This window comes from Moschus berezovskii, chromosome 27 (assembly GCF_049115385.1).
Source record: "Moschus berezovskii isolate FMDL1 chromosome 27, NW_MosBer_1.0, whole genome shotgun sequence".
Taxonomy (NCBI): domain Eukaryota; kingdom Metazoa; phylum Chordata; class Mammalia; order Artiodactyla; family Moschidae; genus Moschus; species Moschus berezovskii.
Window position 1 is genome coordinate 34,107,952 of NC_142486.1, and position 144,179 is coordinate 34,252,130.

The window sequence follows — 144,179 nt, forward strand, 5'->3', positions numbered from 1 at the left end:
CGATGGACATGAGTTTGAGTGAACTCTGGGAGCTGGTGATGGACAGGGAGGCCTGGTGTGCTTCAGTTCATGGGGATGCAAAGAGTTAGACACTATGGAGTCACTGAACTGAACTGAGCCCACGATTTGGGCTTTGCAGGTGACTCAGTGGTAAAGAACCCACTTGTCAATGCAGGAGGTGCGGGTTCAATCCCTGGGTCAGTAAGATCCCTGGAGAAGGAAATGGCAAACCACTCCAGTATTCTTGCCTAGGAAATGCCTTGGACAGAGGAGACCATAGGGTTGCAGAGGGTCAGACAGGACTGAGTGACTAAACATCAACAAAGACCACAGTTAATACTCAAGAGGCGACCATTAAGGTGACAATGATGATGACAACAATCGTGGTGAGGAGGGTTACAGCACAAGGTCTGCCTCACCCAGAAAGCCCTGCCTGACCATCCTCCCCCTGACGACCTTTCCTAACCTTTGGGGCTCATTCTAATGTCGTCTTCACCTGCACAATTAAGGAGATGATTAACTGTGTGCAGGAGCAAAGACTGGGATTCAGGCAGCTTCTGTGTTTCACGCAAGGATGAAACCAAACTGCCGTTCAGAGAAGTTTAGCCACTTGCTCAGGATCCCCACAGCTCATGAGTGTCAGAGGTCAGCAAGTTCACAAACAGGTGTGTCCTGTACAGCCCCAGCTGTCGCCCTCTGCTCTATTGTTCGTCCCCAGAATGCTCTGATCTATTTCTGAAGCTTAGTGCTATGCCCTTGGGACCCACTCTTCTTGTTGTTGATGATAATCTTGTTTCCAAATGTCATGTTGACCTGTGAGAGGGACCTTTGGATTGATTATAGCTCCAAAGTCAAGGACACAGAGAAGATGGGTTTTGGCCCTTCTCTGAGTCCCAGCATTATGGATTCAGGGGAGCAGAATTCAACTGGAAATGGTCCAACAGTGTTTAATCTTCTGCATTTGGGGTCAAGAATGATGGAGGTGCGGGGTGGGGGGACAAAAATCACGGATGGGTTAGCATTGCTTGGTTACAGCTGGTGGCTAATTAAATTGCCAAGGGTTTGTACTCCAGTTAATTCAGATTTGTTTTCCCTAAAAAAGCCACAGACGTTTGACCTGTCCATCTGATGGATGCCCATGTCCTCCGTGGTCTCCTTGCAAACAGGGCCAACGAGGCAGCTTGAAAGCATGGCTGTGGTTCCTCTGGGGTCCATTCACACTTAACACTGGTCCCTTTCTTCAGCTTCAATGATCGAGGCCAAAGGCTCTGAATCTAGGTTTCTGGACTCCAATCACTGTCCCACCACCCACCACCGAAGCTGTGTTCCCTTATCTACATAAGAAGAACAATACTCTAAATGCACAGGCCTGTTATAAGGAGTAGCCACAAATCACACATACATAGCACAGGTCTCAATCCTCAGGCCATCGGAGTCCCCAGCTTCCCGCCTGCACCAAGCTCTCTGGTCACCAGCCATGAGGAAGGCCCGGAACAGATGGAACAGAAAGAACTTCAGACAACCTCCACCCTTAATCCCTCCTTTGCCTCCATCAGCCACCATGTACCCCTGCAAAATGCCCAGCTGCATCCCCTAGCTTCCCTCCATTGGGAAAAAACATGTGCTGTGAGGTCAGGGCCCTGAACTCAGGTACCCGGGCCTCCAAAACCTACACATCCCATCACCATCTCTGGAGCGTGCTTCAGCACTTCTAGAACACGAATGGTAACGTGAACTGAACAAAAGGAAGAAGGAAAGCTAACGGTGTTGGGTGCGTGCTGTCATTACCACACACGCTATTGTTGTCCCCAGAAATTTTCATTTTGCGTGAAGAGACAGTCATCTCCTTGCAAAAGTCCTCTCTGTGTCTCTCCATCTCTCTCTGGTTTTCTCTGTGCATGTCGATGATCTCAACCTCTTCCTGGGGATTTCTTTCTGGAGGTCATTCTCTCTGAGTCTCTCTCCCAGCATCTTCGTGTTTGCAAGTGTGAATTCCCTCAATCCCTCTTCTTTTGGTTCCCCATATCCTCTCTGCCTCCCTGTCTCTCAACCAGAGCAGTTAAAAATATATTTAGTCTCTTCGGCTACCCACTTTGGTACTTTTGCCTGCAGAAGCCCATGGACAGAGGAGCCTGGTGGGCTACAGTCCATGGGGTCGCAGAGAGTTGGACACAACCAAGCGACTAACACGTTAGTGTCTCAGAGTTCATTTTTTCACTTCAAAAGTAGAGAAAACAACAGGACTTACTTTGGAAGGTCGCCATGAAGAGTAAATGATATTGCCACTAGAAGCACCCAGCGTGGTGCCCGGCACAGAGCAAGCACTCACTAAATATTAGCTATTAATATTATTATTATTTCTTTATTTCAGGTACATTCCCTTCCTTCCTCTGTCACCGTATGTCTGACTCCGTCTGCCTCAGTTCCTTCCCTCACTCCTTCCCTCCTTCCATCTCCCCTCCCTTTCCCTCTCTTTCTGGACAGAGGCTCACCGTAACCCCTTACCTAGGTTTGTTCAGTCGCCTTGGGCTCCTGACCAGATGTCGATCACAGGCCGCCTGCTGGAAATTTTAAAGTAACCCTTGTGGTGCTGAGGAGGGGGAGAGATGGTTTGGGAGGGCTTCCCGGGTTGCTCAGGAGATGGCCCAGGGTCCCATGCCGCCGGGTAGATGCTGGCGCTGTTGTCGTCAGCCGTGGAAGCCACCTGCTGGGCATCACTGCAATGATGCTGCTGGAAAGAGAGATGAACAGCGTGACCACAGAGGGTGAGTTCCCCAAAGGGAGCAGAACATCATTTACCTAAACTCGCTCTTGAACTCAAAACTCCAATTCAGTTGCCGCCAATAGAAGTCTGCTGCTGCTACTGCTAAGTCGCTTCAGTCGTGTCCGACTCTGTGCGACCCCATAGAGGGCAGCCCACCAGGCTCCCCAGTCCCTGGGACTCTCCAGGCAAGAACACTGGAATGGGTTGCCATTTCCTTCTCCAATGCATGAAAGTGAAAAGTGAAAATGAAGTCACTCAGTCGTGTCCAACTCTTAGCGACCCCATGGACTGCAGCCCACCAGGCTCCTCCGTCCATGGGATTTTCCAGGCAAGAGTACTGGAGTGGGGTGCCATTGCCTTCTCCGACTATAAAGAATTGATTAGGGAGCTTCACCAACCATCAAAACTCATAAATTTGTCACTGTTGAGAAGCGTCACTTCCCCGGTCAGACATGAAATACGGCTGTCGGAAGACGGAAAGAAAGGAAACAAATAAGCGGGTCTGCTGGCTGTTTCCTTCCCCTGCTTGGAGGGAGGGGCTGCTTAAGAACTTGGGGAACTCAGAGCGAGGAAGTGGCGGTACCCCTGGGCCGTCACCCCACGTCGGTTGTGGTCATGGCTGGTGCCCCAGAGCCCAGCTTGGTGCTTGGTACACGTGTGCTCAGTCGCTCAGGCGACCCCATGGACTGCAGCCCACCAGGCTCCTCTGCCCATGGGATTCCCCAGACAAGTGGGTTGCCATGCCCTCCTCCGGGGCGTCTTCCCCACCCAGGGATGGAACCCGTGTCTCCTGCGTCTTCTGCATTGCAGGTGGATTCTTCACCACTGAGCCACTGGGAAAGCCTGCTTGGTACTTAGTAGGGACTTAAAATACTTCTTTTTAAAAAAATTTATCTTATTGACATATAGTTGATTTAAAATGCAATGTTGATCTCTGCTGCACAGCAAAGTAAATCAATTATACATATATATATATACACATATATTCTTTTCCATATTCTTTTCCATTATGGCTTTCACAGGATAATGAATGTAGCTTCCTGTGATATACAGTAGGACATTGTTGTCTATCCATTCTGCACATAATATTAAAATATTTCTTGAAGTGACTGAAGACTTGAAAGAAGGCAGCTGGCAAGGATGAGATGAAGGACCCCCACCACTGGCATTGAACCTGGTGTCTCCCCCCATCACTGCCCTCCATCTCTTCCTGTAAAGCAGGTGACGTGGAGGCATCCTCTCTTCCTCCTGAGCATGGACTACTCCCGCCCAGGTGTCACCATGGCAACCCCAGTAACAAGGAAGAGCGTGGTTCTGGAACTCCAACCCTCCTAGCCCCATCCTCGCTTCTGTTAGCGTCTGGTTCTTCTTCGTGTGTAAAAAGCAGCTCATAATTGCATTTCTATTATAGAGTTTTTATGGAGATTAAATGAGAATTCATTTGAAAATAGATATTAGCTGCAGCTGTTATTGGGGCTTTCCAGGTGGCACAGCAGGGAAGAATCTGCCTGTCAATGGAAGAGACTCAAGAGAGGTGGGTTCGCTCCTGGGTCAGGAAATAGCAACCCACTCCAGTATTCTTGCCTGGGAAACCCCATGGACAGAGGAGCCTGGCGGGCTATAGTCCATTGCCTACAGTCCATAGCATGATGGCTCCAGAGAGCAGCAAGCTCCAAGTGGCTGGGTCTCCCCCAAGTGGTCCTCAGGGATGTTCTGCTCTCTCATTTGAAGAAGCAGATGCATCTCTTAAGCTTTCTACTCCCACCTCACTAGCTCTGTGCTCCAACATCTCTGAGTCCCAGGAGTTACTATCAGAAAAGATGCCCACTCCTGGCATTCCTGAGCTGTCTTTTCTGTTTCAGGACAACCAGCTTCCTCTCTGGGATGCTGGAGGGATGTCAGGAGATGTTGGAAAGGGGGCCAGCCACAGCTTTGCCCTCTCCATGCTGTTGGACACCCCCACAGCCAGCACCATCCCCGTGGGTATTCACATTCTGAGGTAAGGGATGCAGACAGACACAACCCATCATTTTCATAGGAAATGACATACGGCCTAAGAGTCATGGGCTAATTGCAAAGCTGTTATAAAATGTTACTGACTATATCTCTTATTATTAAATAACAGTCTCAGTGGAGCCTGGGGATTGGGGGGTTTTTAAGGCCAGCCACCAGCTCTGAAATTGACACGACCAAGACAGTTAGTTAGACCTCACCTCAAGGACCTCGTTCCGCCTACCTCCCCACAAAGTTAGCCCTTGGGTGGCTTGATTTTCCAGTTAGAACAGCTCTTATGCTTAGCTGGGCCATATTTCAATTTAATTGTCCTACCCACGACAGACTTGCTGTCTCACAGGCTGGAAAGAGAATGAATTAGAAGAAGTTTCCTGTTCCGCCTCATGTAGTTGGTCCCCTCCCTCATGCTATGTTTAGCAATTGTGTGGGCTCTTGGCTGATGCCAAATACATCTTAACTTTAATTCCTGTTTTGAGGGGACACTTTCTTCACTGAGGATGAAGCTCAGGGGTGGAGGAACTTGCTGAGATGTGCATTCCTCACTTCCTGTAGACTGGTAAGGCTTGGTCTGTCTGGGAAAAGAGGGTGCCTTCTCTCAAACACGATCCCCTGGAAAAGGGAATGGTAACCCACTCCAGTATTCCTGCCTGGAGAACGCCAAGGACAGAGAAGCCTGGCAAGCTACAGTCCATAGCATCTCAAAGAGTCGGACACGACTGAAGTGACTTAGCGTGCGTGAGTCCATTACTGGGCTTAAAAGGAAGGAATGGGGGCTTCCCTGGTGGTTCAGTGATTAAGAATCTGCCTTGCAATGCAGGGGATACAGGTTCGATCCCTTGTCTGAGAAGATCCCATATTCTATGCAGCAGCTAACTGCATGGACCCCAGCTACTGAGCCTGTGCTCTAGAACCGTCGAGCCACAACTGTGGAAGCCCACGCACCTACAGGCCATGCTCTGCAACAAGAGAAGCCACGGCAACAAGAAGCTCGCACAGCACAACTGGAGAGTAGTCCCCCTTGCCACAACTAGATTAAATTAAAAGAAAACTAAAGGAAGGAACAAAGGACAGGCTCTGGAGTCTGACATCCCGGTTTCAGTACCATCTTGGATACTGACCAGTGATTGGAAAAGTTATCTCTTCTCTGCTAGTTTCTAGATGTAGAGTCTTGGACCAGTCATGGAACCTCTCTGAGCCTTGTTTTCTTCATCACTAGGATGAGAACAATAGTCCCCACCGCCTACAGCTGTGTTAAGAATTGGGTGCAATAATACATGTCATGAAATAAATGCTCAAATAAAGATTAGCTGTCATTGGATCAATAACCCCATGAGGTAGGACTTATTATTCCCATTTTACAGATGGGTAAACCAAGGTTCTGACAGGTTACATTATTTGCCTGCTATCCTCTCGTAATCCTTGGATTTGAACACAGATGTGTAGGGTGCCAAAGCCATGCTTTGGACCAGAGTTCAATAGGAGGGAACTAGAGGTTTAGGAGGAGTATAAGGGGACAGCCTAAGCCTCCACCCTGCGCCCTGCATGTGGAGACAAAGGCGGAACTCGATCCCGGTACTACAAGAAAAGACTGGAGGGGATTAGCATCTTTGCCTCCTTGTTTCCTTTCTCTGCGTTCCCTTTTTCTCTCTTCATATCATCATCCTTCTCTGCTTCCACATTCCCGCATGAATGTAAGTTGCTGTCTTAGTATTAAGATAAGCAAACCCAAACTCAGAAATTCTAAGCACCCTTCCCAATATGCTCTTCCTCCATTGGTCACCCATCTCTTAGCCACTTAACCCCAAAACTCACAAGCCACCTTTTCCTCACCAGCAAAGCATGGAAACCCCAGCTTTCTTTTTCCTGAAATACATCTGACATGTAACACTGTGTAAATTTAAGGGGGACAACCTGTTGGTTTGTTGATACATGTTTCGATACATTTATATATGGCACTGTGATTGTCATTGTAGCGTTTGCTGACACCTGTATAATATCACTTAATGACAATTTCTTTTTTGTAGTGGGAATAACTAAGATCTAGTCTCTACGCACAGAGAAGGAAATGGCAACCCACTCCAGTGTTCTTGCCTGAAGAATCCCAGGGACGGGGGAGCCTGGTGGGCTGCCATCTATGGGGTCGCAAAGAGTCTGACTCGACTGGAGCGACTTAGCATCAGCAGCAGCAGCAGTCTCTACGCAAACCTGATGATTATAATGTAATAATCACAATACAGGGCATTAGATCTCCAGGACTTATGTATGTTCTCACTGCAAGTTTGTATTTTATTTTCTAAAGAGCTATTTATAACTGTTTGGCTGTGCTGGGTCTTCACTACTGGCTGCAGACTTTCTCTAGGGGTGGTGAGTGGGGGGCTCCTCTCGAGCTGCGGTTCAAGGGCTTCTCATCTCGGTGGCTTCTCTTGCTGTGGAGCACAGGCTCTAGAGTGTGGGCTCAGTAGTTGTGGTGATGGGCTTGGTTGCCCCATGGAACGCAGGATCTTCCCAGACTAGGGATCAAACTAGTGTCCTCTGTGTTGCCAGGCAGATTCTTAACCACTGGACCACCAGGAAAGCCCGCAAGTTTGTATTTAAATATCGTTCCCATGCCCTCACCGCCAGCCCCTGGCAACCACCATTCTGCTCTCTGTTTTTATGAATTCAGCTTTTTTAGACTGTGCATGTAAGTGAGATTTGTCTTTCTCTGTCTGACTTATTTCACTGAGTGTAATGTCTTCAAGGTCCCTCCATGTTGTCGCAAATAGCAAGGTTTCCTTCTTTCTCGTGGCTGAATAATATTCTGTTGTATACATACACTGCATCCTGTTGATTCATTCATCCACTGGTGAACACGGAGGTGGTTTCCATGGCAACCCCACCTTCATACAAGTGACTAGTTCCTCATTTCCCTCCGCCTCCTCTACCCCCATCACCTCCCAGCTGGACGGCTGCTCAGTGACCTTCCCACCTCACTCTTGCCCCTCTCCATTCTATTCCCTGCACAGTATCAAAGAGCCTTTGAAAACAAAACAGATCTTATGGGACTTCCCTGGTGGTTCAGTGTAGAGACATTACTTTGTGACAAAGGTCCATACAGTCAAAGACATGTTTTTTTCAGTAGTCATATATGGATGTGAGAGTTGGACCATAAAGAAAGTTGAGCACCGAAGAACTGATGTTTTTGAACTGTGGTGTTAGAAAAGACTCCTGAGAGTCCCTTAGACAGCAAGGAGATCAACCCAATCAATCCCCAAGGAAATCAGTCCTGAATATTCATTGGAAGGACTGATGCTGAAGCTGAAGCTCCAATCCTTTGGTCACCTAACGCAAAGCACTGACTCATTGGAAAAGACCCTGATGCTGGGAAGGATTGAAGGTGGGAGGAGAAGGGGATGACAGAGGATGAGATGGTGGGATGGCATCACCGACTCAACAGACATGAGTTTGAGCAAACTCTGGGAGTTGGTGATGGACAGGGAAGATTGGTGTCCTGCAGTCCATGGGGTTGCAAAAAGTCAGACATGACTGAGTAACTGAACTGACTGACTCAATGGTTAAGAAGCCACCTTGCAATGCAGGGAACGTAGGTTCAATTCCTGCTCAACCAACTAGGCCCACACTTCACAACTAGAGAGTTCGTATAGCTCAAGGAAAGGTTCCACGTGCCACAAGGAAGTTGTGATACAGCCAAATATATATATATATATAACAGATCCTGCTATTCCCCAATCAGAAAGTTTCTATTGATCTCTATTTGTATTTATTAATAAAATCCAAACTCCTTCACTTTCCGAAACTCAGCCTCATCCTGTCCACTCCTGTACTCAATGCCCCTGCATCCACTGTGTGGCCTCCTCTCCCACCCTCTTGGGTCCCTTTGAACCATCTGGCCTTTGCATTCAAGTTCCTTTAGCCTCAAACGCTCACCCTTGGATTTTTTTGAACCTGTTTCCTTCTTGTCTTTGAATCTCAGTTCAAAAGCCACAATCTCAGGGACTTCCCTGGTGGTCCAGTGGGTAAGACTTCACCTTCCAATGCAGGGAGTGTGGATTTAATTCCTGGTTGGGGATCTAAGCCCCATATGCCTGTGTTCCCCCCAAAAAAACCCAGAGCATAAACAACAGAAGCAATATCGTACAAATTCAATAAAGACTTTTAAAAATTTTACAAAAAAAGTCACAACCTCCGAGAGAACTTCCCTGACCTCCCAGTTCCCTCTGACCCATTCCCAGTTGTGATTCTTGCATCCAACTCCAATTTTTCCTCTTTTGTTTCTCCAGATTAAAATGCAACTGCATGGAGAAAGAGCCCTATGTATTCTGTTGTGGTTTCCTCATGAGTTTGAGCAAACTCTGGGAGATAGTGAAGGACAGGGAAGCCTGGCGTGCTGCAGTTCGTGAGGTTGCAAAGAGTCAGACACGTTTTAGTGACTAGACAACAACAGTACCTTAGACACAATCTGGCACGAAATAGAATCTAGCACCTGAGTGCTCGAAAAATATTTATATCCTAAGTACATAAATGAGTTTCTTCCTCTCTCCCTTCCTCCCTCTTGTTCCTGCCCCTTATCTAGCATTTCATCTCTTAAATTCAGTATTCAGGGGAAGGAAATAAGACATGTCATTTTTGATGCTTAGTCATTTGTAACCAGTAGGTAAAATCCTAGAACTCTTAAAATCTAATGAATTCCAAATTCTAAAGCATAACACGTGGATGGGTCCTCCAAAGGGTTTAGCAGCCTCAAGAAAATGGCTCTGTGTCCCCATGAATATAAATGAAGAAGGGTTGCCCAATGGTTACCTTCAGAGAAGTCGCGATGTCTGGAATCACCGTCGGCGTCTTGACCCGGGCTCTGATGCACACCCCTAAATTCACTTCATTAGTTTTAATTATCCCCACCCTGAGCAAACCAAGACTTCAGAGATATTTTAGAAATGGAATGAGCAAACATGGAGATGGGATAACTTTCTCCAAGGTGTTTAGCTGTAACCATGGGAAATAGATGGGGAAACAGTGGAAACAGTGTCCGACTTTATTTTTTTGGGCTCCAAAATCACTGCAGATGCTGATTGCACCCAGGAAATTAAAATACGCTTACTCCTTGGAAAGAAAGTTATGACCAACCTTGATAGCATATTAAAAAGCAGAGACATTACTTTGCCAACAAAGGTCCGTCTAGTCAAGGCTATGGTTTTTCCTGTGGTCATGTATGGATGTGAGAATTGGACTGTGAAGAAAGCTGATTGCTGAAGAATTGATGCTTTTGAACTGTGGTGCTGGAGAAGACTCTTGAGAGTCCCTTGGACTGCAAGGAGATCCAACCAGTGCATTCTAATGATCAATCCTGGGTGTTCATTGGAAGGAATGATGATAAAGCTGGAACTCCAATACTTTGGCCACCTCATGCAACGAGTTGACTCACTGGAAAAGACTCTGATGCTGGGAGGGATTGGGGGCGGGAGGAGAAGGGGATGACAGAGAATGAGATGGCTGGATGGCATCTCTGACATGAGTTTGAGTGAACTCCGGGGGTTGGTGATGGACAGGGAGGCCTGGCGTGCTGTGATTCATGGGGTCGCAAAGAGTCAGACACAACTGAGCTACTGAACTGAACTGAACTGACTGATCCTCATGTTTCATAGAAACAAAAGTAGCCATCCGCTTATCCACGGGCTGAATTTAAATTGTGTTTCCGAGGAACAAGCTGTCTGATGAGTTTCTTCATTTTTCTGGATTCATGGCTATCAGATCCACCCAGACCAACTCTAGCTCTGGCTGAACTGCCCCCACTTTCTCCTATGAAGGGATCCTAAGTCCAGTCACATCCATTTCTCCTTTTTACACACACACTGAAACACACAGGCTCCATCATTAGCAGTGGCAACGGCAGAAAACCCGTCTGTTTGAAACACACATACATACACCTTCACACAAAACAACATAAAGCATAGGCCCAGCATGGGCACTTTTGACCTCTGTTTGCCATCACAACATGTAGCATGAGCTGTTGCCATTTTTTCACCAGGACACTGTGAGAGCCTCCCCTCCCGCTCAGCCGCTAACAGGCGGGTGCATTGAATCCCATCACTCCCGCCTCCCAAAGCCCCCCAGTGGTCCCTCTTCATGTGTGCCTGAAGTCCGCATCACGAACTGCAAGCCCTCAACCCATCTGGCCCCTGCCTTCCTTTCCGACATTGTCTTGTCATCCACCACCTCCACTTCTCATCCACCACCTCCACTTCTGCTTCAGCACCTCTGTGCTTGCTGTCCCACCAGCGGGAACGCATTTGCAGCACACATCCATGTGGCTGGCTCCCTCATTTCAAACAAGTGTTTGCTCACCTCTTCTGAGGAGCCTTCCCTGATCGCTCCATCTGAAATAATCACCCTCAGTCTTCTTTACCCTGGATTTTTGCTCCATATCACCATCAGTTCATGACATTATGTTATCTAAATATTTGCTTAGTGGTCATCTATATTATGGGGCTTCCCAGGTGACTCAGATGGTAAAGAATTCACCCGCAATGCAGGAGACCCAGATTTGATCCCTGGATTGGGTAGATTCCCTAGAGAAGGGAATGGCTACCCTACTCCAACATTCTCGCCTGGAGAATCCCACGGACAGAGGAGCCTGGTGGGATATAGTCCAGGGGTCATAAAGAGTTGGCCACAACTGAGCAACACTCACACACACATCTATGTTATACGTAAGAATGTGCCAGCAGGGGACTTTCCTGGTGGCATAGTGGCTAGGAATCTGCCTGCCAGTGCAGGGGACACAAGTTCAATCCCTGGTCCTGAAAAACTCCACATAACGCGCGGAGCAACTAAACCCACACATGGCAACGACTGAACCTGCGTGCTGCTGAAACCCATGTGCCTGGAGCCTGTGCTCTGCATCAAAAGAAGCCGCCGCAATGAGAAGCCCTTGCACTGTGATGAAGACCCAGTGCAGCCAAAAATAAAATAATCAGAAAAAAGGAAGAATACGCCAGCTGGTGAAATGGAGTGAGGAAAAGAAAACCTGGTTTTAACATCTATAGACAGATAGAAGCTATTTTTCTGCAGAAAATTCCACCAGTCAAAAGAACGTTGTAAAACAGAAACGAGATAGGTAGATAGAAAGATACAGGCTTACATACAGGGACTCGGATTGAGGCATAAAGAAGTAATAATATCACTATCGATAATTAATGCCGGACTGTTTACTAAATATATTCCATTGGTCAGGAAGCAACAGTTAGAACTGGACGTGGACCAACAGACTGGTTCCAAATAGGAAAAGGAGTACGTCAAGGCTGTATATTGTCACCCTGCTTATTTAACTTCCATCATGAGGAACGCTGGGCTGGAAGAAGCACAAGCTGGAATCAAGATTGCCAGGAGAAATATCAATAACCTCAGATATGCAGATGACACCACCCTTGTGGCAGACAGTGAAGAAAAACTAAAGAGCCTCTTGATGAAAGTGAAAGAGGAGACTGAAAAAGTTGGCTTAAAGCTCAACATTCAGAAAGCTAAGATCATGGCATCCAGTCCCATCACTTCTCTGCAAATAGATGGGGAAACAGTGGCTGACTTTATTTTTCTGGGCTCCAAAATCACTGCAGATGGTGATTGCAGCCATGAAATTAAAAGACGCTTGCTCCTTGGAAGGAAAGTTATGACCAACCTAGACAGCATATTAAAAAGCAAAGGCATTACTTTGCCAACAAAGGTCCGTCTAGTCAAGGCTATGGTTTTTCCCATGGTCATCTATGGATGTGATAGTTGGACCATAAGGAAATCTGAACGCAGAGGAATTAATGCTTTTGAACTGTGGTGGTGGAGAAGATTCTTGAGAGTCCCTTGGACTGCAAAGAGATCCAACCAGTCCATCCTAAAGGAGATCAGCCCTGGGTGTTCATTGGAAGGACTGATGTTGAAGCTGAAACTCCAGTACTTAGGCCACCTGATGGGAAGGGCTGACTCATTTGAAAAGACCCTGATGCTGGGAAAGATTGAGAGCAGGAGGAGAAGGGGACAACAGAGGATGAGATGGTTGGATGGCATCACCAACTCAATGAACATGGGTTTGGGTGGACTATAGGAGTTGGTGATGGACAGGGAGGCCTGGTGTGCTGCAGTCCAAGGAGTTGCAAAGAGTTGGACACAACTGAGCAACTGAACTGAATTGATTATTAATATTTCAAGTCCTTATTGCAATAATTCAAGATAAGAAATATTGCCCTCATTTTGCTGCTGCTAAGTCACTTCAGTCGTGTCCAACTCTGTGTGACCCCAAAGACGGCAGCCCACCAGGCTCCCCCGTCCCTGGGATTCTCCAGGCAAGAACACTGGAGTGGGTTGCCATTTCCTTCTCCAATGTGTGAAAGTGAAGTCGCTCAGTCAAGTCCGACTCACAGTGATCCCATGGACTGCAGCCTACCAGGCTCCTCCATCCATTGGATTTTCTAGGCAAGAGTACTGGAGTGGCTTGCCATTGCCTTCTCTGGCCCTCATTTTAGATAGGAGGAAACCGAGGAAACTTCCCAAGGGTAATTTCACTGGGGGGTGACTAAACCTGGACTCCTTTCATTTCAACTGCTTTTCTTGAGGCACCTGTGTGGTCTACCTGGTCCCATTAACTTCACTGTCTTTCGTATTGAGAGGCTGCCTTCCTAAGCAGAAAAACCAAGGAGGGAAATTAAAAGCACTTGTGAAGTCGTTTCACCCATCACTGACTGCTGGGTGCTCCCTAAATAGAAGGATTTCATATGTGTTTGCAAATGCTAACCCACTCTGGAGTCTTTCATTTTTTGAAAAGGGGGTGCTGGATCCATGAACACTGAGATTTGGCTTCATTGTCATGTTCCTAAGTGCACAGAAATCATGCGTCTTTAGCTCTTTGGTCTTCCTGGTCCTGCATGCAAAGGAGTTTGAAAACCTTCCAGGAGCTGCCATGTGCCATGATCAGCAGGAAGCTTTAGACTCTATGCAAAAACAGAAAATCAAGAGGCTTACACAGGCATTGTGAGTGAGGCTTTGCGGTCTTTCAGCAAGATTGCTTTCATATATATTTATAAAGTGCCTACTATACGCTGGGTACTGAGAATTTAAAAATGATAGCACCTAGCCTCTGTTCTCAAGGAGGTCAGACAGCATCTCCTCTAGCAGATCCATCTAGGACACAACATCACTCAACAAACAGACAAGAGAGGAGGGCATCGCTCCATCCGTTAAGTCAACATGAGCTCCATCACTGAGTTGCCTATTGGTAGGCTTGGTGGACCAGCATGGCTAGAGACAAACGCTGAATCTAGTTCTGTTGCTCACCTGCCAGGAGTGTAGTCTTCTACATGCTGGATAACCTCTCTTAAGTTTCAACTTTCCTGTAAATAAAATTGGGATGATGTCGACCACCTGTTCATGTTGTGAAGATAATTAAATGAATAATGATTAAAGAAAAAAAACATGTGTAGTGCCTGGCTTATTGTAGGCACTCAACACATGGTAATTATGGAAAGCAAATATAAAAGGAGAGAAGGAGGGAAAGAAGGGAGGGAGGGAAACTTTATGTCAAGATTCAGGCAGGAAAGTGGAATGGTTTCAAAAATGATCTGACATGCCTGTTTTTAGATCATAGCACTAGAGTTGAGGAAATTTTCTTCAGGATTTAGTTTCAGGAAGAAGCCAGTTTCAGGAAATCTAGCCAGAAATGAAATGTACTTTTGTGAGTGACATGAGAATCTGACTGTACTTTCCACTCAAGAAATGTCCAAACATCCTTCATCTACTATTCCAAGGCTCACATCCCTCTTCATCAGCCTTGTCAGACTCTTGGAGGATTGCACCAAAATACCACAAGACGTGTACAACAGATACCAAAATGCAAGCGCCAATTTGTCAAAGGTAACAGGAACCTTAATGATGTCCAACTCTTGAATCCAGAAATCTCCCTTCTAGAAAATACCATAAGGAGATATTGTGAAACACAAAGCTTTGTTTGCAATGTGATTTACAATATAGAAGACAGGAAATGACCCAACTGTCCAGTAATACAGCACTGGGTAAACAAATGTGGGCACATTAATATGATGGACTGTTATAAGGTCATTAAAATTATGTTTATGAGCATTTTTAATATCCTGGGGAAATACTTACTCAACAATGACAAGCAAGATAATGAGGATGCAAAATTGTATTACTTTAGTCTCAACCCTGTAGAGGAAAGAAATGAAAATACGCTGGCATGATCAACCCTTTGTGTTGTGTTTCAGAATGATTTTTTGTTTTGTAATTTTTTTATATTTTTCAGAGCTTAAGCTATAGTGTGGTAGAGATTTTTCTCCACCTCATTCCATTTGCCAGTAAATACATTTCTACCCACTGCTGCTCTGGGATCCTGGCTGTCTTCAAACTAGGATAGGAAGGTGTGGCTTGAGAAAGGTACAGAAACGCACAGACTCGGTTTAAATTTTTTTAATTTTATTTATTATTTTGGCTGAGCTGGGTTTTCGTTCCTCATGGGCTTTCTCTAGTCTCAGCGAGCGGTGGCTACTCTCTAACTGTAATGCACAGGTTTCTTATTGTGGTGGCTTTTCACTGTGGAGTGCAAGACCTAGGATACACGGACTCAGGAGTTGTGGTTCCCAGGCTCCAGGGTGAAGGCTCAATATTTGTGGCACACAGGCTTCGGTTCTCCGCGGCATGCGGTATCTCCCCGGTCAGGGATCGAACCCGTGTCTCCTACATTGGCAGGCATATTCTTTATCACTGAGCCACCAGGGAATCCCCAGACTCACTCAGAGTTATGATAAACTGGAACTGTGCTCAGAGATGGTCTGTCATTACCAGGAGAGGGCTTTGCCTTAAAATTGTTTCCTACAGCTGAACTCCTTCATCTTCTCCTCTCTTACACAGTTCTTGAAGGATGTCATAATTCCACTCATCCCTAAGCTTAACCGGGAGAAAACTGGGTAGAACTTAAAAACTGGTCACATGGAGAAAGGCTGAGAGGAAGCAGTGGGGTGCAAATTAATAAACCAAGGGAGCTAATGGGGAAGGAGGGAAAGAAGACCACAGGGGAAAAGGTGTCAAAAACTCATCTACTTAACAGGGTCAAACAGATAACCAAGCTGTGTGAAGCAAGAAGGATTGGAGGGGATTGTGCAAACTGAAGAAAGAGTGTGTACCCTGTGGAATGGGCAGAGTTAATTACTGCAGGTGAATGTTACCACGTGGGAAGGCAGCCCAGGTTTCGCCAAGTTTCTTCCATTTTTCATCCAGGAATCCATATTTTTATGTAAGAAAAATCTCTGGCTTTTAAATATTGGGAAATATTTAAACTTTTAAACTCCATTTATCAAAACATGATATCCAATAAAATACGATAAAAAAATAAAACGAGTTGTTTTTTTCTGTCCGATGGATGCACTGGACATTGTTACTTTGCTCTAACTGTGGGGGTGGGGTGCGCTTCCCTGGGGGCCAAGACGTAAAGAATTTGCCTGCAGTGCAGGAGACCCGGGTTCGATCCCTGGATCAGGAAGACTCCCCTGGAGAATGGAGTGGTTACTCCATTCTTGCCTGGAGAATCCCGTGGACAGAGGAACCTGGTAGGCTACAGACCATGGGATTTCAAAGAGTCAAACACGACTGAGCACTTTCACTTTCACACTTTTTTTTTTTTAAGTGAATCAAAGGAAGCAAGGACATTGAAAATGTCTACAGGCCAAGTGAAATATTTACAAGCCATAGTCCACCTTCAACCATTCTTAATATAAGACTTCTTTTTTACCTAAACGAGGTAGACCTAGTGTGAGCCAATGGGCAATTAGAAGGAAATCACAGGGACTTCCCTGGTGGTCCAGTGGCTAAGACTCCACACCCCCAATACATGGGCCTGGGGTTCGATCCCTGGTCAGGGAACTAGATCCCACATGCTGCAACAACTAAAAATCCTGCATGCCACAATGATTGGCACAGCCAAGTAAATCAATTAAAAAAATAAAAATAAAAAGTTCACTACTTATTTCAAAGTAATCCTTGGATTCAAGTCAACTGTACTTAAAAGAAAAATACAAGTTTTTCAATTATTTTCACTGTGCTCAATTTTTTTTCAGGAATGGATGTCACCATCCTATCTTTCCAAATGTTAAGGGATCACAAGACAATGAACATCCTTTAAACCATCAGAAAAGACTGGAAAACAATGAGACGTGGAGTGAAACTCAGCGAGACTCCTGTCTGCAGCCTAGAGAATGGATTTCTCTTCCATCGAAGCCATCCTTGGCTCTGTGAGTGAGCGTTGCTGTTGCATTTAGAAGACACATCCAGACTAATTTGTTTAACAAATGCAGAGAGGTGTGAGGCACTCCGGATCACGGAGACAAGTGATGTTGTCGCTGTCTTTATAAATCATTCCTGCTGCTCCTGAGACAACGCCAGGCTAACCTATGGGGGCCTCTGTTTCCACTGGCAAAGCTGAGGAATTCAGGTAAACAGATTGTGGGAGCATCTACTGGTCCAAAAATGATGAGAATCTTGCAAAGATAACGCAGGAACACTATAGTTCACTGATGCGACTGCCTCATTCCAAGGGCTGCCATCTGGTCACCAAGGGGAGATAAGAACTGGGCTATCCTACAGCTTGGCTTGTGAGATCCAGCTGTCCTTGGCTATGACCGACTCACCTTCCACTGACCCATCACCCTGGGGTCCTCCTAGCCCAGCACATTGGTTAAACGATTCTGCTAATGACTGTAGAATTGATGATAACCATTAACTGTAATGATTACCATTAAACTGTAGATTTGATGATAGCAAGTACCCCTGTGAAGCCAATGATGTGCTAATGATGGATTTAGATTTCCACTTAATATTTGTGAATCTTGGCATGGGTATTCACAGTCCCACTGTACAGGTGAGAAATTCGAACTGATGGCTTAAATGACTCTCTCATAGCTACCAGCCTTGATATGAACGAGAATTCCAATCCCAGGGTCCCAGCCCACCTCACATAGACTTTGGTGATGGTCAAGATCACAGATGTGAAAAGTGTTTAGTCAATTACAGAAATAATTTTACTTTCAATTAATTACTGGAAGAGTTTTCCAGGCATTTGCTGTTTCCCGGAGGAGCAAATCCTTCATCAATTTGATCTTTAAAACAAAAAGTCATTTTAAAACACAGCTTCAAAAGAAAATCTGGACTGTGGCAGAAAAAGGGAAGTTCTAACATGAGACACATTTGCATCCGTGACCAGCCACTGCCTCGCTGTGAGATTCCAGGACACTCTCTGTGCTACAGGTGGCTCCTCTGTGAGTGAGAAATGATCTAAGAGGTTAATGAATAGTCCAGGGAAAGCACCTGGCACAGCAATTCACACAAGCAGAGGATGGTCCCCTAGTGGCTCAGACAGGAAATAGTCTGCCTGAAATTCAGGAGATCACGTTCAATCCCTGGTTTAGGAAGACCTCTTGGATAAGGGAATGGCAACCCACTCAACTCACTCTGGTATTCTTGCTTGGAGAATCCCATGGACAGAGGAGCCTGGTGGGTTACAGACCATGGGGTTACAAAGAGTCGGACATGACTGAGCAACTAACACTTTCACTTTCAAAGGATGGTTATTTTTTCCTAATGGGAGATTGGCTTTTCCCCACAGACCTGACTGCATGAGTGCCCAAAGTCAGACCCAGAAATGATGTTGACCACTGGTGAGAATACTAACCTCATGCCTTTCTATCCTCTCTTCTGATGCAAAGGAGGAAATTGCTTGAAATTTTGCTGCCCATACTGTGGTCAGTGCCTGGGAACATCACCCAGCATCACCTGGGTCCAGGAAGCAGGATGGAGGGAGAGACTGATGGAGGGATGTCTTCCCATGGGGTGGGCAGGGAGATCCATGGGCATGTGGGATGAGATCCAGTGGTAAGAAGACCACCATTTACAGATTTGGTTGAGGATGATGCAGACAGAACCGAATGTGCAAATGCCAAAGTCAGGAGTAGCTTCAGAGGTTCAAGGAACAGAAAAAAAAAAAAAAGATGTTGTCTAGACTCACAAGGAGAGAGCAAGGTGAAGGGTAGGGGCAAGATGAGATGCATGCTCAGTCGTTAAATTGTGTCTGATTCTTTGCGACTGCCACCCTCCTCCCCACCATGGATTATAGCCTGCCCGCCAGGTTCCTCTGCCCATGGTAATTTCCCAGGCAAGAATACTACAGTCTTTGGGGTCCCAAAGAGTTGAACATGACTTAGCGACTGAGCACACATGGGCAAGACGAGATATGAAGGTAACCAAGAGCCAAATGAGTTGCTCCCAGTCTCTTGGGGGAGATCTCCAGACTTAGCCACTTTGTCTTACACACACACACACATTTCAGGAACTTTTGTTGCACACTGAAATTCTTTTTGATACAATGCAATAAAACCAAATAAGTATTCATATATTTATCTGTTTAACATCTGGGTATTTTTCTAGCCTATAATCTCCTTGACAGCAGGGACCTCTGTTTTGTTCAGCACTATATCCCCAACATCTAGCAAAAATGTAGACTATACTTGATGCTTACTTATATTTTAGGAGGAAGAGAGAGAAAGAAAACTCCCAACTTACAGTAAGTTTCATCAAATGATAGGTATTAAATTATTTTAAGATTCTTTACTCTAAATTCCCCTTTGAATTATTTATTTGTGAATTGAAGGAATTGGGTTCCATTATCACAAAACAGTGGAAACAGTGTCAGACTTTATTTTTGGGGGCTCCAAAATCACTGCAGATGCTGATTGCAGCCATGAAATTAAAAGACACTTGCTCCTTAGAAGAAAAGTTATGACCAACCTAGATAGCATATTAAAAAGCAGAGACATTACTTTGCCAACAAAGGTCCGTCTAGTCAAATGGTTTTTACAGTGGTCATGTGTGGATGTGAGAGTTGGACGGTGAAGAAAGCTGATCGCCGAAGAATTGATGCTTTTGAACTATGGTGTTGGAGAAGACTCTTGAGAGTCCTTTGGAATGCAAGGAGATCCAACCAGTTCATTCTAAAGGAGATCAGTCCTGGGTGTTCACTGGAAGGACTGATGCTAAAGCTGAAACTCCAATACTTTGGCCACCCTATGTGAAGAGTTGACTCACTAGAAAAGACTCTGATGCTGGGAGGGATTGGGGGCAGGAGAAGAAGGGGACGACAGAGAATGAGATGGCTGGATGGCATCACCGACTCGATGGACATGAGATTGAGTGAACTCCGGGAGTTGGTGATGGACAGGGAGGCCTGGCATGCTGTGATTCATGGGGTCACAAAGAGTCAGACACAGCTAAGCGACTGAACTGAACTGAACTGAACCACAAAAATGTATGAGGATTTCTTTATGTTTTCAAGATGTGGTGCTGGTGAAGACTCTTGAGAGTCCCTTGGACTTCAAGGAGATAAAACCAGTCCATCCTAAAGGAAATCAACCCAGTATATTCATTGGAAGGACTGATGCTAAAGCTGAAGTTCCAATACTTTGGCCATCTGATGTGAAGAGCTGATTCATTGAGAAAGACCCTGATGCTGGAAAGATTGAAGGCAGGAGGAGAAGGGGATGATAGAGGATGAGATGGTTGGATGGTATCACCAACTCAACAGACATGAATTTAAGCAAACTCCGGGAGATGGTGAAGAACAGGGAAGCCTGGTTTGCTGCAGTCCATGTGGTCACCAAGAGTCAGACATGACTGAGTGACTGAACCACATAACAATGCTAACCTACAAAGCAGCTACAATTTTACTGATACTGTTATGACAGTGAAAACAACTCAGAAAAATTTGTGAAACTTTCAAGGAAAGCACAGAAAGGTTTTTGAAGTGCCCTATGTAAAAGCATAGACGTATTCAGATGATTTGCAGCTTATTTTAAATGACCTTTTGTGAGATATACCTTTCATATACAAAAATGCACACATTTTAAGGATACAGTTTGATAATTTGGACAAAGACATACACTTATGTCATGAAAGGGCAAAGACAAGTTAAATACTTAAGAGGTTTCCTTCTCTGCGTTGGAAATAAGGCAACAGACTTCTCCTAAGTCCCTTTTGTCAGAGCATAAATTTACTTTAGAAAGCTTGTGAGTTGAAGCTCTTTCTCTATCTCTTTGAAATGTGTGTAAATCTTTTTCAAAGCTAAATAAGTCTCTTGCCAGTTTTAGGTACCAGTAATATCTTCCTCACGGACCTGTGAACCATCTCTTTGAAATATATAATCATCAAAGAAGATAGTGCCTCTATGCACCAGTTTCTTGTGGGAGGTAGAAGTCTAACTCCAAGATTCAAAACTACCTTTTGTTGTACATATATGAGAAGTTTATTTTCCCTTTGGATAAAGCCAATTAGCAAACACAAAGAGCCACCCCGTTACCAGGAGAATCCAGAATGAATAAGGCATAACGAATGGTCCTGTCAGGTCCTCTTCCTTGAGAACTAGTTTATCATTTCTCTTGAAAATGTGTATGAATAAGTTGCATCTGCTTGGCTATAGAAAAGGGAGATTATTTTTTGCAATCTCTTGGCAGATTGCCTGTGATCTGAATCACATTTAGATTCAATGGCTATTCAATGGTAAAAATTATTTTCTTTCTCTGTGGAGAGATTTTCTGGGTTGGGAGAAGACGTTTTTCCCTTGGTCCTTATTCTTTGTTTTTGTTTGTTTGTTTGTTTGTTTTTCATTTTTTATGTTTATTATAATTTCTCCAATGCTTTGCCCTATTTCTTTAACTTTTTATTTTATATTGGAGTATAGCCGATGAACAGTGTTGTCACAGTTTCAGGTGGACTGTAAAGGGAATCAGCCATACAGAAACATATATCCATTCTCCCCCCAAACTCCCCTCCCATCCAGGTTGCCACATAATACTGAACGGAGTTCAGTTGAGAGAAGGTTTTAAGTTATATGTTTCCAGTAGGTACCATCACCCTAATCAAGATATATAACATTTTCATCACTCCAGAAAGTTGCCCCATGACTGTTTAAAATTAGTTCCCCCCAACCCTCCATCCCAAGCAACCATTAAAGTGATTTCTATCATTATAGATTAGTTTAATCTCCTCTAGAATGTTTTATAAATAGAACTGAAACAGAGCAGGACCCTACTGCCTCCCGCCATATCCTCTGCCTGTCTTTTGCCTGTGGAAAACTTTGGTCAAAGAGTAAGTTTAATCAGAGAAATGAGAACTTACAAAAAGAAAGGAAAACGGTGAAAGGAGACCAAATAATAATGATGTATCATTAAGCATAGTCAAGGACCTTTAGTTCCTTCTCAAGGGCTAGAGAAAATATTCTGAGCCACATCCCGTGAGTTATCTTATAGATACTGAAACCCCAGGTGGAGAAGCTAACTACGTGATGAAGTTAACTATGTGCCCAGGACATGAGCTGCCACAATTCCGAGCACTGGCCTCAGAAAAACGGGAACAAACTGGAGATTAACTGTATCTCAAACCATCAAGATGACACTAGTCAGACTACCGACGAGCAATAAGAGATTGACTATCAGACCTGACTCTGCTGGGTCTACGTGTAGTCCCCTCCTTCGGTCTATAAAAGCTCCTGCCCCACTGGCTGCCAGTCGCCTTTGAGCAGATGTCTGCTACCTTGCTAACCTCCAGTTGCCAGCATCTGAAATAAAGCAAACTTTCCTTTCCGCCAACCTGGCCTGTTTATTGACTTTTGAGTGGCAAGCAGCTGGACACCACACTCTTTTGGTAACAGAATCATACGTTATTTACTCTTTGATGTAAGATTTTTTTTCACCCAGCACGTTTCTGAGATCTAGCCATGTTCCTGCATGTCACAGAAAAGCTTGTTCCGTTGAACTGCAGAGCCTTGCTCCAGAATCTGTTTTTGCAATCCCCTGGCAAAGGACAGTTAGGTTTTAGACTCTTACAGACAAAGTTGCTAGGGACATTCATGTACTAGTTTGTTTGTGGCCCTACATTTTCATTTCTCTTGTATAAATAGCTAAGCATGGAACCACTGAGTCATGTGAAAAGTTTAACTTTTAAAAGTAACTGTCACACTCTTTTCCAAAGTGGTTGTACCATTTACACTTTCACCAGTTCTTGGTGTGGTCAGTATTTTTCACTTTAGGTATTCTAATTGATCCAGAGAAGGCAATGGCACGCACTCCAGTACTCTTGCTTAGAAAATCCCATGGATGGAGGAGCCTGGTAGGCTGCAGTCCGTGGTGCCGCTAAGGGTCGGACATGACTGAGCGACTTCACTTTCACTTTTCACTTTCACACATTGGAGAAGGAAATGGCAACCCACTCCAGTGTTCTTGCCTGGAGAATCCCAGGGACGGGGGAGCCTGGTGGGCTTCCGTCTATGGGGTCACACAGAGTCGGACACGACTGAAGTGACTTAGCAGCAGCAGCAGCATTCTAATTGATCACTGTCTTGTGGTTCTAATTTGCATATTTCCAGCAAGAAATGATATTGGATGTTTACGTGTGTGTTTATCAACTATTTGTAATTTTCTTTAATGAAGTGTCTATTCAAATATTTTGCCCATTTCTCAATTTTTTTTTTTTGTCGTCTTCTTGAGTTGTAAGAATTTTTTTTTGTTCTGGGAAAAAATCCTTTGTCCAATATATGTTTGTATGTATGTATGTATGTATATATGTTTAGTTGCTCAGTCATGTCCGACTATTTGTGATCCCATGGCTCTCATCCACCAGGCTTCTCTGTCCATGGAATTTTCCAGGCAAGAATACTGGAGTGGGTAGCTATTCCCTTCTCCAGCAGATCTTCCTGACCCAGGAATTGAACCCTGGTCTCTTGCATTACAGGCTTATTCTTTACTCTCTGAACCACCAGGGAAGCCCATATGTTCTGCAAATATTACCTCCTCTTTTTAATAGCCAATGCTTTTTGTGTTTAGTCTCAAGAAACTGTCTGAAAGCCATGAATTTTTTCTCTTAGGTTTTCTTCATAAAGTTTTATAGTTTTAACTTTTACATTTAAGTCTATGGTACATTTTAAATAAAATTTTGTGTGAGGCAGAAGTTGAATGCACATTTCTCTCTTCTAAATATTCTGTTTTTCTGTCAACATTAGTTGAAAATACATTTCCTTCCCCAAGTGAGTTATGTTAATGCTTCTCTCTAAAACTGATTGATTATATCTGTAGGGACTTCCCTGATGGTCCAGTGGTTAAGACTCCTGACTACCAAAGCAGGGGGCATGGGTTTGATACCTGCTTGGGGAACTAAGATTCTGCGTGCTGCACAGCATAGTATATAAATAAAAAATAAAATTAAAAAAAATAAATTGATTATATCTTTGCTGCTGCTGCTAAGTCGCTTCAGTCGCGTCTGACTCTGTACGACCCCATAGACGGCAGCCCACCAGGCTCCCCCATCCCTGGGATTCTCCAGGCGAGAACACTGGAGTGGGTTGCCATTTCCTTCTCCAATGCATGAAAGTGAAAAGTGAAAGTGAAGTCGCTCAGTCATGTCCGACTCTTCGAGACCCCATGGACTGCAGCCTACCAGGCTCCTCCATCCATGGGATTTTCCAGGCAAGAGTACTGGAGTGGGGTGCCATTGCCTTCTCCAATTATATCTTTAGATATTATAAATTACAAATATTATAAAAAGCAGTGTTTGTGTTGCATGCTGGGTGTGTTCAGTCACTTCAGTCATGTCTGACTCTTGGTGACCCCATGAACTGTAGCCCACCAGGTTCCTCTGTCCACGGGATTCTCCAGGCCAGCATATTGCAGTGGGTTGCCATGCCCTCTTCCAGGGGATCGTCCCAACCCAGGGATCGAGTTCAAATGGGCAGGCAGGTCCTTTACCACTAGCGCCACCTGGGAAGTCTCCAATAAAACACAATATATACATATAAATATGCAATGGAAATCAGTAATTTGCCAGTAATCAACATAGCTTTGAGAAACAGAGTCTGTGTGCCTTTGACCACCATTTCATGCTCTCACCCTCACTATGGTGTAGGCCAAGAAATTCTACATTTAGTATCTTTTTATTTCTTTTAATGTCCCAATAAGGCAAGTAACCTACAGATTAAGAAATTGGGGCTCAGAAAGAGGGGGATCAATTTTCCCAACTCCTTCACCTGGCGAGTAGAAGCTCTGAGCTTGGAGCTTGAGTTTTTTCTGATCCAAATCTAACGGTCTTTTCTCCAGTGTTCCATTGAGAGAGTCCAACAGCCCTGTGGAAATTCAGCAGGAGAAAGTCAACCTTTGTCCTTTCAAGACCTGGCATGGATGGTCTAAACTGCCAATATGTCTCAGCAGCGGGAAGGAGAAGTGGGGAAGTCCGAGAGGAATGTGGGCTTGGACGAGCATGGGAATGAACAGGAGTCCACAATGGTGGGCCCCACAGGCTCGGGAATACCGATTGCACTTGGCAGTGGAACCCTGTTTTTATCACTGTGGTGGACTGGAGTGGCCTTAGGGGGAGAAAATGTTACCCATTTTATTTCACAAAATGCTTTAGAAAGCAGACAAGTTTAGCATTGGCAATTTTGTTCTCTCCACAGCAGGAGCTGTTTTCAATTTTGTCTGTAATAAAAGAAATGATAGACATATTAGCCTGCAGGAAAGTGAAAGTGTTAGGCACTCACTCCTGTCTGACTCTTTGCAATCCATGGACTGTAGCCCGCCATACTCCTCTGTCCATGGGATGCTCCAGGCAAGAACACTAGAGTGGGTTGCCATTTCCTTCTCCAAGGGATCTTCCCAACCCAGGTATCAAACCCAGGTCTCCTGCATTGCAGGAAGATTCTTTACCATCTGAGCCACCTGGGAAGGGAAAGAAGAATAAAACCTTGGCCCAGGAACTTTGCTTCCATTCCCATTCAAACATGGTCTGAGTGTGTTCCTTTGAAGGAGAGCCAGTATGGACCCATTTCACCCTAAAATGACTCTGAAGAAGAAAAAGGAGGAGGAGGGGGAAGGAGAAGGCGGAAGAGGCGGGGGCCTGATAAACAGGCAAGCCCAGCTCAGTGCTCTAGAGGGGTGGGATGGGGCAGGGAGCGAGGCCCAAGAGGGAGGGAACATATGTATACACATGGCTTATTCACTTTGTTGTACAGCAGCAGCTAACACAACAGTGTAGAGCAATTATACTCCAGTTGAAAAAGAAAAAAAAAAAAAAAAACAATGGAAAAGTCATTTGCCACCAACTGCAATGAAATCAAGCTGTGGGGATCTCAGGCAGGTGACATCATTTTTCTGAACCTCAGTTTTGTCATCTGTAAAATGGAAATAATAAAAACACAGCATCTTTCAAATCCAGCAGCTTTAATGCTCAGAGACGATCTCTTTAAGCAATTAATACCTGAGCAAGACTTGAAGGATGAGAACAAGTCAGACGTACAAACATCACAGAATTGGGCGTGGAGCGAGTGTGGAAGCCTTGCCTGCCCCCTCCTGCCCTGACCACCAAGTGGCCCTTCCTCAGCCTTGCTCTCTGCTGTCCCCCACTGAGGCCTGGCTCTGCAGGGCTTTCTCACACCCTGAGGCCCAGGGCTGGGCGGCCTGGAGCCAGACTAAGAAGACCCTCTGGGCCCCAGGGCTGGGGACAGGAAGAAAAAAAAAAATCACAGACTATTTCAGATTAAGTTTGCACTCAGCAAGTGCAAAGGCCCTGGGGTAGAAAAAAAAATTCTGTTAAAGAACCAGGGACTTCCCTGGTGGTCCAGTGGTTAGCTCCAGTGCAGCAGACACAGGTTCAATCCCTGGTCAGGGAACTGAGATCCCACATGCCGCAGAGCAGCCAAGACTACCACAACTACCGAGCTCATATGCTATGGAGCCTGCCTGCCACTACTCAAGAGTTCATGCACTGCAACAAAGGATCCCCTGTGCTGCCAGTAAGACCTGAGGCAGTCTAACCAATCATTTGTTTTCAAAAGAACCAGAAGAGAGACAGTGTGGCTGAAGCATAGGAAGTGGGAGGGAGGGAGGAGAAAAATAGTTTGGGGAAGGTTTAGGTAATGTAAGACTTCTAGGGCATTAATAAATTTGAACTTTATTCTAAATGTAACAGTTTAAGGGGGGGAGGGTATTGAAAGCAAGAAGGTAACATGATTTGATTTATCCCAGAGTAGCCATTAGGGGCTTCCCTGGTGGCTCAGTGGCAAATAATCTGCATGCAATGCAGGAGATACGAGAGACGCAGGTTCAATCCCTGGGACAGGAAGATCCCCTGGAGAAGAAAATGGCAACCCACTCCAGTATTCTTGCCTGGGAAATCCCATGGACAGAGGAGCCTGGCGGGATACAGTCCATAGGGTCGCAAATAGTTGGATATAACTTAGCAACTGAGCAGACTACAATCCATGGGGTCGCAAGAGTTGGACATGACTGAGCGACTAAACCACCTCCACCAGAGTAACCGTGAGGGAACGGTTCCCTGATGCTTGTTGAAGCGGTTACTACAGCAGATGGAGACAGAGACGCTCAGTAAGAACAAGGTCAGTGGTCGTTATCAGGTTGCTTTCGTGTCTGCATCCATCTGGCCTCGCCCCGTGCACAAGTTATTGCAGAAAGGCCTCATTTCCCAGAAGCCCGAGGAGAGTTCCAGCTGGGCCAGTGGCACCCAGCCCCCCATGGCCTGGGGGAGCTGACTCAGGAGCAGAGCAGTGTTGTCCAGCTGAGCTCATTCGAGCTGCCCGGCTTTGCTGATGTGGTTATGAAACTTAGTGATGAGGGAGCATCCTTCACCTGACCTGCTGCTCGACTCTGCCTGGCCTCCTGCCCTCCCAGGAGAAGGAGCTGTCTTTTCCCTGTCTCTGTTCACTTGGCTGCTTTTCTCACTGAGACAAGTCTTGCTATGGCCCTTTCAGTAGTTATTAAAGACGGCAGAGACCACAGAAGCCATCTATCTAAATTTCCCCAATCATGAAATCCTCAAGGGTCTAGCAGGGGACACCCTTCCCCACATCTAATTATAATACCAGAAATAAGCTACTGTTTGGAGAAGGAAATGGTATCCCACTCCAGAATGCTTGCTTGGAAAGTTCCATGGACAGAGGAACCTGGTGGGCTACAGTCCATAGGGTCACAAAGAGTCAGACACAGCTGAGCAACTAACACACAGACATGTGTTGAGCAACTACTAGGCTCCAGGCATAGCACTGCCTCCTTCAAACCTTTGACCACTCTTCCAAGGAGGCTTTTTTTTTTTTTATGTTACAGATACTCAGGGGGATTAAGTAAGTTGCCTAAGGTCACACAGCTACCAAGGAGCAGAACTACGATTCTAATTTAGTGTTTTTAACATCACAGCTCAAGCTGTGCTGCTTCCACATCCCCTCTTCCCCATCCTATGGATGAGGACAGTGAGCCAAGAACGGAAGCAATTGTTTTACCCCAGGTGCCTCGGTGTGTCTTTTTTAAAGCCTCTGTCACAGAAGGTAGAACCAGGCATCACAATATGTCTGCAAGCTCCTAGGAGGGCAGGGCACCTTGACCTCTGAGCTTCCTTCCAGCTTTTAAGTTCAGAGACTCTGCTTTCGGGGTGGTTTCTGAGGAAATCTACAAAGCAGGTTGTTTCAATGAAACTGAAAACCTATTCGCATCAACCAATACTTGTTGACTCCTTATGTGCTGCTGCTGCTGCTAAGTCGCTTCAGTCGTGTCCGACTCTGTGCGTTCCCATAGACGATAGCCCACCAGGCTCCCCCGTCCCTGGGATTCTCCAAGCAAGAGCACTGGAGTGGGTTGCCATTTCCTTCTCTCCTTATGTGCTAGGATTTATAAATTAGAAAAGATTCATATACTATACTACTCCTGAGCCCATTTTTTGTCCACGAGTAGCTCAGATCAGATTTATCCTCATACCAGAAATAACTACGAAACCAGACAAGACGTAAGAGTGGTTTTAAAGACGGTGAATGGCAGACAATCAAGCACCGTGATCCCTAAGAGTCTGGAAACAGACAAAGTCAGTCCTATGAATCTGCCTGCCTTGACAGAGTGTCCAGGACACTGCCCAGGGACGGGGAAGCCGGGAAGCACCTTATGAATTCTCTGAGTTGAGGAGATGGAGCTTGAGTCTATGGAAACTAAAATAGCTAGAGTGTGCGGGCTAGGGCGCCAGATTGCAGAAAGCTACATGGAAAGCAATCTCAGACATGCAGAGGGTCCCCTCAAGTACAGAGCAGCCTGGTGGCAGAAAGCTACCGTAGGCTGGGGAAGCAACCCCAGAAAGGATTCGAGGAAGCAGAGACTGGAGCTCACGCCAGAGAATGCAGCCTGTTTCCACCCACCGGACTAGAAAACCTCAGGCTCTGCGGGGCTTGGGCACTGGGGACAGTCGTTCAACAGAGTCTTGTGCTTAGTGATGCTGCAAGTCTTGAAGAATAAGGGACAAAGGGCAGACTTCCACACCAAATAACAGCATAAATATTTCCCCTTCTTCCCATATGGATTACCACAATAACTGACAAGAAATTGGGGGTGGGGGGGATCTTATAACACTATGGCCCATAAAATCTTAGTGAAAATTTCCCTTTGGTGCCACTCTTGACCTAGAACAAAGGTGGCTTTTTGAGACACAAATAAATAGCTTTGGGAGGTGAATCACAAACCCAGTCCTTAACTTATATCTGGAACAGCTTTTACCAGGGCTTCATTAAGATCATTTCTATAAAGCAAGTGATAGGATGGCTGTGTGTAACTTTTCTAAGAGTAGTTGTTCATTTTTCCTTATGCCCCTTTTGAGTAGAGAGTTGCATGGAGATGAAAGTCTTTTAATGTTCTTCTTAACATATGGCACAGTAAACAGAACAAAATATTATAAACACTAACTATAGTATCATAAAGACATTTTTTATTTGATTCCACAGGCATCCACTGGGCACCAAAGAATTGTCTATGTGCTAGAGATAAAAAGGGAATAAATACTTTTAAGTATTTATTATTATTATTTTTAGAGCTGGTCTATTTGTTTTTTATTTGGCTGTGTTGAGCCTTAGTTGCAGCACATGGGATCTCCTCTTGAGGGCATCTCTCTAGCTGTGGTCACAGGCTCAGTTGCCCCAGCATGTGGGATCTTACTTCCCTGACCAAGGATCGAACCCATGCTGTCTGCAATGGAAGGCAGATTCTTAACCACTGGACCACCAGGGAAGTCCCCATAAAAGGGAATAAATATTTTAAAAGATAATGATTAACATTTATGTTAACAAAGTTAAAATTTATTATTAATATTTATATTAATAAATAGATGGCCCCTGCTCTCAAAACTAATGAGGTTGTTCTGTCAATAAGTAATGTCCGATTCTTTGACATCCCATGGACTGCAGCACACCAGGCCTCCCTGTCCTTCACCATCTCCTGGAGTTTGCTCAAACTCATGTCCATTGAGTCAGTGATGCCATCCAGCCATCTCATCCTCTGTCATCCCCTTCTCCTCCTGCCCTCAGTCTTTCTCAGCATCAGGGTCTTTCCCACTGAGTTGGCTCTTCACATCAGATGGCGAAAGTACTGGAGCTTCAGCTTCAGCATCACTCCTTCCAATGACTATTTAGGGTTGATTTCCTTTAGTATTGACTGCTTTGCACACCCAAATAATATTAAACCTTCAGAGAATCCATAAGTGCAAAATATTAGAACTCTGCTTGGAATTCTTTATCAGAAGCTATAAACTCACATATGTGGCTGTGTCTCTATCCAAAACCATAGCAGGCATTACTAATTGATCACAGCACTCGATGGATAAACTAGACTGAGAATTGATTAAAGAGAAACTGTTCTCACCCTAGCTATCAGGCAATCTCCTTCTGTTGGTTTTTTTTCTAAAGCCTTTCAATAGTTCCATGTCCAAAATGTCTTGGTTGATTTCATGCCATTTAATTCCTCCAGAGACAGAATAGTTGCCTCCTTGCTCACTCGAGGCAATATTCAGCTGCATGCTCTCCTGCTTTTCCTCATCCTCCAACAAAGCATCACCATTTTCACTATAATTTTCAGCATTGCTTTTATAGTCATCACTACCATTATTATCATCACCGTCATCATCACCATTGTCATCACCACCATTATCACCACCACCACCATCATCAGTACCATTTTCTGAACACTGATTATGAGCCAGACTAAGCATTAAGGATGGGCTTCCATGGTGGCTCAGCGGTAAAGAATCCACCTGCCAATGCAGGAGATGAGGGTTCAATCCCCGGGTCAGGAAGATGGCCGAGAGAAGGAAATGGCAACCCACTCCAGTATTCTTGCCTGGGAAATCCCATGGATAGAGGGGCCAGGTGGGCTACAGTCCATGGGGGTCACAAAAAGAGCTGGACATGACTTAGCAACTAAACAACAAGTACTAAGAATACTAAGTTCCATGTCTTGTTTCAATTTCTTGAGACATTCTGTATGGGTGGTTTTACTGCATTTACAGATAAAGAAATGGAGATTTAATGAGGCAAAGTAACTGGCCTGAGTTCACCTAGTAAAAATCAGAATTCAAACCTGTAAGTTATGACATCATAGAAAACTCACATTTCAGGATGTTAAGTTTTTTTTTTTCCATCTCAGTCCAGGTTTCCCAAATCCCCTGAATGTAAACATTGGCAGAAGAATTATTTATTTTCTCTCATTGTGATTTGAATCAGTGCAACATTTTACTCATTGGGATTTAGACCATAAGCTTAGAAGTCATTTGAGAATATTGAAAAACCCCTTTGTTCCAATCCAAAAATGCTCAGCTGGCATTGAAAATATTACTGCAGCTTTATGTGGTTGCCTATTTTTTTTTTCATGATAAATTTTGTGTCATGAGGATTTTCTAACTAACTGGCTTTCCAATGAGCATTTCCATTTGGATTTCTTTTGTGGTGTACAGATGGTAATAAAATAAGGCTGCCACCCCCTCCTCACTTTTAACTTCCATTACTACACATCGTAAATAGTGAGAGTTCTCACAGGGGACTCCTGGGGTCTATATAAATGGCTGTTATTTCTGTGGTTTACCACTTGGACCTGCAGTGATTTATCTTTGCACAACGAGGGGCTGCTGTGACATTCATCATCTGAGTGGAGGCAGAAAGCCAGCAGGCCTGTGCTCATTGAACAGCTAAATGTAAAATACACAGTACACATGGAGGTCGGCCTAAGTCTGATTGACTCTTAAATGAATGTGCCCGCGGGGTACGTTTCTGGAAACCACAACTGCTAATGAACTACTCCAGCACGCAAGCCTCACAAGGATGAGGACTGTGATGGGCTGAATGTTTGTGTCCCCCTACAATTCATTTGTTGAAAACCTAACCCTCAGTGCGGCAGCATCAGAAGCTGGCAATGTGGTGGCATTGGGAGGTGACGAGATCCTGAGGGTGGAGCCCTTGTGAATAGGATTAGTGCCCTTATAACAGAGACCCCAAAGAGCTTCCTCACCCCTCACATGTGAGGACACAGAGAGAGGATGACCGTCTATGAACCAGGAAGCAGGTGTTCACTGTCATTCAGTCACTAAGTCGTATCTGACTCTTTGAGACCCCATGGACTGCAGCACACCAGACTCCTCTGTCCTCCACTATCTCCCGGAGTTTGCTCAGATTCATGTCAGTGATGAATGGAGTCAGTGATGCCATCCAATCATCTCATCCTCTGTCGCCTCCTTCTCCTTTTGCCTTCAATCTTTCCCAGCATCAGGGTCTTTCCCAATGAGTGGGTTGTTTGTATCAGGTGGCCAAAGAATTGGAGCTTCAGCTTCAGCAACAGTCCTCCCAACAAATATTCAGGGTTGATTTCAGGGTTGATTGATTGGCTTGATCTCCTTGCAGTCCAAGGGACTCTCAAGACTCTTCTCCAGCACCACAATTCAAAAGCATCAATTCTTCCTTGCCCAGTCTTCCTTATGGTTCAAATCTCACATCCGTATATGACTACTGGAAAAACTAAAGCTTTGACTATATGGACCTTTGTTGGCAAAGTAATGTCTCTGCTTTTTAATATGCTTCCTAGGGTTGTCATAGCTTTAGCATGGCTCATAGCATCATTAAGTTATTTAAGCTCCTTCACCACGACAAGGCTGTGGTCCATGTAGGGGAAGCAGGTCTTCATCAGACACCAAGTCTGCCAGTGCCTTTGTCTTGGACTTCCCAACCTCCAAAACTGGGAGAAAGAAGTATTTGTTGTATAAGCCACTTGTCTGTTGTGACAGCATCCCAAAAGAACTAAGAGAACAAACTCGTCTATATTGTTCATTATTCAATTCCCATTACCTCATTCGGCGCTTGGCACACAGCAGATGCTCCATAAATTCTTTTCCAATGTTTTATTATAAAAGCTTTCAAACATAAGAAAGTTGAAGGAAAGTTAAAGTCAAAAACCATATACTTACCACCTAGATTCTACCGTTAATACATCATTATAAATTACTTTGGGTAGTATACTCATTTTCACAATATTTATTCTTCCAATCCATGAACACGGTATATTTCTCCATCTATCAATGTCCTCTTTGATTACTTTCAGCCGTGTTTTATAGTTTTCTATGTACAGGTCTTTTGTTTCCTTAGGTAGATATATTCCTAAGTATTTAATTCTTTTTGTTGCAACAGTGAATGGTATCATTTCCTTAATTTCTCTATTTTCTCATTATTAGTGTATAGGAATACAAGGGATTTCTGTGTGTTGATTTTATATCCTACAACTTTACTGTATTCATTGATTAGCTCTAGTAGTTTTCTGGTAGCGTCTTCAATGCAATCCCTACCAAGCTACCAATGATATTTTTCACAGAACTAGAACAAATAATCTCACAATTTGTATGGAAATACAAAATACCTCGAATAGCCAAAGCAATCTTGAGGAAGAAGAATGGAACTGGGCAATCAACCTGCCGGACTTCAGCCTCTACTACAAAGCCACAGTCATCAATACAGTATGGTACTGTCATAAAGACAGAAATATAGATCAATGGAACAAAATAGAAAGCCCAGAGATAAATCCACGCATCTATGGACACCTTATCTTTGACAAAGGAGGCAAGAATATAAAATGGAGAAAAGACAGTCTCTTTAACAAGTGGTGCTGGGAAAACTGGTCAGCCACTTGTAAAAGAATGAAACTAGAACACTCCCTAACACCATAATACAAAATAAACTCAAAATGGATTAAAGACCTAAATGTAAGACCAGAAACTATAGAACTCCTAGAGGAGAACATAGGCAAAACACTCTCCGACATAAATCACAGCAGGATCCTCCATGACCCACCTTCCAGAATATTGGAAATAAAAGCAAAAATAAACAAATGGGACCTAATTAAAATCAAAATCTTCTGCACAGCAAAGGAAACTATAAGCAAGGTGAAAAGACAGCCTTCAGAATGGGAGAAAATAATAGCAAATGAAGGAACTGACAAAGGATTAATCTCCAAAATATACAAGCAGCTCCTGCAGCTCAATTCCAGAAAAATAAACGACCCAATCAAAAAATGGGCCAAAGAACTAAACAGACATTTCTCCAAAGAAGACATAAAGATGGCTAACAAACACATGAAAAAATCCTCAACATCCCTCATAATCAGAGAAATGCAAATCAAAACCACAATGAGATACCATTTCACACCAGTCAGAATGGCTGCTATCCAAAAGTCTACATGCAATAAATGCTGGAGAGGGTGTGGAGAAAAGGGAACCCTCTTACACTGTTGGTGGGAATGCAAACTAGTACAGCCACTATGGAGAACAGTGTGGAGATTCCTCAAAAAACTGGAAATAGAACTGCCATATGATCCAGCAATCGCACTCCTGGGCATACACACCGAGGAAACCAGAATTGAAAGAGACACATGTACTCCAATGTTCATTGCAGCACTGTTTATAATAGCCAGGACATGGAAGCAACCTAGATGTCCATCTGCAGATGAATGGATAAGAAAGCTTTGGTACATATACACAATGGAGTATTTTTCAGCTATTAAAAGAATGCATTTGAATCAGTTCTAATGAGGCGGATGAAACTGAACCCTATTATACAAAGTGAAATAAGCCAGAAAGTAAAACACCAATACAGTATACTAACGCATATATATGGAATTTAGAAAGATGGAAATGATAACCCTGTATACGAGACAGCAAAAGAGACACAGATGTATAGAACAGTCTTTGGGACTCTGCGGGAGAGGGTGAGGGTGGGATGATTTGGGAGAATGGCACTGAAGCAGGTATATCATCATATGTGAAACGAATCACCAGTCCAGGTTCGACGCATGATACAGGATGCTCGGGGCTGGTGCACGGGGATGACCCAGAGTGGGGATTTGGGGAGAAGGGAGGTGGGAGGCGGGTTCAAGAAGGGGAACACATGTACACCTGGGGCGGATTCATGTCAATGTATGGCAAAACCAACCAATATAATATTGTAAAGTAATTAGCCTCCAATAAAAAAAATACATTATTATAAAAATAATGTATACATATATATGTATAACTGAATCACTTTGCTGTATACCTGAAATTAACACAATATTATAAATCAGCTGTTGTTATTGTTGTTGTTGCTTAGTCACTAAGTCATGTCCAATTCTGCAATTCCATGGACTGTAGCCCACTAGTCTCCTCTGTCCATGAGATTCTCCAGGCAAGAATATGGGAGTGGGTTGCCATTTCCTTCTCCAGGGGATCTTCCCAACCCAGGGATTGAACCTGTTTCCTGCATTGCATGTGGGTGCTTTACTTCTGAGCCACCAGTATAAATCATCTGTACTTCAATTAAAAAGAAAATGTTATTTATTATATTTGCTTTATCACTTATCCATCCTTTTACCTATCCATTCACTAATCCATCTTATTTTCCAATGAAAAGCCATTCAAAGTAAACTGCTAATTATCAGCATACTTTCCCCTAAGTATTTCAGCAAGTGTACATTAACTTGAACAATTGTTCTCAGTGTTTTTTTTCTTTTGATGAAAATTTACATACAAAATAATGTAGAAATCTTGAGTACATTTGCTGGTTGTTATGGGCTGAATTATATTTTGACCATGCCACATGGCATGTGGGATCTTAGTTCCCTGACCAGGTATCGAAGTTGGGTCCCAGGATTATAAGCACTGTGTCCTAACCACTGGACCACCAGGGAATTCCATGTGTTTTTTTTTTTTTTCTTGAGACCTCTCGCCCGTTTCCCTTTCTCCCATCCACTGTTCCCTTTCTCCCATCTTCTTGCCCCTTAGGTTCTTTGTTGCCTTCTCTTCCCTCTCCCTGATGCCTCTGTAAAAACTGGAGTCAGTTAGAACACAGCACACCCAGTAGCTGAAGGCATTCTTCAAAAGGGTCAAGGGAACCAAGTCACAGAAAAAGATCTGAATTAGATTTCAGCTCCTTTTCTCATCACCTGTGACACCGGGGACAACTGGCCTTCATTTCCTTATCTGTAAATTACAGACAATGACACCTTGCCCCGTGGAGCTGTTGGGTGTGTCGATTCAAGTATCTGTCCAAACACCTAGTGCCCGGCATAGAGTAGGCGGTCAGGAAATTCAGGCCCTCTTCCTTCTGCTGCCTGAGGTCTGCGCCTCTCTGCCCACCCTAAACTCGGCTCCTGACTCATTCTGGACTGAGGAAAGCCCCTTCGTCTTCTGTTCTCTCCCTTTGATTTTGCTGTTCAAGCCCCCAACACTCTGTTGAGCATTCAAAGCCAGACTCCTTGCTTGTGATCTTGCGCTGAGCCCCACAAAGGGTGAGAAGTGTGTGGTGGTAGAGAAATAGATGAGAAGATAAGGAAGCAGAGGAAGAAGGACCCATTGAACACCTGTTTCCTTCCTGAGCCTCAAAACAAAAAATTTCAGAAAGCTCCCTCCCCATCTCTAAGGCCTTAGAGATACACCCAAGGGCATCCTGTCTCTTTTCCATTAAAGATAAAGAGAAGCCTCTTCACATTTAGCAAAAGATTCCTGTGAAATGAAAATAAAAGCCTTTCATTCAATGATCATTCTGCTTTATTATTATTATTAACTACTGGTTGACTCGTGCTAATTGAGTTCCTCTGGATAAAAAGGTTAGCATTTCTTAATACGGAGCAGCCACCCAACCATTTAGCAATTTTCAGAACATGTTCACTGTGCCTTGCCTAATTAAAGAAACATCCAAGAGAGGGGTTCATGTGTTGTCAGGGTGATCCCGGGAGGAGTGAGGTGGCCTGCCCCCAATCACCAGCTCCTTCATTCGCCACATTCATTTGAAATGAATTCTTACAGCTACACATCTTGAAGTTGCCCGAACCTTACACAGTGATGAATGCGTGAAGTCTTCTCGACTCATAGATTTCCACTGGATAATTAGGAAATGGGGTCGATGGAGCGCTTCCAAATTGTACTCCAGGGTAGCCCAGATGGCTTAATTTAAATTGCTGGAGAATTTACGTATATGGCAGGGTAGAAGGTTTGGGAAGCAAATGAAACTGCAGTAGAACATCTGTGAGTAATAGCTGTGACTTTTTCTAGCTTGTGACCTTGGGCGTGTCATCTCACAAGAGCCTCAGTTTCCTCATTTGCAAAATGTAAAGAATAACAAGTTCAAAGGGTTGTTATGGAGATTGGAGGTGATACATACAAAGCATCCAACTTAGTACATAACAGGTGCTCTCAATGGAGATGCTATCTTAACACTATCATCATCATCCATCCATCCATCCACCATCCATCCACCATCCATCATCTGTCCATCCATCATCCATCCATCATCCATCATCGTCCAGCAGCGAATTTCTGGCCTTTAACTGGCAGCCATGTTGAATCACGTGACACTACATAAAAACATTCCCCTGGACTTCTTTCGGCAGGTAAGACAAACACCATGTTTAATGCGAGAAAGGTGGAGGTGTGTATCCTCTAAACATCTGTGTAAGGTTGATTCCTCTGTCCTTCAGCCTCCCAAGGACTAGAACTAACGCACAGTGACTTAACACATATTTATACATTATTTATGCCAGGAAAGACAATGCTATTGTAACTGGCAGCACACAGAGATGTAAATAAGCCTTGTTAAATCAGAAGTCCACAAAGGGGATGCTCTTTACCTGGTTTTTCTCCCTCTGGGCACCAGAATTATCGCTGTGATCCTTGGGAGTGGGGTTGACATGGACTTGACATCTAGCTTAACAATACCAGTATGAGTTCTGAAATTTAGGGCTTTTCAAAACATAAAGGAAGATTTAGACAAAATGTCTGAGCCTTTTCACTGGCTTCTAAGGAGGTCCTGATCCCTGCTTTTTCTATACACCTAGAGTCACAATGATGGGCCATGAAGTCCCCCCGTCCTTCTGGTCCAAGGAGGAGTTAGTCAAGGTCAAGTTCAGATTGAGTCACTCTGCTCACAGGTAGATCCAAAGGAAATAATGTTTATGTCACATGTGGGCATCAGGTTCTCTTCTCCTGCTCCAATTACATGCCAGAGTGGTTTTGACCAAAGGTGGAAATCTCAGGTACCTACAGGTGCCAAACAGATTACATAAAAGAGTGACAGCACTTTCTAGAAAGCACAGCTGTGGTTCAGTCTCAGCCATTTTCAGTCTCAGGTGAGAATGTGCTGTGTTACCAGATACTCTGATTTTTTAGGATGAGTTAAGGGATCAGATTTTGGTAAGTTCTTTAATTTTTTAAACTTTTGGCTAATAATAAGAACAAGGGACTTTCCTGGTAGTTCAGTGGTTGAAAGAATCCACCTTTCAATGCAGGGGATTCAGGTTCCATCCCTGGTCAGGGCACTAAGATCCCACGTGGGGCACCTAAACCTCAGACTTCATAGCTACTGAAAGCCAAGTTCTAGAGTCCATGCCCCACAGCTAGAGAGAAGCCCGAGCATCACAACAAAAGATCCTGCGTGCTACCACTAAGATCCAATGCAGTCAAAAAATGGACTTTAAAAAAAATTTTTTTTAATGATAAAACACTGTAGAAATCAAGCAAGAATATTCAAGGGCCAGATTCAGCTCTTAGGCAGTCAGTCAAGAGTTTCGTCATTGAAGTTCATCAGAACCAGGTTCCAATCTAAACCTTATGATTTGTGACCTTGGAGGTACTGCTATCTTACTCCCTGGTTCTGCTTCCTCACCTGTGAAATAAAGGCAATGATGGTGCCTACTTCATCAGCTGGTACTCAGATCAATTAAAATTATACTGACAAAACCCTAAGCTCATGGCCCACCACACAGAGTTCCATTAATGCTAGTTTAATGACTCATTGGCACATGAAAATGTAGGGACAGAAATTCAAGAATATCAGACAACATTTACCACCCAGAGCCCTACACAATGATTAATTGTGGACCATCCAATCTTACTTCTTAGTAAATTTGTTCATCTGTCTCCGAGAAATTCTGGGCCAGCCCTGTCCGCAAGAGCTGCCCATGAAAAATGACCCCTTCCCTCTTCAAATCTAAGCCAGTTGCACACCAATAAATGTGACTTATATCTGTCCCTCTATTTTGAGATAAAGGTATGCATATTCAAAGCTATGATTTTTCCAGTCATGTATGGATGTGGGAGTTGGACTATAAAGAAGGCTGAGCACCGAATAATTGACGCTTTTGGATTGTGGTGCTGGAGAAGACTCTTGAAAGTCCCTTGGACAGCAAGGAGATCAAATGAGTCAATCCTAAAGGAAATCAGTCCTGAGTGTTCATTGGAAGGACTGATCCTGAAACGCCAATACTTTGGCCACGTGATGCGAAGAGCTGACTCGTTGGAAAAGACCCCGATACTGGAAAAGATTGAGGGTAGGAGGAAAAGGGGATGGCAGAGGATGAGATGGTTGGATGGCATCACCAATTCAATGGACACAAGTTTGAGCAAACTTCAGGAGATGATGAAGGACAGGGAAGCCTAGCGTACTTCAGTCTGTGGGGTCACAAGGAGTCAGACACGATTTAGCAACTGAACAACAACAGTAATACTTGATATCACCTGGGGAGCTTTAAACAAAGCTGATGCCTGGGTCCCATCCTGGGAATCTGGATTTGATTGGGGCCATAAGAAGTGTTTTTTCAAGTTCCCCAGAAGATACTACAGAGAAGCTAGGTTTGAGAATGAGCGTCTTACACAATATGTAACCAGCAAGCATCTGGCCAGGGCCGCAGGGCAACAGGGTGTGGCAGCTGCTTGGGATGTGGGGGGTTATTCTCTTTAATACACAAGACACCTAGTGCAAAGCTAAACAACATGCTGCAGTCTATGGGGGTCACAAAGAGTCAGACATGACTTAGTGACTGAACAACCACAAATTTTGAGATAAGAGGAGGAAATGGGCCCTTGATGGGTCAACTTGAAGAAAGAGTCCCTTTCCCCCTGAGTCTTGGATTTTCCCCTGAGAAACCACTTGGTCCATATCATCATTCATCTTTGTCCTCTGTCAAAAGGATGTAGGAAGAGATTATAATGGGTTTTGGGGTCAGATGAACCAGGGCTCAAATTCTGGTTCGCCTTCAGCTGGGCAACGTTAGGCAAGTTACCTCACCTCTCTGAGCCTCACATCTTTTGTCTGGAAAATGAGGATAAAGGTACCCTCCTCCAGGGGATATTGTCCATTTAAAGTGTGATAATGAAAAAAATTAAAATGAAAAATAAAATGTGATCATGTCATTCAGTCCTGCTAAATAAACAGAAAGAAGTATCGCTTCATGGGGAAGATGGAAATGAACTTTAATTTTTAAAAAGAAGTGAGCGGCTTCTGGTCAGTGTTTTATGTACTTAGACTTGGCCCCCAATTTAACATAAAGCCTAGTCACAGCGAGGGCGGAGGGAGGGGATGAAGGGCTGTCTCTTAAATGAAATATACTCCCTCTCTAGCAGTCTCACTGCTTCCTTTCTTCCCTCTCCAGGCCACCTGGTCACAAAATCATCCATGATCTTTTTAAATTAAAAAAAAAAATAAAACCCACAGAATATCTGGCTTCTACAATTTTCTCTGTCTAAAGCACTGGGTTCAAAGTCAAAGTTCTCCAAAGCACTAGATTCACCCCCACACACTCCTTAGAACAGATTTCCTCCGTCAATAAATATTTTTGAAGACCTACTATGCACCAGGCATTTGAGGCAGATGGGTTAAAAGATGTCACTATCTTCTCTTCATAAACTCATCAACTAGTGGGGAAAAGGAGACAAGCAGACAGTCTATTATAATACATTGTAGTCACTAAAAAAAATACCTCTTGCTCGAAAAATTGATTAGAGTCAGTATGTCAGTACAAGACTACAACTATAGGCTAGTGAGGAAATTAAGTGAAGGGAAAATAAGGGTAAACAAAAGAAGAGGAAGTTGGGGACTTTCCTGGTAGCCCAGTGGTTAGGAATCTGTCTTCCAATGCAAAGGAGTTGCGTTTAATCCCTGGTCAGGAAACTAAAATCCCACATGCCTTGGGACAACTAAGCCCCTGCTCCACAATTAGAAAGCCTGCGTGCTGAAACTAAGACCCAGCACAGTCAAAATAAATAAATAATATTTCATAGTAATAAATTCACCATCGTATTAAAAAAGAAGAAGAAGAAAGTTAGCGAAGAAAGTTAGCAGTGAGATGAAAATCCATGACATACATACCAAACAGATTACTGGTAGCCTACACACTGAGCACCAAGCTTCCTAGCAGCCAATGCAAAGACAGCAATAAAATGTTACCGGACAACGTGATGTCAGCAGAGAGGAGGTATACAATCCTGCTGGGGAATCAGAGGAGAGACCTGTAGCAGATCATTTCTGAGGCGAATTTTAAAGCACAAGCAAGGTTTATGCAGACAGATAAAGCTGGAAGAGTGGTACAGGCAGAAGTCACAGCAAGGCCAGATTCCATGCAATGCCTGGAATCCAGTCTTCAAGATTGCTCTCATACCAAACCTCCAAACTCGTGAGCCAAGCTTGGGATGCTGTTGCTCTTGTCTTTTCTCTTTACTTGGCAAGATGGGCTTAGTACCAAATTTCTCAAAGAATCCTGCCAGCGATCTGCCCTTGCTGTTCTCACAGCAAGTTGTTTAAAAAAGGTGAGAATCAGAGAGAGTTCCATTGGCTACAGCACATTCTGAAATTTCTGCCTTTGTTTTTTGTTCCTGGCTTGGCAGAGTAGAGAAAACACAGAAATCAATTCAGATTCAAATTCTCTGCAAAAAAAAGCACTGACAATTAAAAAAAAAAAAAACCTCTCCTACCTTCCCCTGAGCTACCTGTATTGCATTGTTACTGATGGGGGTCTGCATTGCCCATGAATTACCCTGGATGTTGTCTGACCATGCCCAGGAGAGCTACTAAACACATGCCCAGGGCTGACCACTTCATGCAGAATGCATGTTGCCCCAAGCAAACAACCAGCCAATCGACCCCTGGAACTCAGTTTGCATTGACCTAAAGACCAGAAATTGCGCTGGAGCCAGATTATAGAGGACCTCATAAGACAATCAGTTTGCTCAGGATCTAAACTCTGAGTGGAGATTTGCATGCAGGAGGTTTCCTGGGAAATGTTCTCAGGTACAACACCTGGGAAGAAGGGAGGGAAACCAGACTGGGAAGATGAAACCGGTGAGCAATGATGCAGTTACATGAACACTATCAAAAGGCAAAATGATAGGATACTGAATGAGGAATTCCCCAGGTCGGTAGTATGCTACTGGAGATCAGTGGAGAAATAACTCCAGAAAGAATGAAGGGATGGAGCCGAAGTGAAACAAATACCCAGTTGTGGATGTGACTGATGCTAGAAGCAAGGTCTGATGCTGTAAAGAGCAATATTGCATAGGAACCTGGAATGTTAGGTCCATGAATCAAGGCAAATTGGAAGTGGTCAAACAGGAGATGGCAAGAGTGAACGTCGACATTCTAGGAATCAGTGAATTAAAATGGACTGGAATGGGTGAATTTAACTCGGATGACCATTATATCTACTACTGTGGGCAGGAATCCCTTAGAAGAAATGGAGTAGCCATCATGGTCAACAAAAGAGTCCGAAATGCAGTACTTGGATGCAATCTTAAAAACGACAGAATGATTTCTGTTCGTTTCCAAGGCAAACCATTCAATATTACAGTAATCCAAGTCTATGCCCCAACCAGTAATGCTGAAGAAGCCGAGTTGAACAGTTCTATGAAGACCAACAAGACCTTTTAGAACTAACACCCAAAAAAGATGTCCTTTTCATTCTAGGGGACTGGAATGCAAAAGTAGGAAGTCAAGAAACACCTAGAATAACAGGCATAATTTGGCCTTGGAGCACGAAATGAAGCAGGGCAAAGGCTAATAGAGTTTTGCCAAGAGAACGCACTGGTCATAGCAAACACCCTCTTCTAACAACACAAGAGAAGACTCTACACATGGACATCACCAGATGGTCAACACCAAAATCTGATTATATTCTTTGCAGCCAAAGATGGAGAAGCTGTATACAGTTAGCAAAAACAAGACCAGGAGCTGACTGTGGCTCAGATCATGAACTCCTTATTGCCAAATTCAGACTTAAATTGAAGAAAGTAGGGAAAACCACTAGACCACTCAGATATGACCTAAATCAAATCCCTTATGATTATACAGTAGAAGTAAGAAATAGATTTAAGGGTCTAGATCTGATAGATAGAGTGCCTGATGAACTCTGGAAGGAGGTTCATGACATTGTACAGGAGACAGGGACCAAGACCATCCCCATGGAAAAGAAATGCAAAAAAGCAAAATGGCTGTCTGAGGAGGCCTTACAAATAGCTTTGAAAAGAAGAGAAGCGAAAAGCAAAGGAGAAAAGGAAAGATATAAGCATCTGAATGCAGAGTTCCAAAGAATAGCAAGGAGAGATAAGAAAGCCTTCCTCAGGGATCAATGCAAAGAAATAGAGGAAAACAACAGAATAGGAAAAACAAGAGATCTTTTCAAGAAAATTAGAGATATCAAGGGAACATTTCATGCAAAGATAGGCTCGATAAAGGACAGAAATGGTATGGACCTAACAGAAGCAGAAGATATTAAGAAGAGGTGGCAAGAATACACAGAAGAACTCTACAAAAAAGATCTTCACGACGAAGATAATCACGGTGGCGTGATCACTCACCTGGAACCAGACATCTTGGAATGTGAAGTCAAATGGGCCTTAGAGAGCATCACAACGAACAAAGCTAGTGGAGGTGATGGAATTCCAATTGAGCTATTTCAAATCCTGAAAGATGATGCTGTGAAAGTGCTGCACTCAATATGCCAGCAAATTTGGAAAACTCAGCAATGGCCACAGGACTGGAAGAGGTCAGTCTTCATTCCAATCCCAAAGAAAGGCAATGCCAAAGAATGCTCAAACTACCACATAATTGCACTCATCTCACACGCTAGTAAAGTCATGCTCAAAATTCTCCAAGCTAGGCTTCAGCAATATGTGAATCATGAACTTCCAGATGTTCAAGCAGGTTTTAGAAAAGGCAGAGGCACCAGAGATCAAATTGCCAACATCCGCTGGATCATGGAGAAAGCAAGAGAGTTCCAGAAAAACATCTATTTCTACTTCATTGACTATGCCAAAGCCTTTGACTGTGTGGATCACAATAAACTGTGGAACATTCTGAAAGAGATGGGAATACCAGACCACCTGACCTGCCTCTTGAGAAACCGGTATGCAGGTCAGGAAGCAACAGTTAGAACTGGACATGGAACAATAGACTGGTTCCAAATAGGACAAAGAGTACGTCAAGGTTGTATATTGTCACCCTGCTTATTTAACTTCTATGCAGAGTACATCATGAGGAACGCTGGGCTGGAAGAGGCACAAGCTGTAATTAAGCTTGCTGGGAGAAATATCAATAACCTCAGATATGCAGATGACACCACCCTTATGGCAGAAAGTGAAGAGGAGCTAAAAAACCTCTTGATGAAAGTGAAAGAGGAGAGTGAAAAGGTTGGCTTGAAGTACAACATTCAGAAAACGAAGATCATAGCATCTGGTCCCATCACTTCATGGCAAATAGATGGGGAAACAGTGGAAACAGTGTCAGACTTTATTTTTCTGGGCTCCAAAATCACTGCAGATGCTGATTGCAGCCATGAAATTAAAAGACGCTTACTCCTTGGAAGGAAAGTTATGACCAGCCTAGATAGCATATTAAAAAGCAGAGACATTACTTTGCCAACAAAGGTCCGTCCAGTCAAGGCTATGGTTTTTCCAGTGGTCATGTATGGATGTGAGAGTTGGACTGTGAAGAAAGCTGATCGCCGAAGAATTGATGCTTTTGAGCTGTGGTGCTGGAGAAGATTCTTGAGAGTCCCTTGGACTGCAAGGAGATCCAACCAGTCCATTCTAAAGGAGATCAATCCTGGGTGTTCATTGGAAGGACTGATGCTAAAGCTGAAACTCCAATACTTTGGCCACCTCATGCAATGAGTTGACTCACTGGAAAAGACTCTGATGCTAGGAGGGATTGGGGGTGGGAGGAGAAGGGGACGACAGAGAATGAGATGGCTGGATGGTATCACCAACTCGATGGACATGAGTTTGAGTGAACTCCGGGAGTTGGTGATGGACAGGGAGGCCTGGCGTGCTGTGGTTCAAGGGGTCGCAAAGAGTCGGACACGATTGAGCGACTGAACAGAACTGAACTGAAGGTCCTTATATTATTCTAGAAAAAGAAATATTAAATAACTTTGAACTTTGTTACAAAATCTATAACTAAATATGAATGCTCTAAATTAGGTTGTGGTAAATCATGGGGTCCCAAAGAGTCAGACATGACTGAGTGACTGAACTGATCTGAACTGAATGATACCAATCTCACACGATGCCACCGGGGGCACTGTATCTGTCTGGAATTGAAGCAAAGGAGCCAGACTGTGTACCTCTGCACTGGCCAATCTTGGATGGAGTCTTCCCCTGATAAACTTGGACGAGGCAGCACCCTGTCTAGGGAGGGACTCAGCCGTGAGCTCTTGGTCTCACAGTGGGTCAAGACAATACACCGTAGCATCTGTTATGGCAGATGAAGGAGTTGGGATTTTTTTTCTCAGAACGAAGAGAAGTTGCTGGCGTGTTTCAGGTAGGGGGTTGGCACAATCTGATTTTTGTTGTTTAAAGATCACTCCAGCTGGGTGATGAAGTGGAAGTGGGCAAGGTTGGCATCAGGGAGACCAATTAGGACAACTGTGGAGATGTCTTCGCCAGAAAGGATGGTGATGAGGTAGCAATGGGTGGTTTGGAACAGCAGGACATGATGGATGACTGCCTGGGGAGTGAGAAGGACTCAGGTTTCAGCGTCTGGATGGATCATGAGATAGTAAACCTGGGAGAAAGGTCGGGTTTCAGGAGAGAGCTGTGTACTCCATCTGGAGCAAAGAGAGTCTGCAATCCCTGGGAGATGCACAAGAGAAAAGGTCATATAGTTTGAGTGTGAGGCTTTGGAGAAAAATCTGGGCTAGAGACAAAAGAACAGAAATTCTCAGCATAAAAATGATACCTGAAGCTATGGTGGCAGATAAGCCTTCCTAGGAAGGATGTGCAACCTGAAATGGAAAGAGCTTACGAGAGAAGCCTAGAGAAACCCAGTTTTTAAAGAACAGATGGATGGAGGTCAGACAAACAGGCTAAGAAACAAACCAGGATGTCAGTCAAACACCAAGAGAATATGGTAATAATATACAGCTAACTTGCAAGGCTTCCCAGGTGGCGCTAGTGGTAAAGAACCTGCCTGCCAACATGAGACATGGGTTCAATCCCTGGCTCAGGAAGATCTCCTGGAGGAGGCATGGCAGTCCACTCCAGTATGCTTGCCTGGAGAATCCCCATGGACTTGGCTACTGTACCCCTGGAGGGCTACAGTCCATAAGGTCGCATAGAGTCGGACATGACTCAAATGACTTAGCACGTACAGCTAACTTTTATTGAATGCTTTCCAGGCTATGAGTTTTGCATAGGTTATTTGACGATGGAAGAAACCGAGGCTTAGATGGGTGAGGCTTAATTCAGGACTGTACAGTCAGCAGGAATGGAATAAGGGGTTGATCTCAGAGTATCTGCCTCCATATTCTGTGTCTTGATTTACTGTAGTGAAGATGACAAGGGTGTGGAGAGTTTTCAGGAAGGAACTGAAGTCGCTCAGTCATGTCCGATTCTTTGTGACCCCATGGACTATAGCCCACCAGGCTCCTCCATCCATGGAATTTTCCAGGCAAGAGTACTGGAGTGGGTTGCCATTTCCTTCTCGAGGGGATCTTCCTGACCCAGGGATTGAACCCTGGTCTCCTGCATTGCAGGCAGATGCTTTACCATCTGAGCCACCAGGGAAGCCCTTTCAGGAAGGAAGGAGTGGTCAAATCTGGCAAATATTGCAAGGAGGGGATGCAAGAGGGAACATGACAATGTCTATGACCTTTTCAGCAAGGAAGGCATTGGTGGCTTGGTGAGGGCACTTCTACTGGGATGATAGGGACAGAAGCTGGGGTGGACTGAGCTGAGAAGGGATGATGAGCTACTCTGAACTTCTTTGGCCATAAAGGTCTGATGTAGGTTCAGCCACATTATTAGGTTTCCCAGCTAATCTTTTACTTTTGTTTTAGTTTTCTCTGCGCATGGTGGCCTTGTTGACCGGAAGGTTCACTTTACAGTAGCGGGAGCCTACAGAAAGGACAAGGATGGACGTGGTTAGTCCAGGAGGGCATAAATAATGACAGAATTATAGGCAACACCTTTAACTCTATCAGCCTTGGGATACGGTCAGAGACTGGTCCACTGTCCAGTGGATTTCGTGATAATACTCAGACTCCCATTGTATTGCAGCGATTGTAATATTGCTCTGGGTTTGTTTGCTTTTCAGTTTGGAGAAAAACCTTATTATTCTAACAATAGTAATAACACAATCTCAAGAGGCAGGTCATGTGGTCTGGTATTCCCATCTCTTTCAGAATTTTCCACAGTTTATTGTGATCCACACAGTCAAAGGCTTTGGCATAGTCAATGAAGCAGAAATAGATGCTCTTCTGGAACTCTCTTGCTTTCTCCATGATCCAGTGGATGTTGGCAATTTGATCTCTGGTGCCTCTGCCTTTTCTAAAACCTGCTTGAACATCTGGAAGTTCACAGTTCACATATTGCTGAAGCCTGGCTTGGAGAATTTTGAGCATGACTTTACTAGCGTGTGAGATGAGTGCAATTGTATGGTAGTTTGAGCATTCTTTGGCATTGCCTTTCTTTGGATTGGAATGAAGACTGACCTTTTCCAGTCCTGTGGCCACTGCTGAGTTTTCCAAATTTGCTGGCATATTGAGTGCAGCACTTTCACAGCATCATCTTTCAGGATTTGAAATAGCTCAATTGGAATTCCATCACCTCCACTAGCTTTGTTCGTAGTAATGCTTTCTAAGGCCCACTTGACTTCACATTCCAAGATGTCTGGCATGAGTGATCATGCCATCGTGATTATCTTCATCGTGAAGATCTTTTTTGTAGAGTTCTTCTGTGTATTCTTGCCACCTCTTCTTAATATCTTCTGCTTCTGTTAGGTCCATACCATTTCTGTCCTTTATCGAGCCCATCTTTGCATGAAATGTTCCCTTGGTATTTCTAATTTTCTTGAAGAAATCTCTTGTTTTTCCTATTCTGTTGTTTTCCTCTATTTCTTTGCATTGATCACTGAGGAAGGCTTTCTTATCTCTCTTTGCTATTCTTTGGAACTCTGCATTCAGATGCTTATATCTCTCCTTTTCTCCTTTGCTTTTTGCTTGTCTTCTTTTCACAGCTATTTGTAAGGCCTCCTCAGACAGCAATTTTGCTTTTTTGCATTTAAGGAAAGTTATGACCAACCTAGATAGTATATTAAAAAGCAGAGACATTACTTTGACAACAAAGGTCTGTCTAGTCAAGACTATGGTTTTTCCAGTGGTCATGTATGGATGTGAGAGGTGGACTGTGAAGAAAGCTGATCACCTAAGAATTGATGCTTTTGAACTGTGGTGCTGGAGAAGACTCTTGAGAGTCCCTTGGACTGCAAGGAGATCCATCCAGTTCATTCTAAAGGAGATCAGTCCTGGGTGTTCATTGGAAGGACTGATGCTAAAGCTGAAACTCCAATACTTTGGCCACCTCATGCAACAAGCTGACTCACTAGAAAAGACTCTGATGCTGGGAGGGATTGGGTGCAGGAGGAGAAGGGGACGACAGAGAATGAGATGGCTGGATGGCATCACCGACTCAATGGACATGAGTTTGAGTGAACTCTGGGAGCTGGTGATGGACAGGGAGGCCTGGCGTGCTGTGATTCATGGAGTCGCAAAGAGTTGGACACAAATGAGCGACTGAACTGAACTGAATAACACAATCAGATTCAGGATTCCGCTTTACTCCTGAATATACACAAACAGGAGGAAGAGGAAGTGGTGGGCTGGGGAGAAAAGGGGGCAGCAGCAGTGATAGTAGTCATAGAAACAGTGGCGGTGGCAGCAACAGCAGCAGACACAGCAGTAATAGTAGTAAACGCTCTTAAAGACTGATCAGCTCATCAATGGAACAGATTAGAGAGTCCAAAAACAGAGCCACATATCTATGGTCGATCGATTTTTAATGAGCATGCTGAGAAAACTGAGCAGGAAAAGGATAGCTTTGGAAAAACAAGATATCCTCTGTCCAGGAGCCAGGCTCCTCTGTCCATGGAACTCTCCAGGCAAGAATACAGGAGTGGGTTGCCACTCCCTTCTCCAGGAGATCTTTCCAACCCAGGGATCAAACCCAGGTCTCCCACACTGTAGGCAGATCCTTTATTGTCTGAGCCACCAGGGAAGCCCATAAGAAAAAGAAAGTGAAAGTGAAGTAGCTCAGTCATGTCCAACTCTTTGCAACCCCGTAGACTGTAGCCTACCAGGCTCCTCCCTCCATGGGATTCTCCAGGCAAGAATACTGGAGTGGGTTGACATTTCCTTCTCCAGGGGATCTTCCTGACCCAGGGATCGAACCCGGGTCTCCCACATTGCAGGCAGATGCTTTAACCTCTGAGCCACCAGGGAAGTCCTAAGAAAAAGAAATGAACCTTAAATCTAAACTTACATCATACACCATAGATTAAAAAAAAAAAATTAACCCAACATAGACCACAGAGATAAATTTTATAAAAGTTAAAACTATCAAAATTTTGGAGGAAAAATAGGAAAAAGTCTTTTTGACTTTGGCATAGGCAATGATTTTCTAGATAATAAACACAAAACGCACTATCAAAAGAGAAAAGTGGACACATTTGACTTAATTAAAATTGAAAATATCTGCTCTTCAAAGACACCACTAAAGAATTGAAGAAGAAAGCCACAAACTGGTAGAATATGCTTAAAATACAAACAACTGACAAACCACTTGCATCCAGAAATTTATGCATGCATGCTAAATCGATTCAGTCGTGTCTGACTCTTTACAACTCCATGGACGATAACCTGCAGTATCTTCTGTCCATGGAATTCTCCAGGCAAGTATACTGGAGTGGGTAGCCATTCCCTTCTCTAGGGCATCTTCCTGACCCAGGAATGGAACTCAGCTCTTCCACATTGCAGGCAGATTCTTCACTATCTGAACTACCAGGGAAGCCCTGATTTCCTTTAGGGTTGACTGGTTTGATCTTGCAGGCATTAGAAGATTTAGAATTAAAAATACTAATCATTCCAATGGAGAAGAGGATGTGGAGTAACCCAAACTTACAATGACAAGACCAATTTGGAGAACAGTTCAACAGTTTTTTATATAGTTAAAAATATACTTACATTCAACCCCATGATTTCACTCCTCACTTTATTTATTAATTTTGTACCTGCATGGCATGTGGGCATCTTGGTTCCCAACCAGGGATCGAACCCACGCCCCCTGCATTGGAAGTTCAGAGTCTTAACCGCTGAACTGCCAAGGAAGTCTTTCATTCCTTACTTTTAAGAAGTCAAAACGTATATTCACAAGGACTTACAAACAAAAGAGACATTCCTATTTCCCCTACATTGAAAACAATTCAAATGTCTATCAACAGGTAAATGGGCAAATTAGGATACATCCATACAATGGACTAGTACTCAGATATGAAAAAGGAACAGACAAGACACACAACGGAAATGAATCCCCAAAACTAAACTGAGCCAAAGAAGTAGAAACAAGAGAAGACATGCTCTGTGACTCATCTCTCTAAAATTCTGTAATTCTCAACTGTGGGTGATCTTTCTCTCCTGGGGGGCGGGGCATCCGGAAATATAATTGGTTTGTCACCAACTGGCCTCCAGGGAGTAGAAGCTGGAGATCTTGCTCAATATCTTAAAATGCCGCCATTGCAAAGAAATATCTGATCCAAGATGCCCAGAATTATCTGATCTAGACATACTGAGGTCAAGAACCCCAGGTTAACTAACCTCATAGTGACAGGAAGTAGACTGGTCCTGGCTGGGGGTGAGAAAGTGAGGGTTGACTGCATGGGATCATGAGAATGAAGAAAATGTTTTATATCCTGATTGTGGTTTAAAAAAAAAAAAAAGAAGCACTTTATTGGATGCAAATTATGCCTCCTTGAAATTGATTAAAAAATAGTAAATGCTCATCTTAAATGTCACCACCTTAAATCCCCTACTTCGTCTTGGTTCCCTTTTGTGCCATCTTAGAGCACCATGAACATTTCCTTGCAATTACATTTATTTGTGAAACCGCTTATTGAAAATATGGTCTCTCCTGCTAGACTGTCAAGGTTAGGACGTGCCTGTGTTAGCAGTGCCAGGAACAGGGCTTGGTAGAATGCAGGGTTTCAACACATGCTTTTTTGTGTGTGTGAACAAACAAATGGATAATCCCCATTATTACTGTGGCAAAGTAATTCGCCCTCCAGGGATCTCAGCTCCCCGATAACAGCACCCCGTTCTGTGAAATTTTGCTTTGTTTATTACAATGACTGCTCTGCTCTCTTGAACCTAGCTCATTTAAATCTGACTTCCCTTGCACTGCCCGCAGACGCGTGTGGGACAGAACTTAATGAACACACTTGACTTTAATAAGCACAGTTCCGAGGTCATCGAACTCCCTACTCTATTGGGGTGGCCATGTTATGAAGGGAAGGCCACCATTGTGCTGTAGCAAATTATTAGCACTGTTATTACCATCTTAACCACTGAAAGCAGTTTCTGGAAACCTCAGTGGTAAAGAACCCACCCCTCAATGCAGGAGACCCAGCAGACATGGGTTCAATTCCTGGGTTGGGAAGATCCCCTGGGGGAGGAAAGGGCAACCCGCTCCAGTATTCTTACCTGGAGAATTCCCGTGGACAGAGCAGCCTGGGGGGCTACAGTCCGTGGAGTTGCAAAGAGACAGACACATCTGAGCACGCACACATGCACATGTCTCTGGGTCTGTTTCTCACTTTTAAATTTTACTCCAGAGCCTCCTAGATCCAATTGCCCAGAGATGGGAGAAGGACTCTTGTGAAGCATTGTCAGCCCTGAGATGCCTCATGACTGACAGCTCTTTGCAGATAAGGACCATCTGCCAAGTGGCCCTGAGGGCTCCTGCCAATAGAAGAGAGGCTTGAGGGAGCAGGAATTGAAAATAACTGAGTTTACACACACACACACATTCTTACCAACCTCCCTCACATGCCTAAAATGTTGAGCTGTAACGACCCAATCCTCAAGGGTATTTCAGAAATAATTGGACTGGAGCAGACCCACTGAGTCCATGCCCCTTAAAGATAAAAACCAACCTCACCCCATCACACATCCTTATCCATAAACAGTCGACAGGAGCTCAAGAGAAACCCAGTCTGCTTATACTGACGCTTTGCTCTGCTTGACAGACCCCTCCTTTGCCTGGTGGGATTGTCCTTTCCCTTAAAATTGACCCTCGAGCCTGGAATGTCTGTGAAACAGCAGAAAAGATGAGCAGAGCTCCTTCCAATCAGGCTCCCCTTCAAAGTACTCAGACCCAGGACCCCGATCCCTGTCCCCCGGGGGCCCCACGGAAGTGCCCTCCGTAGATGGATCACATCTGTGTTTAGCTGATATTGTCTTTGCACTGCCACCAGGATCAGCCCCAGTCTCCTGGGTTCTTCAGACGGTGCTGAGCACACAGACCACCCAACTTTGTCTTTTCTGATTTATGACTTGTAGTATTGCCTGAAACAATAGTCAGCGCTCCTTCTCCGCCAAGACCTAGAGGACCAGGAATATAATCCCAACTGCATATTTAATGCTTCCAGGGTTCAGGCAGTTTTCTAAGCATTTAATAAGCTTTGATTTTCATTTAGGGCTTCTTCGGTGGCTCAGAGGTAAAAAAAAATCCATCTGCAATGCAGGAGACACAAGAGACGTGGGTTTGATCCCTGGATCGGGAAGATCCCCCAAAGGAGGGCATGGCAACCCACTCCAGTATTCTTGCCTAGAGAAGCCCAAGGATAGAGGAGCCTAGCAGGCTAGGGTCCATGGGGTCACAAAAGAGACACGGCTAAGCAACTAGACAACAACAACATAATACCCTCCTTACATGGAGCATTGTGAAGACTCAGGTAGACCAAACACCTGGTCCAAGACGATGCCAAATACACAGTGCTTAAGACCTTCTTCCCTAAATGATACACTGCACAGGGGCAGTGAGATAGAATTTATACTTTCTGTTGGTCTTCCCTCATAGCTCAGTCGGTAAAGAATCTGCCTGTGATGCAGGAGACTCAGGTTCCATTCCTGGGTCAAGAAGATCTTCTGGAGGAGGAAATGCAACCCACTCCAGTATTCTTGCCTAGAAAATCCCATGGGCAGAGGAGCCTGGCAGGCTACAGTCCATGTGGTCACAAGAGTCGGACATGACTTAGCAACCACCATGGTTACCAGGGGAAAGGGGAGGAAGGATAAACTGGGAGATTGGAATTGACATATACACACTACTAGATATAAAATAAATGACTAATAAGGACCTGCTATTTACCACAGGAAACTCTACTCAATACTCTATAATGACCTATGTGGGAAAAGAACCTAAAAAAGAGTAGATACATGTGTACGTACAACTGATTCACTTTGGTGTACAGTAGAAAGCAAAACAACATTGCAAATCAACTATACTCTAATCAACATTTTAAAAAAAGAAACTCGACTTTCTGAGCCCTTTCTGAGTAAGGCTCCTCTTGGAAGTGAACACAGAGGCCTCAATTCCTTTTTTAGATGTTGTGATGCAGGGATGCTTTCTGTGTAAACTTCTGAATGAAAATGGAGAAACAACTTCCTTTTCTTTTCATATGTGTCTTTCAAACGTGCATCCCCAAAAATCATTACCGTAAACCTCTCATAAAGTTGCAGCACCTGCTCACGTGATCCTCAGTCATTGTAACAATCAGTTTGTAACATCAGTGGTGAAGAATCTAAATGACTAGCTTTTAGTTGTTCAGTCACTCAGTCACGTCCAACTCTTTACAACCCCATGGACTGCAGCACACCAGGCTCCCCTGTCCTTCACTATCTCCCAGAGCTTTCTCAGATTCACGTCCATTGATTCGGTGATGTTATCCAACCATCTCATCCTCTCTCGCCCCCTTCTCCTCCTGCCCTCAATCTTTTCCAGCATCAGGATCTTTTCTACTGAGTCCATTCTTAATATCAGGCGGCCAAAGGATTGGAGTTTCAGCATTAGCTCTTCCAATGAATATTAAGATTGACTAGTTTGATCTGCTTGCAGTCCAAGGGACTCTCAAGAGTCTTCTCCAGCACCACAGTCCAAAAGCATCAATTCTTCGGCGCTGAGCTTTTTTATGGTCCAACTCTCACATCCATACATGACTACTGGAGAAACCATAGTTTTGAGGGGACTCCAAAGGCAGCTCCCAGCGCTGTCAGAACTCCCTGAAGGGATCCTCTGATGGAGAGATTGCCAAAGGAAAGGCACATAAAGCCATGACTTTGGCCTTCTGCTTGTCCGCAGTCTTTATACAGAGATGTCAAGATGATGACAGTGATGAATAAGGCCACAGAGCAAGCAGGGGGAGAGCTGGCAGCAAAGCCAGGTGTGTGGTGGGATGCAGGTGAGTAGCTGAGCAGGTGGTCCACGGAGCAAGACCCCTCTCCAAGGACCAGCCCTCCAAGGCCCGCCATGTCTCTAGAATCTCAACTGAGGCTTGAAAGTCAGATACTTCCTTCTCATGTAGTGCTCCTAAGAATTTGCGGGAGCCCTCCAAAGTTTAAGAAACTGGAAAAGGCTTGATAGACTCTGAAAGAGAGGAAAGCATTTTAAATATCAGAGATCTGGCAGTTTCTCAGAGAAATCGGAGCCCTCTCCACGGTGACACGGGACCAGCCCCAGCAATGCCTTTGCATGCGATGCTCTGCAGCTCTTCCGGTTTCCCTCTCTGCCTCTTTTCCTTCCTCTCCAGTTGCCGAAGCCCCTGCCCTTGCCTTGACGTACAGGGGCCAAGCTCTCTGCATTCAGACAGACCTGGGACCAAACCGAGGCTCCACCACCTCCCAGCTGTGCATCCTTGGATTAGTTACTTCACTTTTCAGAGCCTCAGATCCTCATTTGTAAACACACCAGCATAATTCTGGCATCTCCCTCTTGGGTTCCTGCACAGATTAGATAAAATATGAGTGAAGAGTCACTCCTTAATAAATGCTTCTTTCCTAAGTACTTCCCCCAGGACAGTTTCCAGTATGCACAATGTTGCTGTTGTCATTAAGTCATGTCTGACTCTTTGCAACCACATGGACTGCAGCCCACCAGGTTCCTCTGTCCATGGGATTCTCCAGGCAAGAGTACTGGAGTGGGTTGCCATTCCCTTCAACAGGGGATTTTCCTGACCGAGGGATTGAACTGGCATCTTCTGCATTGCAGGCGGATTCTTTATCACTGAGCCACCTTGGAAGCCCAGTAACCATAACAGTAACAATAATATAATATTAAGTGACCATTATGTACTAGACTGTATGCTAAACATTCACACTTTATTGTCTTATTAATTCGTATTAATTCTTACAACAGCCCTATGATACAGATGTACTTTTAGAGTTGGGAAAACTCAAGTCCCAACAAGGTTATGTAACCTATCCAAGGACACAGATGGAAAATGGCTAAGTAGGGTTTCCAGACAACCATCTGACTCCAGACCCGCTCCCCTCAGCCACGACCACCATGGTGCCTAAGAATATAGTACCTCTTCTCTGCCCTCCTTCCTTTATTTTCTTTCTTCCTTATGATTTCCTCTAATCTACCTTCTTTCCCTGTGTTGAATTGATCCATGAGTGCTTTACACATAAAATGCACTCGGGGGCTTTTAAAAACCATTCGTGTAAAGTTACCTGATTTATCAATCACTCAGCGTCTTTGGGCTGCCATGCACTGGCTGAAGCATTTGGTGCCATCCGAGCCCCCACAAGTCTTCTTTCAAGCAAACACAGCCAAACTCAGTATCCCCATTGGACAGAATTTAAATAAGAACCGAGACCCAATCTCTAAACGACACAAGCGGTGTACACATTTGCAAGAATTTCCACACTTTATAACTGACACCTGGATGTTTGGCTCTTTTCCCAGCATTTTTAAACAACGGGTGTCCACACGAATTAACAATAAGGACCTAAACAACAAGGTCAACTAAGCTCTCTTAAGCACCTACAATGTGCAGGAACTGTTCTGCTGCTGCTGCTGCCGCTAAGTCACTTCAGTTGTGTCCAACTCCGTGGGACCCCATAGAGGGCAGCCCACCAGGCTCCCCTGTCCCTGGGATTCTCCAGGCAAGAATACTGGAGTGGGCTGCCATTTCCTCCTCCAATGCGTGAAAGTGAAAAGCGAAAGTGAAGTCACTCAGTCGTGTCTGACTCTTAGTGACCCCATGGACTGCAGCCCACCAGGCTCTTCCGTCCATGGGATTTTCCAGGCAAGAGTACCGGAGTGGGGTGTCATTGCCTTCTCCACAGGAACTGTTCTAGCCACTTTAAACATATTATTCGCCCACAAGGAACTCTATGAGTTAAGTACTCTATTTATCCCCATTTTACAGAAAAGGAAACAGGCTCAGAGAGGTTAAATAGCTCGTGGGTTCTTTAGAGAATAAGAGGCAGAGCCAGCAATCAAACCCACATCTCTCTGATTCAAAAGCTTATCCTTTTAACCTCTATACTCTGCCGCCTCTCCAAAGCAGTTAAATAAAAGATAAGGCTACATCTTAGTAAGCACCAAATGAAGAGAGAGGCAATTTATATTCTGAAAATTCAAAGAGAAGAGACATGAGTGAGAGATGGCAAAAGCTAGGGACTGGCTGTTACCTGGAGAATTTGTATTTCCTCTCTAAAGGATCCTCTGCTACTGTTGCTGATAAGTTGCTCAGTCGTGTCCGATTCTTAGCGACCCCATGGACTGTAGCCCACCAGGCTCCTCCGCCCATGAGATTTTCCAGGCAAGAGTACTGGAGTGGGGTGCCATTGCCTTCTCCGAAAGGATCCTCGGTTTCTTCAGTTGAGAATTGGAAACAATAGGATCCATCTCAGGAGGTGAGCATTTAAGAGGATAACAGAGGAGAAAGCAGAGAGGGGCTTGGTTTGTGTTTGGACATAGAAGATTTGCATCGAGGATCCTTGATTGGGTCTGAGTAGGTTTTTTAGAGTGGGAGGAAGATGCTGCCTTTCCCTTCCTGCAGTTGTGAATCCAAGTTTGAGATGAAAGGACCCCTAAGACATGTGGGAATATGAAGATGTGACTTCCTCAGCTTGCCTGCGGGAGCAATCTGACAGCCTCAAATAATTGTCTCGAAAGAACCAATTCAGAGAAAGTACATTATGGGAGGCAAGAAAATTGCCTAATCCTTGTGCTGCTGAGTCCTCAATTTGCAGAAGCTCAGAATCAAAATAATGAGGAAATAAGCATTGGAGCCATTCTAAGACGGTTTCTCTGTGAATGCCCCACTGTCAGTCAGTCACCAGATGGCTCCATCTTTCAGGGTGGAGAAGTTCTCAAGGCCATGCAGGGCTAGCTACGATGTTGGGAAAAATATAAGTGGAGTGAATGGAGCACAGAAAGGACCAGTAGAAAGGCTTGAGGTCTGAGGGGGCTAATGTCACAACTTGGCAATTCACCAGCTGTGTGGACCTGCAGATAATCTTCTCTGCCTCTCTTGGACCTCCTTGTGTTGCTAAAACACAAAAAGGAAACTGAGCACAGAGGGTGCCTGTGGAAGCTGTTTAGTAATTGCCAATGTAGCACTGCCTCCTTATCACCTATGGAACTCTGATCAGATCACCAAAACTTCTGTGCCTCAGTTTCCTTATCTGTAGAAGGAAGGTGTGATTGCCTTTACCCACAGGTTGTTGAGAGGATTAAATGAGAAAATGGGGGGTAAACAACTCAGCACAATGCCTAGCACATTGCAAGCAATCCACAGACAGTACGCATAGCTATTGTTTTCATTAACTATTGAATCTAAGTCCTTTTGGTTAGTAGTTAAGCACATGAATTTTGCTATCAGATCAACTCAAGTTTGACTCTAGGCACGACTATTTCCCAGCTGGGTGAATAACTTACGGGAATTAATTTCCTGGGACCTCAGTTTGCTCAGCTATGGAGGTGGGAATGATACTACTGTTGCTGCCTTGTAGAGTTGCTGTGAGACTTTCATGGGACCATCTATAGAAACCCAGGGTACAGAACATAGCTTAAAAGAGGCTGGTTGTTGTTGGGGGTGGGGGGCTATTCCCAGGTAATTCAGATCTCCTAAGTGAGGTTCCATAATGAGGAGAGAAAAATCTGAATGTCACTGGGATGGGGCTCAGGACAGATGACACCAGGTACAGAGCTGGAGCATCTGTGCTTTGGAAAGGGACCTCATCTGTGTGCTGAATTTGCAACCCATTTATTGAGCACTGGCTGTGCTGGGGCTTCCTTGGCGGCTCAGATGGTAAAGAGTCCACCTGTGATGCAGGAGACCCAGGTTCAATCCCTGGGTCGGGAACATCCCCTGGAGAAGGGAATGGCTACCTGCTCCAGTGTTTTTGCCTGGAGAATCCCATGGACAGAGGATTCTGGGAGGCTACAGTCCATGAGGTTGTGTAGAGTCAGACACAACTGAGTGACTAACACTTTCACTTCCTGTGTACTGGGGTACAAAGACAGAAACCAGGAGCTAGCAAGCAGTTCCCATGACCCACGTGGATTTGGGCAGAAGGGAAACAAATGTACACTGCGTGTCCACTAAGGGTTCATACTATGCTAGATGTTTTATGTACTACACCCACTGAATTCCCATAGCAACCCTTTGAGACAGCATGTTCGCCCCCTAGGGCTAACATAACAAAATGTCATGCCATAGGGGATTCACATGACAGAGATTTATTTTCTCATGGTTCTGGAGGCTAGAAGTCCAAGATCAAAGTGTTGACATGTTGGTCTCTCCTGAGGTTTCTCTCCTTGACTTGCAAATGGTCACCTTCTTATTGTGACCTCACAAGGTCTTTTCTCTATGTGCACACAGCCTTGCTGTCTAGTGTATCCAAATTTCCTCCTCTTATAAGGACACCAGTCTGATTCCCTTTGTTTCCCTGGTGGCTCAGATGGTAAAGAATCTGACTGCAATGTGGGAGATCCAGGCTCAATCCCTGGGTTGGGAGGATCCCCTGAAGAAAAGAATGGCAAAACACTCCAGTATTCTTGCCTGGAGATTTCCATGGACAGAGGAACCTGGTGAACTACAGTCCAGGGGGTCACAAAAGAGTCAGACATGACTGAGCAAACACAGCACAGCATAACCTTAAAAAATCCCATGACCCTATTGATGGGATTATAAAAATTTCAGCCTCTATGGAAAACAGAGTTCTTTTAAATAAAATTAAAATAGAACTACCATATCACATAGCAATTCCATGTCTGAGTACATATCCCAAAGAATTGAAAACACTATATCAGAGATACTTGTACACCCATAGCAGCATTACTCAAAAGAGCCAAAAGATGCAAGCAACCCTAGTGTCCAGTGACAGAGCAGTGGATAAACAAAACATCAGTCAGTCAGTTCAGTTCAGTCACTCAATCGTGACCGACTCTTTGCGACCCAATGAATCACAGCACACCAGGCCTCCCTGTCCATCACCAACTCCTGGAGTTCACTCAAACTCATGTCCATGGAGTCGGTGATGCCATCCAGCCAGCTCATTCTCGTTCGTCCCCTTCTCCTCCCGCCCCCAACTCTTCCCAGCATCAGAGTCTTTTCCAGTGAGTCAACTCTTCGCATGAGGTGGTCAAAGTATTGGAGTTTCAGCTTTAGCATCAATCCTTCCAATGAACACCCAGGATGGCAGGTACATAAAATGGAATATTATTAAACCTCAGAAATGAAGGAAATTCTGACACACGTTACAGCGTGGACAAATCTCGAAACCATAATGCTAAGTGAAATAAGCCAGTCACAGAAAGACAAATACCTTATGAGTCTATTTATTAGCTCATTATTGACCAGGAGATTTTTGCAAAAACTAACACCTGTGCCCAGCGATTTGTTATGCAAGAGATATTGATACATCTCCCGTCAATAATGTTCAGGTAACAAAAGACAAATTAATACATCTCTGGTCAATAATGTGTTCAATACAAAATTGGGGGGAAAAAAATCCCATGACCTTCCTAGATCTCAGTTTTCCCACCAGCAGAATGGAGCCCATATCTCATAAAATGGAAGATTGACCTAAATCACCTGTTGGAGTTAAAGAACTTAGTGAAGGACGTCCCTGGTGGTCCAGTGGTTAAGAACTTGCCTATCAATGCAGGGGACATGGGTTCAGTTCCTGATCTGGGAAGATTCCATGTGCCTTAGGTCAACTAAACCTGTGTGCTCCAACTACTGAGCCCACACACTTCATCTATGGAAGCCTGTGTGCGCCACAGCCTGCACTCTGCAGCAAGAGAAGCCACCACAACGAGAAGCTCCCGTAATGAGAAGCTCCCACACCACAACTAGAGAGCAGTCCCCACTCGATCACCGCAACTAGAGAAGCCTTGTGCAACAATGAAGACCCAGAGTGGCCAAAAATAAATAAATTAAATTAACTTTTTTAAAAAAGCACTAGGCACAGAGGAGATAATTTCCCCCCACCACCACACACCCTCCCTCCGTCTCCACTTCCCCTTCTTCCTTTCTCGTCTTTGCATCCTAGACGCCTTCGCCAAAGCTTCTTGGCTCACGCCAGGCATGCATATTTCCTCCGTTGTTGACCGTTTTTCTACCTTTTACTTTCCAATGCTATCTGAACTCTCTGCTGCTCGGCTGGCAGAGAATCATCTTAATCTCTTCATCACCAGGTACCTGAGCTGAGTTTTGAATTAGGTAAAGTGAACGCAAGCGGTAGAGATCCAAATGACAAGGCTTTGAGAAAAAGGTTTTACTTTTGTATCATATAACAAGGAATGACATTTGAAATAAAGCTAGGAGTATTTTTTAAATTCCATCAACAGATACGAAAATTGATTTGGTGTCCAGTTAAAATCCCATAGATTCGAAGTCCTCCTATGGACGGGGACATTTTACAGATGTGTATTTAATGCATAATTCATGGGAAAGAGGTATGATTTATTTATGTTTATCTGTGAGTATCGGCTGAGCAGGAGCGACTTTAAACGAATAGTTTTATGGCCTTGAAAAATAAAAGAGGCTCCATTTTACATTCATAATTAAAGGGCCACCATTGACTGGGCTTCCCAGGTGGTGCTAGTGGTAAAGAACTCGCCTGCCAATGCAGGAGACATAAGAGATGCATGTTCGATCCCTGGGTTGGGAAGATCCCCTGGAGAAGGGAATGGCAACCAACTTCCAACTTCAGTATTCTTGCCTGGAGAATCCCATGGACAGAGGAGCCTGGGGGGCTATATAGTCCATGCGGTCACAAAGAGCTGGACACGACTGAGCTACTAACATACACACAAATGACTGAGCATAATGTAGGCACAACTCAGCCAGCGGTTTGTGAGAAATGGAACTTCCAGATTCCTAAGGGTTCTTAGTACGGCCCTGGAGGGCTCCCAGGTTCGCAGGTGACCAAACGGCATTACACGGAGCTTTGCTGGGGCCTCCTTACCGAAATAACCGGGAGGCCATTTCAGAATCTGAAGCAGGAGAGGGCACTGATTCAAGCTAAGATCTGCAGGTCAGTGCCTGGTGGGGAGAGGCCAGCAGGCAGCCAGCGCTCAGGTACGTGCAGCGAGGAGCTTGGAAAGCTAGCAGCGCCAGCAGGACTGCCCCTCCCCCATCTTCACAGCATCACCGTCAGAGCACCGGACACGTACATGGACGCGAGCAAGTTCCCGACCTTGAGTCCTTCACTGGCCCTCCCTCAGCACCAAGTTTGCTCATCTGTCAGCTAGGGTCAGAACAGCAACGATCTCATGGGGGTACTGCAAGGTTAAAGTAGGAGCATATGTCTTAACGTGGATCCCCTCTAGCACTGTTGGTATCGCCTCCCTTAGCAATGAGTAAGGGACCTCACGGCCCGCTTCCAGCGTAACTGAGCAGTGTCCCCTTCACGCTCCCTGTGTCCCTGTGCAGACAGTTAATCACATAAATGACTTAATCGTTCCCCTAGAGAAGAAAATCGAGGTGAAAGAAGTAACTTGCCCCAGATCACACAACAGAACCAGGGCTCACACCCCGACATTCAACTCCATTCCTTCCTGCCTCCAATTCAGAACTGACCTCCAGTGCTCTTGGTAAAGAGGCCCCAAGCAATGTCAGTCACCTGGGAGCCTGGGAGCCATGCGAGACCATCTTCAGAACCTCTGGGGTTCTTGAAGCTTTGCTCCTCATGTGCCACATAGGTGGGCCGAGCCATGTCTATGTTCTGCTCAGTTTAACTTCTCATCCTTTGATTATGAATATACGACTGCCATCCTTCACTTGTTTAGGATTGCTCCTGGGGTGTTAAAACCCTCTAGCACATTTGCCTACGCAAGGCACAGGCCAGGGATGCCCCAGATATCAGGATGCAGAGGAGCTGAAACCCCAGCCGAGGCTGAGGGGTGCGTGCAGGGCCCCTGCAGCAGCTGCTCCAATAGGTCCGGTGGCAGATTCTGTGGTCCGGCTGTTCAGCCCCCAGGAGGTTCCTGTGATCTGAGCTACTGTCCCAAGTGTTCCCTGCGCCAGCATCCATCACACGTGGTCCAGGGAGACCACAGCCTGAGATGATGTAGAAGGGGGAACAAAGCCTGGGGGAGCGTTGATGGAGCTCCAGAGTTTACCCCGAGGATGGTGGGGAGCAACCGATGGGGAAACTGAGACTACATGTGACCTGATGAGCACTTTCAAGCAATGGCCCTAACTGCGGCATTGTAAAAAATAAAAAATCCCAGGGATGATCAGTGCTCATCAAAGTGAAGAGGAGCGAGTGAGGAAGAAGCAGACCAGGCAAGGGCCTGGCGTGTGAAGGCTCTGCCTCTCCATCACTACAGAATCTCACACCTGGGAGACCAGAGAACACAACCCCCAAGGGCCCAGGGTGCAGGGGAGGGGAGCACCTGGAGATGGTCCATGGATGGTCACATCTCCATGGCAACACACTCACCTTCCTGGGACACAAAGATCTGGAGGGCGAGGTTGGACCTTCCAGTATCTTCTGGAGAATCCTTCATTCATCCGTTTGCTTGTCCATTCGTCCAATAAATATTCACTGAGCTTCTCCTCGGTACCAAGTCCCATAAGGGACACAAGGACAAACCAAACCCATAAGACATGTCCTCATGGAGCTCATTGTCAACCTTCACATCTCCATGATGACAAGCCGGTCTTCTAAACCAGGATCCTCGGAGTTCCCCGGAGGAGGGGGAAAGGTGGTCACTTTGGGAACAAACTCCTGGTGGCTTTAGTAGACTTCCCTGCGATACCTGAGGCTCCAGCAGCCTCTCCTGCTGACCCAGCACTTCTTCCAGAAAGGGACAAAGTCTGAGCAGAGGCCTCGATGTCATGGACATGTTCAAAGGGTTCAGCACTGGCCCTTGTTCCTGAAAATAATTAATCAAGTCTCAGGCAGCACCCGGCCTAGTGAGGAGGCAGAATCTAATTGCCACGAGGAAAACAAAACAGCACAGGCTGGTTGGTTGCCTGAGTGTTCTTGGCTCCAGAGAACCATAAACCAGGGCTGGTTCATATTCAAAATAGCTTTGTTCAGACCTCTGCTTGTTCTGGCTTTCCACCTTCAAAGGCAAGACGTTGCTTTGTTTGCAGACTTGGAGGCTTTTTCAGGACGCGAGTCTACAGTCAGCTCCTCGGCGCTTAGAGGCTCTGCAAAGGCCACTGAACTCCTGGAGGATTAGTCTTCCCCCTGAATTTCCCAGACCTCAAGGCTGCTGGGAACTTACTCGTCTCTTTATCCATTAGCTTCTCCTCAAATGTTCTTGATATCTGAAGAATTATAACAACTATGACAATATCGTCAAAGACCATTCATTGAGAGGCTGATATGTGACATGTGTGTGTGTCAGAATAGTGTGTTAGTCAGTCAGTAGTGTCTGACTCTTTGCGACCACAGGGACTATAGCCTACCAGGCTCCTCTGTCCATGGGGATTCTCCAGGCAAAGGTACTGAAGAATTCAGTGGGTTGCCGTTCCCTTCTCCAGGGGATCTTCCCAACCCAGGGATCGAACCCACGTCTCCTGCATTGCAGGCAGATTCTTTACTGACAGAGTCACCAGGGAAGCCCAGGGAATGAGTGGGTCATGCTCAAAAAAACCTCAACTCCCCAAAAGGTTTCTCAGCAAAGCATTTTTTAAGACCAGTTGAAGGAGGGGCACCCGGGAATGGGATCAACTCATGTACAATTCTGATTGGCTGATGGGGAGGTAACAGGGCAGTGTCACGAGCATCAACATTATCAATCCTTAGGCACCAGCAATCCTAAGAATTCCTTAGGGCTTCCCTGGTGGCTCAGCTGGTAAAGAATCCGCCTGCAATGCTGGAGACCTGGGTTCAGTCCCTGGGTTGGGAAGAGCCCCTGGAGAAGGGAACAGCTACCCCTGCCAGTATTCTGGCCTGGAGAACTCCATGGACTATTCCGTGGGATCCTGAAGAGTCAGACACAACTGAGCGACTTTCATTTTCACTTTTCTGGCACCAGCAGGTCTGGGGGCTGCATGACCATCAAGTAGTTAATTTATTCCATTGGATAGTGGCTTTAACATATGTAGGGGCTTCCCAGGTGGCTCAATGGTAATAAAGAATCCTCCTGCCAATGCAGGAGACACAGGAGACATGGTTTCAATCCGTGGGGCAGGAAGATCCCTCAGGAAATAAGCATCTGATACTATTATCCAGTACTTCAGAGAAGAGATAAAACAGAGGATTATGGCTGAGGGACCTGCACCAGGAAGGCCCCACAGGGTCCTGCTCAGTTACAATGACATGGTAATTGGCTGAGGTCTCTTTTGCAGCCCTACCAGTTCTCTTCTTCCTACTGCCAAATCCTGCTCCTTTACCTTTCAGCAAGTGTTGAGCCCTAGAACTCTCCCCTCTAAACCTCCAGGCAAATCTCTACCTCATTCTGTTTCCTGGGAACTTGATCCACCACAGTGGATTTTATTATATCTTTTCTGCACAAAAGAAAGCAGAGGCTCAGAGAGGTAGTATAATTTGCCCCAGGCCACACAGTCAGGAAGTAGACTTGGTGGTTGGGGTCCTAGACCCCAGATTCAAAACTCCTTCAAACGATTCCATCCTCTCACTGAATCCATTCCTTTCCTTCTATATTCCAATAAATGCTGGTTCAAAGGCTCACGAGTTCCCTCCAATGAATCTCCTTAACACATCCCTCCTCCCTCCCTAGCACTTCTGCTGAAAGAGCAAAGCAAGGATGCCCTTTCTAACTCTCCTGGCCAGCGGGTTATCAAGACGGACGCTTGGCAGACAGGAAATAATGTCAAAATCAGGTTCAAAAAGGCTCTGCAACCCTCGGGGGCAAACCAGTCACAAAAATTTATTTTTTCCAAATCAAATCGGATCAGACTCTGAGCTCCATCTGCCGAGGTAGTGACAAATGAAGTCTCGGTTGGGTTTTGCTGTCCCTCCTCTCTGTGAAATCCTCCAGGTTTCTCGATGCCGGCAGAATGGAAGAGAGACGTGGACCTGAGATGGATGGGGTCCTGGAATCAATGCCAATTTTCCTGTTTTGTGACACCTGTTGAAACCAGTTTTCAGCGATCTCTGGCTGTTGACGCCTAATTAGGCTCAAAGTAACCATGGCCAGAGATCCCCTCTTGCTGACTACTAGTCCAGCCACAAAGGCTTGTACCACTGCTGTCAGCTTCCACCCTTGCACGGGCATCCTGAGAGGGTCACAGATTTCACCACCCACAGAACCGCCCTCAAATCCCATGCCCTCTCTCAGCCAGGGACCCCAACCCCATCCCTACCACCAGAGCTACTTCCATCTCATCCAATCCTTAAGAATTTTACTTAAAAAAAAACAACAACACTTTTGTCACCTCAAAAGGAGTTAGATTTAGGAAATAAAGTCTTTCCAGTTCTTCCAGGAGCAAAGAATCTATCCTGGAAACATGTCCTCACTGCTTAACCCACGGAGATTCTTGCACCTATGGCAGGGAAAAGTCAAGTTTGACTCTACCTTGGAATTGTTTCTTTGACTTGCTTTTCGTTGCTTTTGTTATTATAATCACAGAGAATGGCCTGCCTCAAAGAATCCTGCCCTCTTGCCTGACTGTTAAGCTAAAGTGCCCATATACCGGAGGAAGGTAATGGGACTGGACCTTGACACTGCAGAGCTTTTCTCTCTCTCTCTCTCTCTCCCCGTCCTTCATCAACTTCTCACCTCCCTTTTCTCTCCTTGGCTTCATAATCTTCCACTACAGTATGGGTCTTCTCTGCAGGACAGGAAAAAATGATAGCTGCCAGCACCTACCACTTACATACTCCTTTATGTTTCCAGCCAAAAACAAGACTGTCTTTCCTTTCCAGGGAAGAGTGCCCATTGGCTCTCCTGAGGTCACATGATCACTCACGGAGCCAATTACTGATGCCTGAGGAATAGAGCTCAATGATCAGCCAGACCTGAGCCATATGCCAATCTCATTGGCCGGATCTGTTATCAGAAGGAGAGAGATGCAAAACCCTGCCAGATTTTTTTTTCTTCAGTAGCTACTTTACTCAAACATGCTCATCTGTACCCAAGAACATCAAGTCCTGACAGCAAGGGCATGGACATTTGATGAGAGTTGTCAAAGCTAGAAGATCTTCTTTAAAGGAACTTGGAAATTCACTTTTAGAAGTGAGGAGATGATGCAAGGGTAACTGATCAACATCCAGATGCCCACCTTCAATTGATTCCAAACAGACAGCACATAATTACGCTATTTACCTGGAGATCTTGTATGCCAGACGACAAATGTTTCTTTGCAATTATCTGATTTTGCGCTGCCTAATTTAGATGCTCAAGTTGTCAGGAAAGAGCACTTATCCATAAATATAAAATTAACGTATGTGTATCATCCGGTTATAAGGTAATCAGTAAACACGGTATTTAAGAAAAGTGTACAGTAATTACTGAGGCATGTTGTTTGGGGGCATATTTCAGGTAATGAAGTAACTGAACATGAGTTTCTATTTAAATGTCATTTGTCTGCAGATAAGAAACTGTTCTGCAGCATTTAAGCCATAACCGCTCTCAGCTTGACTGTGCATTTGGTAGCAGCTGGTACTAGTTCTGTTTCACAATGAGATGAACTAAGGTTTACTTCTCTGGCACAGAACCCAGAAATAAGGCTTATGAAATCTTCAATAAAATTTTCCACATCCCTTTCACATTGGCCTCATACCAAAAAATAAAAAAGAAATAACTTCTATAACCATAGAGATTGACTTACAGTTGACTTCAGCACTGACATAAGAAGGGAACAGGCAGAAACAGGCAGTTTGTGGAGTGCCTGGTATGTGTTGGGTACCGTGCAAAGAGAGTATTTCCCATGTGCTGTCTCACTATAAATGCACTGCCTTTTGCAGAGGATGAAGCCAAGTCTCAAAAGGCTGACTTTGTACACCCAAGGTCATACAGTTTGTGAGGGGCAGAGCTGGAGCTAGAAATCAGGCCTGCTGGTCTCCAAGGTCCATGCTCTCACTGCCACAACATGGGTTCATGAGCAGGGAGCTAAAAGGAGTGGATACTAAGGTTTCCTTCAAACTGTCAGGTTCCATGATGCCAGTTTTGGTGGCTCTGTTCATACATGGCACCAAAATAGCATCTGTGAATCAGGGCTCAAGGGAACCGGATTCTGCTGGGTAGTTCTGTCATCTGTTGTGTTTTGCAGTGCAAAACCTGTCAGCGTTATCTTATTTGCTGAAGACATTACACCCTCCCTTAAGGATGGCCGGTGATAGAGCTTAGCACATGGACCAGAAGCCACAAAGTATGGATTTTGGACTCATACCACCCAGACTCCACTATTTCCCATCTGTGACTATCTCTGGGAATATAGGCAAGGGATTTCTCCCTTCTAAGTTTCAGAACTCTCATCTGTAAAATGAGGTCAAATATATTCATTTCACATTTACTATTCGGAAATTACTACCTGATTTTTGTTTAAATATATTATTTACTTGGACCGGAGCATATAAATTGGATGTTTCTGCCTTCCTCATACTTTGAATAGTAATGAAACTATTTCACAGTTTGAAATGTCTGAAATTCATTTATTTGTCCATTCAATAAATATTTTATAGAGTACTAGCTATGTGCCAGACACTGTGCTAAGCCTTGCATATATATATATATATAATGCTAGATAACAGACATGGAGAAGGCAATGGCAAGCCACTCCAGTACTCTTGCCTAGAAAATCCCACGGATGGAGGAGCCTGGTGGGCTGCAGTCTGTGGGGTCGCTAAGGGTCGGACATGACTGAGCGATTTCACTTTCACTTTCCACTTTCACACATTGGAGAAGGAAATGGCAACCCACTCCAGTGTTCTTGCCTGGAGAATCCCAGGGACAGGGGAGCCTGGTGGGCTTCCGTCTGTGGGGTCACACAGAGTTGGACACGACTGAAGTGACTTAGCAGCAGCAGCAGCAGCTCCAGAGAAGGCAATGGGCCACTCCAGTACTCTTGCCTAGAAAACCCCATGGATGGAGGAGCCTGGTGGGCTGCAGTCCATGGGGTCGCTAAGGGTCGGACACGACTGAGCGACTTCACTTTCACTTTTCACTTTCACACATTGGAGAAGGAAATGGCAACCCACTCCAGTGTTCTTACCTGGAGAATCCCAGGGAAGGGGGAGCCTGGTGGGCTTCCGTCTATAGGGTCACACAGAGTCAGACACGACTGAAGTGACTTAGCAGCAGCAGCAGCAGCAGCTCAGTGATTTCATGAGGGTCCCTGGATCTTCCTGTCTCCTATTATTTTCAGTGTGAGAATGAGATCTTGCCTCATGGTCACAAAATGGCTGCCACAACTCGAAGTACCACATCTTCACATGGCAGTTTTCCAAAAGGAAGGAATTCTTTTTTTATGAGGGAGAAAAAGCTTTGCCAGAAACTCCCAGTAGAGCTACTCCTTAGATGTCATTGGCCAGAACTGGGTCACGTGTCCACAACAAAATCCAGGCAGTTTTGGAAATGAATTGGAATTTCCATAGATAACCTGGACCAACTGTGATTCATCCTCCAAGGCTGAACACATTGCCTTTTCCTTCAGAAGAACAAAGGCAGGGAGGAAATGTTTGCTGGGCAAAAACAAAAACCAACAGTGCCTGCCACAACAGGCAGATGAGCCATGTCAGATACAGCCTGGGTTGGGTGTGAAGCAATCACCTGGAGATGCTGCGAAGTAGGCTGGCCAAGGTGCCAAATGCCCAATGAGAAAAACAGCCTGGAATATGTAGCTGGCAGTCAGAAGCAAAGGAACAACACAGAGAGCATCAGACTCAAATGCCTACAGGGGCCAAGATTGGTAATAACACTTGGCAGAGCCCCCAGGCAGATGTCAAGGCAAAGAAAGGGGGGCCTAGCCCATCCGTCTAGAGGGTCAACAGCTAGTCAACAATTCCTGCCAGTGGGAATTCTGACCCAGAGTTACTAGAGCTTCTGAATTTTCCAGAGAAGCCAGAAGTCTAGACTTCTTAAGGGAATCTCCCGATTTTCATTTATCTGTTGATTTCTTTATTTTTGGCTGCACTAGGTCTTCATGGCTGCACACGGGCTTTTCTAATTGTGGCAAGTGGTGAGGGTACTCTCTAGCTGCGATGCTAGAGAGTTTTCACTAGTTTTACTAATTTTACTCTTGCAGTGCAAGAGGGTTTCTCTTGTTCCAGAGCATAGGCTCTAGGCACTTGTGCTTCAGGAGTTGTAGCTCACGGACTTAGATATTCCACGACATGTGCAATCTTCCCAGACCAGGGACTGAATCCATGTCCTCTGCATTGGCAGGTGGATTCTTAAACACTGGACCACCAGGGAAGCTCAAAATTGTCCAATTTTCAAGTGTTGGTAACAAATTTAAAATATCATTAATAAACTGGTGATCCAAAAAAGATAGCTGCAGAACTACATTCTCCGTACGGCCCTCCAGTACGTAGCCCCTGAAGAATCTCATCTCGGCTTTTCCAAAAGACATGCTCAGAGCAAAGCCGAGCTATTCGTGTGTGGGTTCCCGTCTCTGGCATCTCCACACCTCGTCATGTTCCTGGCCCACAGTGATGCCCTGAGGTTATATATTTCCAGTCTTTCTAGCACCTTCTAGCCATAGAGCTATTAATATACTTCAGTTCTGGATCATCCTTATCTTCATATCCAGAAGAGTCAAGAAGGAAAGTCCTGGAGACCACTCATGATAAGCTCTTGAAAAGCAATAGTGTTTTCTTTAAGTGCATTCATCATTAATTTAGTTTAACTTAAGGGGTTTCCCAGGTGGCTCAGTGGTAAAGAATCCGCCTGCCAATGCAGGAGCCACAGGAGATGTGGGTTCGATCCCCAGGTTGGGAAGATCCCTTGAAGGAGGGCAGGGCAACCCACTCCAGTATTCTTGCCTGGAGAATCCCATGAACGGAGGAGCCTCGGGGTCCCGAAGAGTCGGACACGACTGAGCACACACACATCACTAATTTAACAAATATTGATGCAGCACCTGTTGTATCCCAGGTTCTGTCCCGGAAACTAGAAATACAGTGAAATCAAGACAGATGGCCCTGCCCTGGCAGAGTTTTCCTTCTCTGTGTCTTTGGGGGGCCCCCGACACAACTCTCTGCTCCATCTTTTCCAATGTGGTGTGGTGCCCACCCCGGAACCCCCAGGTTCTGACTTTCTCCTTGCCATCCCAACATGGTTGGTTGGGATGGTTACTTGGTTAAGTTACTTGGATAGTTACTTGGTTTCCTGGAGAATTCTTTACCTTCCAGGCTACCTTTTTATACTTTTCTTCCTGACTTGGGAAAATATAAAGTGAATTTCTTTTAATAAAAAGCTCAAAAGCGGGAGGAGAACATTCTTTGCATCACTATCAAGCATCACTTCTAAGTGATGCTAAGTCACAGGGGTCTCTGTTATTCCTAAAGGGCCTCCCATCAGGGCTCTGGGAAGAGACACAGAGCAAAGTGTGTGCCATGTGAGCTCTGCTCCAGCTCAGTGCAAGGGGTAACATCTACCGTCCCCTCATGGTTTAGAAGGGTACAACTGACAAAGTATTTGCATCTCACTGGGGGCTTCTCCAAGTCAGCAAAGACTTAACCCAATGCATCTTGACCCTGACTGCACACTGGAATCACTAATTCTGATGCTCCGCTCACATCAAATACATCAAAACCCTTGAGGGTGGGGCCTGGGCATCAGCATTGTGTCAAAGATCCCCAGGTTGAGAACCAGGTTACAAACCTGAGAGAATGAACCTGTAATGAAGCTGGCACTCATGCATGAAGAAGAGTTTTACAGACAGGAGGCTACTCTTCACCAAGGGTAACCTTGGAAATGCAGCTTGGCCACAGAGTGGATAAAGCAATTAACTCGATTTTGCGGTGCTTGCTGTTTGCTGTTTTAGTTACTAGCACATGTCCAACTCTTGGTGATCCCATGGACTGTAGCCCTGCCAGGCTCCTCTGTCCATGGGATTGTTCAAGCAAGAGTACGGAAGTGGATTGTCAGTTCCTTCTCCAGGGGATCTTCCTGACCCAGGGATGAAACCCGAGTCTCCTGCTTGGCAGACGGATTCTTTAGCACTGAGTCAACTTGACCATCTGTAAACTGCGGGTAGTAATAAATGATAACTATCTTGCCAGACTAAATGAGATAATGAATATGAATACCTTGATTCATGATGAAAGCTGCTATTAATCGCTCATCTTCCTACTCTCTTCATGGAGAATCATCTGCCAGGTAAGACCAGTCCTGACTCCTACATGGCTTCAGGGTGAGTTCCAGGTTCTGTGAACGAGTGTGTGTGTATATGTGGTCTTTTATTTCTGTCTCCCTCACGCACCTCAACCAAAATTTCATCAAGTCCTATCACAGGGAGAGGTTCTGATCATTTAGAAGATGCTCACAATTCAACATGTCTGCTGAGATACCTGGCAGAATTAGGAAAGTCTTTTCCCCTTCATTCAAAACTCTTTCTAGAATACGGCCATGTTTTTCCTTAAAATGAAAAGAGAAGAAAACAGCGGCTCAGTTCTTTTTAGTCATCACTACTGTCCAGAGAGACTCGGAATGGCTCTTTCACCTCCAAGCAGAACCGAGAGAAGCCAGTCTCCCCACAAAGAGTCCCGAGGCAGCTGGAGCTGACAGTTATTAGCCAGCAAGGTTTCCACAAGCGTGTGTGGAGGTATAGAGCAGTAGGGGCGGGGGTTGGGGGAGAAGGCTGTTATTAAAGGTCAGAGAGGAGGACTTTTCAAAAGAAACCCAATATTGTGGAATAAAAAGAGAAAAGAAAAAATTAATAGCTTTCTATACTTCCCACTGCATCTTAATGTCACCTCTCTGATGACTCGATCGATTTGGTGAAAAATTAGGATTTGAAGCTAACATTCTAGAATCCCCAGCGTCTGAGGGTGGAAGGTCCACATCGCACAGGGCAATGAGAGGCAAAGTGCGCGCTGGCCTCAGAGGCAAACAAGCTTGGTTTCAGTCTCAGCTCAGCCATGGACCAGGCCAACCAATGACACTCCCTGGACTCTGTTCAGTTCAGTTCAGTTCAGTTCAGTCACTCAGTCGTGTCCGACTCTTTGCAACCCCATGAACCACAGCACGCCAGGCCTCCCTGTCCATCACCAACTCCCGGAGTTCACTCAAACTCATGTCCATCAAGTCGGTGATGCCATCCAGCCATCTCATTCTCTGTCATCCCCGTCTCCTCCTACCCCCAATCCCTCCCAGCATCAGACTCTTTTCCAGTGAGTCAACTCGTCGCATGCCCCACCTATAAAATGAAAACGCTAATAAATCAGACCTACTTGCCTGGATTAAATGAGATGATGAATGGAAAGGCCTTGACTGGTATTCATTGCTCATTTGTTCATTTATTCAACAAATAATTACTGAGGGCTGACATTCAGCATGCTTTCAGAAGCTGGGGCTTGCAGCCAGGAACAAAATGCAGTTGGGGGTGGAGGATTTTGGCTTGTGTGTACAGGGAAGGCATCACCAAGAAGTACGAGAGCGGGTCATGCAGAAATCTGGCTAAGAACATGTCAGGCAGAGGAATCAGCAAAGATGCTGCAGAGGAAACAGGCCGGGAGAAGGTGAGGACCAGCAGAGGCCGGAGCGGATGAGGGAGGAGTCAGAGAAAAAACGGGACAGGGCTCTGCTAGCCCGCTGGGTCATTATAAGGATGTGGCATTTACTCTGAGTTGAGAGCTATCGGAAGCGTTTGAGCCAAGGAATCACGTGGCCTGCTTATGTTCCCGTGTGGTCCCTCCGGCAGCTTGTGGAGAATAGAGTGAACGGGTGCAAAGGAGAAGCCTACTGTAATAACCCAGACCAGCGATGACGGCGGCCGGGACCAGGGTGACATCCCAAGAGGTGGTGAGAAGTGGCCAAATTCCAGAAATTTTGCAAATATAGGATATGAGGTAAAGAGAGAAGTGAAGGGCAACTCCAAGGTTTGAGTTTTTTTTAACCTTTTTAAGTATTATTCAGAAAGAACGTAACCTCAAAATAAAGACCAGTCCTTCCCCAAAAGACCCTGGTTGCCTTCCACCAGCATACACTCATTCACTGACCCACCTACATACCTATCCATAGGCTCTTTATCTATCTATCTGCCCATCCACCCAGCTCTCCATAACTATAGACATAGATAAATAAGGAAATTATTTTTCCAGTTTAATGAGGAACTTCCTGAAAACCAATGTTAATAAAAACAACCTGTAATAAACAAATAAGTCCACCAGCCCCTCGGAGCCCAGTCAGCAAAGAAACTGCCTGCAACACAGAAGACCTGCTTCAATTCCTGGGGTCAATTCAATAGAAGAGCCCCTGGAGAAGGAAATGGCAGCCCACTCCAGTATTCTTGCCTGGGAAGTCCTACGGACAGAGGAGCCTGGCAGGCTACAGCCCATGGGGTTGCAAGAGGCAGACACGACTTAGCAACTAAACCACCACCACCACCGGTTCGCCAACCAGTCTCCTTACGAACCTAACAGTGTGATTTTACCTGAACAATAGGTTCTGGGTGGAAGAATTTCTCTTGGGTTTAGTTTCTGAGTGTACTTTTCCCTAGTACTCCCCACAAGGAATTCAGAGTTCTCTGCTATTTCCGTGACACCTTCAGAAATCCTAATCTAATGGTTTTGAATGGAAGAAAGCACTTCAGAAGGCAACAAAGTACCAAGCTCAGCCAACATCACATCTCCTTGCATGATCTGTGGGTCAGTCACTCAGGCTCCTACCTCAGTCTCCTATTGGTTAAAAAGAGACCAATGATATAATCCCTCATCTACCTGGAAAGGTAGCCAGCCTCCGAGACAGCCCCAGCAATTCTCATCTCCTGAGGATCACACTGGCAAAGTCCCCTCCCACACTTGATAGGCTGAGCTAGTGACCAAAAGGATATTACAGGAATGTGTGACTTCCAGTGTCAGGGCATAAAAGACATTGCTGTTCTGTCTTGCTCTCTCTTGGACCGCTTGCTCTGGGGGATGTCGGACATCGTATCATGAGGACTCCCAAGCAGCCCTAATGGAAAAATCCATGAAAGAAGAACAGGACCCTCCAGCTACCAGCCTACACCAACCCGCCGGACATGTGAGGGCACCATCTCGGAAGTGGGTCCTACCTTCCCAGTTAAGGCTTCAGATGACATCTTGACCGAAACCTCCTCAGAGATCCTAAGTCAGAACCACTCAGCTGAGTTGCTCCCAAATTCCTGACTCTCAGAAACTGTGAGACAATAAAGGTTTCTTGATGCTTTAAGATGCTAATTTGGGGGGTAATTTTTTATGAGTTCATTCAGTTCATTTCAGTCACTCAGTTGTGTCTGACTCTTTGTGACCCCATGGACTGCAGCACGCCAGGCTTCCCTGTCCATCACCAGCTCCCGGAGCCTACTCAAACTCATGTCCATTGAGTCGGTGATGCCACCCAACCATCTCATTCTCTGTCGTCCCCTTCTCCTCCTGACTTCAATCTTTCCCAGCATCAGGGTCTTTTCAAATGAGTCAGCTCTTTGCATCAGGTGGCCAAAGTATTGGAGTTTCAGCTTCAGCATCAGTCCTTCCAATGAATGTTCAGGACTTATTTCCTTTAGGATTGAATGGTTTGATCTCTGTGCGTCCAAGGGACTCTCAAGAGTCTTCTCCAACACCACAGTTCAAAAGCATCAATTTTGGCACTCAGCTTTCTTTATAGTCCAACTCTCACATCCATACATGACTACTGGAAAAACCATAGCTTTGACTAGAAGGACCTTTATTGGCAAAGTAATGTCTCTGCTTTTTCATATGCTGTCTAGGTTGGTCTATGAGTTCATAGACATAATATCATCCCCCATTAATAATCATTGAGGACTTTCCTGGTAGTCCAGGGCTTAACAATCCACCTGCCAATGCAGAGGACGAAGGTTCGATCCCTGGTCCAGGAAGATTCCACATGCCTTAGAACAATTAAGCCCATATACCACAACTACTGATCCCTCACCCTGGAGCCCATGTTCTTCAACAAGAGAAGCTACACAGTGAGAACCCCCTGCTCGCTGCAGCTAGAGAAAGTCCATACAAAGCAGTCAAAAATAAAAATAAATAAATAAAATTTAGAAAAACAAAATAATCAATGAAAGCACATTTCTTAGCCTGATACAGACACCTCACCCTGAATCGCAGCCCCAGTCTTGTCCTCTGGCCTCATCTCTCAGCCCTCCTCATAGATACCCTTGGTCCTGACCCTCCGGATCTGTTTGAGTTTTCTGCAAGCAGACAGCATTCCCAGCTCTGTGCTCTCTCAAAAGCTCTTCCCCATCCCTCTGCGATGCCCTCCCCAAGCCTTCCTAGCAATCCTTTCTCACTATCCAGCTTAAACGACACCTCCCACTAAAGCCTTCCCAAGGAGAGAAGTATGTCTCTGTGTTTCCATGGTTCCCTGTAAACACTTTTATCCATCGTGTCCTGATCACTGATTACTGTGATTAATTACCCACTATTGCTTCCTGCACATGACAAGAATCACGTCTTATCCATCTTGGTATTTAGCACTCCCTTGCCTGGAACATAGTAGGTTCTCAGAAAATGTCCATTGATGTAGCCTCCAGAGGCTAAAATTATTCAGTTACCATATGCTGAGCACCTTTCGTGTGTCTGTACGTTCTAGCTCCAACCCACCCCTTCCACTTTGGGGGCTGGGGCCACACCATATAGCATGTGGGATCTTCCCCAACCAGGGATCAGGCCTGTGCCCCCCTGCATTGGGAGTACAGAGTCTCAACCATTGGATTGCCAGGGAAGTCCCCTACCCACACTTTGAGGTAAGAATTTTATAAATAAGGAAACAGGCTCAGGGAGGCTGCTAACACTTTGCTCATAAACTCCCAGCTGCCTGGTGATGCATTCAGAATTGAAGCCTAGGGAACAAAATGAATTGTCTCCAAACACTTTTAGCTTTCAGGATTTTCTCTGATTTCAATCTCTCACCACAACCCCATAGGTAACTGGCAATCAAATGAGAGAAACGTATGCCCAGAACATTTGCAACGATAAATCCTGTGCCAGTACAAGGGGTGATAATTGCCTCTGACAACCCCAGCCTTCTTGCTTCAGACCTAGAGGCTGAGATCCAAATTCCTGGAGCCCTTTTGCTTCCAAATGTCTTCAAGCCCCCACCAGGCGCTGTGCTGCAATGACCCTTTCAAAAAGGTGCTCTGACATTTCCATGGCCACACCTCAGATGAGTTGCCTGCCACATGCTGCCTGAAAACAGGCAAAGGGAGCCAAAGGGAGGGGTCCCGCGGTGAGCACTGTTTATGTAACACTTGGATTGATTGTCCAGCCACGGCCACTTCGTTTGGTATTCACTGTGATCGCATCCATCCTAATGAATTTATCTGGTCGGAACATGGATGTCATAGGTTCTGAGGCGGCATTTCCACCAGCAGAGAGTGGCGACATGCTTGCCCAGGAACTTTGCCAACTTTTAAGGATTTGGGGGTTTTCTTCCACCTTCTTCGGATGCCCCGGGTGTTTCTGCTGACTGGTAGTTGTCATTTGCCTCTCTGACCCATAACCGTTTCTATTTTCATCTCTGAACAAGTCCCCAGGGCATACCTGTTTGTCCACAAAGAATGTACCATTGGCAACATCTAAAACAACGCCATCCAATAGAACTTTCTGCAGCGACGGAAATATTCTGTGTCTGCACCTCACAAGACTGTAGCGATTAGCCACAGAGGTTTATTGAGCACTTAAAATATGGCTCCTCTGATGGGCTTACAGATGATCGTATTAAGCAGAGTAAGTCAAAAAGAGAAAGACAAAATATCATAATGATACCACTTACAAGTGGAATCTAAAATACGACACAGCTGAATTTACCTACGAAACAGACTCACAGACATAAAGAATAGACTTGTGGTTGCCAAGAGGGAGGTGGGTGGGGGCGGGATGGATTGGGAGTTTGGGATTAGCAGAGGCAAACCAGTACATTTAGGATGGATCAACAGCAAGGTGCTACTGCATAGTACAGGGAACCGTATCCAATGTCCTGTGATAAACCATAATTGAAATGAATATGAAAAAGAACATATATATGTATAACTGAATCACTTTGCTAAACAGTAGAAATTAACACAACTTTATAAATCACCTATACTTCAATAAGATAAATTTTTTTTTAAATAAAACAAAGACAAGAAAAAAATAGGGTTTCTGTGACAGAGGGACTAACTTTTTTAATGTATTTCATTTTAATTAACTTTAATTTAAATAAATACACGGCCAGTAGCTGCCATCTTGGTCGCTGAGTTTCCAACAAGAGACGAGATCGGGGCTCATCTCATCCTCATGACTCTCAGAGTAGGTGGACATGGTCTTTGTATTCCCATTTCACAGACTAAACAACTGAGGCCTAGGGAAGTTAAGGAATTTGCCTGAGGCCACATAGTTTGTGGGAAACTCTCTGATCATTGATTCAGTGGGACGCTTATCAGGGGTTATTTTAGAGCCCACATTTACTGGAACACAGACCTCCACATCCTTGTCCGCAGAGGTCAGAGATCCTTGAAGGCAAATATATTAATCCCTTTCCCCTTGTCATCAACAAGACCAATGATAAAGTGACTGGGAGGAAGGCCCCTAACTCTGGAAGAGGAAAGTCACATTCCAGGATGCCTGCCTTCGCAACTCACAGCCTCTAAATACCTTTCTGATAAAAAGACCGTAATCACCTCCCCTTTTGCTCTGCCCACAGTTTTCCTACTGCCCAGAGTTACTTCTCCACCCACCTACCGCTTTTCTTTGAATCCACCCTTTTCCTCTGATTCCTCTAAATCCACCCTCAGGCCTCTTTATACACCAGTGTGCCTCTACATGATCTGTCACTCAGCCATGTCAGACTCTGTGCGACCCTTTGGACTTGAACCCACCAGACTCCTCTGCCCTTGGAATTCTCCAGGCAAGAATACTGGATGAGTAACCATGCTCTCCTCCAGGATGTCTTCCCAATTCAGGGGTCAAACCTGTGTTTTTTCTGTCTCCCACACTGGCAGGCAGGTTCGTTACCACTAGCGCCACCTGGGAAGCCCAGGGAAGACACACCTTATGTTGATACGTAGTTCCTCTATATTCACATTTCCGCATCCTTGGATTCAACCCACCAGCCAAGGATAGTGTAGCACTGTAGTATCTACTATTGAAAATAATCCATATTTAAGTGGCCCCACGCAGTTCAAACCTGCTCTGCTCAAGGGTCCACAGTTGTCTGATCATCCGTGGAGTCCAGAGTCCTTGCGTTCAAATGCTGGTTCTAGCCCTTCCTCCCCACATGATCTTAGATGTGTTTCTTTACTCATTTTCTCCAGTTATAAAATGGGAATAATAATGAAAATTTAAAAATTCTCTCCTGGTGGTTGAGGGGATTAGATGAGAAAATATGTACAGCGGAGAAGGCAATGGCAAGCCACTCCAGTACTCTTGCCTGGAAAATCCCATGGATGGAGGAGCCTGGTTGGCTGCAGTCCATGGGGTCGCTAAGGGTCAGACACGACTGAGCGACTTCACTTTCACTTTTCACTTTCACACATTGGAGAAGGAAATGGCAACCCACTCCAGTGTTCTTGCCTGGAGAATCCCAGGGACGGGGGAGCCTGGTGGGCTTCCATCTATGGGATCACACAGAGTCGGACACGACTGAAGTGACTTAGCAGCAGCAGCAGCAGCCTAGTACAGTGTCTGACACATGGTGTGGATCAGAAAAGGGTAGCTCCAATTACCATGAGGATGAATGACAGAGACGTTTACGGGCAATCTCCGACACTCACACTCCCAAGTTTCCAACAAGCTGCACTTTCATACATTGTGCATCCCTGTCCTTGAGTTAAATCTGTCTGCGAAACATTTGCTTTCACGCATCATGAGACACATTACCTCTTTTCAGTACTTTTGCTCACCCACTAGCAGTTCCAACATTATCAACTGTCTTTATCAAGGTGACTATTTAGCCATTTTATTAAAATCTACTCATGATTTTATAAAAAGTGACTGAAGACAGAAAAGTTAAAGCACTGCTATTAATAAGGGATCATATCTCCACCAAGACTGAAATGAGCCAATTTTTAACTTCATCAGGCGGAAGCCAGCTAATTGTACCTTCAGTTGTGATGGAAGAGGATGAAATTAAAGTACATATAGATGCTGGAGAATGCTGCTTCTGAGTGTGTCTAATGAAGGAACTGCAAGATCATTAAGCTAAGTGAAAGAAAACAGGCACAAAAGGCCACACATTATATGATTTCATTATATGAAATGTCCAGAAAAGGAAAATCTATAAAGACAGGAAGTAAATTAGTGGTTGCCTCAGGCTGGAGGAAGGAATGGAGGGTGATGACAAATGGGCATAAAGTTTCTTTCCCGAGTGATGGAAATTGCTTAAAATAAAAGTCCTATAGGGCAGCATGCAAGTATACTCCATCACTTAGTCATGTACAACTCTGTGTGACGCCAGGGACTGCAGCCTCCAGGCTCCTTGGTCCATGGGATTCTCCATGCAAGAATACTGGATTGGGTTGCCATTTCCTCCTCCAGGGGATCTTCCTGACCCAGGGGTCAAACCCACATCTCTTACGTCTCCTGCATTGCAGGCAGATTCTTTACCCACTGAGCCATCAGGGAAGCCTATTTAAAATAAGTGGATGGTGATGATCGAGCAAGTCTGTAAATGTGCTAATAGCCACTGAATGATACACTTAAAATAGGTACCTTGTGTGGTATGTGAATGATATTTTGATAAAGAAAAAAAGCAACAGGAAAAGAAAACAAACAAAAAGCAAGAAGTAAGTAAAAAAAAAAGTCACATTTATAAATTCTTTAGGAAGTGTCCTTATGCATACACACACATAAACACATATACAACCTTATATCATCATGTCCACTGACTGGCTAACACATTCAGTGTTGATCAGTGCTGTATAAAGAAGTAATTACATTGTCTTGGCCCGGGAATTTCTGGAGGGCAAGAATCTAACTTTTTCAATTCTGGACCCATAGCCTATTGGCAGCACTCTATAAATTTTGCTGAACTGATCTGAGAATAAAGGAATTTCATTCCTGCCAAAGAATTGCTGATGGAGAGGCTTCAGGCTCTTTGGCCTGTTGGTCCAAAGTCTGCAGTCTGGCCCAACGCAGCTCTCTCATCCCGGTTCAAATGGTTTGTTCTTTATTTCAAGCCAACCCCTAGAAGCAAATGCCACTTGCAACGGTTTGGTTCAGCCTGGCCTCGACAGCTTTCTGGGTTGTTTAATGTCCTGCCAAATGTAATCACTGAATGGACAAGACACTTGCTTCAGGTCCTTCTGTAAATGGTGAGTCTGCAAACACAGCCTCCAGGAGCCACCATCTGGTGTTCACATATTTCTTCTCCATGGCTCCACAAGCTGCTGTGGTCTTTAGGGAGCCTTTAAAGTGCCATGTTGGACTTTCAGGAGCACCCATGCCACAGATCAGGCCCCCAAATCCCAGACCTGCCCATTCCAACCAGCCCATCAACCACCACGTGGTCCCCATTCAACAGTGCCTGAAAGTGGAGGGACCCAGCTTGATTCTCCACACTTCGCACCACGGAATCTCAGTGAGGATGTAGCTGTACTATAGCACGTGTGCATGTAACAGGGACTTCTGGACCTGATTCTGTGGCAATCACTCTAAGCGAGCTGGGGAGGCCGCCTCTTTAAAAAGGTTGACATGGAGGAGAGAACAGCTGGTAGCGAGAAGGCGCAGGATTCACATGGAAAGTGAAAGTTGCTCAGTCATGTCTGACTCTTTGTGACCCCATGGACTGTCCATGGAATTCTCCAGGCCAGAATACTGGAGTGGGTAGCCTTTCCCTTCTCCAGGGGATCCTCCCAACCCAGGGATTGAACCCAGATCTTCCACATTGCTGGTGGATTCTTTACCAGCTGAGCCACAAGGGAAGAGTTACAGAATTTAGCTCAACATTAGGGAAAATCCCCCAAACCAACAGATCTGTCCCAAACTCAGGAATGCAGGGCGAAGAGCAGGACCCCAGGGATGCGTGTCCCCGTGGTGGGTTCATCCCCCTCAGGCGTGTGACGTGGGGCAAGTCAGTTCCCACCCCTGAGCCGCCTCCTCCTCCTGAAGATGGAGGTGACGTCACAGCTCCAGGAAGGACGCTGGGACGTGGCTTCACTCCTTTGTTCAAAGTGGGGCAATGTCTTTAGCAACAAAGCACTACTGCTCTCTGAGGATCAGCAGGGGATTAAGAGCCCAGAGATTTATAAATGTCATGGCTCCGTCTGCCCGGCAGGAAAGAACCTGGGACTGAAATGTTGCCTCTACAGACGCGGCAGGATCTGTACCCACATGTGTTTGCCAGCATGGACTCCCAGGGGAAAAATATTTGACTCAAACTCAGAGTCACTTCAGACAGAAAATGTAGCAATGAAGGAGCTCGTCTGAAATAAATAGCGATGAAAGCGAACATTGATGGCGCCCCTCATACACGCTGGGTTTGAAGCCCTTAATAAACATTATATCGTTTATATCATCCATTTGACAAATATTTATGGAGGGCTGGTTAGGTGCCAGGTATCATCTGCAGAGGGAGCCACAAACAACACAGACAAATATCGCTACCTTTGGGAAGTTTACATTCTCCTGGTGTATTTTGGGCATGAGGAAGAGGAGGAGAAGGGAATGAATCGTAGACAAAGTACACAACCAAAATATGAAACACGTCAGATTGTTCCAAATGCTGGATAAAATATATCAAAAGAGAGGCTGACAGTGTGCGGTGCAAGTTTAAATGGAGCATTCAGGTAAATTCCCTGGTAGTCCAATGGTTAGAGGACTCTGAGCTTTCCTTGCCAAGGGTGAGGGTTCCACCCCTGGTCGGGGAACTAAGACCCCCACAAGCTGTGTGGACCACTAAATAAATAAATGGGGTGTTTAGGAAAAGCTCACCTTATGTAGGCAAAAACCTAAGGGGATGGGCAAATATCTGGAGGAAGAAGATTCCAGGCAGAGAGACTGTACAGTCACAAAATTGTGTGACCATCATCATAATCCATTTTGGAATATTGCCTTTAGCCCCAAAAGTAATATCATGCTTATTAACAGTCGCTTCCCGTTTCCTCTCTCCCATCCAGCTCCTAGCAACCACTGACCTGCCTGAATGGACACGAGGTGTCTTTCTGGATGACTTTCGTAGTTAAAGGATGAATGGCTCTAGCTGATGTGAAGAGAAGAGACAGTGGGAAGACGCAAGGTCAAAGCTAGGAAGCTGGTGATAGGGCTGCTGTAATAAACCAAACAATCTTCACCTCAGGGGAGATGGGAAATATTATTATGCCCATTTTACAGATCAGCAAACTGAGGCTCATAGAAGTTGACTTAGCCCAAGTCTCAGGCTAGGAAGGGGAAGGGAAATGCCAGGAATCGACACCCGGTCTATCATCACTAGTCCTGCCCTGAGGGTGTGGCAGATTAGATTATTTCCCCTCTCCCTCCCAATTCAAGTTACACTATCCCTTCATCAGTCATGTGACTGGCAATAACCAATGGGCTGCTGGGCTTTAAAAGTACTTAAAAAGTGGGCTTGCCATCTTCTGCCTCTGCCAGCACCAGCTAGATTAAAATTCTAGGTTGATATTGTTGTTTAGTCGCTAAATTGTGTCTGACTCTTTTGTGACCCCATGGACTATAGCTTGCCAGCCTCCTCCGTCAATGAGATTTCCCAGACAAGAATACTGGAGTGGGTTGCTGTGCCCTCCACCAGGGGATCTTCCCGACCCAGGGATCGAACTCACGTCTCCCGCGTTGGCTGGTGGATTCTTCACCACTGAACCACCTGGGAAGCCCATATAGACTCTGACTAGTTGAAGAACAAAGTGCAGGTCTTTGCAGCCTCTTCTAAATTAAAAAAATATCCTGCTTGTTAGTGGTGGGTGGTTTCCAGAACTCTTTTGGACCCATTTGATTATTTAGCCTGGGAAGAGGCTGTTTCTTATTCCTGGTTTTACAGATGGGGTTTGGGGGTCAAGGACAAAGCACCAGCCTCTCTTTCATCCAGGTTGTCTGGGCAGCCCAGGTCTCTAACTGCATGTCTTCCCAGTTCATTTCCAGCCCTCTCCTGCCTTTCAACCCTTCCCTTCCCCTGAAGTGTTCATTATAATTATTTTATAATTAGTTAGCTAACACGCCAAGAGGAATCCAGCAGAAATGTCTGATGGCTCAGACCTTAACAGCTCCCACTAAACTCCAACCCCCCTGCCCCCACAGCTCTTCCCGCTCCGAGGAATTTTCTACACAGCCCTTATCGCGCTGCATTTTAATTGCTCGGCTTCCACATCCACCTCCCTCACCAGCCTGGGAGCTTTTGAAATGAAGGGCCAAACACGCTCCATCTCCAATACCCAGTGTTTTTCACACTGTCTGACCCAGAGAGAAAACCAAGTACGATTTTTTAATAAATTCACACCAAGGCAGCAACTGGATTTCCAATGTTCAGTTCACCTCGATATGCATTTAATCAATTATAAAATGGAGATGCTGACACCCCAAAGAGGTGTGTGTTAAGCATGTCATTTTGATCTTGCAATTTTTCTTTCCTTGTTCTTGCACCAGAGACATTTTACCCTACCCTGCAGTAAAGAGTTTGCCAGTCAATATGCTGGTAGACTTTGTGTATACATGTGAGTGTCTGTGTATGTGTTTGTGTATGTACCTGTCACTGTGTGCATGTGTGTGCATGCATGTGCAAGTGTGTGCAAATGTGTGTCTGTATGTGTGTGCGTGTGGCTATGTACACATGTGGGTAGGCATGAATGTGTCTGTGTGTATATATGAGCATAGGCATATGTGTCTCTATGAGTGCATGTGCATGCCTGGATACACACACGTGTGCAAACCTGAATGTGTGTGACTGGTGTGCATATGCATGCATGTCTGCATACATGTGTGTGTACACATGTGCCTACATGGGTGTGCCAGTGAGCATGTGTGTGCATACTCTCCCCATCTTCTCGTCCCTTCTTCATCTGCCCCCATCTATCTCTCTCCCCTAAAGCTGTTCATTGTTCCTGTGTGACAGACACAGATAAACCATCAGTGCGTGTGTGCTTAGTTGCTCAGTGACAGCATGGGCTGCAGCCCACCGGGCTCCTCTGTCTGTAGGGATTCTCCAGGCAAGAATACTAGAGTGGGTTGCCATGCCCTCCTCCAGAGGATCTTCCCACCCCAGGGATCAAACCCAGGTCTTCTGCATTGCAGGCAGATTCTTTACCCTCTGAGCCACAGCGGAAGCCCAAACCATCAGTCTTTGATTCAACTGTTAGTGAATTTTATTCATTCTGCCTCCAAATATTTATAGAGAGCCTGCTAGGCCCCCAGGCACTGTCCTAGGTCCTGAAAACAAGGAAGGGTGATAAAGACAGAAACCCTTCCCTCCCTTGCATCCCGGTGATTATTTCTATCATACAGTACTGGTAGAAAATAATCAGCTGTTCATAAAACTAACAGGGCTGACATGACATACACTGGAATTTATAACAGGCTATAAGTTGGTAGCAGAAAAGTATTCTTGACACCATTTTGATCTGCAAGAGATTTACACTGGGTAGAAAGGCCACAAAAGAAGGAAACAGGACCCTCCCTGGTACTCCAGGGGTTAAGACTCCACCTGTCCACTGGCAAGGGACACAGGTTCAATTCCCGGTCGGGGAACTAAGATCCCACATGCCACAAGGTGCAGCAGATAAATAATATTTAAATTTTTTAAATTACAATGTACAAAAGGAAGGAAGCAAACAAAAACCTTAAAACAGCAGAAGTTAGCCACAGCAGAAAGTCAGTATGAGGAAAAAGATGAGTGAAACACATTGTTGTAAAATTTAAACGGAAAATAATCGATCGCATGAAAATAATGTCACAACAAACATTTTGATGGGGAAAAAAATGGAAACAGTTTACTTGAGCTATAGAGCAATTTAAGTCTTGGATTTAAAAGGCTTAATGGAATTTGCTCCACGAAACTCTTTGTTGCAGAAAATTAATGTTGCAAGAACTGTCACGGGGGTGCATGTGTAAAAATGTATATGAGGTCAATAGTAGGGGGTGACAGTGGAGACAGGCACACAATACTCTATCTGTGTCACAAGGTTCATTGAAAGATTCAGTGCCTCAGAGGACTCACAGCATCGGATCCGAGCATGGTCAGAGACTACTGGTTTAGCCTCTCTGCTCAGCACTTCTCAAACGTTTTTGTGCATTCAAGTCACCTAGGGGCCTGTTAAAATGCAACAGAACTGGGGCCCTCAGGAGGTCTTGCATTTCTAACAAGCTCCCAGGGGATGCAGAGGCTGCCAGTCTGCAGACCACACTCTGAGCACAGAGGTCTTCGCAGACACTGCTGCTCTAGGACTAAAGCACCCTTCATCCCTCCCAGGGCTCAGATCAGCTGTCCACATGCATTGCGTCATCGCTTCCTGGAAAAGCGACTGCTGGGAAGAAAAGGTCTGCTTTGCAAAAACCTGCAATGCAACTGCAGGACCCCAGGAAGCAACCAAGTCTGACAGAGCCAGTTCCCCGGTATGATTGTTGATTCAGCCATCTGCCTGGGTTCTGGGGACCCTCATTCCCCAATCAGAGAACTTTTAGGGATTCACTAATCAAATCCTTTCCTAACTCCCCAGGGAGAGAGCAAAGCTTAGCTCAAAGAACAAAATCACTAGGTGTAGCAGCAACGAGCTGAAGTGGAAACAGTCTAGACTCTGAAAGCTGAGAGTTCTAGGCTCAAACGCTGACTCCTCCACTCACTGGTCTCAGGCCAGCCAAGACTTTTCTCTGGGCCTCAGTCTTCTCATTTGTACAGTGGGATGATGTGGATGGAAAGAGAAATTTCATATAAAACCTGCAGCCCTTAGCCAATGGAAGATCTGTACATTTTGGATTTTACCTCCAAAAAAGATGGAATCTAGTCCCCGAGGCACAAAGGGATGTAGAGCTGTTTGGAAAGCAGGAGGTTTCATGGCATCCTTTAAATTGTATTCACAGATGCCAATGACTGAATCCCAAGTCTAGCTGACATGAGGCCACAGCCAAAGAACAGGCACAAAAAGGATTATTTTTTCCCACTGCACTAGATGTCTGTTGCTCTGTGCGGGCTTTCTCTAGTTGCGGCAAGCAGAGGCTATTCACTAGTTGCAATGTGTGGGCTTCTCAATTTGGTGGCTTCTCTTGTGGAGAACGGGATCCAGGAGAGTGAGCTTCAGTAGCTGCGACTGGAGGGCTCAGGAGTGTGGACTCCTTGTAGTTGTGGATGGGCTCCACGTAGCTGTGGGTGGGCTCCACGTAATTGTGGCACAAGGGTTTAGCTGCCCCCATGGCATGTGGGATCCTCCCAGACTCAAGGATCAAACCCATGTTCCTTGCATAGGAAGGAGGATCCTCAACCACTGAACCACCAGGGAAGTCCACAGACCGGCTTTTAAAAACAGGAGTCACTTGATTGTTGCTGGGACAAAACAAAGCCAGCCTTGGCAAACACCAGCACTGCTGTTTCTGGACAGAAACTGACTGGTCTCCAGCTTGCTACCAAAATGACTTTACAGTTTCTTTAAGAAAGAAAATAAAAAGAGCAAGTCAAGCCCATTTTTTCCCCTTTCTCAGCCTCCGATGAATCTCAGATCAGTTTCAAAACACTCAGACTTCAGAAGGGTGGGAAACTCAGAGCCCGTGGCTGTGGGGCTGAGTCTGCAATTTTAGGGCATCAACTCCTGGGGGAGCAGGCTCGGCCAGAGGGGCAGGACAAAAGCCATGCTCACCTGTGACACTCTCGGTGTGAGGTCCTCCAGAGCCCAGGGAAGGACATGCCCACCACACAAACCGGAACCACTGGGCTCTGATGGGGGATGAGAGTCCAGGCAGGAGAGCAGATCCAAAGCAAGACCTGAGGTGTTAGAGTGATCAGGCCTCAAACCCAGCTCTGCCACATCCAGGCTGCATGACCCTAGCCAAACCATCTCTACTCTGAACCTCTGTTTCCACATTTGTAAAGTGGAGATAATAGAACCTACCTCATCAGATGTCACGAGACTTAAATGGGTTAATTGCTAAGGCTTGTGTAATCCCCCCCACCCCCGCCCCAAATTCTAATCCTCAAACTGATGTTATTTGGAGGTGGAAACTCTTGGAAGTCATTAAGTCATGAGGCTGAAGCTGTCATGAATGGGCTTAGCTCTCTGATGAATGAGACCCCAGAGAACTCCTTCACCCCCTCCTTCTGCCATGGGAAGACATAGTAAGAAGGTAGCCATCCATAAACCAGGAAGTGAGCTCTCACCAGACACTAAAGCTGTTGGTGCCTTGATCTTAGACTTTCCAGCCTCCAAAGCCATGAGAAAGAAATAATAAATCACCCCAGTCCAAGGTATTTTTAAAAAGTTTTTATTGAAGTATCGTCGCTGTACAATATTGTGTTGGTTTCTACTGTACAGCAAAGTGAGTCGGCTATATGTTTACATATACCCCCTCTTTTTTGTGTTTTTGGATCTCCTTCCCATTTAGGTCACCACAGAGCATTGAGGAGAGTTCCTGTGCTGTACAGCATGTTCTCTTTAGTTTTCTAAGTTATACGTGTGCATGCTCAGCTGTTTCAATCGTGTCCGACTCTGCGATGCTATGACTACAGCCCGCCAGGCTCCTCTCTGCGTGGGATTCTCCAGGCAAGAATACTGGAGTGGGTTGCCATTCCCTCCTCCAGGGGATCTTCCCGACCCAGGGATCGAACCTGAGTCTCTTAAGTCTCCTGCACTGGCAGGCGGGTTCTTTACCAGGAGGGCCACCTGGGAAGGTGCTACCTATGTTACACATAGGAGCAACAGTGCGTTTGTGTCAGTCCCAGAGTCCCAATTCTTCTTGTACCTCCCCGCCTCGGTATTTTCGCTATAGCAACCCGTACGGGCTAAGACAGTTCTTATGCAGAGAATGTTTCATACGCTAGCTGATCCATGAAAGGAGGCAGAGTTCTCACTCCCCCCAGAAATGAACCCTGAGACAAGTACTTTCAGATAGGCGATTTATTTCAGGATGTGACCCCAGGGGACAGGAATGGGGGACAGAAGATGGTGAAACAGTGGAGGAGAGAAGTCTCTGAATGCATGTCCTCAGGTTGGCCACCAACATGCGGTGGGGTTCAGCCAGCAACCAGTTAAACTCCCCTCCACAGAGACCCCAGTTACTGCATGCGACCTTTCAGTTCTACCCTCACTGTTCATGTCCCTGTCTGCTCACCTTCAGAATCTGCCTGATTTCCCACAAAGATACAAAGAAGAAAAAGAATTAATATGAATGGCCATCATCGTGTGTTAGTTGCTCAGTTGTGTCCAACTCTGTGCAACCCCAGGCTCCTCTGTCCATGGAATTCTCCAGGAAAGAATCCTGGAATAGGTCACCATTCCATCCTCCAGGGGGTCTTCCTGACCCAGGGATTGAAGCTGGATCTTCTGCATGGCAGGCAGGTTCTTTTACCATCTGAGCCACCAGCGAAGACCTGAGCTGATATGAATTGAGGGCATGATGTGACCCGAGCACATGATGAAATGTGCAGGCGGTTTGTGTGTCTCACAGAATGACACCCGCTAACAGTTAGGCTTCCGTCCCCAACAGCTATCCCTCCCCAAATTTCTGTCGATCCTTCCACAAGTCCAGGATGCTAAGGCTTGCCATGTTCATTGCTGTGGGAAAGGAGATTGCAGCAGATATTTAGGAAGGGGAGAAGAATCTGTTCTCTGCTTTGGCGTTTCAGCATAAGCTTTTGAAACAAGAGTTTGAGAGACTCGTTCTCTGAGTTTCAAAATCCTAGGTTGTGAGAATCAGAAGTCAGAGCTCTAAAAGACTCTGGGCAGAGAAATGATGCCATTAATAATAGATTTAGGGGAATTTATAATCAATCAGAATGAGTTTTCCTGCCTTCAAGGAGTTGGAGATTGCCAGGATCGAGGAAAGCAAGGAAGATTATATGTCACTGGATCTCTGAGAAAGGGTCCTGAGTCCTGCCCCAACGCTTTCCCAGGTCTACTCCCAGGGGGATAGGAGCAAAAGGAAGAGGACAGGTTTGGGAAACTGAGGAAAGTGAAAGTGACGCTCAGTCCTATCCGACTCTTTGCAACCCGATGGGCTATAGCCCGCCAGGCTCCTCTGTCCATGGAATCTCCAGGCAAGAATACTGGATTGGATTGCCATTTCTTTCTCCAGGGGATCTTCTTAACCCAGAGACTGAACCAGGGTCTCCTTCATTGCAGGTAGATTCTTTACTATCTGAACCACCAGGGAAACCCAGGAAACTGAGGGCTGAGACCTAAATCTTGCTTCCCATGTGAAGGTTGGGGAAAAGCAAGTCCTAAAATGACCCTCAATAATTATTACCACCTGAAGGTCATGCCCTTATGGGAAACCCATCCCCTTGAGTGTGGGTTGGGATTTTTTATTTTTTAGATTCTTTTGATGTGGACCACTTTTTTAAAGTCTTTATTGTATCTGTGACAATATTGCTTCTGCTTTATGTTTTGGTTTTCTGGTCATGAGGCATGTGGGATCTTAGTTCCCGGACCAGGGATCGAAACTGCAGTCCCTGCATTGGCCCTGCAGGGAAGTCCTGGGTTGGGATTATTGATGAACAGAATATGGCAGAAGCAACAAGATGCCACTTCCAAGGCCAGGTTACAAAAACACTGGCTTCTGTTCTGGGTTCCTTCTCTCTCTCTCTCTCTCTCTCTCTCCCCCTCAGAAGCCAGCTCCCATGCTGTGAGGAGCCCCATAGAGAGGTCCACATGGCAAAGAACTGATTCCTCCAGCCAACAGCCAGCAAGAACTTGAGGCCTTCAGTCCAACAGCCATGTCAGTGATGTTGGAAGCAGGATTCTGCAGCCTCAGCTGACATTCAATTGCAGCTTCTAGGGAGACCCTGAGCTGGAAGTACCCACCTAAGCTGCATACAGATTCCTGACTCACTGAAACCATGATCTAATAACCGTGTGGGGTTTTTATAAATTGATACATTTGGATCAATATATAACGCAGCACTAGATAACTAATACACCATGAAGAAGGCTGAGTGGCAAAGAATTAATGCTTTCCAAAGGTGGTGCTGGAGAAGACTCTTGAGAGTCCCTTGAACAGCAAGGAGATCAAACCAGTCAATCTCAAAGGAAATTAACCCTGAATGGTCACTAGAAGGACTGATGCTGAAGCTGAAGCTCTAATGCTTTGGCCACCTGATACAAAGAGCCAACTCACTGGAAAAGACTCCGATGCTGGGAAAGATTGAGGGCAGGAGAAGAGGGCGACAGAAGATGAGATGGTGGGATGGCATCACTGATTTGATGGACATGAGTTTGAGCAAACTCCAAGAGATAGTGGAGGATAGGGAAGCCTGGCATGCTGCAGTCCATGGGATCACAGAGAGTCAGATATGACTTTGCAACTGAACAACAACAGCATGAAAGGTATCCTGACGGTGGCTCTGAGTCAGCCTCTGAGCCTGCCTCTACCTCTGCTTGGCTCTGGAAGAAGCCAGATCATTTCCTTCGGGACAAGATCAGCATAAACAAGTCAATCAGAACCAGAGAAGTGGAGAGGCTCTGCCATCAGTATCAGCCATGTGCGACAGAACTCAACTGAGGTCCGGAGAGGGAAAGGGGTCCCATTGACTGCATGGTTAATGCCTGGCCTGAGATTCCCACATGCCCCAAAGACATCACGTCTTTCACACCCTCAATAGTCCAAGGAGGTTGGTTTTATTAGTTTTATTCCTTTGTTCAGAGAGTTAACACCACTTCCCTAAAATCGATAGCTTGAAAGTCGGGGGATATGACTCAAACAGAGATCACTGGCTCTGAACTCAGGTGCAGAACTTCTATCCCATGCTGCTTGGTTTTCCTTCCCTGGTCCTATGATGCCTGAGGGGTGAGACTGGAAACTGGCTTCCCCGGCCCTGACTCTCAGGGTTATGCAGACGTGATTTGGACTCTCATTTGAGGCACCAGCTAAGATCCAGGCCTGAGACTCCAGCTATTGTTTTCTGGGATTGTTATTTATTGGCCAGCTAATAGACTCAATTGTTAGCAAAATGATCCCCCTTGTTCAGAAAGGAGAAATAAACAACTCCCCAGACACTTAAAAATCAAGCAGCTGCCTGGTTAGAATGATGATAGTCTATGAATAACTTATGAACAGGGGACAGACCATCAAGACTTCCCTGGTGGTCCAGTGGCTAAACTTCCACACTGACAACACAGGGCTGGGGGGGCCAGGTTCAACCCCTAGTCAGGGAACTAGATCCCACATGCCGCAATAAGAGCTAAAGCTGCAATGAAGAGCAAAGATCCTTCGGGCCACAACTAACACCTGGCACAGCCGAATAAATAAATATATATATATTTTAAACTCAACAGGAATTTTCTGGTGATCCAGAGATTCAGTTCAGTTCAGTCGCTCAGTCGTGTCCGACTCTTTGCGACCCCATGAATCACAGCACGCCAGGCCTCCCTGTCCATCACCAACTCCCGGAGTTCACTCAAACTCATGTCCATCGAGTCGGTGATGCCATCCAGCCATCTCATTCCCTGTCGTCCCCTTCTCCTCCCGCCCCCAATCCCTCCCATCATCAGAGTCTTTTCCAGTGAGTCAACTCTTCACATGAGGTGGCCAAAGTATTGGAGCTTAGGATCTCGTATTTTCCCTGCCAAAGGCACAGTTTCAGTCTCTGGTCAGGGAACTAAAATCCCACAAGCTGGACAGCACAGGAAAAAAACAAAACAAAACACTAACTCAATGGATGATGTCCCACAGAATTCACTTGGTCTCTCCCTCCTGTTTCATCCTTGTCCCTCTTCAGAAATCTCCTTGTCTAACTTCGGTAGTCAGAGACGAGAACATGGTGATAGGTTAGCTAGAGCATCCTGGGTGGCTCCGTGGTAAAGAATCCACCTGCCATTGCAGGAGATGTGGGTTCGATCCCTGGGTCAGGAAGATCCCCTGGAGAAGAAAATGGCAACCCACTCTGGTATTCTTGCCTGAAGAATCCCATGGACAGAGGAGCCTGGTGGGCCACCATCCATGGGGTCACAAAGAGTCGAACACCACTTATCAGCTAAAACAACAACAGCATAAAGTAAAGAGCATTCGAACTTATTGGAAAAGGGCCAATACCCCGCTTCATGCTCTATCAGTCAGCATGAGCCAGATTTAGCTACAGGAACAAGCAGACCCAAATCTCAGTGGTTTAACATTACAAAGAATTTTATTTCTCAATCATGTGTTTCCCTGGGTTAGCCTAACTCCACTCCATGTAGTCACTCAGGCATCAGGCTGTTGGAAGCCCACCAACTGGAATGTGAGCCTCCTCATTTGCTACAGCTGGGAAAGAGAGGAAGAAAAATGCTCCATTTCTAAAGCTCTCAGCAAGTAAAGGACTTCCCTGGTGGCTCAGTGGTAAATAACTTGCCTGCCAGTGCAGGAGACATAGGTTTGGGTCAGGAAGATCCCCTGGAAAAGGAAAGGGCAACCCACTCCAGTATTCTTGCCTGGAGAATCCCATGGACAGATGGCCTACAGTCCATGGGTCTCAAAAGAGTCGGACACGACTGAAGGACTAAACAACAACAGCAAGCAGCATGGTTCCTGCCAGCTCCAAGGGGTTTGGGGAATGTGGCTTTCCACGCGTCCAGGAAGGACAGGAGAGCCTGTCTTTGGAGAGTACCAGTGACTAACACTTTCACTTTTCAGTAATGGCAGCCACGGTAGCCGCAGCATCTCCACTAGAGTCATAAGCCTGTCTCATGCAGTGGACCCTGCCCATGCATGGGAGACATTCATAAACACAAAGTTGCCCTAAAGGACCTTTCTCTTTCTTTTCTCTCCACAACAAAATGAAATATCTCCTATCTTCTTGGAGCCACGGAACATGCACCCTCCATTTGTTCCAGGATACAATAGTGCTTGGTCAACTGGCACTGGGCAAAATCAAAGGATGTTGGTGCTTCGAGGGGCCTCCAGGATCATTAAGGCTTGAGTTTTATTGGGAGCAGTTGAGGACAGAAAGATCCAGAAATAGATGGAACAAATCCAGAATTAAACTTTTATTCATCCCTTTTAACAAACATCTTTGAGCGCCTGCTACATCCCAGGAACTAAGTTTTAAAAATAGGGAGACAGAAATATATGAGACTAGCCTTGTCCTCAAAAGGCCCTTGGAAGCAGGGTGGGAGAGATATTGACATGGGAGCAAATAAACGGCAGTGAACAGCACTGTGAGTGTGCACGTGTGTGCGTGTGCGTGTGTATGCATGTGTGCATGTGTTTGTACAAGAGAGAAAGAGGGATTGATTCTAGGTCCCCTGTTGGGACAAAAGAAGAGAAAGGAGGAGGGTGCCTCTACCCTGCACGGCGAAGGTCAGAGGAAATTTGGGGGAGGAAGTGAGGCCTAATGAAGCTCTGAAGATTAGTAGAAGCTTGTTAGGTGGGGGTGGGCCAGCACTCCGGGCACAGAGGATGGTGTGAGCAAAGGCAATTTCTGCACCCAGTTATTATATCCAGGTCTCTAGCATGACATCTGACATTCCCCACCCTGCTCCCCAGGGTCTAGCGCAGTGCCTGATACACAATAGACGCTCAATCAGCACCTGTGAATGTGCACACGTGCTCAGTCACTCAGCCGTGTCTGACTCTTTGTGACCCCAAAGACCTCTTTGGAGCCCACCAGGCTCCTCTGTCCATGGGATTCTCCAGGCAAGAATACTGGAGTGGGTTGCCATGCCCGCTTCCAGGGGATCTTCCCGACCCAGGGATCGAACCTGCATCTCTTATGTCTCCTGCATTGGCAGGAGGGAGCTTTACCATTAGCACCACCTGGGATGTATCTCATGTTTATCCAGAACGCTGTGACTGTCGTGTTGTGGCCTCAGGATAAAGGATGTGAAATCTCGTGACTCTAGTGTTCCTTAAAGAGCAGGACCGGATGGATGGTCTTCGCCTGTCCCCATGTCCTCCACCTGTCTTCTGTCTGTGCAAAATTTAGCCAAAGAATAAGTTTAATCAGAGCAGTGAGAAGATGCAGAAACAAAGAGGTATAGAACAATAATAACAGTCAGTAAGCAAAGTCAAGGACCTTTAGTTCCTCTTCATGAGCTGCAGATAATACGCTGAGTCATGTCCTGTGACCTGTCTTACAGATACTGAAATCCCCACAGGGTGGAGACGCTAACTACCTGATGACCAGACTGTAGCCATGACATAAGCCGCCACAATTCCAAGAACTGGTCTCAAAGAAATGGAAACAAACTGACTTTGGAACTGAAGATTGACTGTACTCAAAACAATCAAGATGACGCTGATCAGACCACCACATGACCAATTTCAAGATGACTGGCAGACTTGACTGTGCTGTTTCTACATGTAGCCCCCTCCCTCTGCCTATATAAGGCTCTTGCAATGAGGGAGTAGGGAGGGAGGCAGCCTGTAGACAAGAGTCCATCCTCCCCTGGTTGCCAGCATCCAAAATAAAGCAAACTTTCCTTTCCACCAACCTTGCCTCTTTTTTGGCTTTTAAGCCGCAAGCAGCCAGATCCCACTTTTGGTAACCACTTATTCTGCAAGTTGCTTCTCAGCTGTCCTGGGCAGGTGAGGCTGGGGGAAGGAGGGATCCCAAAGCGCTGGTCTGGGCATTTCACAGCATCCAGCCTCCCCAATCTCCACGTCTCCAATCTAGAAACTCAGCATGAAAAGCACTCATGCCTTTTCCTCCTGCTGAAGGGTGGTTCATTTACACTCACCTGTGCTCGCCTCAGAGGTTAAAGCGTCTGCCTCCAATGCGGGAGACCCGGGTTCGATCCCTGGGTCGGGAAGATCCCCTGGAGAAGGAGATGGTAACCAACTCCAGTATTCTTGCCTGGAGAATCCCATGGACGGAGAAGCCTGGTAGGCTACAGTCCACGGGGTCGCAAAGAGTCGGACACGACTGAGCGACTTCACTTTCACTTTCTTTCACTTTGTGCTCGCCTGTTAAGCCTTTTGCATCTGTGTCAGCCACAATTTAACACAGAATGTGTTGCTTAAGCAGTACTGCAGTTATGATGCGAAGAGGAGGAAAATGCAATTCGATCACATTTAGTCTGTTTTAACTGCTGAAGGTGGGCTCCCCTGGTGGCTCAGAGGTTAAAGCGTCTGCCTCCAATGCGGGAGACCCGGGTTCAATCCCTGGGCTGGGAAGATCCCCTGGAGAAGGAAACGGTAACCCACTCCAGTATTCTTGCCTGGAAAATCCCATGGACGGAGAAGCCTGGTAGGCTACAGTCCACGGGGTCGCATAGAGTCGGACACGACTGAGTGACGGAACGGAACGGAACTGCTGAAGGTAAAAGGAAATCATTTTCATACCCGATTTTTTAAATTTCTGTAAGTTACTCTGATCAGGAATAAAACCCAGTTATTTCCTTGGTTTCCCTGATGGCTCAGCAGTAAAGAATCTGACTGCAGTGCAGGAGATGCAGGAGACACGGGTTCAATCCCTGGGTCGGGAAGATCCCCTGGAGGAGGAAATGGCAACATGCTCCAGTATTCTTGCCTGAGAAATCCCATGGACAGAGGAGCCTGGTGGGCTACAGCGCATGGGGTTGCAAAAGATGGACACAACTGAGCAACTAAAGAGCAGCAGTAGCAGCATTAAGCCTAACCAGCTCGAAGCCCAGGTAGACAACTGATAGATGATTTACTGAATAAATAAATGATGCCCTTTTCCCCCCAATTTAAGTTTCCCTTCCTCTTGTCTCCCTCTCAACTTCATCAAAATCAACCTAAAACTACCATTTGCTATGAAACTTGAATTCAAGACACCTTCTCCAGCATCTTGGAGCTCCAGTCATTGGGAAGGGGAAGCTGGAGGCTTTGTCTTTTCACAGGCTTGGCTTATTCCATGAGATGTTCTTTATAAGGGATGATTTTACTACCATCCTTATCACCAGCCCACTTCCTCTCTGAGCCTCCTCTGTCTCCACAATGATTTTACAACACTTTTCTAATTAACATGGGGCCCACGAGGGCTCACAAATACACTTGTTTTTGCGTAGCTCCTTTTCCTGAGTTTTCAGAATTAAACCCCTCTTGGAATTCCAGCCCTCGAAGGGGAGAGATTACTTTCCATTCAGTGAAAGAATAAAGGTTAATCAGTAAATGGGTCTTGTGAATGAAGAAGATACTCATGGGAGAAAAGAAAACAGAATCCGTGAAATAGAGAGTACATTTCTAAATTGATGAGCTCCTGCACTTGTGAGCCCCAGAGAAAATGGCAATGTCAGAAGTCCTTTCTGACTGGGTATGAGAGATTTGGCAATTGTCATTAAATAACATTAAGGGCTAAAGGAAGGAATTAGGTGTCTGTTACATGCCACATGAGATAGAAGCTTATAGATTTTTTTTTAATTTTATTGTTGGAGTATAATTGCTTTACAGTGTTGTGTTAGTTCTGCCGTACAATGAAGTGAATCAGCTATGTGCATATGTAATTCCCCTCGCTCTTGAGTCTCCCTCCCGTCTCCCCAGTCCCACCCAGCAGGTCATCACAGAACATCGAGCTGAGCTCCAGTGCTATATAACAGGTTCCCACTAGCTAGCTATTTTACTCATGGCAGTGCATATATGTTCATGTTACCCTCTCAACTTGTTCCACCCTCTCTTTTCCACTCTGTCTCCACAAGCTTGTTCTCTACATACAGACGTTCATGGGGTCACAAAGAGCCAGACACAACTTAGAGACCGAACAACATTAAGAACCTCTGCACCCTAGCAATGAGGTAGGTATATCCATAGGTTAATTTCATACTGGTTCCTTTTCTCTGAGAACTGCCTCCCACCTCCAAGGTGAGTTGCTGGTAGCCCTGTTTGCAGCATGTGACCCTGATCATTATCATACCCTGATCATCATCCGACAAGGGGCAGACATCAGGCTGAAGCTGGGCCAAATGGGTTCTCTACCCCAGACATCTGAAATTTGGATCAGGAGACAGCCACATGGCAGAGGCTGGGGGAGTGGCCATCTACCAGTGTGAGCATGGAGAGCAAGCAAAAGCTCATCTTGGGAGAAAGAAGAGACCAGTGCCTAGGGAGAGGCAGAACAGCTCCCAGGGAGACCGTCCTGCTAGGCCCTTGTGCTTTGAGTTCCTGACCTCAGACCTTGAAGTATCCTTGCTGGGCTTCAGTCCGAGAGATGTCCTGGGATCCTTCAGCATTCAGTAGTATTATTTGGATGGAAATATTAGGGGAAACTGACCAAAACCACCTGCCCTGGCCAGGTAAAATAATAGTCACTTGCCTGAGTTATGTTACAACAGGAGGTCCTGGTAAGGAACATGGAACTCACAAGATACCACCCACTGGAAGAACTCGGGAAAGGTCAAAAGGAGGGAGGAGACGTCAGTTCATATGTCCTACCAACCTCCCAGAATCCTTCCTGCTGGAATCCATTTTGGCTTAGTGATTCACAAGCCACCAGAGAGGACCCTGAGTCACAGTGATGATGAAAGATAACTCAGAAATTAATCCCATCCCCATAAAACCTGAGGCGGCAAGCCATGTGGCAGAGCAGATCTCCTTGGTTCCCTTACCCTCCTGCTCTCCACCCCAGTGCCCCTTCCTAGTAAAATCTCTTGCTTTGTCAGCACATGTGTCTCCTCGGACAATTCATTTCCTAGTGTTCAAACAAGAGCCCACTCTCGGGCCCTGGAAGGGGTCCCCATTCCTGCAACAGAATTCAAACGAACCTAAGCAAAATGATGCGAGTTACTGATTTACATACCAGCAACTGATGTTGGGAAGGATTGGAGGCGGGAGGAGAAGGGGACGACAGAGAATGAGATGGCTGGATGGCATCCCCGACTGGATGGACATGAGTTTGAGTGAACTCCGGGGGTTGGTGATGGACAGGGAGGCCTGGCGTGCTGTGATTCATGGAGTCGCAAAGAGTTGGACACGACTGAGCGACTGAACTGAACTGAACTAGAGAGAAGGAGGTGACTTTAGGCACAAGCACGCCCAGAGGGGAAACCAAGTTACAATCTCCATCACTCACTCATCTGCCATCTTTCCAGTCCCTATATCCCTGTGTGGGCTTCATGCTCTTTTCCAATAGACAGGTTTGTCTCACATGGTAGGAAACAGGCTGCAAGCAACCATGCCCCATCATTTTAGCTCCAGAACTCTAGAGGCAAACCCTTCCTCCCGCTTCATATCAAAAAATGCAGGGAAAGTCTTTAGACCAGACTTGGAAATATGCTCACCCATCCACCCACCACCAGTCTCCGTTAGCAGGGAAAGGACTTACTGTGATTGGCTTTTCAGGGGTCACCTGACCGATTTCTATGGCAATGGGAGTAAGGTCTATGATTGAAAGCCTCATCGGAGTCACCTGATTGAAAGAGAAGAAATAGAACAGGAGACAATGAGCGGACAACAGCAGATATTAATGCCTCTTCCAAGAAATCCTTTTTCCCCTTGTTTAAGCAATTCAGTCGCTCAGTTGCATCCGACTCTTTGCAACCCCATGAATTTAAGCTCTCCTTGGTGACTTTATTCCTAGTCATCAAGTTATCTTAACTGGGCATGGCTATAAAATTAAATCAGGAGGAATCTTTGTGATAGAACTGTTCTATTAGTGACTCTACTAAGTCAATATCCTGGCTATGATTTTATTGGAATTTTCGAATTTTTCGAGTTTTCCATTAGGGGGAAATAGGGTAAAGGACACATGGTATCTCTCTGTATTATTTCTTACAACTAAATGTGAATCCAAAATGATCTCAAAAAATTAATTAAAAAAAAAAACTAGAAAGCAAAATGAAATCTTGAACAAAGACCCTGCCAGCAAAATTAAATCCAAGCAGAGACTGGCCTCTTAACAGAATCAAATAGAAACCAATTTATGGGCAACAGAACACCACAGATCTTCAGGAAATCCAGATCCACTTACTTTCTCCTAGATCTTTATTTTAATGACAAAAAACAAAATGAAGTCCCAACAGGCTCCTTTCATAGCAGCATCAATTCACATCCACACAGCGATAATTAGAGGGAAAGGTTCAAGAACGTCCTGAAGGCCACAGTTCACATGCCCTAAGACATGCCAGAATGTGATCATCAGTCCAGAATTAGCACTAATTCTTCATACGTTTCTAAGCACATCAAATATTAAAATACAATTAGGCACTGGGTAAGGGCCTAAAAGTTTTGTCATTAACTTTTAACTGGGTCAAGAAACCAACCAAAAGAGAAAAGTTAAAGGTTGATAACGAGGATCAGTTTTTCCATCTTAAATCAGGGGGCAGGGGGAGTAACAATTTAGTGGCAAGCAAAGATGCTGACTTTGACTTCCCTGATGGCTCAGTGGTAAAGAATCTGGCTGGCCTATGGAGGAGACCTGGGTTCAATCCCTGGGTCAGAAAGATTCCCTGGAGAAGGAAATGGCAACCCACTCCAGTATTTTTACCTAGAGAATCCCATGGACAGAGGAGCCTGGTGGGCTGTAGTCCACAGGGTTGCAAAGAGTCAGACACAGCTTGGCAACGGAGCAACAACAAAGACACTGAAGATCTTCCCAGGGGGCACTCGTGGTAAAGACCAGTGCAGGGGACATAGAAGATGCAGGTTAGGTCCCTGGGCTGGGATGATCCCCCACAGGACTGCGTCACAATCCACTCCAGTGTTCTCGCCTGGAGAATCCCGTGGACAGAGGAACCCAGCAGGCTATAGTCCAAGGAATCACAAAGAGTTAGACACAACTGAAGCAACTTAGCATTCATGCAGGCAAAGACTTTGAAATCTGAGTCTTGTATTCAAATTTTGTCTGTCTCCTGGGCAAGTCACTTCTATGAATCTCATCTGTAAAATGGACATCCTAGCAAACCTTATCATAGATCTATCGTGGGTGCGCCTATGGCAACCCACTCCAGTGTTCTGCTTGGAAAATTCCATGGACAGAGAAGACTGGCAGGCTACAGTCCGTGGATCACAAAGAGTTGGACACAATTGTGCAACTGAGAATATATATATACACACACATATATACACATACATATACATATTTGGGCTTCCCTGGTGGATCAGAAATTAAAGCGTCTGCCTGCAATGCGGGAGACCTGTGTTCGATCCCTGGGTCAGGAAGATCCCCTGGAGAAGGAAATGGCAACCCACTCCAGTATTCTTGCCTAGAGAATCCCATGGACAGAGGAGCCTGGTGGGCTACAGCCCATGGGGTCACAAAGAGTCAGACACGACTGAGCGACTTCACTTTCACTTTCATATACATATTTTATTTTTTATATATGCCTACATATTTTTATGTATATAAACATTTGGCATGCAGTAGGTCTTCAGAGAATGGTTAGTTCTTCTTCCACTTGGGAAACAGCACAAAAAGGCTCCCGGTATGATAAATGTGTTTCATAAAACATAAAAACTGGAATTATACTTCCCATTTAATTAGGAAAAAAAGTTAAATGTTCCTGTGGCAGATATTCAAACACATGACACAAAATATTATGATAGCATTGGGTCTTCTCCTCTTGAAAGGGAATGAAGGAGAGGATGCCAGTAAGAAAAACTAAGAGCCAATAAATCTTTCCAGAGCTTTTCACAGCCATACAATTGGCCAGCAGAAAGGTTCCTAAATGAATAGCCCCTTAAGAAATTAAACAGTTGATGGATGATGCAAACATCTTTGTGGTTGGCTTATTTACAAGGGGAGACAGACACAGAGTGGACTTCTACATACTTTCCTTGTCCCCTAATTTTATTGAAAAATAAAATTCACTGCAAGTGAAGCAACAGCATTGCCATTCGTGGGAGCTGAGTTGCTACCTCTCCACCATGAATTAGTAAAGAAAAAAAAGAAAAGGAGGTGTTATCCACAAACCATCTCAACTTCTTGCAGCTTTGTGCTGTAAGAAATATAATAAAGAAACAATAGAATAAAGAAACTGTTCAATGCATTATCCATTCTCCCCTTCTCCTCATTAATAAAGTCCTAACTTTATTCTGACTGGCTATCTGCCTGGTTAAAAACTACATTTCCCAGGCTCCCTTGAGGGTGGAGTGTCCATGTGATACAGTCTAGCCAATAAGAAGTAAGCAGAAGTAACCAGGTGGGTGTGTTCATTATCTCTTGTGGATAACAAATTACCCTCAAAACAGCAACTTGAAACAAAGAACATTGATTATCTCACTTTCTTTGGGTCAGGGATCTGGCAGCAACTTAGCTGGATGCTTCTGGCTTAGCCTTTCGTGAGGTCATTGTCAAGCTGAATATGTTCATAAATATTCATATCTGTCCTGCAGCTAGAAATTATTCTACCCACTTTACAGATGAAGAAACTGAGGTTCAGTGGTGTTAAGTGACTTTCCTAACTAATAAGTTGTAGGAGCTGGATTCTAATTCAGGTCTGACTGCAGTCTCCCTTCTGCTATGCCAAACAGTTGATTTGGGATTGAAATAAGTATTTATCAATAATAACAATAATTGCTATGTATTGAGCCCCCATTCTGGGTCCAGCAATTTACTGACTTATCATTTCATTTAATCCTAACTATAATTCTGTGAAGTAAGCACTCTTTTTTAAAAATTATATTTATTTAACTGACTGATGATCGCTTTACAATATTGGTTTGATTTCTGCCATACATCAACGTGAATTAGCTATAGGTGTATTTGTCCCCTTCTTCTTGAAACTCCCTCCCACCTCCTCCTGTTTCCGACCCCTCTAGTTGGTTATAGTGCACTGCTTTGAGTTCCCTGAGTCATACAGCAAGTTTCCATTGGCTTTTACCCTTGTTTTGCCAATGGGTAAACAGAGACTCAGACAGGTTAAGTATATTAGCCAAATCCTCATGACTCTGCAGGACTGCAGGCAGGATTGGATCCAGGTCCATTAGAAGCTCATGGACCAGGGCCTATGTGACCCTCATGCCAGGATTTGGGGTGTGGCAGCCAGAGACGGACAAAAGAAGGTGAGGTGACTGGCTCCTTAGCACGCAAGTTATACCCTCATACGCTCTTTGTTCCTGGTAACGACCTCTTTACTGAGGACCAGAGCAAGAAGTCGAGGTGCCCAATCCAGTCCTAGTGAGAACTCATCAAGACCACACCTGAGGGGGACTCCCCTGGTGGCCTAGTGGCTAAGATTCTGTGCTTCCAGTGCAGGGCATCCAGGTTCGATCCCTGGTCAGGGAACTAGATCCAACATGCTGCAACGAAGATCAAAGATCCCGCACACCGCAACTAAGACCCAGCGCGGCCAAATAATAAATAAAATAGAAATATCTATTTTTTAAAAAAAAAGACCACGGAGCTCATCTGTCAAGAGTATCGGGTGCTCTGAGATTTGACCCGTGGCTGACTTCCCATGTCTAAGCAGGAGACAGAAATAGATCACTGAGCACACCAAAGAAACAGGTGGATTCAGTGCCTCTAGAAGGGCATTTTAAAGTAGACACTTTAACAGAATTTGTGACTTTTTATTTTCAAGTCCACCCTTCTTCCTACGGTTTACTGATAGCCTGTTGGGAAGAATTTCCAATCGTGTGTCCATTCCAATGCACTATAGACTGCTGAGGTGGGGTAGAGACTCAGCTCACATATCCAAGGGCAGGCTCTTGAACTCAGGCCAGACAGTCCCAATCCCTGAAGCCAAAGGGCATCTTGGGTGGCCAGGTTCAGAGGGCAGCAGGAGCGTCTCATGTGCCTACACTGTGGTCACTTCTCTGCAGCCTCTGAAGCTTCCTTGATTCCCACCTATGTCTCCACTTTTTCCCCTGATTCTATAAGACCCTGCATCTTTCAAAAGGTTACTCTCTTTGCTTAATTCAGAAAGTATTTCCGATGCTGGCCTCTAAGAGAGCTTGTTGATAAAACATTAAAGTCAAATGGCACACTTCCTCCTTTTGAGGAACCAGTACCCTCATGACCCCGCTGCCCCTCCCATGCACTGCACGAGTGGATGAGTTTGCTTTTCAAGACTCTTTCTAGTTGCACAAAACAGAAACCAATCTAAGCAAGAGTAAACACCAAAACACAACCAGAACACTTATTATAAGGGTACAGTAGCGAACCATGGGTGCCGATGGATGGCAAGTCTTTGAAAGCTGCTCAGATAGGACCTCACTTGTTTGGTGAATTTCACTCAATGATTTGGCTTGGTTCCACCCCTTCCAGGAAGTCCTCCTTGACTCTAGAGATTTTTTTTCAGTTTCTGTCATTCCTTGGATACTTCTCTGTGCATTTGAGAAAGCACAAGATCTGTTATCTCATATGTGTATGTATGTATAAGTTTGTGTGTGTGTGTGTGTGTACATCCCCTTCATAGATCACAGCCTTGTCATGACGAAGGGGTTTGTGTAACTCAGTGAAGCTATGAGCCTTGCCATGCAGGGTCACCCAAGATGGATGGGTAGTAGTGGAAGAGTTCTGACAAAATGTGGTCCACTGGAGGAGGGAAAGGCAAACCACTCCAGTATTCCTGCTGCGAGAATGGTATGAAAAGGCAAAAAGATATGACACCAGAAGATGATTCCTCCCAGGTCAGTAGGCGTCCAATGTGCTACTGGGGAAGTGCAGAGAAATAACTCCAGAAAGAATGAAGTGGCTGGGCCAGAGCAGAAACGACGTTCAGCTATAGACGTGTCTGGTGGTGATGGTAAAGTCCAGTGCGGTAAAGAACAATATTGCATGCATGCTTATGTGCATACTGTATATGTGTGTGTCTGTATAATTACATGTACATTGTGTGTATATGTCTGCACGTGTGTATATGTATTGTGGGGAAGAATAATTGTCTATCACTCAGATTACCCTGCTACTCTCCAGTTTCTCAAGTGAGGTTTTTCAGGGCCGTGACACACAAGGACAGGTTATAAACCCCGCAAAGTGTGGAGAAGGAAAGACGCGGGGGTCTCTGACAGCATACAGCAGGGAGACAGGCTCAGTCTAAGAGGTGAAGGAATCTTCTAGGAGGAAGTAAGCCCCGCCCCAAAGCTTGGAACACCAAGTAGGAGGCGGAAGGGAGGCCATGGTGTCACACAGAGGAGATGGATGACGGAAAGACAGGGATGACAGCAAGAGAGAGGACTGCACGTCTTCGCCTTAAGCACCGTGGTGAGGCTGGTGGCCGGGCGCAGAGGGGAACGTGGCGAGGGGTCGGCTTGGGAAGGGCCGTCGGTGTCACTGGGGAAAGTGGCCACTGCCCTGGGACCCACGCTTACTTGCCTGCTGAGCAGCAGCGCGCTACCGTTTGCATTGTGGAGACTTTGCTCCGCCTCCTTTTCAGAGAGCCAATGAAGCAAGGCAGGGAGTGCGCCCCCTGCAGGCAGACGGTTCTGTGACAGGTCTGATGCTCCTGCTGCCAAGTTCAGTTCAGTCGCTCAGTCGTGTCCGGCTCTTTGCGACCCCATGGACTGCAGCCTTCCTGTCCATCACCAACTCCCGGAGTTTATGCAAACTCATGTCCACTGAGTCGGTGATGCCACCCAACCATCTCATCCTCTGTCGTCCCCTTCTCCTTCCGCCTTCAATCTTTCCCAGCATCACTCTTTTCAAGTGAGCCAGTTCTTCACATCAGGTGGCCAAAGTATTAGAGTTTCAGCTTCAGCATCAGTCCTTCCAATGAATATTCAGGACTGACTTCCTTTCGGATGGACTGGTTGGATCTCCTTGCTGTTCAAGGGCCTCTTAAGAGTCTTCTCCAACATCACAGTTCAAAAGCATCAATTCTTTGGCACTCAGCTTTCTTTATAGTCCAACTCTTACATCCATACATGACTACTGGAAAAACCATACCTTTGACTAGATGGACTTTTGCTGGCAAAGTAAAGTCTCTGCTTTTTAATATGCTGTCTGTGTTGGTCATAACTTTTCTTCCAAGGAGCAAGCATCTTTTAATTTCAAGGCTGCAGTCACCATCTGCAGTGATTTTGGAGCCCCCCAAAAATAAAGCCTGTCATTGTTTCCACTGTATCCCCATCTATTTGCCTGCTGCCAAAGTGCTTAGCAAATTTCTGCTTTTATCAGAAGCAAGCTGGCCTTGTCCAGAGAGCTCAGGACCAGTCCTGGCCCTCCTGGGAGAACACAAATGCTGAAGCTGTAATTGCTCTTTTCTGAGCCTCCCTCATTAGGGATGAGAATGGTCAGCGTCTCTCCTCAGCTGCCGCTGGTCCCCCAGAGACAATTCTAGGAAGGCTGCCTGCTCCTCCACTGCGGGAAAAGGCTCCCAGAGGCTGCTGGGTTTCATTGCACCTCTAATCCTCTGTATCTGCCCACAGATACAGAGCCAGGGTGGGGGCGGCGATCTGGTTGCCCGGCCCCAGGCCTCAGGTTCTCATCTATTTCCTTTCACCTGAATAGCATGTGTGAGCTGAAGACAGTGGCAGGAGATATGGGTGGGGAAAAAAAACAGCAAATGGTAAAATATATAGAAATGAGAGACGGAGACCCTGGGGTCCAGTCCTGGCTCTGCCATGAATTTGTTGAGTGACATTAGGCAAGTTATGTCTCCTCTCTGTTGTCTCCTTTATAAAATGGGATGATAATAGTACCAACCTGCAGGATTGTTGTGCAAAGTAAGCCATCCACGAGAGCACTCAGAATGTGTCTTGCACTGAGTGGATAAGTGCCCAATAAGTGTTAGCAATTGGTAGGGACTTCTCTGGTGGTCCAGCGGTTAAGAATCTGCCTTCCAATGCAGGGGACATGGGTTCGAACCCCGGTGGGGGAACTAAGATCCCACATGGAGCGGGCCAACGAAACCCACGTGCCACAAATACCAAGCCCACATGTTCCAAAACCCCTACACTACAATTAGAGAAGCCCTCGAGCACCGCAACTAAGACTCGATGCAGCCAAATAAATGTTTTAAAGGGTTAGCTATTAGTAAAGAGAGGGAAAATGGAAGGCAGAGGGAGAGGGGAGAGAGAGAAACTATATGGGAAATACATATATTGCATTGGAGAAAAAATATTGCTTCTTCCAACACATCAGATGACCACATGTTAATTCAGTGAGTACCTTGTGGGCGTCCTAAGTCGCTTCAGTCGTGTTCATCTCTTTGTGACCCCATGTAGCCTGCCAGGCTCCTCTGTCCATGGGATTCTCCAGGAAAGAATACTGGAGTGGGTTGCCATTTCCTTCTCCAGGGGATCTTCCCAACCCAGGGACCCAACCTGAGTCTCTTGGCAGGGGGGTCCTTTACCACTAGTGCCACCTGGGAAGTCCGTTCAGCATCTACTGTGTTCACATGTGTTATTTAAGTTATCCTTCTAAACAACACCTGTGGACAAGTATTAATTTTTCTATCTTATCACATGAGCACAATGGAATGCAGACAGGTAAGGCGCCTGTCTCACAGTTCAGTGAGATTGGACCGGGAGTCCATGTCCTCCAGAGTTTGGCTGTGTCCACTTCTGGCTGGTGCCATGAGGCTTCAGACAGAGAAACTGACACCCAGGTGGTTCTAATCCCTCAGCAGGGATATACTCTAACCCATTTTGTCCCCAGCACCCCTGAGCACTGGCTTGGCCATTGGTCCGTGAGTCTTCTCCCAAACCCTACCCCCAGACGGTGAGCCTCTAGAGGGCAGGAGACTGTGATGGTTCCATCTGGGATGCCCTGTGATCTGACACAAGGTAGTGACTGAGTCGACACAACAGACTTGCACTGAAACAATTTCTTCAGAGTAAGAGCCAAACAACAGCAATCTGTCAATTTGCCGACTTCCGTGGTATAAATTCTCCTGCTGAGACCATTTCAAGCTACTTGATTTGGGTCCTTAGCAAGCACCAACTGTGTGTCTAGCCCTGAGCCAGTGGCAGAGCAAGACCCAGAAGTCAAAATGGACACGATGTCCATCCTCAAGGAACCTAGTCATGTGGTGGGGTGAAATGAAGCTGCTCAGTCACGTACGACTCTGAGATCCCATTGACTGTAGTCTACCAGGCACCTCCATCCATGGAATTTTCCAGGCAAGAGTACTGGAGTGGGTTACCATTTCCTTCTCCAGGGGATCTTCCCAACCCAGGGATCAAACCCAGGTCTCCACATGGTGGGGTGAGAAGGAGCCTAACCTGTAGCCTTTGCCAATTTCCATGGTGTAAATACTCCCACTGTGGCCATTTAAAGCTGCGCTGTGCTTAGTTGCTCAGTTGTGTCCAACTCTTTGTGACTCCATGGACTGTAGCTCACCAGGCTCCTCTGTCCGTGGGGATTCTCCAGGCAAGAATACTGGAGTGGATTGCCATGCCCTCCTCCAGGAAGTTTCCCATCCAGGGATCGAACCCAGGTCTCCTGCATTGCAGGCGGATTCTTTACCAGCTGAGCCACCAAGGAAGCCCAAGAATACTGGAGTGGGTAGCCTGTCCCTTCTCTGGGGGAACTTCCTGACCCAGGAATGGAATCAAGGTCTCCCGCAGTGGAGGCGGATTATTTACCAGCTGAACTACTAGAGAAGCTGCGTTTGAAGCTACCCATCACCAAAAACGGGGTCAGGAAGAACCGCCGGTGCCAGCACATCACCACTTTACAGGCTTGTTGGGGATATAGACAATAAACAAGCAAGTGAAGAAATAAAATAAAATAATAATAACCAATTTATCTATGAGGAAAATACACGGGGCACTATGACAGAAAGAGGGATGCCACATTTAAGCTGAAAACTACACAGAGGACGCGCTACGTTTTGAAAAAGCCATAATGCAGTTTTTCAATCCAAATGATTCTCTGCTGTTATTCACAGAGACTTACTGGAACTGACAAATCCATTTTCCATCCTCCCTCCAGGGGCCACCTCCCCAGGCAGACCCTTTACCTGTGGGCTCTGTCCGGGAGGAGAGATGATCCCTTCCCCACAGGACTCGGCAGCCAAGGAAGGTTAAACTGATTATGGTTTCCCATTTCCCCCTCCTCCTCCTTCTCACAGGATAATGTCTTCCTCCCTGATGTCCGCTGTCGTGGGACTCCCACTGAATCAAATCAATAGTGTCATGTCTTAGACTGATGTCAAACCCGAGAGGAGCTGGGTTTTCTTCCTCCACTTTTAACGCATTTCACGTAGCCATGGGGCACCAGAGAAACACTTTGTATGATTTAATTTTATGTATTTACTAACATTGGGAAATATCCCCATTGGCCTTTTTCTGTTCAGATTAATTTTAAATTAATTAAATCAGAGAAACAGTGAAAACGTTGATTTCTTTTAATTCCCTGTGAGAGTCACTGGCATGAGCGGTTACTCCTGTGGATGCTGGCAGCACATCATCTGAGTTTTCATTCTGGCTTTCACATGTGAAAGCAAATGTCACTCAAATGTTCGACTCTTTTCGACCCCATGGACTATATAGTCTATGGAATTTTCTAGGCCAGAATACTGGAGTGGGTAGCCTTTCCCTTCTCCAGGGGATCTTCCAGCTAGAGATCAAACCCAGAGATCTCCCATATTGCAGGCAGATTCTTTACCAGCTGAGCCACCAGGGAAGCCCAAGAATACTGGAATGGGTAGCCTATCCCTTCTCTGGGGGATCTTCCTGACCCAGGAATTGAACCAGGGTCTTCTGCACTGCAGGCAGATTCTTTACGAACTGAGCTATCAGGGAAGCCAACTCATTACATGGAGGTGAGTATTCCTTTATTTTCCTGTCTATGAGATGGGCATCAAGAAACCCAGCTCATAGGGGTTGTTGGGAGGATTAAATGAAATAACACATGCAAAGTCCTTAAAAGAATACCAGAAAGTTTTAGTATTATTATTCCATTTCCCATCTTGTGTTTGATTTCTCAGATACCTACCAGGTGCCAAGTCTTGAACTTCAGGATCTTTGCTGATATGATCTCACTCAAATATTTGATATTTTGCTCATCTGGGATTTTTCTGCATGAACTTCGATGTGCTAAAATGTTGCATTAAGGACTTCCCTGGTGGTCCAGTGGTAAAGAATCCACCTGTCAATGCAGGAGACAGGGGTTTGATCCCTAGTGCTGGAAGATCCCACATGCTGTGGTGCAACTAAACCCTTGTGCCACGACTTCTGAGCCCAAGCTCGGGAGCCCCGCAACGAGAGAAGCCATCATAAAGAGAAACCTGTGCACAGTAACTAGAGAGGAGCCCCTGCTCCCCGCAACCAGAGAGAGTCCACATGCAGCAAAGACCCAGGGCAGCCAAAAATAAATAAATAAAAATTTTTTTAATTATCGTTAAAAATGGCTTCCCTAGTGGTTCAGTGGTAAAGCCTGCCTGCAGGAAACACAGGTTCAATCCCTGATCCAGGAATATCCCATACGCCACAGAACTAAGCCCACGCAACAGAACTACTGAGCTTGCTCTCTAGAGCCTGGGAGCCACCACTAGCAAAGCCTGTACACTCCTGCCCTCCGCACAACTAGAGAAAGCCCATGTAGCAATGAAGACCCAGAACAGCCAAAAATCAATAAATAAAGCTATTTTTAAATAATAATAATTTTTAAGATATTCCATTGAAGTATGATTTCTCTCAACTGCTGAGTTTGGAGGCACCCCCCCCACCTTAAATTCTGCACCCAAGGCAAGTGCCTCAGCCCGCTCCCCCTAGTCTCGGCCCTGGTAGGTGCACAGTGAATGTGAGCCCACATTTTGGTGTTTCTGCACCCCCAATCCCACCCCTGCTGCTCTCTATTCTTCAGTCACAGCTTTATTAATCACACCAAGTTCCGGTATGAAAAGAGAATTGACGGTGAAACTAGCGAGGGCAGAAGAAAACGTTCCTCCTTGGCTCCCTGCTCCCAGTTGGTTGCTAGGAGCTTCAAGAAAAGGTGGCTTTGAAGGCAGGACCTCTGCCTAATGGCTCTCTTTGGCTCTGCTGGATGTGGCTGCGACACAAACAGCCCATGATCCGCGAGGGGGTGTGGGTAGCAGGCCTGGACGTTTCTTCCCTTCTCAAGGACAGACGGCACAGGGCTGATGATCACGGACTAGTGCAAAGTCAGACCTCTTAGAAGGAAGAGGTGCTCGCGGCTGACAGCGGGGGTTCATTCATTCTCTGGTTCATTGTTCATGTCTCCATACAGCATCCACTCCGTAAAACCAGGGACCTGGTCTGTTGGGTTCACTGCCTCAGTCCCCATTTGGTTCCCAAGCATATGGCAGAGAGCAGAAGCTCCAACATTTCCTGAGCCCATGTTGAATGAATGGTCCAGCGATAAGCAGAAAGTAACAGAATTCCTAAAGGAAATTAACCCTGAATATTCATTGGAAGGACGGATGCTGAAGCTCCAATACTTTGGCCACCTGATGTGAAGAGCCACCTCATTAGAAAAGACCCTGATGCTGGGAAAGATTGAGGGCAGAAGAAAGGGACGACAGGGAATGAGATGGTTGGATGGCATCACCAACTCGAAGGACGTGAGTTTGAGCAAACGCCAAGGGACAGTGAAGGACAGGAAAGCCTGGGGTGCTGTAGTCCATGGGATCGCAGAGTTGGACATGACTGAGCAACTAAACAACAAGATGTTCTGATATCTCTTGAGCCAATGTTGAACAAATCGTCCAATGATAGGCTGAAAGGAAAAGAATTAAACATGGGCTGTGCAGGTGGCCATAATGGAGCAGGGTGGGCTGTCCCCTCAATATCCCCACCATGAACACAGCCGCCTACCCCCAGCTGATCATAACCTTTGTGTGGGGAGGGACATGGAATAGTGGGGGGGTGGGAATCTTGGGAGCTGACTCTGATTGGGAAATGGAGAGTTTCTAGAAAAGGCTGCCTCTCTCCACGTATTAGTCCAGAACCCTATTTTGACTCCTCATATGGGAAGATCATCAAGCAACCACTAAATCCTCCTAAGAGTCTGCCAGTGAAGTAGTCTGTCTTCAATGTCGAGACTCCAACATCTTGGGACCTGAGCCCTAAGGTGGGATGAATTCCAGTAGTATAACCCTTAGTGGGCACCACGGTTGATTCTGCTCTTCTTTAAAAGGATGAACTTGGGACTTCCCTGGTGGTCCAGTGGTTAAGAATCCGCCTTCCAATGTAAAGGATGCTAGTTGGATCCCTGGTCTGGGAACTAAGATCCCACACACCTTGGGGCAACTAAGCCCAGGTACCACAACTACCAAGCCTGCACATTCTAGACCCCATGCTCTGTAACAAGAGAAGCCACAGCAGTGAGAAGCCCGAGCACCACAACAAACAGTAGCTGCTACTCTCAGAAAGCCCACACGGCAACACAAAGAGCAAATTAAAAAACAACAAAAGGGTGAACTTGAGTCCAGGCCTTAATGTACATCAGTTCAGTTCAGTTCAGTCGCTCAGTCGTGTCCGACTCTCCGCGACCCCATGAATCGCAGCACGCCAGGCCTCCCTGTCCATCACCAACTACCGGAGTTCACTCAAACTCATGTCCATCGAGTCAGTGATGCCACCCAGCCATCTCATTCTCTGTCGTCCCCTTCTCCTCCTGCCCCCAGTCCCTCCCAGCATCAGACTCTTTTCCAGTGAGTCACTCGTCGCATGAGGTGGCCGAAGTATTGGAGTTTCAGCTTCAGCATCAGTCCTTCCAATGAACACCCAGGATTGATCTACTTTAGAATGGACTGGTTGAATCTCCTTGCAGTCCAAGGGACTCTCAAGAGTCTTCTCCAGCACCACAGTTCAAAAGCATCAATTCTTTGGCGATCAGCTTTCTTCACAGTCCAACTTTCACATCCATACATGACCACGGGAAAAACCATAGCCTTGACTAGACGGACCTTGGTTGGCAAAGTAATATCTCTGCTCTTTAATATGCTATCTAGGTTGGTCATAACTTTCCTTCCAAGGAGTAAGCGTCTTTTAATTTCCTGGCTGCAGTCAGCATCCGCAGTGATTTTGGAGCCCAAAAAAATAAAGTCTGACACTGTTTCCACTGTTTCCCCATCTATTTCCCATGAAGTGATGGGACCAGATGCCTAAACTGCACCAATTACAGAGCATGCCAGAAGATGGGTGAGGTTGCCCTCTTCACATTATTATGCAGTACAGTAGGTCCTCAGGGGACACTTGTGGGAAGTTGAATCTTGTCCCCCCAAAAGATTCATTAAAGCCCTAATCCCCAGTACCTGTGACGTGACTCTATTTCAAAATAGAGAAGTTGCAGATGCAAGCAGGTGAGGTCATTAAGTCATATGATCTAACTGTTTTTATAATTATCCAATGAAAGTGAAAGTGAGCTGCTCAGTCGTGGCCGACTCTTTGTGACCCCATCATCTATACAGTCCATGAAATTCTCCAGACCAGAATACTGGAGTGGGTGGTCTTTCCCTTCTCCAGGGGATCTTCCCAACTCAGGGGTTGAACCCAGGTCTCCCACATTGCAGTGGATTCTTTACCAGCTGAGCCACTAGGGAGACACAAGAATTCTGAAGTGGGTAGCCTATCCCTTCTCCAGGGGATCTTCCTGACCCAGGAATAGAACCAGGGTCTCCTGCCTTGCAGCCAGAGGCTTTACCAGCTGAGCTACCAAGGAAGTCCCAATTATCCAACACTGGCATCCTTTTAAGAAGGAAACTTGGACACAGACACCAACACACAGGGATAGATGCCACGTGACCACAGAAGCAGAAATGGGAGAGTGATGGGTCCACAAGCTAATAGGAATCCTGAGGGTTTCCAGTGACACCAGAAACAAAGAAAAAGTGAAGCTTGAGAGGGAGCATGGCCCTGCCGACCCCTTATTGCAGACTTCCAAACTCCAGAACCGAGAGAAGATAAATTTCTGTTGCTTTAAGTCACCTCATCTCTGGTCATTTGCTGCAGCAGCCCCGGGAAACTCATACAGCATGTGAGTTGACATCATCTCGCTGTCACGATCTGCACGTGTGACTCACCCACTGCTTCAAATGCATGTGGACACACACAGACACGCTTCCGGCTCCCACGAACACCCCCCACAATCTTGAGGCCTGAGCTCCTGACACCAAAGCTGATGTTTCCTTTTAACCTGCACAAAGCTATTTTTATTCCATCCTCCAGGCCCGGTTTTGTTGAGCTCCGATTAACGAGGTGGCTGAGCCCTTCCAGGAGGTCTCAGTAGAACTGCATAATTAATCTCCTCTGTTTGCTCAAAAGAAAAAGTGAAAGCCACTCAGTTGGGTCCAACTCATTGCAATCCTGAGGACTATACAGTCCATGGAATTCTCCAGGGCACAATACAGCAGTGGGTAGCCTTTCCCTTTTCCAGGAAATCTTCCTGACCCAGGGATCGAACCCAGGTCTCCAAAGCCTGCATTAAAAAGAGGTAGGAGCTCCAGCTCTTGCCTGGCCTCCTCATTGTGTAGTCCCTTAGAGGAGCAGCCTCTGGGATACCGGAAACCCTGTGTAGGTGCCCTGGACCAGTGTCCAAGGGGAGAGCTCAGGCAATCTCATCATCAACAGATTGCCGCAGAGATACTGGGCTCCTCAAAGCCCCATCTCATTAACCTTCATGCACAGAGCTGCCCACACTTGGGTGCCTCGGGGTTCTAGTCACAGCTCATGCACCTTTGGAAAAGGATATTCTCTCCAATTTTTCCTTCCTCCCTGTGGTCCTGGAGTGGATGGTGGGGTGGGCAGTTTCTGGGGAAGATACCAGGATTCCCCAGCCTGGTTTACACTGGAAGATGGGAGACAGGCTCAAGGTGTGCTGAGCAGGTGAGAAGGGCAACCAAAAGTAGGACCTTCCTGGTGCCTTCCCAGTCCCGCTTTGGGAGAAAGCCTCTGCCATGTCCTTAACAACCACCCAATGCCTTCCAGGGACTTCCTTGCTGGCCCAGTGGTTAAGGATCCACCTTCGAGTGTGAGGGATGTAGGTTCAATCCCTGGTCAGGGAACTTAGATCCCACGTGCCATGGGCCAACTAAGCCCGTGTGCCACAAAGAAAGATCCCACAAGCTGAAACTAAGATCCATTGCAGCCAAAAATAAATAAATTTTAAAAATTTGCGGGGACTTCCCTGGTGGTTCAGTAGCTAAGACTCCTCGCTCCCAATGCAGGGGGCCTGGGTTCGATCCCTGGTCAGGAAGCTAGACCCCCACATGCCACAACGAAGACTTCTCACACCATAACTAAAGATTCAGCATGCCACAACGAAGACCTCTGGCAGCCACATAAATAAATAATAAATTTAACAAAATTTTTTAATGTGGGGAAAAAATAAAAAAGAATGCCTTCTTGACCTGGTTGATTCTTGATTAGATTTTCCAGAATTGGAGCGAGGAGGGACTTACTTGTTCATTTGGTAGGAAGTCTGTATGGCCACATCTATCGGAGACAGAAGAATCCACCCAGTAACTCTGTTCACTTAGCAAATACTTATAGAGGATTGAGAGTATTGCAGGGCCTGTCCCAGATACAGTGGACACACATGGAACTGGTTTATCCAGCTTTTGCTTTAGTTGGAAAGACAAACAATAAACAAGCCAATGGTAGGATAGGACTGATTACTGACTGAGAAGGCTGGGGGAGGGGACGGGGTCTTGGGAGGGATGGTTTAGATAAGCCAGACAGGAGGGCCTCCCTGAGAACCACAGACATGGATAAATCGAGGCTGGGCCCCTGGAGATACCTGGCTGATACAATTCCAGCACCAGGGAACAGGGGCATGTTTGGGGACCAGCAAGGAGGAATCAGGTGCAGGGAGGCCAGGAGGGGTGAGGTCCAGGAGTGGGCAGAGACCAGACCGTGAAACGCGCACTCGTCAGGATCCAAGACAGTCCTGGAACCAGCAAGGATGGGGTGCGCAGAGGAGCGGCAGAATGGATGGGTTCTGGATGGGTCTCCAGATGACAGGATGTCAGGGCTCATGGATGCACGTGGGAGGATGATGGAGGAAGAGAAAGCAATTGGTTCCCAGACACAGACAGGATACGGGAGGACATTAAGGAATTATCAACGGCTTAGATGTGATCGTGGTAGAGTGGTTATGTATTCTTCATCGTTCTTACCTTTTAGAGATCCACACTGGAATCTTTATACATGAAATGATATAATTCTGTGATTAACTTCAAAATAATAGGGAGGGGGAACTTTGGAAAGGGTGGAAATGAAGCAAGATTGGAAACGTGCTGATCATTGCTGGAGCTGGGTGATGGGGTTGTGAGTTTCTGTTGCTCCTTTTTGGAGATGGGGAAGCCAGGGAGAGAGAAGGAGCAGGTGAAGGTCCTCCCTCCTGTGGCAGAAATTCAAGCGCTGGTCCCAGACCTGAGACATCAGAGAGAGGGCTACATGCCTCCCCTACTCTCCCCAAATGCTTCCACCGCATTCTCAGAGGCTTCGTTGATCACAGCCTCCTTCACATGCACCCGAGAACCAACCACATAATTGTAGGAACCAGTGTAAGGCGAAAATGCAGGGCCTTTCTTCAAAAATTATTTATTAAAAAATAACATTTATTTAATTGGCTGTGCCATGTCTTGCCTGGAAAATCCCATGGACAGAGGAGCCTGGTGGGCTTCAGTCCATGGGGTCGCTATGAGTCTGACATGACTGAGCGACTTCACTTTCACTTTTCACTTTCATGCATTGGAGAAGGAAATGGCAACCCACTCCAGTGTTCTTGCCTGGAGAATCCCAGGGATGGGGGAGCCTGGTGGGCTGCCATCTATGGGGTCACACAGAGTTGGATACGACTGAAGCGACTTAGCAGCAGCAGTAGCAGCAGCAGCAGCCATGTCTTAGTTTCAGCATATGGAATCCTTTTTTTTTTTTTCGGTTGTAGCATGTGAAATCCCTTGTAGCTCCATCGGTAAAGAATCTGCCTACAGTGCAGTGGGCCTGGAAGATCCCCTGGAGGAGGAATTGGCAACCCACTCCAGTATTCTTGCCTGGAGAATTCCCTGGACAGAGGAGCCTGGTGGGCGACAGTCCATTGGGTCACAAGAGACGGACACAACCTAGCAAATTAAGAGAGAGAGAGCATGTGAACTCTCAGTTGTGACGTGTAGGATCTAGTTCCTTGACCAGGGATCAAACCTGGGCCCCCTGCATTGAGAGCTCAGAGTCTCAGCCACTGGACCACCAGCGAGGCCCCTCAAAAATTATTCAGAATTTCAAGATGGCGCTAGCATAGCGCTCAACTGACCCTTCGGAGCCCGGGATCCTGTACAACCACACCAGCGCCACCTCCTGGAAGCCGGCCCTGCCCTACCCTTCAAGGATGTGGAGAAGCTGTTCACAGATGCCCATGTATGAAGTATCAGCATAACTCGCTGCTATGATGGAATGATGGAATGACTTGCTCTTTCCACCCATTTATTCAACAAACCTTTTTCCGTGTGTTTCTGTTACGGGCAAAAACTAGTGGGTGAGGGGGTGACAGCAGGGTTCCCCAGCCTCAGCACTATTAACAGTAGGGGACAGATAGTTCTTTATTGTGGGGACTATCCAAAGCCCTGTAGGATGTTAGCATCCCTGGTTTCCACCCACTAAATGCCAGGAGCACCCAACCCCCAGTTATGATGGCCAAAGATGTCTCCATACGTGGTGAAACATCCCCCATGGACAAAATCTGCCCCCTGCTGAGGACCCTGGTTACAATCCTTTTAAAAACTTTGGAGGAGCCCATGACCAACTTTTCCTTCATTGAAACTTTCATGCTCATATTTTAAATTATTTGTCAGGCATTTGTATAATGTCTGTCTCTCCCAGACAGACTCTAGTTTCCAAGAAGACGGAGCTCCCGTACATGTTTGCTCTCAGCTGCATCTCCATTTCCTAGCACTGTTCCCCTGATGTGGCTGGAGCTCCACAAATATTTGTTGGATGAATAACACTGGAGAGAGGCAGATGTCAGAAACAGTCACGTGTCTCAACACGGAAAGAGAAAATAAATGAAATGCCGATGGGGGAGCATCCATTATGCAGAGGGAGAGATTTACCCCTGGGAGAGGGAAGCTCTGGGCTATTGTTGTTGTTTAGTTGCTAAGTCATGCCTGACTCTCTGTTGCCCGCCAGGCTCCTCTGTCCCTGGGATTTCCCAGGCAAGAATACTGGAGAAGGGTTGCCACTGCCTTCTCCAGGGGGATCTTCCAAACCCAGGGCTGGCACTCGCATCTCCTGCATCTCCTTCATTGACAGGCAGATTCTTTACCACTGAGCCACCAGGGAAGCCCAGGGCTTCAGGAGTCTGCACAAAAAGACTGAGCAAAATGTTTAAGAACAAATAGAGATTAGGCTGGTGGACTAAGTGGGTGTGTGTTCCGACAGCAGGAACACATCTGCAAATGAGAGATGAGGGAATTCTCTGGCAGTCCGCTGATTAAGACTCTGCACTACCATGGCAGGGAGCACAGGTTCAATCCCTGGTGAGGCAACTAATATTCCCGTTATGCCATGTGGCCAGGAAAACCAGGACAGAGGTAAGACACAGTAGATGAACACAAGGACGAGCCCACGAAGGGGAAAGGAGTGAGCCGGAGAGCGGACAGGAACATCCAGCTTACAAAGGCCATGCCAAAGTGCTTGAACTCTGCAGGTGCTGAGCATCCAGGGAAGGTATTTAAGGGCTCTGTGTTTGCAGAGAAACCCCTCTGGCCATCGGTCATGTGCAGAACAGATTGAGAAGGCGAGCTGTAAGCCAGCAGGCAGCCTAGAGGCTCCGTTTCACAAGACGCCAGGACCGGGGCATTGCCGCTTCACCTCCCACCCAGGCCATGAGGACCTGGAGCTGCTGTCTTTACCATTAGCCGATCGCTGAGGTGTAGGTGGTTGGAGCAGCAGTTGCAGTATTCTGATCCAGGAAGCAAGAACTTCCTGCTGTAGGCTGACAATGGCCACAGACTGTTGGAAAACTCTCCAGATGCATCTGATCCAATGACTAGACAGAGGAAACAGGTCTAGAATGCCATGGGAAGGAGGTGGGGGAGAGGGGGTCAGGCTGAGGTTTACCAGGGATGGATGCTAATGATTGCGGTGACCATTCCGTGTCTAACCAGCCGCCCTTTGGGGAACAGTCTGTGAAGGGAGGAAAGGAGTGGGTCACAAGCCTCATTTTCCTTGAAACAGCTATGACGTTGCAGTTCAGTTACTCCTTTAAAAGGTGGCGATCTGTCACCTGAAGTTGCGGAAGATGCTGCTCGTAGCTATCTGGCAACCGCAAAGAAAATCTGAGGTGGGGAAATGTCAGGTGGGGACGTGATGATGTTTTCTTTTGCTTTGGTTTGTTTTGTTTCCCCCAGAGAGCTGTTGCCAGTGGAAAGCTTTGCTCTGCATGAGCCATGATCGCTCCATCAAGGCAGGAGTGAGGGTACTTCTTGCTTGGGGCAACCCATCTGAGAAAAGCTGGCAGGGTGATGGGAAAGGATCACAGGATTTGACCAGTGTTCTTTATAACACTTCCCAGGTGGCGCTAGTGGTAAAGAGGTAAGACACGGGGTTCGATCACTGGGTTGGGAAGATCCCCTGGAGGAGGTCATGGCAACCCACTTGCCTGGAGGGATTCCATGGACAGAGGAGTCTGGCGGGCTACTAAAGAGTCGCAAACAGTCGGACATGACTCAAGTGACTTAGCACACACACCCGCCTGTCCTTGATATGGGTGGGGTGGAGGGAGGCAGTACCATGAAGAAAGAGTCATCCACGGACCGTGCAACAGTACACGTTCGTTATAACATCCACCTCTGTTTGTCCAACATATGCTTACTGGTGCCAGGCCCTGGAATAAATACTTCACTATACTGCTTTGCTGGGCTGCTGTTGAGACTGGGAGGTTTAAACAACAGAAACATTATTGTACCACAGTTGTGGAGGCTGAAGTCCGAGACCAAGGGTTGGTTCCTTCCGAGGCCTCTCTCCTTGGCTTGCAGACAGCCATCTCCCTCTGTGTTGTGTCCATATCCTGGTTTCCTCTTCTTGTTAAGAGGACACAGTCATATCGGGTTAGTGCACACATGCAAGCATGCGTGCATGCTAAGTCGCTTTAGTCGGATTTGACTCTCTGCGACCCTATAGACTGTAGCCTGCCAGGCCCCTCTGTCCAAGGCATTCTCCAAGCAAGAATACTGGAGCGGGTTGCCATGCCCTTCTCCAGGAGATCGTCCCAGCCCAGAGATTGAACCCGCATCTCTTTCATCTCCTGCATTGGCAGGTGGGTTCTTTTACCAAGAGCGCCACCTGGGAAGCCCAGGGCCGACCCTAATGACCTCGTTGTAACTTGACCACCTCTGTAAAGAGCCCATCTCCAAATAAGGTCACATTCTGGGTCCTGGGGGCCAGAACTTCAGTGTATGAATTTGGGGGGACACAACGCAGTCTGTAACACCCCCTTATTTAATCCTTTTAACAACAGCAAGAGGAAATTAAACAGTTTAAAAATGAGTAAACTGGAGCTCAGAGGGGCTGTGATGTTGGCCTTAGATCATGCCAGCATCTCTGCTTTATTTTTCTGTGTCTGCACACTGCACATATGACATGCTTAATATAGGTACATACACACTACACATATGAGGTGTTTATCGTATGTTACACACATGCACACACACTAGAATTTAAGCCCCATGAGGGCAGATTTTATCCATTTTATTCACCGTCTCTAACATCTTGCACAGTGACTGGCTTATAGAAGGAGTTCAATAAACATGTATTGGATGTTGGCATTGCACTTAAAACTCTCAACGCCTCCCCTCAGCCTCCCCTACCCCATACCACTCAGCCCCACCACCGCCTCCCCGCTCATCCTCTGGTACTGCCCCCCCTCTCGCTCTTCTCCACAGTCCCAGGCACCTCAGTTCAGTTCAGTTCAGTCACTCATTCGTGTCTGACTCCTTGCAATCCCATGGACTACAGCACACCAGGCTTCCCTGCCGATCACCAACTCCCAGGCTCCTCTCTGCTCCTCAAACACACCAAAAGCATCCCGACCTCAGGACCTTTGCACCTTCTGCCTAAACATTCTCATCCCCCACTACCCTCCCTTCATTCAGGTCTCCAGTTGAAAGTCATGTTGGCAGAGCAGCCTTCCTGGACCACTGCATCTAAACAGTTCCCCCACTCCACCCCTAATTCCTCCCCTTTCCTGTTCCATCCAGACACTTATCTCTCCCTACGGATTTTTTTTTTTTTTTGTCTGTGGGATCTTAGTTCCCCAACAAGGGATTGAATATGCATCTTTTGCGTTGGAAGTCAGATTCTTAACCACTGGCCCACCAAGGAAGTCCCCAGCTCTATGGACTATATTTATGTGCATTTGTCATGCTTTCTCTCCACTTTCCCCCCGAGATACTAAAGTACCAAGCTTGCAGTATTTCTCATAGTAAAGTGCAAGATGCTGTGACTCCAAAACACCCTGGACAGGGCCTCTCCTCTTGTTACCTTGCTTCCATCAGTGGTGTCAGGGGACAGAGCATCTGAGCCCTCCTGGGGACCGTTTGGTCCACCCCTTCAACAGATTGCTAACATGGTCACATAGAAAGTGGACCAGCGCCCTCTTGCTGCTTCCGCAAGACTGCCCGACGACCTCCAGCAGCTACAGCTCAGCTCCAGCCACACTGGACTATGCAGTCAAGATTGCCAGATCTTTGGGTCTGGTTTTCTTAAGTTTCAAGTGTGGATTTTTTTGTGGAATCTTCTCATTTTTAATGCTGAACATACACCCTGCCGGGCCTGCAGGACAGAAATCAGCTGAAAAGGAGGGCTGCTGTCTGCTCTGAGAGCGGCGTGAGCTCTTCCGTTCACTTCCAGCCTCACCCAGAGCGTTTCACTCATTTGCCTTACCCATTCAGCCTCTGACAGCATTTGTCTTTTCAGCTCTTGATTTAACAGTCTTCGTCAGGACTTCCCTGGTGGTCCAGTGGTTAATAATCTGCCTACCAGTGCAGGGGACACTGGTTCCATCCCTAGTCCAGGAAGATCCCACATGCCACGGAGCAACTAAGCCCGTGTGCCACAACTACTGACGTCTGTGTGCTCTAGAGCCTGTGCTCTGAAACAAGAGAGGCCACTCTAACGGGAGGGCTGTGCACCTCAACTGCGGCAAACAGGAGTCCCTGCTCACCGCAACTAGAGAAACCTCGAGTTTCTCTAGCAGGAACAAAAAATTTTTCATTTTTAGTATTTTGGTGGCAGCTACTTTATACAGCTAGCTCATGTTTATCTTAGCACTGACTAACTCTTTTTTTAAAAAAAAACTTATTTACTTATTTTTGGCTGTGCTGGGTCTTTGTTGCTGCTAGAGCCCTGCCTCACCGTGACTAGAGAAAGCTCACATGCAGCAATGAAGACCCAGCACGGCCAGAAAATAAAATAAATAAATCTTTTTAAAAATCTTAGAAAAAAGTTCATCAATCTTCCTATAAACAAGTTCCAATAGTCTTTAACTCTTTGAAATGGTGGCATTGACTCCAGGTATGAAATCCAGACTTGGACTATCACCTCCCTTTTCCTGAGCAATAGATCTCTACTGATGCAACCTCCCCCACACTGCCCTGCCACTGCCAGTGTTCTTGCCTAGAGAATCCCATGGACAGAGGAGCCTGGCGGGCCATGGCCCATGGGGTTGCAGAAAGTCAGACACAACTGAAGTGACTGAGCACTGGGGGAGCTCAGTTAGACCCAGTACGTGGGAGGTACAGAGGAATAAATTTCACATCAGCAATTTAAAAACTGAATTTTCTCCTTGTCAGAGCTGAACTGCAATAGAATGAGAAGCCACGCCTTCCCTGTCACTGGCAGTATTCAGACCAAGTCTGGACACCGTCTAATGGGTATATTGTGAATGTGACTCAGCCATCAAAAATAAGGCTGAGAGGAAAGGGAGGAAAGGAGAAGAAAGGAAGGAACAGAGACTGGAGGGGAATGGATGGATTTACTGAGTGCCTTCCGTGTGCCTGGCATTCTGTCTACAGCTTAAAGATCTTCCCTCCCTCTTCCAGTATTTAAACTCTGGATCAAACCTTTTCCCACTAGGTCACACATAACACACAATCTCAGGGGAAAGCGCGCCCCACATAGCCCATAAAATCCCAAATGCAGATTATACACAAATTCCAAAGGGGCTGCAGTTAGGTTTCTTTCAGAAAGAGGAACGGGAAGCAGAGTGGAAAACAGGTCCAAAAAGTCACCTCGGCCTCGCCCCCTCTCCCCGCTTCCTCCTAGGACTGCGGGGAAATGATTGCTCACTTGCAAGCAGGGCTGGCAGAGACACAGCCAGAATACTCCATTACGGCAGCGCGCCCTCCTTCCCTCACTCCGATCTGGAGCGTCATTAATGGGGAAAAAATTGTCTTGTTTTGTAAGACAAGCTTGACAGCTGTTCATTGTCTGTCGGTGAGAAGAGGTAATGAGAATTACTCGGCAATTGAGTGTTAACTAAGACAGTTACAGCATAACAAGAGGTCCCCAAGATTCGTGGGGAGAAAATTGTATCTTGCCCATCCTACTGTGCATCTCACTCCATCCCCAGGGGAGAGCTCAGCCTCAGATCATGAATTATAAAAAGGAGAAGGACCACTGCAATCCGTCTCCTTGCAACTATTTCACTGCCCTACTATTGCTGCCGATAGGATCCTTGAAAAAATGAATATCAGACATCACTCCCTGCTTCCACCTCCCCCAAAACACTTAAGATTAAACCCAAATGCATCCATCTGTCCATGAAGATGTTCATAATGTGTCTCCTGCCAATCTCACCATCTTCATCTCCAGCCCCTGTCCATTAGGCCACCACTGGCTTAAGGAGCATCTGTCTTAGTTTGAATTCCCACAAAGCAGACCCCAAGACAAGGATCTGGGCAAGTGATCCCAGGAAGCGAAGGGAAGAGAGAAGAGGAGAAGGAGAAAGAGACAGCATAGGACATGTCAATGAGCAGGTTACAGCACTGATCCCTGGTGGTCCAGTGACTAAGACTCCACGCTCCCAAAGAAGGGGGCCCAGGTTCAATCCCTGGTCAAGGAACTAGAGCCCACATGCTGAAGCGAAGAGTTCCCTTGCTGCAACAAAGATTAAAGGTCTACTATGCCACGGCTTCCCTGGTGGCTCAGAGGTTAAAGCGTCTGCCTCCAATGCGGGAGACCCAGGTTCGATCCCTGGGTCGGGAAGATCCCCTGGAGAAGGAGATGGTAACCCACTCCAGTATTCTTGCCTGGAGAATCCCATGGACGGAGAAGCCTGGTAGGCTACAGCCCACGGGGTCGCAAAGAGTCGGGCTCGACTGAGCGACTGAATGGAACTGAACGGATGCCACAGCTAACACCTGGCGCAGTCAAGCAAATAAATAAATATTTTTTAAAATGAGCAGGTTACCCTCTGGGCCACAGAGCATGTTGGGGCTGGAGACCACTGGAGGCTGTGAGACATGTCTTAGAGTCATTCCATCAGAGGACAAGGAAGCTGGGGTGTTTATCCATGGTATCCACGCCTTGAGCTTCCCTGGTGGCTCAGATGGTAAAGAATCTGCCTGCAATGCAGCAGACCCAGGTTCGATCCCTGGGTCAGGAAGATCCCCTGGAGAAGGGAATGGCAACTGACTCCAGGATTCTTGCCTGGAGAATCCCACGGACAGAGGAGCCTGGCGGGATACAGTCCATGGAGTCGCAAATAGTTGGATATAACTTAGCAACTGAGCAGCAGCAGCTTTTCCATTTAACAACGTGCATCTGTAAAGACTCTATTTTCAATAAGGTCTCACTCTGAGATTCTATATGGTCATGAATTGTGGGGAGTACTATTCAACCCAGTACCTCCACCAACTCCCTTCATTGCTCATCCAGGCAATGACATGCAGTACACCAGCCCAATGGTGCAGTTCCGTCCACCTCATCCATGTCACGTGTCTGGACTGACCTCCTTCAACTCAGTGCATCCAGCTTTCTCTCACCTCAGCCCCTCACTCACGCTGTTCCCTCTGCCTGCAACACTCTTCCTCCCAATACCTCCCTAGTTAATTTCTATTATTTTTCAGATCTGTAATAACCTCCTTTTAGATACAAGTAACAGAAACCCAATTCATATTAACTGCTGCTGCTGCTGCTAAGTCACTTCAGTCGTGTCCGACTCTGTGCGACCGCATAGACGGCAGCCCACCAGGCTCCCCCATCCCTGGGATTCTCCAGGCAAGAACACTGGAGTGGGTTGCCATTTCCTTCTCCAATGCATGAAAGTGAAAAGTGAAAGTGAGGTCGCTCAGTCGTATCCGACTGAGTGACCCCATGGACTGCAGCCCACCAGGCTCCTCCATCCACGGGATTTTCTAGGCAAGGGTACTGGAGTGGCTTGCCATTGCCTTCTCCGTCATATTAACTTAGCCACCCACGAATGTGGGAAACACATCAATTGCTATAAAAGAGCAGGCTTCAGGCAAGGCTGGATCTGGGGTTTCAACATATGCCACCAGCGCTCGGGCTTTCTCCATCTCTTAGACAGCCTTTCTCCATGTGAATGCAGGATGGTTGTCAGAAACCCTGGACTCACATGGTTTGGGGTGTAACTGTAAGCGAAAATGGGGTCCAACTGCTCACCATTTAGAGGCCAATAAGGAGACCAGGTGGGTGGAAAAGAAAGTTTGCTTTATTGGGGGTGCTGGCAACTTTGGGGGCGGGTGGACAACAGTTCAAAGGCTGACTTTTTATAGGCAGAGGAAGGGGCCACATGTAGAAACAGCACAGTCAGCTCTTGAAATTGGTCATGGGCGGTCTGACCAGCATCATCTTGACTGTTTTAAGTACAGTTAATCTTCAGTTCCAGGGTCAGTGTGTTTACATTTCTTGAGGCCAGTTCTCAGAATTGTGGCGGCTTATGTCATGGCTACAGTCTGGTCATCAGGTAGTTAGCTTCTCCACTTGGTGAGGTTTCAGTATCTGTAAGACAGCCCAAGGGATATGGCTCAGGATATCGTGTATAGTCCTTGAAGAGGAGCTGAAGGCCCTTGCTTACACTTATTGACTAAACTAATGTAATTTGGTCTTGTATTGCTTTCCATTGTTTCTGCATGCTCTCACTTCTTTGATTAAACTTATTCTTGAGCTAAAGTTTTTCCACAGACAAAAGGCAGGTGGAGGACATGGGGACAAGGACCAGAGGGCCCAGTTCTGTTGCAGAACCACGCTGGGAAGACAGCATCCTCCCTGCTGGCGCTGGATGAAGAACCCGGGACAGATTCCGGTTTCTCTCGGACCACCTGCCTGCCCCTGAACCACTGCTGTGGCTACAGGAGTAGAGTATTCTGACTGACCAGGTCCGGGTCTCATGCCCCCATCTCAGCCTAGGGAACAACCACATCCTGTCCCCGTGGAATGAATGGGTTTTCCCCAAAGCAGTTCTGTTATCAAGGAAAGGGTGAAGGCCCAGCAATAATAGCAGGTATCAACCAAAAAGTCTCCAATTGTATGTTATTTCCCCTAACCCTCTCTTCTTACCCCCAAATTAGCCCTATGTCAGTCTCCCCTTGAAATTAAAAGACACTTGATTCATGGAAGGAAAGCTAAGACAAACCTAGACAGTGTATGAAAAAGCAAAGACATCACTTTGCCAAAAAAGGTCCATATAGTCAAAGCTATGGTTTTTCCAGTAGTCCTGTGAGAGTTGGACCATAAAGATGGCTGAGCACCAAAGAATTGATGCTTTCAAACTGTAGTGCTGGAGAATACTTTTGAGGGTCCCTTGGATGGCAAGGAGATCAAACTAGTCAATCCTAAAGGAAATCAACCCCGAATATTCATTGGAAGAACTGATGCTGAAGCTCCAATACTTTGGCCACCTGATGCGAAGAACTGATTCACTGGAAAAGACCCTGATGCTGGGAAAGACTGAGGGCAGAGGGGAATCGGGTGACAGAGGACAAGATGGTTGGATGGCATCACCAACTCAATGGACATGAGTTTGAGCAAGCTCCAGGAGATGGTGAAGGACAGGGAAGCCTGGGGTGCTGCAGTCCACAGGGTCACAAAGAGTCGGAAGTGACTGAGGGACTGCACATAACAAGACTGTCCCCACTGAGGTGTGACCCCCAGCACCTGCCTGCCTCTCCTTGTTGTTTGGTCTGGCTGAGTATAAACATCAGAGTCTTAGCAGTTGAAAGAGCCAGGTTCAAATCGCAATTCTACTTAACATGTCAGTGGTTGCAGGCAAGATTCTTAAAGGCAAGGAGACTCCACTTCTGCGTTGCTTTTAAGAAACTGTTTTTTCTACCTTCACCTTTTGTGATGATACTTTATTTTATAACTCCCTATAAAGCCTTCTATAAGCCTTCCTAAAATGTGGCAGGGTATAAATAAAATGTATCTGCAAAATAGAGATAATATTTACCATGCAAGGCCGCTGGGAGGATTAGTGATAATGGAGGCAATGCACCTGGCAGCCAGGAGCTGCTATTGTCATTATTACCATTATTTGGGGGGAGACTGAATCTCAGTGCATGCCTCCTCAGACATCAAGCAAGAAATCAATTTCCTTGAAAATAAAGGATACAGATGTGAAAGGCTTATCCAAAAATAAATAAATCATCTCTAAGAACAGCAAAATCCAGGGGTATTATCAGGTCACAGGAAAGGCCCCATGCTGGTCTAGTTTGACCCCCAGGATGGTCAGAAAGGTGGGCTTTAAAAAAAAAAACAAACAGAGCTCAAACTATGTGAAGCAAAACTGATAGAACTGCAAGTAAAATAGAAAATTTAAAATATAGCCAGAGAGTCTCTCAAAAATTAATATAAAAGGTAGAAGGAAATTCATAAGCATATAGAAGACATGAATAATACTGTCAACTTGGCCTAACTAACATTTATGGGAAAACTGGGTAGCTATTCACCCTCAAAAGAACTTGGATGAATACATCACACAATATACAAAAATTCACTCAAAACGGATTACAGACTAAATTTAAAATCTAAAACTATAAAAATTTTAGAAGAAAGTTAGTAGAATCTAGGTTTATCCTTAAAAAGATAAAATAAAATCTTAGAAATAGAGGAAAACAATAGAATGGGAAAGACTGGAGATCTCTTCAAGAAAATTAGAGATACCAAGGGAATATTTCATGCAAAGATGGGCTTGATAAAGGACAGAAATGGTATGGACCTAACAGAAGCAGAAAATATTAAGAAGAGGTGGCAAGAATACACAGAAGAACTGTACAAAAAAGATCTTCACGACCAAGATAATCACAATGGTGTGATCACTCACCTAGAGCCAGACATCCTGGAATGTGAAGTCAAGTGGGCTTAGGAAGCATCATTACGAACAAAGCTAGTGGAGGTGACGGAATTCCAGTTGAGCTATTTCAAATCCTGAAAGATGATGCTGTGAAAGTGCTACACTCAATATGCCAGCAAATTTGGAGAACTCAGCAGTGGCCACAGGACTGGACAAGGTCAGTTTTCATTCCAATCCCAAAGAAAGGCAATGCCAAAGAATGCTCAAACTACTGCACAATTGCACTCATCTCACACACTAGTAAAGTCATGCTCAAAATTCTCCAAGCCAGGCTTCAGAAATACGTGAACCATGAAATTCCAGATGTTCAAGCTGGTTTTAGAAAAGGCAGAGGAACCAGAGATCAAATTGCCAACATCTGCTGGATCATGGAAAAAGCAAGAGAGTTCCAGAAAAACATCTATTTCTGCTTTATTGACTATGCCAAAGCCTTTGACTGTGTGGATCACAGTAAACTGTGGAAAATTCTGAAAGAGATGGGAATACCAGACCACCTGACCTGCCTCTTGAGAAACCGGTATGCAGGTCAGGAAGCAACAGTTAGAACTGGACATGGAACAACAGACTGGTTCCAAATAGGAAAAGGAGTACATCAAGCCTGTATATTGTCACCCTGCTTATTTAATTTATATGCAGAGTACATCATGAGAAATGCAGGACTGGAGGAAGCACAAGCTGGAATCAAGATTGCCAGGAGAAATATCAGTCACCTCAGATACGCAGATGACACCACCCTTATGGCAGAAAGTGAAGAGGAACTCAAAAGCCTCTTGATGAAAGTGAAAGAGGAGAATGAAAAGATTGGCTTAAAGCTCAACATTCAGAAAACTAAGATCATGGCATCTGGTCCCATCACTTCATGGGAAATAGATGGGGAAACAGTGGAAACAGTGTCAGACTTTATTTTTTTGGGCTCCAAACTCACTGCAGATGCTGATTGCAGCCAGGAAATTAAAAGATGCTCTCTCCTTGGAAGGAAAGTTATGTCCAACCTAGACAGCATATTATAAAGCAGAGATATTACTTTGCCAACAAAGATCCATCTAGCCAAAGCTATGGTTTTTCCAGTAGTCATGTATGGATGTGAAAGTTGAACTATAAAGAAAACTGAACGCCAAAGAACAGATGCTTTTGAACTGTGGTGCTGGAGAAGACTCTTGAGAGTCCCTTGGACTGCAAGGAGATCTAACCAGTCCATTCTAAAGGAAATCAGTCCTGGGTATTCATTGGAAGGACTGATGTTGAAGCTGAAACTCTAATACTTTGGCCACCTGATGTGAAGAGCTGACTCATTGGAAAAGACCCTGATGCTGGGAAAGATTGAGGGCAGGAGGAGAAGGGGACGACAGAGGATGAGATGGCTGGATGGCATCACCAACTCGATGGGCATGTGTTTGGATGAACTCCGGGGGTTGGTGATGGACAGGGAGGCCTGGTGTGCTGCGGTTCATGGGGTCGCAAACAGTTGGACATGACTGAGCAACTGAACTCAACTGAACTTTGGGTTGGGCAAACATTTCTTAGATATAACAGCAAAAGCATGATCCATAAAAGAAAAAAATTTGATGCCTAGTATGTACTTTGTCAAATTTTTTAATCTTAACTCTTCAAAAGACACTGTTGAAGAAACAGATTCACAGACATAGAGAACAGACTTGTGGTTTCCTAGTGGGTGGAGGCAGAGAAGGCAATGGAAAGTCCCATGGACGGAGGAGCCTGGTGGGCTGCAGTCCATGGGGTCACTAGGAGTCGGACACGATTGAGCGACTTAACTTTCACTTTTCACTTTCATGCATTGGAGAAGGAAATGGCAACCTATTCCAGTATTCTTGCCTGGAGGATCCCAGGGACGGGAGATCCTGGTGGACTGCCGTCTATGGGGTCGCACAGAGTCGGACACAACTGAAGTGACTTAGCAGCAGCAGCAGCAGTGGGTGGGGGAGGGAAAGATTGGGAGTTTGGGATTAGCAGACGCAAACTATTATAAATAGAATGGATAAACAACAGGGTCTTACTGTAGAGCACAGGAACTATATTCAATATCCTGTAATAAACCATAATGGAAAAGAATACAAGAAAGAATATGTGTGTGTGTGTGTAACTGAATCACTTTGCTGTACAGCAGAAATTAACACATTATAAATCAAACTACATTTCCTTTTTTTTAAAAAGTTAGAAAAAGAGACCCTGTTAAGAACACGAAAAGACCAGCCACAGTAGAAAATATATTTGATCATGGACTTCTGTCCAGGTTATACAAAGAACTCTCAAAGCTCAAAACTAAGAAAAATAAACAACCTACTTTGAAAAATCAGCCAAACATTTGAACTGACAGTTTAATAAAGAACATATATAGTTGCACACATCCCCTCACCATACACAAACATAAACTCAGAATACCTTAAAGATGTAAATGTAAGAAACGATGCCATAAAACTCCTAGAAGAGACCGCAGGCAAGACATTCTCTGACATAAATTGTTTTCTTAGGTCAGTCTCCCAAAGCATAAAAACAAGAAGAAAAAACAAATGAGACCTAATCAAACACACAAGACAAGCTCTTGTGCAGCAAAAGGAACTAGAAACAGAACGAAAAGACAACCTACAGAATGGGAGAAAATATTTGCAAATGATAAGACCAACAAGGGCTTAATTTCCAAACTATATAAACAGCTCATACAACTCAATGACAAAAAGTGAACAACCCAATCAAAAAATGGGCAGAAGACCTAAATAGACATTTCTCCAAAGAAAAAATACAAATGGCCACTAGACACATGAAAAGATACCCAACATCGTTAATAATTAGAGAAATGCCAATCAAAAGTGGCGTACCAACCCACACCAGTCAGGACAGCCATCAGTAAAAACTCTACCAAAAAAACAAATGCTGGAGAGGACGTGGAGAAAAGGGAGCTTCCTACATTGCTGGTGGGGATGTAAGTTGGTGCAGCCTCAATGGAAAACAGTATGGAGAGTCCTCAGAAAAGTAAAAATAGAATTACCACTGTTGCTGTTCAGTCACTCAGTTGTATCCAGCTCTTTGTGACCCCATGGACTGCAGCACGCCAGGCTTCCCTGTCCTTCACCATCTCCTGGATTTTGTTCAAACTCACGTCCATTGTATGATCCACCCATCTCACTCCTGTGCATATATCCAGACAAAACTCTAATTCAAACACATACATTCACTGCAACGCTCAGAGAAGCACTATTTACAATAGCCAGACATGGAAACAATCTACATGCCCATTGACAGATGAATGAATAAAGAAGATGTTGTACATACATATAATGGAATACCACTCAGCCATAAAAAAAAGAATGAAATAATCCATTTGCAGCAACATGGACGCAACTAGAGATTATCATACTAAGTGAAGTAAGTCAGAAAGAGAAAGGAAAATACCAGATGACATCACTTATATGTGGAACCTTAAGTATGGCACAAATGAACCTATCTATGGACAGAAACAGGCTCAAGGACACAGAGAACAGACTTGTGTTTTCCAAAGGGGATGAGGTTTTTTGAGGAATGGAATGGGAGGTTGGGGTTAGCAGAAGTAGCTATAATATCTGGCATGGAAAAAAAGAATATATATTGATGCCAACAAGCACATGAAAAGATGCTCCATATCATTAGTCATTCAGTTCAGTTCAGTTCAGTCGCTCAGTCGTGTTCGACTCTCCGCGACCCCATGAATCACAGCACGCCAGGCCTCCCTGTCCATCACCACTCAGACTCATGTCCATCGAGTTGGTGATGCCATCCAGCCATCTTATTCTCTGTCGTCCCCTTCTCCTCCTGCCCCCAATCCCTCCCAGCATCAGAGTATTTTCCAGTGAGTCAACTCTTAGCATGAGGTGGCCAAAGGATTGGAGTTTCAGCTTCAGCATCAGTCCTTCCAATGAACACCCAGGACTGAGCTCCTTTAGAATGGACTGGTTGGATCTCCTTGCCGTCCAAGGGACTCTCAAGAGTCTTCTCCAACACCACAGCTCAAAAGCATCTGTTCTTCGGTGATCAGCTTTCTTCACAGTCCAACTCTCACATCCATACATGACCACTGGAAAAACCATAGCTTTGGCTAGATGGACCTTTGTTGGCAAAGTAATGTCTCTGCTTTTTAATATGCTATCTAGGTTGGTCATAACTTTCCTTCCAAGGAGTAAGTGTCTTTTAATTTCCTGGCTGCAATCAGCATCTGCAGTGAGTTTGGAGCCCCCAAAAATAAAGTCTGACACTGTTTCCACTGTTTCTCCATCTATTTCCCATGAAGTGATGGGACCAGATGCCATGATCTTAGTTTTCTGAATGTTGAGCTTTAAGCCAACTTTTTCACTCTCCTCTTTCACTTTCATCAAGAGGCTTTTGAGTTTCTCTTCACTTTCTGCCATAAGGGTGGTGTCATCTGCATATCTGAGGTGATTGATATTTCTCCTGGCAATCTTGATTCCAGCTTCTGCTTCTTCCAGCCCAGCATTCCTCATGATGTACTCTGCATATAAATTAAATAAGCAGGGTGACAATATACAGCCTTGACGTACTCCTTTTCCTATTTGGAACCAGTCTGTTGTTCCATGTCCAGTTCTAACTGTTGCTTCCTGACCTGCATACCGGTTTCTCAAGAGGCAGGTCAGGTGGTCTGGTATTCCCATCTCTTTCAGAATGTTCCACAGTTTATTGTGATCCACACAGTCAAAGGCTTTGGCATAGTCAATGAAGCAGAAATAGATGTTTTTCTGGAACTCTCTTGCTTTTTCCATGATCCAGTGGATGTTGGCAATTTGATCTCTGGTGCCTCTGCCTTTTCTAAAACCAGCTTGAACATCTGGAAGTTCACGGTTCACGTATTTCTGAAGCCTGGCTTGGAGAATTTTGAGCATGACTTTACTAGCGTACCCCACGTCCGAGGCCAGGGGCAGTGGCCGAGAGGAGCTACCCCATGCCCCAGGTCAGGGCAGCGGCCGAGAGGAGCAACCCCACGTCCAAGTGGCGGTGGCTGCGCGGGCGCAGAAGGGCCAAGAGGAGCTACTCCACGTTCAAAGTCAGGCGGGGCGGCTGTGAGGAGATACCCCTCATCCAAGGTAAGGAGCAGCGGCTGCACTTTGCCGGAGCAGCCATGAAGAGATATCCCATGACCAAGGTAAGAGAAACCCAAATAAGACGGTAGGTATTGTGAGAGGGCATCAGAGGGCAGACACACTGAAATCATAATCATTAGTCATTAGGAAAATGCAAATTAAAACCACAAGGTATTGCTATTAGAATGGCTAAAATTTAAAAGATTGACCATACCAAGAGCTGACAAGAATGCAGAGGAACTGGAATTCTCATGCACTGTTGGTGAGCTTAAAATGCTACAACTCTGAAAAACAGTTTCTTGGTGTCTTAAAATTCAGATATGCATCTAAGAGATGATTCACCCCATTCTACTCCCAGGTTACTGAAGAGAAATGAAAATATATGGCCATCCAAATGGCAAGCCACTCCAGTACTCTTGCCTAGAAAATCCCATGGATGGAGGAGCCTGGTAGGCTGCAGTCCGTGGGGTCGCTAAGGGTCGGACACGACTGAGCGACTTCACTTTCACTTTTCACTTTCATGCATTGGAGAAGGAAATGGCAACCCACTCCAGTGTTCTTGCCTGGAGAATCCCAGGGAAGGGGGAGCCTGGTGGGCTTCCTCTATGGGGTCACACAGAGTCGGACATGACTGACGTGACTTAGCAGCAGCAGCAAAGAATGTACACAAATGTAAACAGCAGCTCTATCTGTAACAGCCAAAATTTAGACGTCCATCAATTGGCTATTTAGTGCACGCGTGCTCAGTTGTGCCTGACTCTGTGCAACTCCATGATCTGTAGCCCACCCGGCTCCTCTGTCCATGGGATTCTCCAGGCAAGAGAACGTCAGTGGGTCACCATGCCCTCCTCCAGGAGATCTTCCTGACCCAGGGGTCGAACTGACATCTCCTGTGTCTCCCACATTGGCAGGCAGATTCTTTACCATTGTACCACCTGGGAAGCCCAATAGGTAAATGGATAAAGTAATCATGGTACATCCATGCAATGACAGACCATTCGGCAGCAAAAAGAATGTACTATTGTTATACTCAACAGCAGGGCTGAATCTCAAAATAATTATGCTAAGTAAAGAAGTTCAGACAAAATAGAGTACTTACTCTCTGATGTGTGTGTCCATGCTCAGAGGAGCCTGGTGGGCTATAGCCCAAGGGGTGGCAAAAAGAGTCGGATACGACTTAGGGACTAACCAACAGCCATCTTTTGAATAAAGGCATTCTAACAGGTGTGAGGTGATAGCTCATTTGATTTGCACTTCCCTAATGATGAGTGATGTTGAGAATCTTTTCAGATACCTGTTGGCCATCTGTAGGTCTTCATTAGGAAAATGTCCATTCAGGTCCTTTGCCCAGTTTTTAACTGGAATATTTTGATTTTTCGTCTGTTGAGTTGTATGAGTTCCTTACACAGTTTAGATACCAACCCCATGTCAGGTATATGGCTACAGATACTATCTCTTTGGTTTTCTTTAGCTTCACTGGTTACTTCATCACACCAGACTCCGCCCCACTGTATGCTTGAAATATGGGCAGTTTATTTTTTGTCAGTTACACCTGTAGATTAAAAAGATGCATGACGTGAGAGCTGTGAGTTAAGTTTTATTTGGGGCAAAATGAGGGCCGCAGCCCAGGAGATAGTATCTCAGATAACTCAGAGAAACTGCTCCAAAGAGGTAGTGGGGGAACGGTCAATATAGAAGACTTTGGTGAAGGGGGAGTTCAGTGCAATCATGGGCTCACTTTACAGGAGGCTTTCCGCTAGTCACAAGGAGTTGATGCCATCAGGAAGACTTAGTGCTTTTCTAAATATGAAGTGATCATGAAATCGGTGCTGGGAAATATCTATCTAAAGATCCTATCTCACCAGTTTCTCTGGAGCAGAGTGCCTCACTCTCCACCCTGAACTCCCTCGGGCTGTTGAAGGTAACAGCTGGAGCAGCACAGGGTGCAGGCAGAGGCAGATGGCAACTGCCCTTGGCAAGTGCCAATTTGTAGCTGACACACCCCATAAAGCAACTGACAAAAGTCCTCTCAAAAAAGTTGTACCCTTAGGACTTGTGCATTCTATGTACTAAAATTACATCTCAATAAAATCCTGTTTTAAAAGAAAGTCGTAGAAATCAAGCCTACAAGAGTTGAGAGAATACAACACCTCTGAGTTTTTCTTGAAAAAAAGCTTCACAATAAAATGTAGTCAAATAAGAAATGAATCAACAGAGCTCAAGAAAGGACACACCTGGAATTAAGCATAGAGTTGTTTAAATCTAAAACTAAAGCTAAATAACAGTGAGAATTACAAAATTTTCTTTTTGCAGCTTGAGGCAGTTGTAAAATAATGTAGCTTTTTACAACTGTGTATTCTATAGTATTTTTTCATTTGGTGAAAATTTTAACTGTTAATGTTTTTTGGCATTGTGCTTTGTACCATTTATTAAATAAAAATTAAAAAAAGAGAGAATTACAGAATTTAATTCCAGCACTGTGACCTTGAAAATGTAAGCACATATTTTACATAATTAAAACCATGAGGTTGGGAACAACAGACAAGAGGAATGTGAACATGTTATTACCTCACCTTTTACAGGAGTGACTGAGTGACTCCATGTCCAGCTCTTTGCAACCCCATGGCCGGTAGCCTGCCAAGCTCTTCTGTCTATGGAATTCTCCAGGCAAGAATACTGGAGTGGGTTGCCATTTCCTTCTCCAACCTTGATAAAGTGAAACAAGTTGCTGAAAAACAAAGATTCTAGCCGTGAAATGAGTCCATAATTTTCCTCTTCACTTTAGAGGAATAACTTTGGGATGAGAATTATTTCTGGGAAGGGATTTGCTGTCTGAGCTTTAACAATTTCTTCAAATTCCATTTCCATTTAATTTTCTTCGGGTAAAAGTTAAAGTAATTATTTTTGTTATGAATAAGATGAAGAGCAGGCTCGCACTTAGCAGAATAATTTCCATCTATCTTTGCACTGACCTCCCTATCCTGATGTCTGTGTATATACGTGGAGAGATGCCTAGAATGATAGTCACTAAATATTAATTATGTTTTTCTAGAGAGGGTGAAGCAAGGTAAGTTATTTTTCTTCTGTATATTTCTCCAATGGCTTGAATTTTTATAATATGGGTGCAACACTTTTACACAAATAATAAAGATATTGGTCTTATTTAACAGAACAACAACAACAAAAAAAAAACACCAAAAAAAAAGTTGCAGCTGTGACATCAGACAGAGATGTGTTCCCATCACAGCTGGACCACTGACTCCTGGTGGAAATGCAGATGTCTTTCATCTCTAAGTGCCTCAGTTTTCTCATCTATAAAATGGATGTAACAAAGACATTGAATCCCTTGGGTTGAAAGGGGATGGTGTGTGAGGTGGTAAACAGAGAACCCAAGTGGCACATCCACTAGCCAGTGGAACCCTAGCTGAAAATGAAGTCAAAAATCCCACAGTGGTCTTAAATCAAAGTCACAGCATTGGAATTAGATTCTGTAATTCTCACTGTTGTTTCAGTTCAGTTCAGTTGCTCAGTCATGTCCAACTCTTTGCGACCCCATGGACCGCAGCATACCAGGCCTCCCCGTCCATCACTCCAGGCCTCCCGGAGTTCACTCACCATGTCCATTGAGTCAGTGATGCCAACATGATGTTAGAATTAGATTCTCTAATTCTCACTGTTGTTTAGCTTCAGTTTTATGAGCTTCAGATGACCGTAAATCAGATTGGAAACTTTAGGGAGGAGCAATGGGCAACATAAGTGAAAGTGAAAAGTGGAAATGTTAGTTGTAACCCCAAGGGACTGTAGCCCACCAGGCTCCTCTGTCCATGGAATTCTCCAGGCAAGAATGCTGGAGTGAGTAGCCATTCTCTTCTCCAGGAGATCTGCCCAACCCAGGGATCAAACCCAGATTTCCCGCATTGCAGGCTGATTCTTTACCATTTGAGCCACCGGGGAAGCAATATTCAACTGAGACCAATAACATCCTCAGAACGGCATTCCATCCGTGTGGGGGCGCCAGAGATGAAGATCCCGGTTTCCTCCCAGTTCTTATATCTCGGACCATTAGTAGAGCGTCTGGAGTTATCACCGGCACACTTCAAGCTGGGGAGTTACTGAAGAGAAATCTGACAAGTTCCCACCATGGGTGATTGGCCTCGGCATATGGAGGTATTTTTAGCAACTGATCTCCAAACACGACCAGCTGTTTCCTTGATGTTCACAATGGGACATCTCCTTGAAGTTCGCCCCAGTATACACCTTGGGTCCCCAGAACAGCTTGGAGAAGAAGTGACAATCAAATGACTTTATACCATTGCCAGAATTCTGACTTTAGAGCAGCTGATTTTTATTCGTCTCCATAGAGGCATCTTGTTGCCTTAGCAGGTAGATATATTTCAGGAAAGTGATTTTGTAAAGTAAATCCAACTTTTTCACAGACTTTTTTTATACAATTGTAGATAGGTTTGCCCTGGAGACAAAAAAAAAAAAAAAGCAATTCAATATTGAGAAAAAAAAATACCACAGTGGCCAAGTCTCAGGCTTTTTGTTGTTGGTGGTGCTAGAACAGATGATTTTTGAAGAGTTTTCAGAGCTTTGCAGCACTTCCCATGAAATCTCTTTTCTCTCATGCCAGGCAAGTATTACCTTCTTCGGGAAACAATATGAACTCCCAGATCACATAATCTCCTGAAAACTCCATTTTCAAAATTTGAAGGTCAGCTCTATTTCTTCATTTATATGAAAATTGCTTGCTCTACCAGAAGCACACTGTGCCAGTAGGGACCACTTTATAAAAATGTGCTTCAGTCCCCCCAACTTTCCGGTGTATATGAAAAAAAAAAGTTCTAGGGCCAGTTGTCAATTCCATGTGCTCAAACTTTCATAAAACTGGTTTTCTTAAATGTAGAAATATATGTGCCTGAAAATGTTGGTAAGAAATTCAACAGAAGCTTAATCAACAGACTCACAGACATAAAGAATGAACTTATGGTTGGCAGGAGGGAAGAATTGGGGGAAGGAATAGTTAGGGAGCTTGGGATCACATGTACACATTGCTATATTTAAAATGGGTAACCAACAAAGTCCTACTTTATAGCATAGGGAATTCTGCTCAATGGTATATGGTAGCCTGGATGGGAGGGGGGTTTGGATGAGAATGGATCCATGTATATGTATAGCTGAGTCTCTTTGCTGTCTACCTGAAACTGCCACAACACTGTTAATTGATTATTTGTTCAGACACTAAGTCACGTCTGGCTTGTTGCAATCCCATGACTGCAACACACCAGCTTCCTTGTCCTTCACTATTTCCTGGAGTTTGCTCAGATTCATGTCCATTGAGTCGGTGATGCCATCCAACCCTCTCATCCTCTGTCATCCCCTTCTCCTCCTGCCTTCAATCTTTCCCAGCATCAGGGTCTTTTCCAGTGAGTCGGCTCTTTGAATTAAGTGGCCAAAGGACTGGCGTTTCAGCTTCAGCACTAGTCCTTCCAATGAATATTCAGGGTTGATTTCCTTTAGGATTGACTGGTTGGATCTCTTTGCAGTCCAAGGGACGGTCAAGAGCCTTCTCCAACACCACAGTTCAAAAGCATGAGTTCTTCAGCGCTCAGCCTTCTTTACAGTCCAACTTTCACATCCATACGTGACTACTGGAAAAACCATAGCATTGACTATAGGGACCTTTGTCGGCAAAGTTATATCATTACTTTTTGATATATGGTCTAGGTTAGTAAGCTATAATCAAATATAAAATAAATCACAATAAACTGTGGAAAATTCTGAAAGAGATGGGAATACCAGACCACCTGACTTGCCTCTTGAGAAACCTATATGCAGGTCAGGAAGCAACAGTCAGAACTGTACATGGAACAACAGACTGGTTCCAAATAGGAAAAGGAGTACGTCAAGGCTGTATATTGTCACCTTGCTTATTTAACTTATATGCAGAGTACATCATGAGGAACGCTGGGCTGGAAGAAGCACAAGCTGGAATCAAGATTGCTGGGAGAAATATCAGTAATCTCAGATATGCAGATGACACTACCCTTATGGCAGAAAGTGAAGAGGAACTCAAAAGCCTCTTGATGAAAGTGAAAGAGGAGAGTGAAAAGGTTGGCTTGAAGCTCAACATTCAGAAAACAAAGATCATGGCATCTGGTCCCATCACTTCATGGGAAATAGATGGGAAAACCTTGGAAACAGTGTCAGACTTTATTTTTTGGGGCTCCAAAATCACTGCAGATGCTGATTGCAGCCAGGAAATTAAAAGACACTTACTCCTTGGAAGGAAAGTTATGACCAACCTTGATAATATATTAAAAAGCAGAGACATTACTTTGCCAACAAAGGTCCGTCTAGTCAAGGCTATGGTTTTTCCCGTGGTCATGTATGGATGTGAGAGTTGGACTGTGAAGAAAGCTGATCGCCGAAGAATTGATGCTTTTGAACTGTGGTGTTGGAGAAGACTCTTGAGAGTCCCTTATACTGCAAGGAGATCCAACCAGTCCATTCTAAGGAAGATCAATCCTGGGTGTTCATTGGGAGGACTGATACTAAAGCTGAAACTGCAATAATTTGGCCCCCTCATGCGACGAGTTGACTCACTGGAAAAGACTCTGATGCTGGGAAAGGTTGGGGGCTGGAGGAGAAGGGGACGACCGAGAATGAGATGGCTGGATGGCATCACCGACTCTGTGGACATGAGTTTGAGTGAACTTCGGGAGTTGGTGATGGACAGGGAGGCCTGGCGTGCTGTGATTCATGGGGTCACGGAGAGTCGGACACAACTGAGCGACCGAACTGAACTGAACTGAACTGAAAAGCTTAATCAAGTCAAACACCATAACACTGGGCATCCAAAGACCTGCCATAGCCCAGAGCTGGACATATCAAGAGTAGCTTTGTACAGAAACTCTCTAAGGAGAGAAGGGAAATTAGCAGCTTCCAGTCCCCTGCATTCCACAAACAACACAATGATGGGGTCCTCAGGGCGTCCCTGTGGCAGGTGGCATGGTGAACAGAGCAAGAGGGAAAGGATGAACTCATGAACATGAAGCCCTGAATCCTGTTTCAGGAAAGCAAGGAGAAGGCAATGGCATCCCACTCCAGTACTCTTGCCTGGAAAATCCCATGGACAGAGGAGCCTGGTAGGCTGCAGTCCATGGGGTCTCTAAGAGTCGGACACGACTGAGCGACTTCACTTTCACTTTTCACTTTCATGCATTGGAGAAGGAAATGACAACCCACTCCAGTGTTCTTGCCTGGAGAATCCCAGGGACGGGGGGGCCTGGTGGGCTGCCGTCTATGGGGTCGCACAGAGTCAGACATGACTAAAGCGACTTAGCAGCAGCAGAAAGGGGTTATAGATGGAAGATACCAACTTCTGGTGGAGCTGAATCACCAAAATGAACAATACCATGGGGTGTGCTCTGAAGGAGGGCATGGCAACCCACTCCAGTGTTCTTGCCTGGAGAATCCCACGGACAGAGGAGCCTGGGGGCCACAGTCTGTGGGGTCGTAGAGAGTGGGGCACGACTCAAGCGACTTACTTAGCACCCGTGCAGCCATGGGGCGTGCTACAAGGACGGAAGGCTTCCCCAGTGGCTCACACGGTAAAGAATCTGCCTGCGCGGCAGGAGATCCAGGTTCGATCCCTGGGTCGGGAAGATCCCCTGGAGAAGGGAATGGCTACCCACTCCAGTGTTCTTGCCTGGAGAATTCCATGGACAGAGGAGCCTGGCTACAGTCCATGGAGTCACAAAGAGTCAGACACGACTGAGCAACTAACACTTTCACAAGGAAGGAAGACTTCTTGGCCCCCAAATATCCCCATCCAGGGCCACCGTATTTACAGTTCCACCTCTCAAGAGGCAAGGAGGAGACAGGCATCCAAGGCACAAAGGATCTCCGGGAAAGAGAAAGCTAGGAGGCAGAGGAGGGACCATCAGTTATCCAGTGCCGCTGGACATCCTGACTTGATCCTGGATTCGCTGCAGTTTAAAGCAGTCTCCATTTCTCCAGCCGAGACGGTCTCTTATGGAAACACAGTTGCACCAAGGCACACGCCAAGTGTCACCCAAAAATACGTGCACCTCCGCTCTGCTAGTGGGCCAGCCACCTTTCCAACTTACTCTCCACCTTCCTCAAGCTTAGCCCAGTTCTTTGAACCATGTGTGTCAGCTGCACAAACCATTCCTTCCGCAGAAGTTTCACCCCTATGCCCTAGTTTCACATCGCTTCTCCGCGTGTCCTTCCAGATCACGCTTCCAGCCACCGAAGAGAAAATGCCAGACCTTAGCTGAAGCAGCAAAAGCAGATTTTATTCAGTAACTACCGACAGTAAGAAAAAGAGCGGGCCTCCATCCGCATTTGTGCAGAGATGAGTGGATCGCTAAAGGGAGAATGCGGGAGTGGAAGGAGGAGTGGAAGGATCTTGCAGAGACAGGGACGTGAAAAGTCACCAAAAAAGGGGAGGGAGGGATGTGTGTGTGTGTTAGTCTCTCAGTCCTGTCTGACTCTTTGCGACCCATGGACTGCATGCAGCCCGCCAGGCTCCTCTGTCCATGGAATTCTCCATAGGTAGCCATTCCCTTCTCCAGGAGATATTCCCCACCTGGAGATGGAACCCAGGTTTCCAGAATTTCAGGTAGATTCTTTACCATATGAGCCATCTGGGTTTGCTAACTGGTGCTGCTGGAAATAGCCTCCCAAAGAGGCAGGGGTCCCATATTCAGGAGTTGGCTGGAACAACCAGTTCTGTGGACATCCTTACGTTTTCTTCGGACAGCACTTTAAGGAAGACTAGACTCATCCCAGGGTGCAGCCATGAACTGCTAGAAAAACTACAGTGGTGCTGGTTCAAGTCCAAGGTCAAGCTTGTTCAAGTCCAAGGTCAGTCTTGAGGCCCCATGGGGAAGAGGACTCAGAGGAGCTACTCTTGAATGTGGTCAGGAAAGGCCTCACCTCCCCTGGGTTAAGGGCTCTGCTCCCCTCCAGCACTGCTTCCCCTGCCAAGAGGGCCCTGACCCTGGCAGACTCTGCACTAGACCTTGAGCTCTGCAGGACAGAGGAGAGGCACCAGTTTTTGCTCACTATTGAGCTCCCCCACTGCCTGGTCTGTTGAGATGTTTGATCATTTCTCCTGAACACACACCATCGAGGACACACATGCAATAAACAGATATTCCCCAGAGTGGCTGCCGGGGTTCCCCTCCCCTCCTCCCACAGCCAGTCAGCCATACACTTCATCCTCTGGTCCTTCCACTGTTCCTTTCTCTGTAACAACTTCTAGATGCAGTGGTCCCTGCCTGGGCGAATCTAGGCCAAGGATGTATATTGGGAGGATGACAGCTGAGATGTAAACGTTATGGTGAAAGTGTCTGATACAATCCAAGAGGACCCAAAGCTCAAGCAACAGAGGGGGACTTTCTGCATCGTCAGTGTCCCTGAGGAGCCCACAAGGCAGACAAAGAAATGGTGAGAAGCAGCATCATATGTCTGGTGAGAAGAAGGACCTCACTGCCATTCTCAGGAGCCTGAGCTGAGGGATTTAAAGCCCCTGAGAGCTGGGAGGAGGGGTCCCAGCCGGGGGCTAGCACAGGGGGACAGTGCAGGTGGGACCAGGAGTGTAGACGGGGCTGCCCCCAAACCCAGGCTCAGCTGTCACTCTGTTGTTCACTGTAAAGGTCCCCCTCTCTCAGCCTCTGTGTCCTTCACTGTTAAAATCAATATTTAGGGAGTACAACAGTTATGAAGCCGGGTGGCTGAGAAAACGATGAAAAACAGAAAGCACCCAGCATGGTGACTTGTCACCTACCCTCCCAACCTTTCTTCTGCTTCTGTCTCTTGACACATACACAGGCCCAGATCCCCAATTCTGCTTCCCTAGAGTGTAGGGGAACCCATCTGACCATTTCCTAAGAGAAGGACAGAAAGAAAAGGAAAAAAATGCAGAAAAAGAAAGACATATTTACTGTCTCTTTTCTACTTTTAAAATCAGTCAGTTCAGTTCAGTCGCTCAGTCGTGTCCGACTCTCCGCGACCCCATGAATCACAGCACGCCAGGCCTCCCTGTCCATCACCAACTCCCGGAGTTCACTCAAACTCATGTCCACAGAGTCGGTGATGCCATCCAGCCATCTCATTCTCCGTCGTCCCCTTCGCCTCCCGCCCCCAACCTTTCCCAGCATCAGAGTCTTTTCCAGTGAGTCAACTCGTCTCATGAGGTGGCCAAAGTATTGGAGTTTCAGCTTTAGCATCAGTCCCTCCAATGAACATCCAGGATTGATCTCCTTTAGAATGGACTGGTTGGATCTCCTTTTAAAATAGAACAAGCTTATTTTAGCAGTATTTTAAAATATAATAAAGAAGAGGTTTCCACGGTGGTCCAGTTGTTAAAACTCCATGCTCCCAATACAGGGGACCTGGGTTCAATCCCCAGTCAGAGAACTAGATCCCACATGCTGCAACTGAGAGTTTGCTTGCCACAACTAAAAGCTCCCTTGTGCTTCCAAGTTGTGGTGCCAGAGAAACTAAAGATTACATGTGATCCAACCAAGACCTGGCAGAGCCAAATAAATAAACAAGTATTTTAAAAAAGAACAAGAAGTTGAATTTGTTTTTTAAAAAAGACCCAATTCAGGCACCCCTTTCCTGATTTCCTTGTGCCTCTGAGTCTTATAGCGCATATATAAGCCCTGTAATAACAGATTTCACAGTAGGCTGACTGCCAAGGCTTGAAATCCAGCCCCACAGCTTCCAAGGTTGACTCTTTGAGTGAGTTACTTAAAGTTTGTAATTGTATTCTAAACCGTGAAAAAGGGATGATAGTAATAACCCCATCTCATTGAGTACTGATAAGGATTAGTTGAATTAATGCATGTAAAGCGCTTAGTCCAGTGCCTGGAAAATAGTAAGCGTTCAATAAATGATGACAATAAGAACCATGATGATGATGATGATGGGGATTAAGAACTCGTTAGACTGAGCTCCTGAGAACAGGAATAGCATCTTTATCATGAAGGCAGGACCCTGTCCATGGGGATTCTCCAGGCAAAAATACTGGATGGGTC

The 144,179-nt window shown here is 45.7% G+C and overlaps 1 long non-coding RNA gene across 1 annotated transcript; it reads right to left on the minus strand.

The window, feature by feature from the left end:
• Window positions 1–2,708: 2,708 nt before the first annotated feature.
• LOC129545366 (uncharacterized) lies at window positions 2,709–115,187 on the minus strand. The gene is made up of 3 exons (XR_008683694.2): window positions 115,113–115,187; window positions 99,188–99,271; window positions 2,709–2,731 (listed from the first exon to the last, which is right to left on the minus strand). It is a non-coding gene; the product is annotated as an uncharacterized LOC129545366 (long non-coding RNA).
• Window positions 115,188–144,179: the final 28,992 nt, after the last annotated feature.